This window comes from Mytilus galloprovincialis, chromosome 7 (assembly GCF_965363235.1).
Source record: "Mytilus galloprovincialis chromosome 7, xbMytGall1.hap1.1, whole genome shotgun sequence".
NCBI lineage: Eukaryota > Metazoa > Mollusca > Bivalvia > Mytilida > Mytilidae > Mytilus > Mytilus galloprovincialis.
Genome location: NC_134844.1, coordinates 9,300,771 through 9,444,949, shown reverse-complemented (window position 1 = coordinate 9,444,949; position 144,179 = coordinate 9,300,771). Strand labels below are relative to the sequence as shown.

Below are 144,179 nucleotides of genomic sequence, written 5' to 3'. Positions count from 1 at the left end.
ATTTAATCTTGCTGATATAGAATCATAAATACATTCTTTGTCAAAAATAATGTCTATTCAATGTACAGAAACCCCTATTTCTATCTCTATTTCATACCAATATGAGAGCTAAATGAATAAGTAAGGACTCCTTAACCACTTACTGGTTCCCCAAAAGCTCCTACTGGTGTCATGTAACATCAGAACTACTAATTAAACCTTAAGAAAGCTAGTATAGCTGTACTTATGTTGAAAAAAATAAGAAATTATGCAATTTATTTATTTCGGTGAAAATAATAGGATGAACATGCAACCGTAGAATGTCGCGTCTCAAATTTCAGTGGTTGCACATGTGTCAGACACTGCGAAAAGTTAAAGCGAGCATTTATAATTAAAAATGTATTGCAAGTTACATAAAATTAATGAAGTTCTACTTTCTATGAAAATTTTTACATTATTACCTACAGATCAGGCAAAATTTGCTGAATCAGCAATTTTTACTCTCAGGGGTGGAATTTAAGGCTTGTTTTATCATAGTTGCCCTTAATCAACTTTTTATTGATAAACTTACAAATTGCATAGGTAAAAAAAGTTCCTTCATTGATTTAGTGTAAAAATATATATCCCCCTTAACCAAGACATAACAAACTTGAAACCAGTCATGACACCTATGATGCATAGACTTCTTACTTTGGAACATATTACAATAAAGAATACTAGTCTGCACTCATTTCTTATAAAAAAAAAATGAAACATTACATCCCTACCCCATCTGGCAGATTTTCACTTTTTTTCATCTTACCATTTTTACTTAAGAAGTGAACAAAACCCAAACATATGATGTTTCAAATCAACACAGAAGTCAAACATGGTGATTTAGGAGGAATTATTGGATTGCCAACTCTGTTTATGGTTAATCTGAGTAAAAGAAACAGTTTAATCACCAAATCATGAAAACTGATATTAAAGTCCATTCCACATTTTACAGCATGCCTTACATTACTTTAAACATTTTCAGATTATGAGGGCAATACAACAAGAGTCTTTAGATTGCAGTTAACTATTATTCTGTAACCTGTTTGACAATACATGTACTAGAATACATCTCTAAGTTGACTGTTTGTCTATTTCTCATGTATGCATTAAGTTAAATTATGTCCCCTTACATAATCAATTTGCATTTATTGTGCTTTTCACTGTCAGAAAATCTTAACAACTAATGGTATTTGCATGGAAAATAGATAAACCATTTAATCTTGCTGATATAGAATCATAAATACATTCTTTGTCAAAAATAATGTCTATTCAATGTACAGAAACCCCTATTTCTATCTCTATTTCATACCAATATGAGAGCTAAATGAATAAGTAAGGACTCCTTAACCACTTACTGGTTCCCCAAAAGCTCCTACTGGTGTCATGTAACATCAGAACTACTAATTAAACCTTAAGAAAGCTAGTATAGCTGTACTTATGTTGAAAAAAATAAGAAATTATGCAATTTATTTATTTCGGTGAAAATAATAGGATGAACATGCAACCGTAGAATGTCGCGTCTCAAATTTCAGTGGTTGCACATGTGTCAGACACTGCGAAAAGTTAAAGCGAGCATTTATAATTAAAAATGTATTGCAAGTTACATAAAATTAATGAAGTTCTACTTTCTATGAAAATTTTTACATTATTACCTACAGATCAGGCAAAATTTGCTGAATCAGCAATTTTTACTCTCAGGGGTGGAATTTAAGGCTTGTTTTATCATAGTTGCCCTTAATCAACTTTTTATTGATAAACTTACAAATTGCATAGGTAAAAAAAGTTCCTTCATTGATTTAGTGTAAAAATATATATCCCCCTTAAGGTGGCACGGTAGTATTTCCTGGCCCATAGGGATAATGATAGCCTTTTTAGAATTTTCACCACTTTCTAACACTGCAAAAAAATCTACATTCACACTTAACTGAAGTACTTTCATTTTACTATTCAGAAATGAATTTGAATATGTATCATGACCGTTTACTTTTTTTGCTATTTTTAGAAACCTAAGGCCACTAGTAATTTTAGGTCTTTTATGGTGCAGTGAATACAAAATTCTCAAAAATTCTCAAAAATTCATTTTCATCTGTATGTAAAATTATTTCATATTTTTCTACACCTGATTCATCCCTCAGTTTGGGAAAGTATGTTCAGTTGATACTGTATTTTTTGTCCAATCACACTGTTTAGATACATTTACCTAAGTAGGGTACACAAAAGAGCAACCTAAATTCTGGAATGCAAATACTACCGTGCCACCTTAACCAAGACATAACAAACTTGAAACCAGTCATGACACCTATGATGCATAGACTTCTTACTTTGGAACATATTACAATAAAGAATACTAGTCTGCACTCATTTCTTATAAAAAAAAAATGAAACATTACATCCCTACCCCATCTGGCAGATTTTCACTTTTTTTCATCTTACCATTTTTACTTAAGAAGTGAACAAAACCCAAACATATGATGTTTCAAATCAACACAGAAGTCAAACATGGTGATTTAGGAGGAATTATTGGATTGCCAACTCTGTTTATGGTTAATCTGAGTAAAAGAAACAGTTTAATCACCAAATCATGAAAACTGATATTAAAGTCCATTCCACATTTTACAGCATGCCTTACATTACTTTAAACATTTTCAGATTATGAGGGCAATACAACAAGAGTCTTTAGATTGCAGTTAACTATTATTCTGTAACCTGTTTGACAATACATGTACTAGAATACATCTCTAAGTTGACTGTTTGTCTATTTCTCATGTATGCATTAAGTTAAATTATGTCCCCTTACATAATCAATTTGCATTTATTGTGCTTTTCACTGTCAGAAAATCTTAACAACTAATGGTATTTGCATGGAAAATAGATAAACCATTTAATCTTGCTGATATAGAATCATAAATACATTCTTTGTCAAAAATAATGTCTATTCAATGTACAGAAACCCCTATTTCTATCTCTATTTCATACCAATATGAGAGCTAAATGAATAAGTAAGGACTCCTTAACCACTTACTGGTTCCCCAAAAGCTCCTACTGGTGTCATGTAACATCAGAACTACTAATTAAACCTTAAGAAAGCTAGTATAGCTGTACTTATGTTGAAAAAAATAAGAAATTATGCAATTTATTTATTTCGGTGAAAATAATAGGATGAACATGCAACCGTAGAATGTCGCGTCTCAAATTTCAGTGGTTGCACATGTGTCAGACACTGCGAAAAGTTAAAGCGAGCATTTATAATTAAAAATGTATTGCAAGTTACATAAAATTAATGAAGTTCTACTTTCTATGAAAATTTTTACATTATTACCTACAGATCAGGCAAAATTTGCTGAATCAGCAATTTTTACTCTCAGGGGTGGAATTTAAGGCTTGTTTTATCATAGTTGCCCTTAATCAACTTTTTATTGATAAACTTACAAATTGCATAGGTAAAAAAAGTTCCTTCATTGATTTAGTGTAAAAATATATATCCCCCTTAAGGTGGCACGGTAGTATTTCCTGGCCCATAGGGATAATGATAGCCTTTTTAGAATTTTCACCACTTTCTAACACTGCAAAAAAATCTACATTCACACTTAACTGAAGTACTTTCATTTTACTATTCAGAAATGAATTTGAATATGTATCATGACCGTTTACTTTTTTTGCTATTTTTAGAAACCTAAGGCCACTAGTAATTTTAGGTCTTTTATGGTGCAGTGAATACAAAATTCTCAAAAATTCTCAAAAATTCATTTTCATCTGTATGTAAAATTATTTCATATTTTTCTACACCTGATTCATCCCTCAGTTTGGGAAAGTATGTTCAGTTGATACTGTATTTTTTGTCCAATCACACTGTTTAGATACATTTACCTAAGTAGGGTACACAAAAGAGCAACCTAAATTCTGGAATGCAAATACTACCGTGCCACCTTAACCAAGACATAACAAACTTGAAACCAGTCATGACACCTATGATGCATAGACTTCTTACTTTGGAACATATTACAATAAAGAATACTAGTCTGCACTCATTTCTTATAAAAAAAAAATGAAACATTACATCCCTACCCCATCTGGCAGATTTTCACTTTTTTTCATCTTACCATTTTTACTTAAGAAGTGAACAAAACCCAAACATATGATGTTTCAAATCAACACAGAAGTCAAACATGGTGATTTAGGAGGAATTATTGGATTGCCAACTCTGTTTATGGTTAATCTGAGTAAAAGAAACAGTTTAATCACCAAATCATGAAAACTGATATTAAAGTCCATTCCACATTTTACAGCATGCCTTACATTACTTTAAACATTTTCAGATTATGAGGGCAATACAACAAGAGTCTTTAGATTGCAGTTAACTATTATTCTGTAACCTGTTTGACAATACATGTACTAGAATACATCTCTAAGTTGACTGTTTGTCTATTTCTCATGTATGCATTAAGTTAAATTATGTCCCCTTACATAATCAATTTGCATTTATTGTGCTTTTCACTGTCAGAAAATCTTAACAACTAATGGTATTTGCATGGAAAATAGATAAACCATTTAATCTTGCTGATATAGAATCATAAATACATTCTTTGTCAAAAATAATGTCTATTCAATGTACAGAAACCCCTATTTCTATCTCTATTTCATACCAATATGAGAGCTAAATGAATAAGTAAGGACTCCTTAACCACTTACTGGTTCCCCAAAAGCTCCTACTGGTGTCATGTAACATCAGAACTACTAATTAAACCTTAAGAAAGCTAGTATAGCTGTACTTATGTTGAAAAAAATAAGAAATTATGCAATTTATTTATTTCGGTGAAAATAATAGGATGAACATGCAACCGTAGAATGTCGCGTCTCAAATTTCAGTGGTTGCACATGTGTCAGACACTGCGAAAAGTTAAAGCGAGCATTTATAATTAAAAATGTATTGCAAGTTACATAAAATTAATGAAGTTCTACTTTCTATGAAAATTTTTACATTATTACCTACAGATCAGGCAAAATTTGCTGAATCAGCAATTTTTACTCTCAGGGGTGGAATTTAAGGCTTGTTTTATCATAGTTGCCCTTAATCAACTTTTTATTGATAAACTTACAAATTGCATAGGTAAAAAAAGTTCCTTCATTGATTTAGTGTAAAAATATATATCCCCCTTAAGGTGGCACGGTAGTATTTCCTGGCCCATAGGGATAATGATAGCCTTTTTAGAATTTTCACCACTTTCTAACACTGCAAAAAAATCTACATTCACACTTAACTGAAGTACTTTCATTTTACTATTCAGAAATGAATTTGAATATGTATCATGACCGTTTACTTTTTTTGCTATTTTTAGAAACCTAAGGCCACTAGTAATTTTAGGTCTTTTATGGTGCAGTGAATACAAAATTCTCAAAAATTCTCAAAAATTCATTTTCATCTGTATGTAAAATTATTTCATATTTTTCTACACCTGATTCATCCCTCAGTTTGGGAAAGTATGTTCAGTTGATACTGTATTTTTTGTCCAATCACACTGTTTAGATACATTTACCTAAGTAGGGTACACAAAAGAGCAACCTAAATTCTGGAATGCAAATACTACCGTGCCACCTTAACCAAGACATAACAAACTTGAAACCAGTCATGACACCTATGATGCATAGACTTCTTACTTTGGAACATATTACAATAAAGAATACTAGTCTGCACTCATTTCTTATAAAAAAAAAATGAAACATTACATCCCTACCCCATCTGGCAGATTTTCACTTTTTTTCATCTTACCATTTTTACTTAAGAAGTGAACAAAACCCAAACATATGATGTTTCAAATCAACACAGAAGTCAAACATGGTGATTTAGGAGGAATTATTGGATTGCCAACTCTGTTTATGGTTAATCTGAGTAAAAGAAACAGTTTAATCACCAAATCATGAAAACTGATATTAAAGTCCATTCCACATTTTACAGCATGCCTTACATTACTTTAAACATTTTCAGATTATGAGGGCAATACAACAAGAGTCTTTAGATTGCAGTTAACTATTATTCTGTAACCTGTTTGACAATACATGTACTAGAATACATCTCTAAGTTGACTGTTTGTCTATTTCTCATGTATGCATTAAGTTAAATTATGTCCCCTTACATAATCAATTTGCATTTATTGTGCTTTTCACTGTCAGAAAATCTTAACAACTAATGGTATTTGCATGGAAAATAGATAAACCATTTAATCTTGCTGATATAGAATCATAAATACATTCTTTGTCAAAAATAATGTCTATTCAATGTACAGAAACCCCTATTTCTATCTCTATTTCATACCAATATGAGAGCTAAATGAATAAGTAAGGACTCCTTAACCACTTACTGGTTCCCCAAAAGCTCCTACTGGTGTCATGTAACATCAGAACTACTAATTAAACCTTAAGAAAGCTAGTATAGCTGTACTTATGTTGAAAAAAATAAGAAATTATGCAATTTATTTATTTCGGTGAAAATAATAGGATGAACATGCAACCGTAGAATGTCGCGTCTCAAATTTCAGTGGTTGCACATGTGTCAGACACTGCGAAAAGTTAAAGCGAGCATTTATAATTAAAAATGTATTGCAAGTTACATAAAATTAATGAAGTTCTACTTTCTATGAAAATTTTTACATTATTACCTACAGATCAGGCAAAATTTGCTGAATCAGCAATTTTTACTCTCAGGGGTGGAATTTAAGGCTTGTTTTATCATAGTTGCCCTTAATCAACTTTTTATTGATAAACTTACAAATTGCATAGGTAAAAAAAGTTCCTTCATTGATTTAGTGTAAAAATATATATCCCCCTTAAGGTGGCACGGTAGTATTTCCTGGCCCATAGGGATAATGATAGCCTTTTTAGAATTTTCACCACTTTCTAACACTGCAAAAAAATCTACATTCACACTTAACTGAAGTACTTTCATTTTACTATTCAGAAATGAATTTGAATATGTATCATGACCGTTTACTTTTTTTGCTATTTTTAGAAACCTAAGGCCACTAGTAATTTTAGGTCTTTTATGGTGCAGTGAATACAAAATTCTCAAAAATTCTCAAAAATTCATTTTCATCTGTATGTAAAATTATTTCATATTTTTCTACACCTGATTCATCCCTCAGTTTGGGAAAGTATGTTCAGTTGATACTGTATTTTTTGTCCAATCACACTGTTTAGATACATTTACCTAAGTAGGGTACACAAAAGAGCAACCTAAATTCTGGAATGCAAATACTACCGTGCCACCTTAACCAAGACATAACAAACTTGAAACCAGTCATGACACCTATGATGCATAGACTTCTTACTTTGGAACATATTACAATAAAGAATACTAGTCTGCACTCATTTCTTATAAAAAAAAAATGAAACATTACATCCCTACCCCATCTGGCAGATTTTCACTTTTTTTCATCTTACCATTTTTACTTAAGAAGTGAACAAAACCCAAACATATGATGTTTCAAATCAACACAGAAGTCAAACATGGTGATTTAGGAGGAATTATTGGATTGCCAACTCTGTTTATGGTTAATCTGAGTAAAAGAAACAGTTTAATCACCAAATCATGAAAACTGATATTAAAGTCCATTCCACATTTTACAGCATGCCTTACATTACTTTAAACATTTTCAGATTATGAGGGCAATACAACAAGAGTCTTTAGATTGCAGTTAACTATTATTCTGTAACCTGTTTGACAATACATGTACTAGAATACATCTCTAAGTTGACTGTTTGTCTATTTCTCATGTATGCATTAAGTTAAATTATGTCCCCTTACATAATCAATTTGCATTTATTGTGCTTTTCACTGTCAGAAAATCTTAACAACTAATGGTATTTGCATGGAAAATAGATAAACCATTTAATCTTGCTGATATAGAATCATAAATACATTCTTTGTCAAAAATAATGTCTATTCAATGTACAGAAACCCCTATTTCTATCTCTATTTCATACCAATATGAGAGCTAAATGAATAAGTAAGGACTCCTTAACCACTTACTGGTTCCCCAAAAGCTCCTACTGGTGTCATGTAACATCAGAACTACTAATTAAACCTTAAGAAAGCTAGTATAGCTGTACTTATGTTGAAAAAAATAAGAAATTATGCAATTTATTTATTTCGGTGAAAATAATAGGATGAACATGCAACCGTAGAATGTCGCGTCTCAAATTTCAGTGGTTGCACATGTGTCAGACACTGCGAAAAGTTAAAGCGAGCATTTATAATTAAAAATGTATTGCAAGTTACATAAAATTAATGAAGTTCTACTTTCTATGAAAATTTTTACATTATTACCTACAGATCAGGCAAAATTTGCTGAATCAGCAATTTTTACTCTCAGGGGTGGAATTTAAGGCTTGTTTTATCATAGTTGCCCTTAATCAACTTTTTATTGATAAACTTACAAATTGCATAGGTAAAAAAAGTTCCTTCATTGATTTAGTGTAAAAATATATATCCCCCTTAAGGTGGCACGGTAGTATTTCCTGGCCCATAGGGATAATGATAGCCTTTTTAGAATTTTCACCACTTTCTAACACTGCAAAAAAATCTACATTCACACTTAACTGAAGTACTTTCATTTTACTATTCAGAAATGAATTTGAATATGTATCATGACCGTTTACTTTTTTTGCTATTTTTAGAAACCTAAGGCCACTAGTAATTTTAGGTCTTTTATGGTGCAGTGAATACAAAATTCTCAAAAATTCTCAAAAATTCATTTTCATCTGTATGTAAAATTATTTCATATTTTTCTACACCTGATTCATCCCTCAGTTTGGGAAAGTATGTTCAGTTGATACTGTATTTTTTGTCCAATCACACTGTTTAGATACATTTACCTAAGTAGGGTACACAAAAGAGCAACCTAAATTCTGGAATGCAAATACTACCGTGCCACCTTAACCAAGACATAACAAACTTGAAACCAGTCATGACACCTATGATGCATAGACTTCTTACTTTGGAACATATTACAATAAAGAATACTAGTCTGCACTCATTTCTTATAAAAAAAAAATGAAACATTACATCCCTACCCCATCTGGCAGATTTTCACTTTTTTTCATCTTACCATTTTTACTTAAGAAGTGAACAAAACCCAAACATATGATGTTTCAAATCAACACAGAAGTCAAACATGGTGATTTAGGAGGAATTATTGGATTGCCAACTCTGTTTATGGTTAATCTGAGTAAAAGAAACAGTTTAATCACCAAATCATGAAAACTGATATTAAAGTCCATTCCACATTTTACAGCATGCCTTACATTACTTTAAACATTTTCAGATTATGAGGGCAATACAACAAGAGTCTTTAGATTGCAGTTAACTATTATTCTGTAACCTGTTTGACAATACATGTACTAGAATACATCTCTAAGTTGACTGTTTGTCTATTTCTCATGTATGCATTAAGTTAAATTATGTCCCCTTACATAATCAATTTGCATTTATTGTGCTTTTCACTGTCAGAAAATCTTAACAACTAATGGTATTTGCATGGAAAATAGATAAACCATTTAATCTTGCTGATATAGAATCATAAATACATTCTTTGTCAAAAATAATGTCTATTCAATGTACAGAAACCCCTATTTCTATCTCTATTTCATACCAATATGAGAGCTAAATGAATAAGTAAGGACTCCTTAACCACTTACTGGTTCCCCAAAAGCTCCTACTGGTGTCATGTAACATCAGAACTACTAATTAAACCTTAAGAAAGCTAGTATAGCTGTACTTATGTTGAAAAAAATAAGAAATTATGCAATTTATTTATTTCGGTGAAAATAATAGGATGAACATGCAACCGTAGAATGTCGCGTCTCAAATTTCAGTGGTTGCACATGTGTCAGACACTGCGAAAAGTTAAAGCGAGCATTTATAATTAAAAATGTATTGCAAGTTACATAAAATTAATGAAGTTCTACTTTCTATGAAAATTTTTACATTATTACCTACAGATCAGGCAAAATTTGCTGAATCAGCAATTTTTACTCTCAGGGGTGGAATTTAAGGCTTGTTTTATCATAGTTGCCCTTAATCAACTTTTTATTGATAAACTTACAAATTGCATAGGTAAAAAAAGTTCCTTCATTGATTTAGTGTAAAAATATATATCCCCCTTAACCAAGACATAACAAACTTGAAACCAGTCATGACACCTATGATGCATAGACTTCTTACTTTGGAACATATTACAATAAAGAATACTAGTCTGCACTCATTTCTTATAAAAAAAAAATGAAACATTACATCCCTACCCCATCTGGCAGATTTTCACTTTTTTTCATCTTACCATTTTTACTTAAGAAGTGAACAAAACCCAAACATATGATGTTTCAAATCAACACAGAAGTCAAACATGGTGATTTAGGAGGAATTATTGGATTGCCAACTCTGTTTATGGTTAATCTGAGTAAAAGAAACAGTTTAATCACCAAATCATGAAAACTGATATTAAAGTCCATTCCACATTTTACAGCATGCCTTACATTACTTTAAACATTTTCAGATTATGAGGGCAATACAACAAGAGTCTTTAGATTGCAGTTAACTATTATTCTGTAACCTGTTTGACAATACATGTACTAGAATACATCTCTAAGTTGACTGTTTGTCTATTTCTCATGTATGCATTAAGTTAAATTATGTCCCCTTACATAATCAATTTGCATTTATTGTGCTTTTCACTGTCAGAAAATCTTAACAACTAATGGTATTTGCATGGAAAATAGATAAACCATTTAATCTTGCTGATATAGAATCATAAATACATTCTTTGTCAAAAATAATGTCTATTCAATGTACAGAAACCCCTATTTCTATCTCTATTTCATACCAATATGAGAGCTAAATGAATAAGTAAGGACTCCTTAACCACTTACTGGTTCCCCAAAAGCTCCTACTGGTGTCATGTAACATCAGAACTACTAATTAAACCTTAAGAAAGCTAGTATAGCTGTACTTATGTTGAAAAAAATAAGAAATTATGCAATTTATTTATTTCGGTGAAAATAATAGGATGAACATGCAACCGTAGAATGTCGCGTCTCAAATTTCAGTGGTTGCACATGTGTCAGACACTGCGAAAAGTTAAAGCGAGCATTTATAATTAAAAATGTATTGCAAGTTACATAAAATTAATGAAGTTCTACTTTCTATGAAAATTTTTACATTATTACCTACAGATCAGGCAAAATTTGCTGAATCAGCAATTTTTACTCTCAGGGGTGGAATTTAAGGCTTGTTTTATCATAGTTGCCCTTAATCAACTTTTTATTGATAAACTTACAAATTGCATAGGTAAAAAAAGTTCCTTCATTGATTTAGTGTAAAAATATATATCCCCCTTAAGGTGGCACGGTAGTATTTCCTGGCCCATAGGGATAATGATAGCCTTTTTAGAATTTTCACCACTTTCTAACACTGCAAAAAAATCTACATTCACACTTAACTGAAGTACTTTCATTTTACTATTCAGAAATGAATTTGAATATGTATCATGACCGTTTACTTTTTTTGCTATTTTTAGAAACCTAAGGCCACTAGTAATTTTAGGTCTTTTATGGTGCAGTGAATACAAAATTCTCAAAAATTCTCAAAAATTCATTTTCATCTGTATGTAAAATTATTTCATATTTTTCTACACCTGATTCATCCCTCAGTTTGGGAAAGTATGTTCAGTTGATACTGTATTTTTTGTCCAATCACACTGTTTAGATACATTTACCTAAGTAGGGTACACAAAAGAGCAACCTAAATTCTGGAATGCAAATACTACCGTGCCACCTTAACCAAGACATAACAAACTTGAAACCAGTCATGACACCTATGATGCATAGACTTCTTACTTTGGAACATATTACAATAAAGAATACTAGTCTGCACTCATTTCTTATAAAAAAAAAATGAAACATTACATCCCTACCCCATCTGGCAGATTTTCACTTTTTTTCATCTTACCATTTTTACTTAAGAAGTGAACAAAACCCAAACATATGATGTTTCAAATCAACACAGAAGTCAAACATGGTGATTTAGGAGGAATTATTGGATTGCCAACTCTGTTTATGGTTAATCTGAGTAAAAGAAACAGTTTAATCACCAAATCATGAAAACTGATATTAAAGTCCATTCCACATTTTACAGCATGCCTTACATTACTTTAAACATTTTCAGATTATGAGGGCAATACAACAAGAGTCTTTAGATTGCAGTTAACTATTATTCTGTAACCTGTTTGACAATACATGTACTAGAATACATCTCTAAGTTGACTGTTTGTCTATTTCTCATGTATGCATTAAGTTAAATTATGTCCCCTTACATAATCAATTTGCATTTATTGTGCTTTTCACTGTCAGAAAATCTTAACAACTAATGGTATTTGCATGGAAAATAGATAAACCATTTAATCTTGCTGATATAGAATCATAAATACATTCTTTGTCAAAAATAATGTCTATTCAATGTACAGAAACCCCTATTTCTATCTCTATTTCATACCAATATGAGAGCTAAATGAATAAGTAAGGACTCCTTAACCACTTACTGGTTCCCCAAAAGCTCCTACTGGTGTCATGTAACATCAGAACTACTAATTAAACCTTAAGAAAGCTAGTATAGCTGTACTTATGTTGAAAAAAATAAGAAATTATGCAATTTATTTATTTCGGTGAAAATAATAGGATGAACATGCAACCGTAGAATGTCGCGTCTCAAATTTCAGTGGTTGCACATGTGTCAGACACTGCGAAAAGTTAAAGCGAGCATTTATAATTAAAAATGTATTGCAAGTTACATAAAATTAATGAAGTTCTACTTTCTATGAAAATTTTTACATTATTACCTACAGATCAGGCAAAATTTGCTGAATCAGCAATTTTTACTCTCAGGGGTGGAATTTAAGGCTTGTTTTATCATAGTTGCCCTTAATCAACTTTTTATTGATAAACTTACAAATTGCATAGGTAAAAAAAGTTCCTTCATTGATTTAGTGTAAAAATATATATCCCCCTTAAGGTGGCACGGTAGTATTTCCTGGCCCATAGGGATAATGATAGCCTTTTTAGAATTTTCACCACTTTCTAACACTGCAAAAAAATCTACATTCACACTTAACTGAAGTACTTTCATTTTACTATTCAGAAATGAATTTGAATATGTATCATGACCGTTTACTTTTTTTGCTATTTTTAGAAACCTAAGGCCACTAGTAATTTTAGGTCTTTTATGGTGCAGTGAATACAAAATTCTCAAAAATTCTCAAAAATTCATTTTCATCTGTATGTAAAATTATTTCATATTTTTCTACACCTGATTCATCCCTCAGTTTGGGAAAGTATGTTCAGTTGATACTGTATTTTTTGTCCAATCACACTGTTTAGATACATTTACCTAAGTAGGGTACACAAAAGAGCAACCTAAATTCTGGAATGCAAATACTACCGTGCCACCTTAACCAAGACATAACAAACTTGAAACCAGTCATGACACCTATGATGCATAGACTTCTTACTTTGGAACATATTACAATAAAGAATACTAGTCTGCACTCATTTCTTATAAAAAAAAAATGAAACATTACATCCCTACCCCATCTGGCAGATTTTCACTTTTTTTCATCTTACCATTTTTACTTAAGAAGTGAACAAAACCCAAACATATGATGTTTCAAATCAACACAGAAGTCAAACATGGTGATTTAGGAGGAATTATTGGATTGCCAACTCTGTTTATGGTTAATCTGAGTAAAAGAAACAGTTTAATCACCAAATCATGAAAACTGATATTAAAGTCCATTCCACATTTTACAGCATGCCTTACATTACTTTAAACATTTTCAGATTATGAGGGCAATACAACAAGAGTCTTTAGATTGCAGTTAACTATTATTCTGTAACCTGTTTGACAATACATGTACTAGAATACATCTCTAAGTTGACTGTTTGTCTATTTCTCATGTATGCATTAAGTTAAATTATGTCCCCTTACATAATCAATTTGCATTTATTGTGCTTTTCACTGTCAGAAAATCTTAACAACTAATGGTATTTGCATGGAAAATAGATAAACCATTTAATCTTGCTGATATAGAATCATAAATACATTCTTTGTCAAAAATAATGTCTATTCAATGTACAGAAACCCCTATTTCTATCTCTATTTCATACCAATATGAGAGCTAAATGAATAAGTAAGGACTCCTTAACCACTTACTGGTTCCCCAAAAGCTCCTACTGGTGTCATGTAACATCAGAACTACTAATTAAACCTTAAGAAAGCTAGTATAGCTGTACTTATGTTGAAAAAAATAAGAAATTATGCAATTTATTTATTTCGGTGAAAATAATAGGATGAACATGCAACCGTAGAATGTCGCGTCTCAAATTTCAGTGGTTGCACATGTGTCAGACACTGCGAAAAGTTAAAGCGAGCATTTATAATTAAAAATGTATTGCAAGTTACATAAAATTAATGAAGTTCTACTTTCTATGAAAATTTTTACATTATTACCTACAGATCAGGCAAAATTTGCTGAATCAGCAATTTTTACTCTCAGGGGTGGAATTTAAGGCTTGTTTTATCATAGTTGCCCTTAATCAACTTTTTATTGATAAACTTACAAATTGCATAGGTAAAAAAAGTTCCTTCATTGATTTAGTGTAAAAATATATATCCCCCTTAAGGTGGCACGGTAGTATTTCCTGGCCCATAGGGATAATGATAGCCTTTTTAGAATTTTCACCACTTTCTAACACTGCAAAAAAATCTACATTCACACTTAACTGAAGTACTTTCATTTTACTATTCAGAAATGAATTTGAATATGTATCATGACCGTTTACTTTTTTTGCTATTTTTAGAAACCTAAGGCCACTAGTAATTTTAGGTCTTTTATGGTGCAGTGAATACAAAATTCTCAAAAATTCTCAAAAATTCATTTTCATCTGTATGTAAAATTATTTCATATTTTTCTACACCTGATTCATCCCTCAGTTTGGGAAAGTATGTTCAGTTGATACTGTATTTTTTGTCCAATCACACTGTTTAGATACATTTACCTAAGTAGGGTACACAAAAGAGCAACCTAAATTCTGGAATGCAAATACTACCGTGCCACCTTAACCAAGACATAACAAACTTGAAACCAGTCATGACACCTATGATGCATAGACTTCTTACTTTGGAACATATTACAATAAAGAATACTAGTCTGCACTCATTTCTTATAAAAAAAAAATGAAACATTACATCCCTACCCCATCTGGCAGATTTTCACTTTTTTTCATCTTACCATTTTTACTTAAGAAGTGAACAAAACCCAAACATATGATGTTTCAAATCAACACAGAAGTCAAACATGGTGATTTAGGAGGAATTATTGGATTGCCAACTCTGTTTATGGTTAATCTGAGTAAAAGAAACAGTTTAATCACCAAATCATGAAAACTGATATTAAAGTCCATTCCACATTTTACAGCATGCCTTACATTACTTTAAACATTTTCAGATTATGAGGGCAATACAACAAGAGTCTTTAGATTGCAGTTAACTATTATTCTGTAACCTGTTTGACAATACATGTACTAGAATACATCTCTAAGTTGACTGTTTGTCTATTTCTCATGTATGCATTAAGTTAAATTATGTCCCCTTACATAATCAATTTGCATTTATTGTGCTTTTCACTGTCAGAAAATCTTAACAACTAATGGTATTTGCATGGAAAATAGATAAACCATTTAATCTTGCTGATATAGAATCATAAATACATTCTTTGTCAAAAATAATGTCTATTCAATGTACAGAAACCCCTATTTCTATCTCTATTTCATACCAATATGAGAGCTAAATGAATAAGTAAGGACTCCTTAACCACTTACTGGTTCCCCAAAAGCTCCTACTGGTGTCATGTAACATCAGAACTACTAATTAAACCTTAAGAAAGCTAGTATAGCTGTACTTATGTTGAAAAAAATAAGAAATTATGCAATTTATTTATTTCGGTGAAAATAATAGGATGAACATGCAACCGTAGAATGTCGCGTCTCAAATTTCAGTGGTTGCACATGTGTCAGACACTGCGAAAAGTTAAAGCGAGCATTTATAATTAAAAATGTATTGCAAGTTACATAAAATTAATGAAGTTCTACTTTCTATGAAAATTTTTACATTATTACCTACAGATCAGGCAAAATTTGCTGAATCAGCAATTTTTACTCTCAGGGGTGGAATTTAAGGCTTGTTTTATCATAGTTGCCCTTAATCAACTTTTTATTGATAAACTTACAAATTGCATAGGTAAAAAAAGTTCCTTCATTGATTTAGTGTAAAAATATATATCCCCCTTAAGGTGGCACGGTAGTATTTCCTGGCCCATAGGGATAATGATAGCCTTTTTAGAATTTTCACCACTTTCTAACACTGCAAAAAAATCTACATTCACACTTAACTGAAGTACTTTCATTTTACTATTCAGAAATGAATTTGAATATGTATCATGACCGTTTACTTTTTTTGCTATTTTTAGAAACCTAAGGCCACTAGTAATTTTAGGTCTTTTATGGTGCAGTGAATACAAAATTCTCAAAAATTCTCAAAAATTCATTTTCATCTGTATGTAAAATTATTTCATATTTTTCTACACCTGATTCATCCCTCAGTTTGGGAAAGTATGTTCAGTTGATACTGTATTTTTTGTCCAATCACACTGTTTAGATACATTTACCTAAGTAGGGTACACAAAAGAGCAACCTAAATTCTGGAATGCAAATACTACCGTGCCACCTTCAAACATCAGCAGACGAGCGTCCTTTCGCGTCATATTATACAAAAACGACCACGGTGAAAAGATTTCCGGTTTTCCGTATTCGAGGATCCAAGCTTTCGTACATTTACGTATAATATCATATCATTTATGTAAGAGTTAACTTAGTCTGGAATCGAGAATGGGGAATTAAATAAGGACAAAAAAAAAAAAAGAAGAAAAAAGTTAGTTAAAAAGCAAAAATATAGAATAAAGGATCATTATTCTCAGAGCATATGTCTCTGGAAGAATCATGAGAATAAAGAAAAACTAAATAAAGGATATTCAATCAATTATCTATTATTTATAACTCATTCACATTTTGTTCCATTCATAATTAAATAATTGTGCTGAGGGGGGCATGATGGTGAAGTTTGGAAAATTGACAAACGAGAATTACTCTAAATCAGAGAATAATTAAATGTAACTGTTAGACAGTTAGAGTGTCATAAATAAAATATCATGTACATATATTTTACAAAATGAGGTCACAGAAAACACAGATTTTTGTTATTACAAATAAGAGTCTGCAATTTGAGTATAACTGTCAGTGGCGGTTCCAGAGGGTGGGGGCAAAGGGGGGGGGCGTAGAGGGGCATACGCCCCCTTTGCTTGGACATTTTTTTTTGTAAACTGATTAATCAGACAAGACTTCAAGACAAGACTTCGAGAACTTTGCCATTTCCCGTGTATTTTTTTTCATGCGACAATTCTTTACATTAAATGATGTTTTTTGTTGGTATTTACTGATTATGTCAAAGTCGTGTGATTCGCTATAGTGGAGTTGACCAGTTCGCCGTAAAAACGTCACTCAGTCATTTTGAAATCCAAATTACAGTAACACATGGATAGACTGAGGATGACAATCATGACATCTTCAAAGCGACACAGGATTGATAAGTCTAAAATGACAAGGAGTTTATGAATGACGATCGACAAATGGAGACATAAAGGCCACAACCCGGCCACTGAGCAGGATTGAGTAAGAATGTATTGACTTCTATTTCACAATTCCACGAGACAGAAACGGTTATACTCTATTACACTTTCATAAAAAAAAAAGCAATATTATTTACCTACGAAAACATGTGTTACCCAAAACGCCTCGGCCTATTTTAACTAGAAATAACATAGCTGAATGATGATCCTCAGTCAACATAAGCTCTAGATACGAACCATTTGTTTGAGAAGGCAGTCTGAGATATTTGAAAGAAAAAATCTGACTCTGGTTTTTGCCTTTTAAAAACAAAAATTATGGCCGTATCTGGATTGAAAACAATAATCTTGTCCACTTTTTTGCTTTAAGAAACGAAAATTTCGAACAGAATCATTTAGCATTAATTCTAATATGACGTGCTTCTTTCGCTTTGTAAACAACACCGTGCTAAAATATTCGATATATCTATACTTAGCGCAGACTCCAAGATGTACACAAATCGCTGTTAAATATGCCTCCCACGTAAATCCACATGTATCGTAACCTATGTGTAAACGGTTGTGGATTTCGCTGTGTTAACAATTACAATTGAATAAAACCCTAGAGAACATTTATTCTGATTCTGATGCATAACAAAAAGAATTTACACATTAGAGAACGGAAAAATGGACAAAAACAAAATAAATTAAAATTCCGCGAAATTCCAGTAATGATTTTTGCGCATTAACGTCGTTTCAAAACATGACGTCATACGAATGAAAACGTCAAAGCTGAAGGTTTTTCTATTGCGTTTACCTTCTAAACTCGGATACAATTGCATTAAAATAAAGTATTGAGGTAGGTGTTGCTTGTTTTCTGTTCTATTGCAATATTCGCACATTTACTGATTTCAGCAAGTCAACATGGCGGCTCCTTGGTTACAACATGTCAACAGTGAATTTGACGGTAGCTTACGATAAAAAAAAATCTAAAATTGCAAATGTTGGGTTTACTGAGAAGTAAAAAAAATAATCACATTTTTTTCTAGTTGTTAGTTAAGAAATCATTCATGCAGGTTTATTAGATTTGTTTTACAATTATCGAACAGTGGGTAAAATAGAACAGCCACACATACGGTATACCCATCATCGCTTCAGTTTTTTAATGATCGTATTTGTCCTATTAGAATCGAAATAATTCATGGAAGCCATAGATTTGTTGTAAATTTACACATGGCCTGGGCCGTGATATTCGTTAATTTTATCCCTCGCTAACGCTCAGGATAAAATTCGAATATCACGGCCCAGGCCATGTGTAAATTTCCAACAAATCTATGGCTTCCATGAATTATTTCTTAAATAAACATGATGAATAAAAAAACCGGGCATATTTTTTTGGGGCGGGGTTTTGCATGTGTGACTGGAATGTCAACTTGTTTCGCCGAACTGATATATTTAATACCTTTTTTCAAGACCATACTGCAAGCAGCTGCTCAGTGGCCGGGTTGTGGCCTTTATGTCTCCATTTGTCGATCGTCATTCATAAACTCGTTGTCATTTTAGACTTATTCGTAGCCTTTGGTTAATTTGGAACCCCTCACTTCCCTTAATTTTGTTGGTTAAAACATTTGGATAAAAATTGCTTGTTTGTCTTTCTTAAATCGTGTCGGTCTTGTTGTAAATTTCATCGAAAAGCCCGGCGTATATCTGGTTTACAACAAGAAATCTGTGAGGTTATTCTAACTTAACATACAACAAACGAGAGTTTTCCATGTCTATTTTTTACTGACAATTCCCACATGTAATTATATATCAGTACATAGCTTTGGTTCCATACTATCATTTTATGAAAGACAATTAATAGGGAGAATACAGCATAAAAATTTAAAATGTCCAACCCTTACACTTTACACCAACTTTAAAATATACATGCCCAAATAGGGAACCATTAAAAATATGCATTTTACACTTATTTTATGTTTTTTAGCCCCAAAAAGTCCCATTTTTCTTCAAAAAATCTTTAAAAAACTTCGCTCCACCCCCTTTCTAAAATTCTGGATCCGCCCCTGCCTGTGACCGTGTCCAACAGTTGTCAGTGAATTAGAAATTTTACTATAAATCTGACACAAGTTCAGTTAAGAATCTGTGACAATTTGGATTTTCCTTGTAATATTCTTAGGAAATGTCCTATAAATATAAAAAAAGAAGATGTGGTATGATTGCTAATGAGACAACTATCCACAAGAGACCAAAATGACACAGAAATTAACAACTATAGGTCACCGTACGGCTTTCAACAATGAGCAAAGCCCATATCGCATAGACAGCTAGAAGTTTCAAATTCCTACTGCCGCATTCGCCTCCTTCATTTAAAATTACATCATAGGCGGATCCAAAAGGGGGGAGGGGGCTAAATGTTGGACTTGATCTGTTTGTCCAAGGTTAAACAATATATTTTGTTTTATAATTCTCAACTCATGAACTATGCAAACATTTTTAACAATATCTTCTCATTATATTCAACAAAAAGCTCACCAGTTCTTATCTTCACATGTTTGTCAAAATGACCAATCAAATCAAAATTTTACTTACTAAATTTGCCGTGAAATATTCTAAAACATAAGATGCCAAATATTGAAGTTCCTAACTGTTTATAATTCACAGTACCTGAATTCACTCATGTATTCCCCCCCCCCCTTTTTTTTAGAAAAAAATTGATTGATCATATAAGGAATCACTGAAGTATTACTAGAGCGTCCCCCTCTTAGGCAGCCAATGGGCCCCCACTTATGAAAATTTCTAGATCAGCCACTGCTTATGAAAATTGCTGGATCCGTCACTGGCACAATTTTTAGTTTTATGTCATCGTAAGTCCAACGGGTTACTGTTGTTTTTATCCTTCATTCTTTTGACTTTTCTCAATTTGTTGGATTTATGGCTGTAATTAACTACTACTTTAATTGGTATCCAGTATCGTACGGAACGAAGTATGTAGACTAAGTGTTTGTCGTGATTTAAACACGATAGTAGTGTTTCTTTCCCCTAAACATTATGAGCCGCATTGAACAGGATAGATAACCTCAGACCTCAAACAGTTCCTTCTGAAACATTTTCAAGTACTTTCTATATGCTCATGTGTATTTTCTTGTTAGCATAGTTTTGTACTTGGACAGGTAATCAGAATGATCAACAATCATGTATTGGCAATGTTAATTGGTCACGTTTGTTTGACTGAACAACCAAACCAGGTAATTTTTAATTTTGATAGCCTCACATGTCATGCATGTACAATGTTAATGTATACATTCAGTCATTTTTATAACACAAGGGTTACAAATAAGAAAATCCTAAATAAGATATGCAAATCTATAATCAAGTGCCATAACTTACTGTATGAAGCACCTGTTTGTTCTGAGACTACTATAACACATATATATATGTGTGTGTAACTGTTATAGTATTCTCAGATTTGATTTAAGAATTATAAGGATTAAAGACATTTTTCAAACTCACAAACATTACCAACGGACTTTATTCAGTTAGAGAGTTAATCGCCCTGGTTTATACATCACTAACCTCTAGAAAAAAATGTTAAATCCTAAAATCATTGAGATATTTAATACTGATAAAGCTATATTACTATATAAGTCCTTCAAATTAATCTACACTGCTAATTTTGCATAGGTACTTTTTCTGTACAAAAAATCTGTAGTACTGGAAAATTACTTTTAAAATATAGTACTTTTTTAGTACTTTAAATTTATTGTAATATTTAAGTACTTGTTTTTTACAGTACTTGATTTGTACTTCAAATTTTAAGTACTCAATTTGTACTTTAATTGTGTAGTACTAAATGTGTACCTCAAATATTAGGTACTCATTTTGTACCTTTATTTTGAAGTGCTTGAAATGTACTTAAATTTTAAGTACAAATCAAGTACTGTAAAAAACAGGTACCTAAATATTACAATAAATTTAAAGTACTAAAAAAGTACTATATTTTAAAAGTAATTTTCCAGTACCACAGACTTTTTGTACAGAAAAAGTACCTATGCAAAAGTAGCAGTGTAGGTATCTGAAATTTGAAATCAAAGATGTATACACACATATATATTTACAAATTCCACCCTTATGACTCTACAAGAGATAAATATAAAACTTTTTGTAGTTGCATCTAATCCACTATCAAGGGAGATAATTTATGCCAAATAAAAAGATTAGTAATAAAATCTTTTGATGATTATATGTGCCCCTTTATGGAAAATCTTCAGACAAAGGTGAACAGCTTTAATGATTTATTTCTTCAAATAGAAAATGGAATAAATATTGGAATACATAAAATTTAGGTGAATTTGTATCTCATACTTGTATGTTACTAAAATTGAACTCGCGAAGAATGTTAAATTTCTCTAATGAATTCCATGTTTTAATTCAGTTAACATTAAATATAACTTTTTCACATGAACTTTGTCATGTTTGTTATTGTGAATTGTTCACATGAATTTCACTGAAATTAGATTGTTTTTAACATGTTTAAAGTAAATTAAGATTTTCAATGGAATACATGTCTTGCAAGGTATAAGATGTTAATAAACAATTTTAATTTTTTAATTTTTAATTTAATTTTTTTTTTATGTGAATTTCATGTGAATAATTTATCGTAAAAATCATGTGAAAAATTTAATTTAACTTCATGTCACCAAAATTTGCCTGTGTAATTTACACATGTGTTACACATGCGTTTTACTATACATGTGTTACACATGCAAATATCGCATGTGTCACATGCGTTATCCAACACATGCGTGACACAGGTGTATTTCTGACACATGTGATTCACATGCGTGTGTTACGCATGTGAACGCATGTGTACAACACATGATTCCCATGCGTGGCAAGAAACATGTGTATTACGCATGTAACACATCTGTGACACATGCGTTTTTAGGCACATGCGTGACACATGTGTGGCATTTTTGCCCTAGTATATATAACAAAAAGTTTTAACGTTAATGCTAATTTGAACATACTTATTTATACAAAATATTTATAAAAAAAAAACGTTTCTTAACGTACAGGTTCAAAAATTTGATGTTCACTTAAGTAAGGCAGTGCAAAAATTACCATATATACACCTATCAGTTAACACAATTTTTTTTCCCGCCCAAAATATTACACTACGTGCCACGGAAATTAGGAATACTCTTTCAGATTTAAAAATCTACAATTAATAGCCCATAGATATAAAAGGAGTATGACAAATTTTCTCGTCAAAATATACATGCCAGAATTATGATAAAAACCCAAAGTTTAACAAGTTAGTTGAAGTTTCAGCACTTTAACGAGAAGGGGATCGTTAACAAAAACTTAATGCATGTGTATGTAAATCTATATACTGCGTCTCGGATTCTAATTGATTCTTCGGTGCAAAATTTGACAAACACCTTTAATATTCGCACTTTTAAATGACTTTACAAATGTTGAATGTTGGCTATCTTTATTATTCCATAAAATATGTAAATTTGTAAAATAGTCATTATTAAGATAGATTGGTTTTCTAAATATAATTCATAAAATGTTTTGATAATTTGCAAATGTAGTTTATGACATGAATTTTGATAAATGATAATGAAAATGATGGGTCACGGGGCTTCTTATCACGCTACAGGTTTTGACAGATTTTGTGTAGATTATGCATGGAAAACCTAATTGTATGCAATTAAACTAAAACTGCACCATAGAATTTTGAGATAACATATGAGAAGATATCTCTAACATTATGCGTTCAGATTAGAAATAGAAAAAATGGGGTCACGGGACCCGTTTTCTTCCTACATTAAAATAGGTAAATTTCTAACACATTCTATGTAAAAGTTACTTTTGAGTTGCCCTTATTTGGCAAGGTAAATAAAAGAAAAGTATTTGATTTTATGTAAAAACACAACCATAAATGTAAAATATGTCATCTTCTATATCGAAATGAAAATTCTTACACATGAATTTCATACTACTCTCAAAATTTGCACAGTTTAGTAAAGATCTAGACCGATTGTTTTCTGTTTTTCAAACTCCAAGATGGAGCAAGACACCCTATCTACCTTAAGGTATATGATATAGACTTTCTGATATCTTATTTTCTGTAGGATTCGGCAACAAGATTTACTGAATCAGGTAAAAGGAAGACAGATCATTTGTACACTTCAGATAAAAAATAATTTTATGTTTTACGTATTTTTTTACATTGTTTTACCACTTTACACTTAACTTTAACTCTGTCAAGAAAGGCCTTATTTTTAGCTTTAGGTATGTCATAGTATTATTTATCATGGCTAAAACAATTAGTCTCTCAACTATAGAACATGTTAATCGGCATTTCTACTGTTGTCCATCTGTTATGATAAATAGTTTAGCATGACTGTTGCCGTCACACTCTCTAATGGCCATGAATAAGGCCCTAATTTTTCCTCACTTGTATCAAACTAGAGAGAATTACACCATTTTCTCATGTCTAATATAAAGAAAATTCTACAGTACTTTAGAATTAAAAACTGCACGAGTATACACCATTATGAAGTGATGTGGTATGATTGCTAAAGTAATGAAAGTGTCGTAGATGGTGAACGTCGGGCATTTAACTATGAAAAATCACATACCGCATAATAATCTGTAAAAGGCCCCGCCATAGCTAAATGAAAAACAATTGAAAGAGAAAAACAACGTCCTGATGAATGTATCAACGAATATTTTCTGCAAGTGCACAGAGTTGGGGGGGGGGGGGGTTTAAAGAAAAGTCGATGTTTATGAAGAAAAGAAATTCACGTCACTAGACAGTTCAAACTGACTTTTCATAAAAAAAAAACTGAACTACTATTATGATGAAAATTCAAAACGGAAAGTCCCTAATCAAAAGGCAAAATCAAAAACTGAAACACATCAAACGAATGAATAAAATCAAAACACATGTATATGCAAAAAACGATTTTATTAACTGTTTAAAAGGGAAATCAATCTTTTACATTATGATTTTATTAATTGAAAAATATAACTCAAAACGTTATTTTAGCACAAAAACATTGTTTTCGTATTAAGATTTTCACTTGCAGTCCAAAAACCAATTTACGAAAAGATTATGGAAGTCTGTGAATCGTCGAGTGATACCTTAAATGCATATTCATGAGGAGAACGAGTTTAAATGGCATTAGTTTTAAGCCCTACTTGTACTAGAACGACACACTGAACTAGATATTTAGATGCTAATCCACATGTTAACACTCCGCAGAATGACATGTCTCCCCATACAAATACCACTATACTAGTATATGTGTTACTTCAGGGCCGACTTTGTTCTTACTCCTAAAAAACACTTGCTTAATGGAGAAACAGCAAATGTTATTGTTACAGTTTTTCGTCTAAATCGATCGGATAATTAACATATATGCATTGAAGTAGAGTATTTGGTATTTTAGCTTTAAATTGTATAAACAAAATTGCTAAAATTACTTATAGTAAGTATATCATTGACTATGCCTATATCTATGTACGTCAATGCTTGGAGTTCTTTCAGATAAAATAGGAAATTACAACAACAAAAAATGTGTGAAGAAAGAGCTTTAGATTTTGAATGTACAATGTTTCTTTGCATGTAGTATCAAATGTAGCCAATATCAACATACTAAAACATTAGTGTAACAAGTTTTCAGTTCATATTTTTTTTCTGATTGGCAATGTTTTCTATCCTACGCCTAACATATTTTAGTTATGAGTCAACAAGTGTGCACTTACTGACATTTTCAGTCATTGATCGAGTCACATTTGTTGCTCATCATGAGTTTGATTTAATATAGTTTCATCATTCTTCAAACTTTTCATTTGAAGTGATTTTAATAGATCGCATTTTAGAATCAGAAAGATTAATTTTCTTAGAGTTCTTAAATATATGGGACTTTAAATCATTTGTTTTTCATCTTTATTCATCTTTATTTTAAGATATGGTCTGCATTAAGATAAGTAATTTGTGCTTTAAAAAGATATATAAAAAAATATAAATATAGCCTTTTGAACAAGTAACTTTTATTAAAAGTAGCTGTTATCAGTTACATAAACGAATTTGAAAGGACTGTTTCAATCGTTTGACTTGTTAAATTATTGGATTTTTGTGAATTTAAAGTTGTTTGTTCAGTTTAGACAGTATCAACATATCAAACAAAATCAAAAAGTTATAATTCTAATAGAGATTTAATTTGAGTATTGAAGTGTTATTCCAATGACAGTATCAAACGTGTTCAACAGTCGCCAAAATCATGTGAAAACAGGTTGGGTAGTCCATTTGTAATTAACATTGCAGTCATTTATAACTTTATAAAAATATTATTTGGACTTTTAAACATTTTTTATACGAGCGACACTGATGAGTCTTTTGTAGACGAAACGCGCGTCTGGCGTAGATATAAAATTGTAATCCTTGTATCTATGATGGGTTTATTTGCAACCACTCGGTCGATGGCACTGCTGGTGGAGATTTATTTCCCCTAGTGTATCACCAGCCCAGTAGTCAGCACTTCTGTGTTGACTTTAGTTGTCATTGATACGTTCATAATTATAAATTACATGTAATTGTTAACAAAACTTTGAATTTTTGAAAAACGAAGGCTTTTCTACATCAGGAATAGATCACCTAAGCGTTATTTGGCAAAACCTTTAATAATTGTTTGGTCCTCAATGCTCTTCAACTTCGAACTTTACTTGGCCTTTCAAATTTTTTTTGATTCGAGCGTCACTGATGAGTCTTTTGTAGACGAAACGCGCGTCTGGCGTAAACATAAAATTTGAATCCTGGTATGTATGATGAGTTTATTTGCAACTACTGGGTCGATGCCACTGCTGGTGAAGATTTATTTCACCGAGTGTATCACTAGCCCAGTAGTCAGCACTTCTGTGTTGACTTAAGTTATCATGGATATGTTCATTATTATAAACTAACTGTTAACAAAACTTTGAGAAAAATCATGATTCTGACAGAGACTATAAACAACTAAACCACATCCAAAGGAATTAGTAGTTTAACTCCATGGACATTCATAGAAAACATGCTTTGTGCAATGCGAAAAATTAAAGTATCGACAGGCAGTAGGATGGTTCGGAGTTAACTTCAATAAAAAAAAATAACGTGACTGTTCATTTATAAATACAGAATACAAATTAAGATATGTTTTAATTAGCTGATGATAAAATCGACATGTGTGCCTATGTAATTTTTAAAACTATATTCAATGAATTACACATTGGTAAAATAACTTTACTAATAATATAAAAAAGAAGAAGTGGTATGATTACCAATGAGACAACTATCCACAAAAGACCAAACTGACACAGACATTAACAACTGTAGGTCACCGTACGGCCTTCAACAATGAGCAAAGCTTATACCGCACAGTCAGCTATAAAAGGCCCCGATAAGATAATGTAACACAATTCAAACAAGAAAACTAACGGACTTATTTATATAAAAAAATGAACGAAAAACAAATATGTAACACATAAACAAACGACAACCACTGAACTACAGGCTCCTGACTTGGGACAGGCACATACATAGATAATGTGGCAGGGTTAAACATGTTAGTTTGTCTACAGGTTTGACGAATTACCACGAATCACATAGTAATTTCTGCGCTGTAGGTACTATATAACCGTAGAATTAAGGATTTGAAATACCGTTTTCATAATATTTACATGTACAGCCAAATTTACTAATCAAATGTTCTAATTTATCTAACAAGTTGTCAAATTTATTGTTTTATTTTTTTGCCGATTATAATTAAATATTTGCTTGCATTTTGTACTGACAGTTACTCTGAACCATTTCGAAGATTTCTTTACTAATTTGAAGAAGAGAAAAAAAGTTTTAGAAAGCTTGTTCAAAACATTATTATAGCAATTCCCGTGCTACGTCTACGCATAAGGTCTTTAATCTGTTTCTTTTGTTATTATCGGATCAACATATTTGAAAATCAACATACTGGAAATTGGTTCTGCTCATTAGAAGGATACATATTAGAGATTCTACCACTGCATCGAGTGTGATACGGTATTTATTCACTCAAGAAAGTTAAATTTTGAATGTATTCTAAAGAAAAGAACAATGAAACCCCAAAGGGACATATTGACGAAGCATATTAGCAAAAATGCAAAAATTATCATAAAACAATAACACAATGGTGGGATGTATATGTACAGAGACCTTATATATGCATCAAAGAAGCACAAAAAGGCATATAGATAAAGCACACGTTGATTAAATAAACAGGTCAGAAAAGGTATAAATCGAGTAAGTTTTAGAAAAATGAAGTTTGCTGATTTTTATCTCAAAACTATATGTGTTTTTCGTTGCTGGTTTTCTAAAATGTGTTACTGTATTGTTTACAATAATAGCTGGACGCCTACTAAGAAATTAAATCCGCCGATTCAGTAATTCAGTGTTTTTTATTGGTTGATGTATATCACTTTTTGTTTTCACTTTAATGTTTTTTTCACATAAATCAGTCCGTTAGTTTTCTCATTCGAATTGTTTAACATTAAAAGGCCACGAATTTAAAAAAAAAAAAAAAAGTATAGCTGACTATGTGGTATACTGGTATAGGCTTTTCTCTTTGTTGGGTTCCGAACGGTGATCTCTTAGTTGCTGAATTTGGACGTCTCACGAACAATCTAACCACATCTTATTTTATAATGTGTGTTTATATAAATAAATCCTAACTCAAGTTGATATATGCATGTTTACGTTTATTGAAAAGGAGCTCTATGTAAAATCTTTGAAAATATTTTATCATATGATGTTTGGTCAATTACATCAAACAGTTGATGGTCAATACTTAATCAGTTTTATTTTAATGATTTTTCATCTTAATTAATGTGACAGTTTATATGGTACATTAGTTGCACAGGAGAGTTGCAATAACATTCATAAGTTTCACAAAATACTCTAAGACCATAAAGCAATGTTTAATCTAAATTAAGGACAGATATTCATAACTCGACCTTGTGAGAAAGATATATTGGATAGTTGTTTCATTGAGTTTAATGTAACAAGTTGTATTGGAAATTAAAATTGTGAACCTTTACATATATTGCATATACATGCACTGGTATATGATTAAACATGTGAACATTAAACAGACTTCATTATATAAAGACAGAAGTGAGCTTACGAGAACATGTTTTAATAGCTGGATTCTTATGTTAACGGTTTAACACGGAGTTACCGATCCTAGATACTTAGATCCAAAATAAGACTAGGTAGAAAAAAATAAGAAGAAATACCCGTTACAATAACAGCAAGACGTCTGCAATTAAATCTAAACGATTGATTTTCTTTAAATAACTGACACTATTCTTATGTTTATTTGATAAACAACTGGATAAACAACTTCTTATTTCTATAAAACATATATTTGTATAACTGTGTTGTCTAGCGTTAATTTGTTGAAATATTGTATTTTTTCATTGGGCTTTCTCTTCTTTATTTTAACCAATAGGTGTGCATAGATTTCATGTCAATAAATATATATTGTATCAAAGATTTAAATACTATATCAAGACAATTTACCTTGTTTGACTTAAGAATGAAGAGTATTTGATAGATTAAAGGACATACGTGTGCGTAACGAAAATGAAGCGCACATGTTTTCGGAGTCTTTTGTTAGTTATTATCAGTGCTAACATCGTAGATGGATCCTGGTGGTATCTTTCATCGGGCGGGTAAGAAACGTAATATATCTTAAGAAAAAAAAACATACACATGTAGTATTTCCATTCTTCACGTCTGAATATTAATTAATTTTCATTTGCTGAAAACATATAAATAGTTCTTTCGAAGTAGTCTACAAAAAGCAAACTTCAAAGTTTCAAACTCTTATTCAACTATAAAAAAAATAATCATCATAAGGATTTTCTGCTAGATATTTCAATTATCTCTTTGATAACACAATCATTTCCCATCTACCGTTATATTTAGTTAATTAATCTAACAGACAAAATGAGCATATCAATATATTTTTTCTCTTCAGAGATGTATGAAACAGAAATTTTGGCTTTCATTCTCCTCCAAAACCTGAAACTTTTTAAGCCAATTCAAGGAGTTGTTTCATTTTTGGATAAAACAAAATGTAACATCTTTCTATTTAAAATCGTATTCATTGCATTCACTCGAAAGACACCTTAAAATCATGACTTAAAACTGATATTTTACAAAATTCTAAAACTGCAAAATCGGTTCTTTTTTGTTGAATTTGGCTTTCAGTAAGTGTGTATATCTTTAGATAAGTACTTTGTGTCTTTTGCCTTTTTGATAATTATGTCAAACACATTTTTACAGGTACTTCTGATGTTGTGTTGAACGTTCGATACCCAAATATTAACGGAGGGTTGAGCGCTCACATACATATTTAACTAAGTTGATATTTCTATAAAAAAAAAAGAAGAAAGTATACCTTTTGTGATTTTTTTTTTTAATAATTTGTAAGATTTTACAGGTAGAAAAATCAACTGTTTTTTCTAATGGTTAGAATATTTGAAATTCGAGAATTTTATTTACGCTGAGCGGTAAACAGTAACAATTAGAACTGTCAAAGACAAACTATCCCAACTTTATATAATTGACAGCAGTTACTTATATTTAAACAACTAAATATAAATAAAACTAATCTTAGTTTTAATTTTTTTTTTTTTTTTATTTCAATAAGATAAGATATATCCTTTTTTTTTTTAAGGATAAACATAACCGACATACCTTATTTTTCATTTTTATGGATTTTTCTTTTGTTGTTGTTGTCTGCATTTTGAGGTCAAATAGTATTTACCTATCTAAGTCTGCATTTTGAGGTCAAATAGTATTTACCTATCTTAAAGAAAGAATGCACTTTTTAAATTATCTACTCGACATTCGTGTTATCCCATTCATTCTTTTTAAATGTTTAACAATATGTAAGCATTGTTACTGGGTAACATATAACCAGGTTTATTGATAGATCATCGTATATCTTTTAATGTTGACAAGTGAAATGTGAAAATAACAGAATTTTCAATTCGACAGCCATCGCCAGTAACAAAAGAACATGGATAAAATAAACCTTGGGAACTTTTGAGGTGAAATAAGGGTATGATTTGATATTTGATAGAGTCAGAGTTAAAGAATGAAATCCGCCTTCATTTCTAACTTCTTCTTTTAAACTTTGCTAATAGTGTAAAGGCCGTAATCTTTATTCTTGACTTCAAATTATTCGTTGTCGTTCAACTTGTTTCATGTCTCTCATAATTTTCTGTTTCGTAAATTGTTTTGTTATATATAAGGCTGTGGACCGGTGACCAAAGTCGGAATAATGAAATTTTAATTATCAAAAACGGTATACGGCTGTATCATATATCATTGGATTCGGAAATATGTGTACTTTGAGATTCTTCTGGTCGTCAACAGAAAATATGGTGCAGGTTTTCAGAAATCTTTATCAAAGGTCAAGGAAACACAAAATTGAATATCTTACTCTAATTTAAATATCCTTTTTACAGTAGAATGATTGAAAACTTTAATCTATTTTCTTCTTTATTTAATTTTTCATGTAAAGTGGAAACCCATCATTAAATGAGATTTCCGAACACACGTACAAATGTATGCGACTTTACAAAAAGGGGGGTAGTTTTCAGTTTTAAATGATGTTTTTTTTTTTCAAGTAATAAGAACAACGTTCGTCAAAACTTTAGAAAATATAGAAAATATGAACAGATAAATGTATGTAGTTATTAATATAACCATCTAGTAAACCTCACTGAAAGGGGAAACTTAAGTTTTGGCCATATTCGTTGAATTCGGTACATGCAAAACAGACAACAAACATTATTTCAGAACATACTTATAATTGAGTTTTTACAAATTCTTGACGATTTCTATGAAATAAATTTGTATTACATTAATAGTAATATAAATCATTTTAAGATAAACTAACAACTTTAAAAAGATATGTTTATGATAGAACAGCCTTTTAATCGTTTGAAAACGAAGACAGCTTCGGTTATTCAATCGTGAACTAAGTGACGCAAGATAATATTTATTTTTCTAAGCAGGATAGATTAACATAGCACTAAATATTCGTAACTTTAATCAGTAATTCAGACCTCAAATGACTTTTGTAATGTGGGAACGTTATTACGACGTGCTGGAATATATATGTTCGTGAGTGGAAGGTTAAGCAAATCTCGAATGTCAGTATTGGTCCATAGTGTTAAAGAACACGACAACATTCTTTAGCCACGAATCCTATAATAACATTGCGAATATGAATGTTAAACTTCGGACATTTAACATGTTGTGCATTGCAATAGAGAGTTTTTTTTCAGCATGCATAATTGGACATCAATTTCAATCATTTTGTCATTGCAAAATACACTTTGGCTATATCGATCTATAAATGGGGAACATAAAACAACTGAAACATCAGTGCACCTCTAGGGCAAATATCAAAAGAACCCTATATTGAAAGAAACGTCTTATCCTGCTGCTTGCAACTCAAAAATTTCTAAAAAAAAAAAAAAGTCCTTAAAAAAACTAATCTCTGATCCGCATCGGCAGTATACACTAGCCATGATCACATGACTGTAGTCTGTGGAATGGTTCCGATTGTCGTGGTCGTTATGCCCTATAGTTTGGTCTGTATATAAACTGACAACGCCATGGCCATGATCTTTGGTGGTCTATGTAGAGTTTTGCAGAATTTTGTTTGTCATTAACGTCGGTCTTCTAGTTTTGATATTATCGTCGACTTATATGTTTGAAAATCCCTTTTAAATCCGCGGCCTGCTTCAAGTAGTCGGGGGTACACCCTTGTTCATGAAGTCTGTATTTACTCAACATGTACGAGCGTAAGGTATCATTTGAGATATGTGCACATTAAACGATGGCGCAGAGGAATGTAGTACATTGAGACATGGGGAAAGTGATAATTGCATGGAATGTTAAAATCGCCCTCCAAAGTTTGTCATAGATTTTTGTTTGTAGTCGTCAATCTGTCTCTATATCAAATGTCAAGATATGAAGCGAACATTGTAGTTTCTGTAGTATCATTTATCACAAGCTAACTGGGAAATTAAAGTACTGACTGACTGAGGTGTGGGTAAAAGAGAGACAGGAAATCATCAATTAATCTGATTTTGAAATCAAAGAACTAAGTAAAATGGTTTTCTTTAGGTCTTTGAAAAGGTTCTGCTTTTGAAGTTGAAGCGAACTGTAAATACCATATGTTATGAAGACTTATGCATTATTCGTAACCACTTTTGTTATAAACAATTTTCAAGCAAATAGAATGAACTATTGATGTACATCTATAAATAAACTAATGTCACAATCATCTGCGCAATTTCGGGTAAATTTCACCATTCCAACAATCAACTGTATCAAAATACCTCAAATTACTGTTAGTGGTAAAAAAATTAGATTATTCCACTTCCGCATTTAAGAAAATAACACGTCTATCTAAGGGATTAAAATGAATGTTTGATTCTTTGAAATGTTAAAGCCAAGTTTCAACGGACTTTCTAGTTTTGTTAGCTTTTTTGTTAGCTTTTTGTGATTTTGTCGGATCTCTTTTACTTAAATAAACAAATGAAAAACTTATTTTGATTCTTATATGAATAAAATCATATTATCACAGTCTTAAAAAAGAATTACGGACACCCAACTAATTCAACGAAACAATAAAACATCAACAAAAACATCAACAAAAACAAACTATTAGTAAAACAATGTATTCAGCCCATAAAATCATTTTTCTAGGAGTGTGTTAATTTCTAACTGTGTACCATGAAGTGAAATTAAAGTCTTTTAATAATCGACTTTGTCCTATTCTGTCACCGCACTATTGCTTCAACAGCTGACTTTACGGTATGGGATTTTCTCACTGATGAAGGCTTTACGGTTGCATATAATTGCTTTTACAGACCATGTAGACTTTGTGTTCACTTTGATGGAAAATGGTCTCATTGGCAATCTAAACACATCTCCTTATTTATATATTGTTCTTAGTAAGTACAAATGTAAGTAAATGATTTTGTTACAATCTTTAACTGAAGGATTTATTTAAAGGTTTATTGACAAATGTCTATCTATCAGTAAAAATACGGTAAAATGAAAGCTTCTTTTAAAGTTTCATAATATGCTTTGAGGGTTAGATGAAATTATTATGACTAAAAGCGTTAATATAAGACTGTATCTTACATGTAATCTGCAAAAAAATTTTCAAAAATGCTATGGGTAGTTTTTTGGATAGCTGTAACAAGCTTATGGTTTACTTTTACAAATTATGACTTGGATGAAGAGTTTTGTCATAGGCACTTATACCACATATTCTTATATCTAATTATTGATAAGCTTTTAAAATACATATAGAAAGTTTTATAAGGTAATAATTTGACAAAGTCAAATATTGACGGCGCCAACGAAGTGTGCAGTAAAAAGGTGTGTTATGATTGCCATCTATACAACTGTCCACCTGAGAACAAAATATGTACATTAACATGTAAGCAACTGTAGATTACCGTAAGGTATAATTACATAATTGCCTACTACATGTAAGGATGCTATCCATAGTAGAAATTATGCTAACTTCAAGCTTTAATATAATGATTTTTCCTCGATATTGCCATAGATGGAGGACTTCAAATTTCCAACCGACAACTCCCCAAACTCTGCACTATCAACTGGTGTTAAAATATCTCGAATGAAACGTTACGCTCGTGCAGGTTGTACACAATAGTAGTGAATTTTTTTTCCTCTGTATTTTCTGCAATAACTCGTTTTCAATTATTTTCGTTGACGTGTCGGATTTGACTTCCGTATCTAATGTCGACTTTAAAAATTGTATATTTGACATATAGTAAAGAACAAATCTTAAGAAAATCACTTGCATTTTATTGTACCTCAAATCTAACATGTTCACTCGCATATTGGTTTCACCTAACAATGCTTCAAGTCACGTAAATTAAAAAAATAATTATTCCAGGAGACACATTTGTACAGAATATTACTATGGCCAACAAAAATATCATGTTGATTGTGGAGTTTGGAGTTGGCAAGCTTGCACAAGATATAGGTAAGCTTAATTTTATTATAAATAGAGAATAATACATGGCAAAATCCGTATCATATGTCGTATCATCCCGAGACACCAATATCAGCCCAAGGGCCTTAAATTTAGGCCTGAGGGATGATATTGGTCGAGGGTGATACGGCATGTGATACGGATTTTGTCATGTTTTATACGCTTTATCATATATTTCAACAGGAGAGTATTATATTATATGAACTGTTTTCTGATCCATAGCACTGGTTTACCTTCAGTTCTACTCAGTTTTGTCTTGCTTCAAAAGCCTTGTTAAAAGAAATGCTCAATTACTTATCCGAAGCCCCTGGGTTACCTTACAATTTGCGTGCTGTTGTTTTAAAAATATTTTGTTTATTATTTTATTTTTTGTGTGTTTTGCATTTTTTATAGTTGCAAGCCCTTAGAAACGACCGTTGTTGCCAAAAAATAAAACTTGACGTTCGTGACGTCACATACCAAACGTCATTCAATAGATTACGTCACTCCCGAATGACCGTTCTATTGGACCTATTTTGAGGAAAATTTTTCTTAAGATTACATAAATAAAAACTGACTTTATGTAAAAAAAAAAAAAGGAGGAGTGTGATAAAGGGTAGGGGGTGATAAAGGGTATGCGATAAAGGGTGCGCATCAAAGTTGCGCGATATGGATTAAACAGCAGGCTATTTATCAAATATGCAAAACTACTGTATTTACTACTAAACATACGATAAAATATCGTTTGAATTTGTTTCTAAAATGGCTCATACCATGAATTTGATCTTAGACAATACAATTTGAATAGATTGGCTTATTTCATTTTAATTTGTGAAACAGTATTATATCACAATTTTGATATTATTTTATTTTAAAATAATTTTATTAATTGTGATTGATTGATTTGTTGATCTTTTTATATTATATAGGGACGTATTGAAAAGTCATTTGAAATGTTGTACCGGTTATTCAAATGATAGATATTTGTCAGATTGTCCGTACGGTAAGTTTTTTTTAATTAAAAGATGTTTAAATGTCATTATTGTTTATTATTGTATAAATTTTAAAATAAGATGTGATATGATTTCCAATGAGACAGCTTTGACCCAAAGAAGAATGACATTGCAGTTGACAAGTATTTATCACCGTATGTCTTCAATAATGAGCAAAACCCGTTCTGCATAGTGATCTATTAAAGACCCCGAAATGAAACATGTAAAACAAGTCAAACGAGAAAACTAACTGCAGATTTATGTACAAAACAATAAACAAAAACAATTGTGAATTACAACAACAAACCCCAAACCCTGATTTGCAGGCGCCTGACTTGGGACTGAAATTTACAATCTTTGCGGCGTTAACATTAATGTATGTTTCGCGCCAATCCCTCTCATTATACAGGTCATTGGTGTAACAGTACAACATTATAACAAATGGGTTTCTCAAAAAGCAAAAACCTAAATATCTTCTTTTCGTGTGTTCCAAACAGATTCAAAGTCACTTCCGGAGCACCTGAGATCACCCCTAGTTTTTGGTGGGGTTCGTGTTGTTTATTCTTTAGTTTTCTATGTTGTGTCGTGTGTACTATTGTTTTTCTGTTTGTCTTTTTCATTTTTAGCCATGGCGTTGTCAGTTTGTTTTAGATTTATGAGTTTGACTGTCCCTTTGGTATCTTTCGTCCCTCTTTTTTTAACATTATAATGTTTACTGACATTAGTTTGCCCACCAGAAAACTTTTAACATACAGATTGTAAGATGATTGGTTGCTTAACGTCCAGAGGCAAATATTTCATGCATATTCAGGACGAGAACAAGTTCATAATAAATACAATAGGTAGGTCTTGTCATAATAGAGGCCATAAGGGATGATGGTCGGGGAAATTTCGACTGCCACTGGAAAATGAGGGTATATTGGATAGGGACAGAAATTTTGCCTTACAACAGGCCACCCACGGGCCCTCAAAGAGTTGTTGTAAGGGTTCGTAACGTGCAAAGAGCTTGGCACTCTCTTTACACGAGACATCGGATTTAACGTCCCCATTCTGACCGGACGGGACTGCGAACTTAATACATTCCGCACAGCCAAACGGACGCCCCACTTTAGCAAGCGTTTTACTGCTGGTCGGAAGAAGACCAAGTGACCATATATCTATCCCCCAGTCACCCTTGGGGTTGATTGTAAGATGAAACAAACTTAATATAGAAAGGACGGCAGATGCATACAATTAGCAAGATACACTTATGATATCGGTATACCTTTATTTGTCTCTTCTTGTGGCACAATCAATAAGTTAATAAGTGATACTTGTCAATTAGTATTTATTGCTTAATTTACAAGTATATTCAAAGAGCGATTTAAAGTTCAAATAAATGTTTTGCACTGACACTGGCCGAGATGTGACGAATTCTGGTGTGATCGAATTGTGTCCTTGTAGTCCATTGAGGTATCTTATATAGTCCAATGGTCCATACACCTGCCTATAGCTGTAGGCCGGTTGTATAATCGTCCGGTTATCGAGTACTATTTACATGAGGTTAATTGTCAAATAATGTAATTAACCCTTGACGGATAAATGTTATTTTAAAGTAAACATGGTCATTTATGGGCTTCGGGGTATATATGTCCATAGTATATGAACAGATTGTTATTAGTGTCCAAAGGCTTTCTGCTATTTAATGTATTCACAGATGGTTATTAGTGTCCAAAGGCTTTCTGCTATTTAATGTATTCACAGATGGTTATTAGTGTCCAAAGCATACATGATTGTCATTGAATTGTTTATTTCCTTTTTAATAAATTTCCTAATTAATACTCCTTGATAATTAATTAATGTTACCAATTGTGTAACATTATTCCTTCCCTCGCAATAAGAACGAAAGTTCGGAAAATACGATAATCCTTTTTCATTTATGCTATTGTAAATAGTTCCATTGTTAAGTTTTTTGGTAACCATCACCACATATATAGTTCATAAAATTCGGCAAGTCCAACATCTGAATATATTTACACATAGGTCATTTGAAAATATTTCGATATACATAGTTCGTGTTTTATTTCCAACACCCTCATAATAAGTTGTTCCTCAATACTGATTAGGAACGCAAATGTTTATACAATTCTATTTACACAGTTCATAAAGTCATTTTGAAAATTATTTACACGGTTCGTCTTCCGCTAGTTGATTCGGTCGTCTACGTTGTATGGTTTACAATCCAGTCCTTTTACGAAGTAGTCGACGTATCTAGCTCTGGGTACATCTTTCTCAAAAGACTGGTCGTATCGGTCTTTGGTCTAACATCGTCCTTGAGTAATGGTGCAGAGGGAAGCTTCTCTCTGGAATCAGGTACTTCTGTCCCAACCATTTTCGTTGTCACCATTTGGTACCCATCGTTCGTGGCATTAGAACCCGAACTCTCACCTTTCTTTTTGGCTAACCAAGATTTGTTTCTAAAAAACTTACAGTACAAAAATATAGCTATTCCAATGAATATCGCACCCAAACCCATGGATAAACCTACTCCCCAATTTGGAAATACAACATCATTTTCAATTTCCCGTAAATTCTTAAGTTTTTCAATCAAAGCGTTCATAGGAATTTGTTTAATAGCCGTTAGTTCTCTTGGTAGTTCAAGCTTTGTAAAATTTGGTAAAGCAGCATGAAAGGGTTCCCATAAACTTGTATTCAATACTTGAAAGGTATTTAAGAATCTATCGAACGTTTTTTCTGTTAAAAATGTACTTTCCATTTGATAAGTAGGTAATAAGGTCAAATGATCACTCGTAGCGGTACAAGTTCGCTTTAAATTAATTATAGTGGTAGGAGGATTACTTATCTGATCCGTCAACATGTTTGTATTGTCATCACATCTAATTGTGATTCTAAATTCATTAATGGTAGTAACTGCCCACATACTATCGGTCAAATAAGTTGCCATAGGCAAAATTGTATTTGGTCGTACTTTTGCTGTACATCTTGTTTTCCAATTTTCTTTATTGGCAAATAAGGCTATGATACATAATTTACTTAAATTAACTGGATAAACTGGACTTTTAATTTCACAAAAATTAACTAAAGGATTGGAACACTTGTCAATTTCATTGGTATTTAGCAGCAAATATTTAGTTGTTTTTTTTTCTTGGTTTGCAGCAATGGTCAAAAATTTATATAAAAAATTTCCAAATATCTTTAACTTCGTCACCAGGTATTTTTAATGTCGCTGGTAGTCGTCGTTTTATGTCAGTCAATAGTAATCTTAAATTACCGGGTGAGATAAGACTAAGTGACATGTGTCCTAAGGACAACATGTTTAATTGTAATTACAAATGGTTTAAATAACATATTTTATAAGTTTTAGAAATTCTTAAATGATTTGCATTCTTCATACTACGTATAAAGCCCATTGATACCTACATAATACCTATTAAAGCCCTCACTAAATTTTGTACATGTTCCTTAGATACCAATTTTGTTTCATTAGCCCCAATATCAGTAGGTTTCTGATTATTTTTTATTTTAACACTGTTCACAGACATGTTATCTTCAATGTCATAATTTTCAGATGTTACCGACGAAGAATGAGTGCTAGACATGTTATCATCAATGTCAGAGACTTCATAATCCGAAGGCGAATTTTCTACTTTTTCTTTAATGACTTGATCATCATTATCATCATTTTCTATTTGACTATCTTGTTCTGAAAAAATTTTCTTTCCCCTTAATTTTTTAGATAACTCCATTAATGGTATATCATCTTCATAATCAGAATTTTCCCTTTCTTTCTTATATCTTTTTGCAATTTGATTTAACGGAGTGTCTGAATCTATGCTTTCATCATCAGAGGAATCTTCTGATTGTGACTCAATGGGAACTACATACGCAGCTTTACGTAATGCCCTACCTTGATTGTTGTTAGGAATTTCCCAATCTAACTTAGCCAAACGAATTTGTTCTGCATGAGCTTTTGTGGTTGTCCCATCTAACTGATTTTTTAAAATAAAACTAACAGGTGAAGTTTGTTCTATAATCCTATAGTACGGAGTCCATTTTTTTGAAAGTTTGCTTGCCCTTCTATGATTTTTATAAAAAACTGGGTTTCCTACCTCAAACTTTATATCTTTGCGATTTTTGTTTGCGTACTTAGCTTGTTTCTGCTTAGATTTTTTCATAGTTTTATGAACCAGCATAAATGATTTATGTTGTTGTTGTAAGGCAATTTTATGATATTCCTCCCCATTGTATTTTCTCCTAGGCTGTAAAATGTTATCTAAAGGTAAAACTGGATCCCTGTTATATAATGCATAAAAAGGTGAAAGTTGGGTGGACTCATTGATATTGAATCTAATTGCTGCTAAAGCTTGGTTCAAGTATAAGTCCCAAGTTGTGGAATGATCTTCTATTAATTTTGACAAAACATCATGTAATGTTCTATGAAATCTTTCTATTTTTGCATTACCCTGAGGGTGATAGAATGAAGTTTTAATATGCTTTATATTAAGTTCTTTACAAACTTCTTCCATAGCCTTAGAACAGTTTTCCCCTCCGTTATCACTTGTTAGAATTTGTATCCCAGAATGCCTTGAAGTAATTTCTTCAATCAAAAGATGTGCAACATTGTCAGTGCTTTTTGTTGCGACACTAAAAGCTTCTGGCCACCCCGAGTACAAATCGATAAATCCTATAATGTACCTGTTACCTGACATGGTAGTTGGATATGGTCCACTCAAATCTACCCCTACATGACAAAAAGGATAAGGCGGAATTTTTGTTTCCTGAATTGGCGCTCTAACTTTTTGTAAGTTGCGTGATTGACAAGGTACACAAGTGGTGACATAATTATACAGCTCCTTAAACATGTTTGGCCAAAAATATTTTTGACGAATCGAATCAAATGTTTTGTCAATGCCCATGTGCCCATTCTTATCATGATACTGTTCTACAACAGCTTGTTTTATATGAGAAGGTATGTACAACCTTATAATAGGATCATTATCTACATTTGAGATGTAATAAAGTATGTCATCTATTATGATGTACTTGTTTTGCACTGCCTCGGGTACCTTATCGCCTACAAGTTGTTCCTTTAACTCGCGTAATGTTTTGTCTTTCATTTGTTCAATTGACATATCAAATTCTTTAAACTGAAAATTTTCTTTTTCTGGAATATCTTCAACTAATTTGTCATTATTTGTATAATCAGTAAAATGAAATCTATTTGAATTAATCACATTAATTTCGTAAGTATTGTCACTAATATCTGGATAAGGATCTGGATTTTCGTTTGGTTTTTCGTCGGAAGGTAATCTAGACATAAAATCTGCACACACGTTTTGGGGCCCTGGAATATACTGAATAGTACAGTTATAACCCGTTATGTTCAAAGCCCACAGTTGAATTTTCTTATTTTGCATGGGGGATTCTAAAATGTATTTCAAAGGTTTGTGATCTGTCTTTATCACAAATTCAGCATTATACAAATAATGATTCAATTTTTGTAACGCATAATGAATAGCAAATGCTTCTTTTTCAATGGTTGACCAACGTGTTTGCGTATCACTCAATTTATGAGATAGGAAATAAATCGGTCTTTCCACGTCCTTTTCACCCTTGATTGGATTTTCTTGTAATTGCGTTAAACAAGCCCCTACACAACTATCGCTAGCGTCCGTGTACAGCACATAGGGTTTATTCAAATCTGGGTATGCCAATAATGGTACTTTCACTAGTTCATCCCTTAACTTTTCAAAAGCTACCTGACAAGTTGTGGTCCAATTAAAAACCTTGTTTTTCCTAGTTAAAGCCACTATAGGCTCTGCAATTTTTGAAAATGAAGGTACAAATCTGCGATAATAGCTCAAGCAACCTATTAATCCTCTTACTTCCCTTACATTCGAGGGAGCTTTCATGCCTTGAATGGCCTTAACCTTTTCAGGGTCTGGTTTTAATCCATCTTTACTTATTATAAAGCCTAAATAGTTGGTTTCATTTTGCAAAAAATTACATTTTTTCAATTTTAATTTAAGTTTGTGCTGTCGTAATCTATCAAAAACTTGTTGAATGTGGCCTAAATGTTCTTCCTCTGTTTCGGAAAATATCAAAATATCATCTATATAAGCAGTTGAAAAATGCTCTAACCCTTGTAATACTTCTGTAACTAGTTCACTAAATAAACTGGGCCCTGAGGCGAGACCAAATGGTAATACATTGAACTCAAATAATCCTTTGTGACATACAAAAGCAGTCTTTTCCTTATCTGACTCCTTGACCTTGACCTGATAATAACCTGACTTTAAATCTAGCGAAGTCATTACTTTGGCTTTACCTACCGAAGCAAGCAAGTCATCAATCAATGGTAACGGAAAGGAATAAATTTTACTAATTGCGTTTAGCCTGCGATAGTCAACGCACATCCTTGAAGTTTTATCCTTTTTTGAAACAATAATGATAGGCGCAGCCCAAGCCGACCTAGACTTCCTAATAATCTTAGCCTCTAGTAGTTCCTCAATTGTCCTATCTATTATTTCTCTCTGATTGAGTGGGGCCCTATAAGGTTTTAATCTAATAGGTGGGTTATTCCCTGTATCGATAGTCATTTGTACTGTATCAGTGCACCCCAAATCTTTATCTGAAGTTGCGAAAACATCTTCATTGTCCCTTATCATTCTAAGTATATCCTTTTTAAATTCTTGCGGTACACTTATTTCAGACTCGTCTAACTTTTTGAGTCCCGAAGTTCCTTGAGATTGATTCACATTGACTAAATTTATTTCTTCTAAATGAGAAGCCTTACCTACTACACAACCCCTTTTTAACCTAATTGATTTGTTTGTGTTATTTACAATCATCAAAGGAAACTTCCTATTTTTATTAAAATTAACCACCGTATTACTTATCATTAAGCCTGGTTCTGTACTAACATACCCTGAAGCTACAGGTGAGATTTCCAACAATTTAGTACTTCCAAAACTTGGATTGTTCTTAAGGCCTACGGGACAAACATTAATTGATTGTGGTTTTAATACGGCATTTACGGTTAATCTTACAACTGAAGCCACATTAATATCTTCTTCTAATGGAACATAATTTTTTTGAATTCTCAAACATCCTAAATCAAAATATAACCTAACTCCATTTTGTACTAACCAATCTTTTCCTAAAATAACATTTCTGTTCATGTCTCTAACAACATAAAATAATTGAGTAACTTTTGTACTACCTATTTTAAAAGTAAGGTTTGCACAACCTTCTACATGTAAAGACCCCCCATTTACGGACTGTAAATTAGCCGTTTTCTTTAATAATTTTGGTTTATCCCTCAAAGTTTAAAAAATTCTTTTGTGTATCAAAGAAACACTAGCGCCTGAATCTACAAGAGCTCTATATCTTTGATTTTGAATTTTAATTAAAGTTGAATTTGGAGCTCCTGCAACATTTATAGAATAAGTAGGTAATTTAATTGGACTCTTATCACTGGCTTCAACGTGACAAGAGCGCTTTAGTTTTCCGGATATACACACCAGTTTTCTACCATGTTAACAGTCCTAGGTTTTCTATTTGGGCAATTTGGCCTAATATGTCCCCGTTGATTACACTGATAACAAACTATCTCATTATTTCTTCCCGAATTCCCTTGATATTGTTGCGTTTCAACTGCATTTACTTGTCTATAGGTTCCCTTAGAACGACAATCTCGTGCTATATGTCCTACCCTACCACAAGAATAACAATTAATTTCCCTATTTCTACCCGAATTTCCGTGATATGTTTGCATTTCTACGGCATTAATTTGTCTCAAATTTCCCCCAGAACGACAATCACGTGATACATGACCTACTTTACCACAAGAATAACAACGTTTTGCATCACGATAATGATCAATTTCCATTGGTTCATGAGAGTTCAAAGGTTCAGTCCGTCTTGGTCTAGTTAATGTCATTGGTCTTATCGTTTTATACCTTGGTTCGTCTACCCTTTCCGTTCTTAAAGTAAATCTTTTTCTCAAATTTTGTTCAGTCATTGCACTTTTAACTGCCAAAGAAAAAGTAGCTGGGTTTTCTCTCATTAATTTCATTTTTAAATAAGAATGAGCTAAACCATCTATAAAAATGCCTACGAGTTCCCTTTCTATAGCTTCGTTATGTCCATCTAAATCTGAATATGCCTCATTTGCCAAATTCAATAAATTTTCTGCATAGATTTGAACAGATTCGTCCCCTTTTTGTTTTAATTGTCTCAAAAGTGTCGACGCATGTTGAGGGTCAGTAATTTCCCCAAACCTTGAAGTTAATTCTTTTTTTAATTGTTCCCAAGTGGTGTCCTGATGGTCTCTTAAATACCTTTGTATGTAATCTGAACAAGCCCCTTTACATGTTTGAAAAGCTATTTCCTTGATTCGATCCCTATCATTAAAAAGTAAAGCATATTTTTCAATTGACTTAATCCAGGCTTTAAAATCTTTCGTATTACCTTCAAAAGGCGTTATTCCTTGAACTACGTTTTGAGAACAAATGGCTGATTTTAACCCTTTAATTTCCGTGGCTACATCGCCTTGAATCGTAACTACCTCTCGTAACCCATGTAATTCGTTAGCGACAGAATTGAAAGCTAATTCTACTTTTTGTGCTGACATAGAAGTATCTTGGTTATCCATCAAAAAAGAATGAAAGCTATGGTAATTGCAACTTACGTGGTTCCTTTGGATCCTTGGTCGTATAGTGGTTAGAAGTCCTTAATCCTGGTCACGGCACCAATTTGACTGATGTGGCACAATCAATAAGTTAATAAGTGATACTTGTCAATTAGTATTTATTGCTTAATTTACAAGTATATTCAAAGAGCGATTTAAAGTTCAAATAAATGTTTTGCACTGACACTGGCCGAGATGTGACGAATTCTGGTGTGATCGAATTGTGTCCTTGTAGTCCATTGAGGTATCTTATATAGTCCAATGGTCCATACACCTGCCTATAGCTGTAGGCCGGTTGTATAATCGTCCGGTTATCGAGTACTATTTACATGAGGTTAATTGTCAAATAATGTAATTAACCCTTGACGGATAAATGTTATTTTAAAGTAAACATGGTCATTTATGGGCTTCGGGGTATATATGTCCATAGTATATGAACAGATTGTTATTAGTGTCCAAAGGCTTTCTGCTATTTAATGTATTCACAGATGGTTATTAGTGTCCAAAGGCTTTCTGCTATTTAATGTATTCACAGATGGTTATTAGTGTCCAAAGCATACATGATTGTCATTGAATTGTTTATTTCCTTTTTAATAAATTTCCTAATTAATACTCCTTGATAATTAATTAATGTTACCAATTGTGTAACATTCTAGGTCTACTTTCGAGATTCCAACAACGGTTAAGTTCTGTCACATAAGTTCATCAAACTGTTATGACCAAGCATTCGTCCTACGATTAAGACCAATTGTTCGGCCGTTTTCTGCTCTTTGAGCCGGTTGTTGTCTCTTTGACATATTCCCCATTTCCATTTTCAATTTTATTTTAAGGCAGTGAAGATGAAGATACTCATATCTTTGTATCACAACCAAACACGGCACTGTATCACTAAACCCATGCTATTTACAGAGTGGAATCCGTATGGCTTTGTAGGATGTACAAAATCGAATCTAATTTCTGTCTCTTTTTAACATAATTATCTTCATTTCAAGCGGCACGCACAATGCTTGTCCTTTATCCAGGTTAATCCCTGATAGAACAAACCTCAAATTATAGTCACTTTAATTCATTTTTGTGCTAACTTAGAAACTTAATTCTAACAAAGACCAATCAGTCAAATGAAACATTATTTTGGTGTCTGCTTATATTAAATTGACATTGACTGTCAAGTTCTTGTTCACTGATAACTTAAATTTTCACATTTATAAAAATACACTTCTGTTTTTAATCTTGATTTTCTAAAATTTCGGTTCTAAACTGTGTTTTTTTGTAAGAACATAGTTTCATAAGAAAATAGGTTCATTCAACCTATGCTAACATTTTGAAATTTAGGTATAAAATTGTATGAAAGTATGTTGGCATAGGTTGAATAAAATATAACAGATTAAGTGTTATAAAAACAAAAAATAATTCAAACTTTACTTTATTAATCAAACTCAGACGCAGTAACTGCGCTACAGGAGCATCACATTATTATATATATAGTATATTATAATTACAGATGACAGAATGAGTATAGAAATTATCTTACATGTAAATATTAAACTATATGATTTCAAGTCATTTGAACTTATACAAATGTATTACATATACAAAGTAAATATAGGTAGTAGCATTATCGTATATATATTATAATTATTAACACATATTTCAAAGGTAATACACAAGTTCATGCTTCAACTATGTTTTGGGTGTACTCGATTCGGTTACAGTACGTCACGCCACCACGTGTAAATAGAGTGTTGTGTTATGGAATGTAAATAAATATGTCATCCGAGTACTAGATCATGAGAGTACTCGATCGTAAAATAATGTGACTTTTCAGTTTGACTCTATAAGAGTTTTACAATCTTTTGGAGGAACCATGATAGGTGAGTAAGAACTTGTGTATTACCAATATTCAACATTTTATTCATTTTTGACTCACTGGGTACATTAACAAAGTAACCCGTTATATATTTAGTTCGGATATCTTTCAATTCATTACAGCAGAAAATATAATGGAATTCGTTTCCAACAACTTGTTTACAGAGATTGCACAATCTTTCATTCCTTGGTATACCAGCCCAACGTCCCGTCTCTATCGGAAATTTGAGATTGCATGTTCTCAGTTTACATATATAGTTTCTATTTACAGGATTTAACCGTAAAAGATAATCTTCTAATTCAAACTCTGTCTTAAACTTAGAATAATATTCCCCTCGTGAAGAATTAGACACATCTGAAAACCACTTTTGTATAAATTGATCGTGCAATCTCTGTCTTACAACATTTTTTATAAATTCAGGATTTACATATTCTTGGTTATTCCATATTTCACTATAACCCGTTTCATCAAATATGGATTTAATATAATTAATCCAGAGCATATTTCTATTGCCATTTTCATTTAGTTTGAAAAGTAATTTGTACATTTTACCAGATAATTTATCTGTATTTCCAACTAGTTTGTTCCAGAAACACAGCATTTTTTTATTTTATCTGTATTTCTAAAGGGTATCGCCCAAGTTCTCCATACACCATAAAAGTAGGCGTACTTGATCTAATTCCTAAAATTTGCTTACAGAACTGTAAGTGTATTTTTTCTATAACGTTTTTATTTTCAAAACCCCAAATCTCAGATGAATATGTCAATATAGGAGACACCAATACATCAAAAAGTTTTAGTTGCAAATCTATAGGTATACTAATATTACGAATTTTCGTGTACAATGAGTATAGTGATTTCTGTGCTTGTTCCACAAGTTTTTTTCTTGCTTTACAAAAACTACCATTATAATTAAACAAAATACCTAAATAGTTATAATCATCCTGCTGATATATTTTTTCACCAAATATTTCAAAATCATAGTCGACAGTACACTTTCTCTTAGAGAAAATTACAACTTTTGTTTTTGATACATTAACTTTGAGTTTCCATAAGTTACAATAATTTTCAAAAACATTAAGTGCTTGTTTTAATTCCTGTGGTGATTCTGCAAATATAACAGTATCGTCTGCATATAGTAATACAAATAGTTTCATATATAGAAGCCAATCAATTTACAACCAGTTTAAAATTGGCGTTAAGTGTGCACAAGACTATTTGTGTTACTTGACGTAATAGTCAAAATAAAGGCAACGCTATGTGTTGCTGATCTCTTATGTATTAGAAATTAAGATAACAAAACAATTGATGATTGCCGGTTGCTTAATGACCAGTGGCAACTATTTCATGCATGTTCAGAATATACCATTATCATGTGAATGTAATACAATATATGATGAAAATATTTGATGATATTTTCTAAGAGTAGAATCACATCAAATGCATGGAATTAATGAATATAGATCTATTTAAAACCTGCTTCACATTGAAAAGTGTACTTTTTCACAGTTCAGTATTTATGAAATAATTGTATTTTGTATATTTTTATTTTACTTATTAGAAAAGTGCTTTATTCTACCTTTCCATTTATTCTATTCTACAAGTACACATATTTCGTAAATACTGATATCAGAATGAAATAAAAATTTAAATTTAGATAAATATATATTTAAATTTAAGAATGTACTTTAGAGGTGAAATTCAAAGAAAAATCAAGAATTTAAAATTTAAGTCAGAAGAGCATTGGCTAAGGGACGAAATAAGCTAAAAAATAGTGATAGGGTATGAAACTCCTTTTTGAAATATATCATTTTTTTAAAGGGCAGAAAATGCTAATGCAGACATTTTTCTAATATTTGCATTGGTATTATATTGGTTTCAAATCAGAAAGAAAAAAATCTAGAATCTGCTTAAATCTTAGTAAATAACTTTTCATGAGCTATATACTGAAGTCTTATATAAAAAGAAAATGGATGTTATCGAGTAAAATATTTTATCCTGTAACGTAGGGGAAAAGGCAAGGGAACGAATATCTGACAAAAATTCAAAAAGCTCACCTAAGTACATCCTAAATACACTGTTTAGCTTGGTTACTCAGCAACAAGTAATAAACGGGCAAATCTTGTATATAAAAAAAATTCCTAAATAATAATTTCTCTAATCCAATTCTTTTTAATTTTTAGCTCACCTGGCCCGAAGGGCCAAGTGAGCTTTTCCCATCACTTGGCGTCCGGCGTCCGTCGTCGTCGTCGTCGTCCGTCGTCTGTCGTCCGTCGTCGTCCGTCGTCGTTAACTTTTACAAAAATCTTCTCCTCTGAAACTACTGGGCCAAATTAAACCAAACTTGGTTACAATCATCATTGGGGTATCTAGTTTAAAAGATGTGTGGCGTGACCCGGCCAACCAACCAAGATGACCGTCATGGCTAAAAATAGAACATAGGGGTAAAATGCAGTTTTTGGCTTATAACTCAAAAACCAAAGCATTTAGAGCAAATCTGACAGGGGTAAAATTGTTTATCAGGTCAAGATCTATCTGCCCTCAAATTTTCAAATGAATGCGACAACCCGTTATTGGGTTGCTGCCCCTGAACTGGTAATTTTTGGGAATTTTTGCTGTTTTTGGCTATTATCTTGAATATTATTATAGATAGAGATAAACTGTAAACAGCAATAATGTTCAGCAAAATAAGATTTACAAATAAGTCAACATGACCAAAATGGTTAGTTGACCCCTTTAGGAGTTATTGACCTTTATAGTCAATTTTAAACCATTTTTCGTAAATCTTAGTAATCTTTTACAAAAATCTTCTCCTCTGAAACTACTGGGACAAATTAATCCAAACTTGGCCATAATCATCTTTGGGATATCTAGTTTAAAAAATGTGTGGCGTGACCCGGCAAACCAACCAAGATGGCCGCCATGGCTAAAAATAGAACATAGGGGTAAAATGCAGTTTTTGGCTTATAACTCAAAAACCAAAGCATTTAGAGCAAATCTGACAAGGGGTAAAATTGTTAATCAGATCAAGATCTATCTGCCTTCAAATTTTCAGATGAATCCAACAACCCGTTGTTGGGTTGCTGCCCCTAAATTGGTAATTTTAAGAAAATTTTACTGTTTTTGGTTATTATCTTGAATATTATTATAGATAGAGATTAACTGTAAACAGCAATAATGTTCAGCAAAGTAAGATTTACAAATAAGTGAACTTGACCGAAATGGTCAGTTGACCCCTTTAGGAGTTATTGCCTTTTATAGTAAATTTTTAACCATTTTTCCGTAAATCTTAGTAATCTTTTACAAAAATCTTCTTCTCTGAAACTACTTTGCCAAATTAATCCAAACTTGGCCACAATCATCTTTGGGGTATCTAGTTAAAAAATGTGTCCGGTGACCTGGCCATCCAACCAAGATGGCTGCCATAGCTAAAAATAAAACATAGGGGTAAAATGCAGTTTTTGGCTTATAACTCAAAAACCAAAGCATTTAGAGCAAATCTGACATTGGGTTGAATTGTTTATCAGGTCAAAATCTATCTGCCCTGAAATTTCGGATGAATCAGACAACCCGTTGTTGGGTTGCTGTCCCTAAATTGGTAATTTTAAGGAAATTTTACTGTTTTGGGTTATCATCTTGAATATTATTATAGATAGAGATAAACTTTAAACAGCAATAATGTACAGCAAAGTAAGATTTACAAATAAGTCAACATGACTGAAATGGTCAATTGACCCCCTAAGGAGTTATTGTCCTTTATAGTCAATTTAGTTCATTATAGATAGAGATAATTGTAAGCAGCAAGAATGTTCAGTAAAGTAAGATGTACAAACACATTATCATCACCAAAACACAATTTTGTCATGAATCCATCTTCTTCCTTTGTTTAATATTCACATAGACCAAGGTGAGCAACACAGGCTCTTTAGAGCCTCTAGTTTAAATTTTTTATTCATTTACTCAAATATTTTTTTGAATTGCACGTCTAGAATAACAGAATGTTGGAAGTATTTTACCAAAATTGTGTTTTATTGTAATATTTAAAAAAAAATTTTTTTTTCATATATCATCATAATTTATAATCAGTACTGTACTAGTACTTGACTGGTGTTGTTTTATTCAGAAGTAGTAAGATTCAATGCTTTAAAATACTGACTGTATTTAACAGGTAATCAATAATTCATTGTTCACTGGTGGTAAGCGGATGGTCGTAACTAAAAGTTACGACCATCCGGAGATAGGAGACAACTCTAGGGATAAGTTTTTCTTTTTCGATTTTCGTGCACTAAAAGGTTCATTTGAACTAAACCGCTTGTCTCGTACATACTATTCGGCAGTCCGGTGATATTAAAACCAAATTTCATGCATTTAAACATTCCAATTTTCGTAAAAAAGTCATTCAAAAATTCAAGCATGATGGTCGTAACTAAAAAAACAAAAATATTGAGGATGGTCGTAACGTAAATTTGTGATGGTCGTAACTCTGTTTTAAATAAGACCGAATGAGGCAAGTCAAGAGTTTTAAACGTGTCTTTTATTATATGCATACTAGTATTTTATATGATGTATTTCTGAAGAATTTTTTTCATTTTTTACATACAATGTAAAATAAAGCAAATTCAATGCGTGTAACACTTATCATTTCAAAAATTTTAAAAGTTTTCAAATACTAGTTTTGGGGAATTTTGATTAAAGTTCGATTTAAAATTCAAAATTTTTCAAATGTCTTGAACCGAACCAGTCAAGAGTTCTAAACATGTCTTTTGTTATATGAATATATCATATATCATATTATATATTTGTGAAGTTGTTTTCACCAAATAATAAAAACTAAATGGAGAGAGGGATACCTGTAAAGAAGAAAATTAGAACGAATCGAACGAAACAATACAAAATGAAATGAACAGTCATATATTCTGAAAATATAATGTATAAAATTAACAAAGAGGCAAATAGTTGAATTAATGTAAGCGGTTTAATTCATTAACAATGTAAATTTCTCAAAATTTGAGAATTCATTTTAAATAAGAAATATTTCTTAGTTAGAAATATAAAGCACAAAATGTATCAAATTATTGTTTTGATTACAAAATAAATGAGTTTAAGAAAAGGCATTTTTAGCAAATTGGACATCACATGAAATAACAGTATCCTGATTTTTTTCCGTTTGGAATTCGCATCTATTGAAAACTTTTTGAGGATGTACCTACTAGTTGATTTTTTTAATCTTCAATTCAAGAATGATACATAAAGTCGAAAGAGCATTAATAAGAAGTCAAAATAAGCTTAAAATATTGATAGGTTATAAAGGTCGTTATCGAGACTAGAGCATACCCGCGAATTTACAGGTCCGTACCTGAGTTTTTTTTAGCCTGGATGCTTAGACGTCATATTGCTGCTTGGTGAAATCAATCTGATAATCAGGTGCACAGTAATGTCCAATGACGAAGTCCATGAGTAGCTTATAGCCATTCATACAATGTAAACATATAACTTGCACATGGTTCAACCTGCATACCGGGATTTGTATGTAATAGTTGCCGCAGTACATTTAGTTTGACCTAAGTCCTTGTAAGATTATCCTGGCTACAAGCTTAAGCCTGGCTACAAACTTATATTTTATTTTACTCTTAAATTCAGTGCATGTAGCAGTGTGAAATATATATCAACAATTTTCTTACTTTCGAGGTTAACACAATGTTCATTGCGACACCATGGATTCAGTTTTCATTCCGTACCAATACTTTGAACTAATATCAATGCTATGCAGCAATATATAATCGTTATGTAATCGATAAAAAATAACGACAACACGTAATAAAATCCTGGGTTGAGTTCAATATCGTATTGGCTACGTAGCTGCTATCAATATCTATGTAACAACTGGTCTATAGCTACATGTTCAATCGTTAAAATCTACGTAGCACTACGTAGCAGCTACGATATTGAACTCAACCCTGACTCAGAAGTGCATTTGTGCATTCTATTTCCTCATAAACGACCAAAAAGACGAATATTTGAAGGCCAATAGTTTATAAGACAATAACAATTTAAAGTCAAGGAGTAATCAAAGACTCAAAGACTCAAAGACTTAAAAGAACTGCAATAAATGATTTAAAGATGATTGTTCAGAATTGTACGTTTAATAATTTCATCTGCCCACATGATTGCAGATAAAAAAAAAAGTCGTAAATAAAAAACACTAAAAACAAATATAAGGGAAAACACGTGCATTTAATAATTTCATGCCTTAACGTACAGTAAAATATATATTAATTCTCAACCCTTACATACTTTTTAACTTAATGCAAGTTGATTAGTTTTCACTGTTGCTCCTAAATGATGAGCGTTTGAAATCCATCAGAAATGTGTATGTTTAATAATTCTCTAGCTTAATTTCTGCATATCATTACCAGAGTAACAAATAATATTGTTTGTAGCAAATCATATATTACATCTGAGTCTATTACCTTTACAATTAAAATACAGTAATAAAAGTTTGTCTAAATACTCGAGTTACGGTCATCATTCAAAGTTACGACCATCTTGTGTCGGTTACGACCATCATCCAAAATACTTTAGTTGAAGTTACGACCATCACACATTTAAAGTTACGACCATCATGCTTGAATTTTTGAATGACTATTTTTCGAAAATTGGAATGTTTTAATGCACCAAATTTGGTTTTAATATCACCGGACTGCCGTATAATATGTACGAGACAAGCGGTTTGGTTCAAATGAACCTTTTAGTGCATGAAAATCGGAAAAGAAAAACTTATCCCTAGAGTTGTCTCCCATATCCGGATGGTCGTAACTTTTAGTTACGACCATCCGCTTACCACCAGTGATTGTTATAACAACACCTATTGTATTTTGTTTGTAGGCATAGGTTGAATATATATTTTTCAAATGTTGGCATAGGTTGAAGACACCCGTACATGTACGTCATCATGACAATAAGATCATTAATAGTTATCTCACAAGGACGCGGTGTGTCAGTGTATTAAGTTCCCCCCGATGACCGGAGGCCAGAGGGTGATCTAACACTGACACACCAAGTCCGAGTGGGATAACTATTTTACATCCCAGCTGTTTTAGATAAGACGAAAAACTATTTACAATTCATAAAATCTAGTTTAGAATGCCACACAACCATTATAATATACTTTATATATTAAATGTACTATATATGATGTATACCCTTTAAGACCCCCGAACACGATGAGTACATATCAAACAATGTCAATCGCCCCACTTGCCAATCGGACCACACTATATTGCCACTTTATAAAAAAAAATGCCCAACTCTTGTTTACCGACTCGCCCCACTTTTGAAAGAGTGTAAATTTGAATTGAACAATCAGTCTGTCACAACTCACTTATTTAACGAAAAAGGTTTAAACCCACTAAATAAATGTCTGCCAAATCTTCCCACTTATAAAAAAGATCTTGCTTCCTTTAAGTATGTTTACTTAAATTACTGAATTTCGTATCCAGTCGTCCTGGTATAGTGGTATGTGTCCTGGCTCGATATGCTAGTTCGGTCTTGAGTTCGAATCCCATCATATACAATGGATTTTTTCTACGTGAAATTTGATAGATAGTCTTTTCCGAATAACTAATTATAAGTTTTATAGTATATTTGACATTCCCGACAAAATGTTATAGAACAAAGGAAAGCAGAACAAAGGAAAGCATGCAGAACAAAGAAACTCAAGCTGGGGTGATTCAGCACATAACTCATTCAAAGAAAATTTCGATAGTTGGAAACTTTCATTTTTCAAAGATTACATAATTATGTAGTTTTACTTTAGGAAACTGACACTTTTTATTATCTTCGTCGATGTAGGAAGGAGCTTGTTGTTTGCTTCACGTCCAGTAGCAAATATTTAATAAATATCCAATGAATTAGTACAAATATATCTAATAAAAACGCAGACAAAGCAGTACTTTGTCAAGGATGAAGGGCTAGCAATTTATTGTATTTGTATTTACATTACATATGTTTCTCTGTAAATTTGAACTTAGTTTTCAGAGAATAAAATATTTAACTATCTAACATGTATAGAGCAAAACACTTTCCATACATGAAGCATCAGGTTTACTGCCCAAATTATGACAGGATATTTTGTGTGAGCATAAATATACATCAAACTAAGCCAAACGGATGACATACTTACATTTTTTTGTATGTAGGGGGTCATACCTAGCACAGAGACACTGGGATTATTTGAATACATCTGGATACTCCGAGTGGATAAGTGTAAAGTCCATCTAATGCCCTTCAACATCCTTATACATATATACAAAAGATGCATGGCTAATGCCAAGATAGGTTAAGCTTGAATTAATGACACGTACAATATTTAGAGTTGTCAATGCAGGAGTTTTTATTATTCACCCCTAGAGTTCAAAATGATTTTGGGGTTTTCTTCTGACAAGTTACATTTTAATTAGTAAGCATGCGAAGTTAAACCTTTAATCACATTTCATATAATTATTGACCAATGATGTCGGAATCATGTGAACCCTACAGACAAGATTATCATGGGGTCAAAACAGAATCAAAGTACTGAAGTACTGAACATAGGATGACCGCAAGCTCTTTTGGATGGTCACAAAAAAAAATAACATCTCTATACTTGAAAGTGAGGTGAAGGTACATATATATATATATTTTTTCTGAGACAAGTTCGCGCCTTCATGAAGAATAAATGAGAGGGAATTCAACCTCACCGTGATAACTATTACATTGTAGTGATACAAATTAGTATACTCTGGTTGTTGTTATATATTATATAAATATTTGTATATAACAGTTACATGTTTATATAATTTCATCTATTTGTATATCTTTCTATTCTACTATTCCTATAATAGTGCAGTGTAAGCGCATTGTGGACATCCTTCTGTAATAATTCGATTTTCTAATAGATTGGATTTGAGTAGGCATTCACATTTTCTCGCAAAACTTTCCTGTGATATTCTTCATCATGCGTAAACACAAATTTTTCGGTAATTTTGATTTGTTATAATATTGATATATATATTTCCCACGACAAAACATTTTCAAATTATTCGTCTATGTTCTCAAAAATAATTTTCATGCATGTTTTTGGTGAAATTGATGTATAACAAGTGATAAGGAATGTTATTTTGCGTTTAGTTATCAGTCAAAAACGAAAACCACGTAGGTAGAATTGTCTCTGGCAACAATACACTGAAACGCCCTCACGGTCATTTGATGTAAAAATCGATTTCACTTAAAGTACTATTTGCACCATTTACTTGAGTGTACTTTTTTGGTTTTCGTATTGCTCAGTGAAATACCGGTATGTTATTCATATTCGTTAAAACATTTTAAGAAAAACATAATACCGTTGAAAGGTTTTGCATCCGAGTTGACCGAATGGTATAAAGGGCGAAACAGTGAACTTCCTTAAACATATAGCGTATGTGGATAAGAGGAGACATTTTTTTTTTATATAATTGGCAACTTTCAGACCACTCGGGCAGGGTGTGTACGCTACTTATATCACAAGCCTATTAAATGAAATAAAACATATGAAAATAGTTAAATGAACAAATTAAACCTAAACAAGATGTAGTCTTGATTGATTGTTTTTTTGACTGAGGTTTTTGACGTATTGTATCATATTGTCTAGAATGCACAACCGCTGGAAAAAGTTAACACTATTATTATAAAAATGTAAACAAACTCTTTGACCATTGTAGTGTCGAGTCGATTTATAAACCAATGAAAACACCCGACATATCAATTACGTCTTATGTGCATACTAACGCACCCGTTAATAGCGCACCCGTTATCACAATGTTAACGGAAACGTTTGTGAATACCACGTTAAATTTAACGGGTTCGTTAGTTAACGGAGGCTTTGTGCAAATACGCTCCCTGGTAGGGTTGATCCGGCTCAGATAATCCCTGTTAAAACAAAAGAGCAGGGAGCTTATTCACGAAGCATCCGTTAACTAACGTACCCGTCCACCATGCGCTAAGACTGCACTATTATAAAACTAAAGTAGAATAGAAAGATATAAAATAGATAAAATTATATAAACGTAATTGTTATATACAAATATTTATATCTTAACTACTTACTATATAACAACAAACCAACTCATTTGTATCACTACAATGTAATAGTTATTACGGTGAAGTTGAATTCCCTCTTATTTATTCATCATCAACGCACGAATTTGTCTCAGAAAACAAAATATATCTATGTACCTTTACCTCACTTTCAGGTATAGATATGTTATTTGTTTGACCATCCAAAAGAACTTGCGGTCATCCTATGTTCAGTACTTCAGTAATTTGATTCTGTTTTGATCCCATGATAATCTTGTCTGTAGGGTTCGCATGATTCCGACATCATTGGTCAATGATTATATGAAATGCGATTAAAGGTTTAACTTCGCATGCTGAATAATTTAAATGTAAGTAGTCAGAAGAAATACATATTATTCAATCATTTTGAACTCTAGGGGTAAATAAAAAAAACTCCTGCATTGACAACTATAAATATTGATTAATTCAAGCTTAACATGCTTAAGGAAGCTCGCGGGTACAAAAATTTCGGCAAAAAATTAATTTGTGTTTTCATTACAAATTTTATTTATTACACTATTAGTTATTACTTTATGATATGGTACAAAAATCAACCCAAAAAATCGATTCGGTTTGGCCCCAGATGACTTTTAAAATGTTTTTATCATTGAAAAAGCTCCAAATTATCTCCCTTTGGTACAGTAATGCCATTTCCTGGCATTAAAATTGAAATATCTTCTTTAACTTATCGGTGACCTATAATTTTGGTCCTAAAAAAAAACGTTTCCCTGAGCGAAGGATAAATTTCACTCGATACGGATTTCGTCACATAGACAATGTCGTTGTCATACGGGGAGGGGGAACACACACACACACAATGTGTCTCGGGTGCACCTAAACAAAAATTGATGAAATGATGAAAAACATTTTTTATTTCCACAAAAATACATTAATATCTATTTGTTTTTATTAATAAAATTGAGAATGGAAATGGGGAATGTGTCAAAGAGACAACAACCCGACCAAATAAAAAACAACAGCAGAAGGTCACCAACAGGTCTTCAATGTAGCGAGAAATTCCCGCACCCGGAGGCGTCCTTCAGCTGGCCCCAAAACAAATATATACTAGTCCTGTGATAATGAACGCCATACTAATTTCCAAATTGTTTTTGAAAATGCTTTTAAGCGACAATTCGTGTATAAAATATTTAAAAAATATTACCAATCATAAAATTATATTCTATTACTGTAAACAGAAATATAACTGTAATTCATTTGATCAATGATTAGAGCAAGGGGTTTGAGAAAAAAAAGTAAACAGTTTTGTCTAACGGGTGAAAAAAAAATTGTTAGGGTCTTGACGAATTGCCATTCAGCTTACAGTTTTGCTTTATACATAACAAAAGAAATTGCTAACGTTTGGGTTTTTCCCTAAACAGTATTGAATTTTCTGCAAGTAATATGTTTAATGGTGGCTCTTTACTGAGATTGAATTGAAATAATCCGTATTCATGTGCATAGTGCTCGTTTAACGGATACGCTGACGTACCCGTTAGTTATCGGGTTTAACGGAACATTTAACGGAGACGTTAACGGGTGCGTTAATTAACGGAAGCTTTGTGAATACGAAATAAAATTAGCGAAAATTTAACGGAAATGTTAACGGGTCCGTTAGCTAACGGATGCTGTGTGAATGTAATAACATTACTCATAAAATTACTCGCTTAGATAAAGAGTGGGTACATACTTTCACTTAAAACGAACTTTCCAATACGGCTTTTAAAGAATAGATTTTAAAGGTAGAAAAGATAATGACTTTGTGTTTTTGGACATATGCATCTCAACGATTATTAACTGAAACTGAAAAGGCAATATGTTGAATTTTGTATACAAATTTCAGTCATTCACAAAATGAGTACTAAATACTTTTAGAAAAATATTTAGTAAATTCATATAATGTTTGTCACAGCTAGGCATTTTATAATTTTGCTTGAAAATTCAGTTAAATTATGTTGGATATGTTGACGCTAAAGTGCAATGATTGCTTTGTGATGCTTTTTTGTTGATAGCGTCGCCGAAGTGCAATGGCTGTTACGTTGGAGTGAGATAGATATTTTCAATGTTTTTCATGTTCACGTGCAATGGTTATTTCCCATAAAAACTAGTACAAATTTAAATTACTCAAAAAGTGCTAGCTGTTTAAAATGCAATATATGAAGGACATAACTAAATGTATCATCGTTGGTGGTTGTAACTGCAACTGGACAAAACCTTATTGATTTCATATTCAGCATGGTGATACAAATAAATAAAAGTTTAATACTTAGTCTAACGGAAACAGGAAAAAAAACTAGTTTTTTTTTTGCGTACGATGGAGCGTGGAATTCCCGAGTTACATATCGGTCTGCATACAGACACTCCGTATTATGATACAACGGTAAACGTGGAACGCATGAAAGCTGAAAGCTATTATTACTTTCAAGTTGGTAGATCCCTTTAATCCGGGAATAAAGAGGGTGGGTATTCTGCAACTTATCTTTCGGTGCTTTTAACAAGTTCCTTAACTACCATAAAAGAACTTATCATTAACTATAATAATAATTCTATTTAAATATATGAAAATAGTAGAATTAACTTTTTTGGAGTATAAAAAAATCTTTGGATGTTTTAGATAAATTACGTGTTTTTGGTAGTCTATTTGATTCTGTTAACAGTTTAGACTTTTCTACTCTTTACACTAAACTTCAGCACAATCTTTCCTGTTTAATTAAATGTTTGGCAAATCTAAATGCAAATATATTTGCTCAATCCATTTAAAGCCTTCTTCTCTAATGACAAATGTAAATATGTTAGACATTATAAATGGAGGTGTGATGAGATGATTGAAGCTATTCATTTTCTCCTTGATAATACTTATGTACGTTTCGGCAATAACATTTATCGACAGGTTGTAGGTATTCCAATGGGCACTTTTTGTGCCCTTGTTTTTGTACTGTTACGAGTCCCATTTTATGACAAAACTCAGTAAAAACCCGTCTAAATTGCAATTAATTGATAAATTCAACAACATTTACCGTTATCTTGATGATATTTTTTCATCAAATATTCAAGAATTTTCCAAATATACTGCCGAAATTTAGCCAGGAGAATTTACTTTAAATAAATATCAAGTTTAAACTGTAATAACTGTTGTAAATTTAGATATTTCGTTTTTACACGGGAAACTCCCCACTACTATTAATGACAAAAGGGACTATTTTTCGTTCCCTATTGTTAATTTTCCCTTTTTGGATGGTGATGTGCCTTTGGCACATTTTCGATGCTTATTTTTCACAACTAGTTAGCTATTTCCGTGACGTTTTCGATTTTAACGAACGTAATTTATGCATTACTAGTAAATTTTTAAGCCAGGATTTTCGTTTCCACAAATAACTTAAAACCTTTACTAATCTATTCCATAGATATAAAGATTAGGTTTTGAAGTTTGGGTGTACCTGCAGACAGCTTATTTCAAACGGGATAGTACATTTTCATTTTTACGAAAATGTTGTTTAAAGTGCCCTGAAATTTAGAAACGAAACTGGTAAACTTATCGATCCTTTAAATAAACATCAATTAGATGGTGGATATGTACTGATTGGTAATTTAGTCTTAGATGCATGATTTTTTTATAAGTTTTAAATGGCTTTGGACTAACTGCAAATAACTGTAAGTACTCTCAGATCTGTAATTATTGTCTTTTTGTTGTTGGGATATACAAGTACCCGGCCACGTCCACTCTGTGTTTTATTTCTATTTGTATCCATCTGATGAGTTAATAGATATAGGAATATGTGGTGTGAGTGCCAATGAGACAACTCTCCATCCAAATTACAATTTATAAAAGTAAACCATTATAGGTCAATGTACGGTCTTCAACACGGAGCCTTGGCTCACATCGAACAACAAGCTATAAAGGGCCCCAAATTTACTAGTGTAAAACCATTAAAACGGGAAAGCCTTTTAAACTGATTTTTATAGTTCGTTCTCATGTTGTACTGTTACACCGCTGTCCCAGGTAAGGTGGAGGGTTTGGATCTAGCTAACATGTTTAAGACCGCCATATTCTGTATGTATGTGCCTGTCCCAAGTCAGGAGCCTGTAATTCAGTGGTTGTCGTTTGTTTATGTGTTACATATTTGTTTTTCGTTCATTGTTTTGTTCATAAATTAGGCCGTTTGTCTAGTTTGAATTGTTTTACATTTGCCATTTCGTGGCCTTTTATAGCTGACTCTGTGGTAAAGGCTTTGCTCATTGTCGAAGGCCGCACGATGACCTATAGTTGTTAATGTCTGTGTCATTTGGTCTCTTGTAGAGCGTTGTGTCATTGGCAATCATACCACATCTTCTTGTTTATATGAACATGAAATAGTATGATGTCGGGGATTGTCTTATTGTCTTTATATATTGATATCAATATTAGAAAACTGTCAAGTTTCTGTAAGCAACTTCACAAAAAGACAAAACGATACATATAATTTAAACAAAGTTCAATCGAAATCAATTGACATCGCGATGAGAGGAGACATATATATTCTATCAATGTATCGAGTGTGATACGATATTTATCCAAACGAGACAGTTTATAATATTTAAAATTTAACTGTATTAATACACAAGATTCAGTGGTGGAATCTGTTTATCTAATGACTTTTGAACCATATGCTGGCAAACGTATACTTTCTTTGTGACGTCATCAGGCATAGTCTCCTTTTTTCAAGAAAAATCGACGTCATAATCGAATTTTAACCAATGAAGAACTGAAATCGAATGAACCACACGCTGATTGAATGAAAATAATCAACATGTCAGGAAAAGGATATATTGTGTAAGAAGTAGAGAAATATGTGATTCAGACGTCGATTAGAGGGTTAAAATATTGGACACTGATTTTGGGAACGTGGCGTCAGATTTGGATTTGGACGTCCTTTTGAGGAACGGACGTGGATTATAAATCGAACGTCGATCTGAGTCTAACATATCAATTAGATCTTTACCAAAGCTAAGAATTCAATTATATATCCCATTCCGCTAATGCAAATAAAGCTTTCAATATAATACATCATCATAGAATAAAAATACATTTTGAATATTTTTCAAAGTTTTGCCATACACTAAATTGATTATAGTATGACTATCAGTGTATGGTATTCCGCATGGGATACATGTTCAGCACGCATTATAAAATCTACTCCGAATTTCATCAGTTTTCATACAATTCTTATGTTATGTATGCTTCAGCGTTTACTAATAATATGCATCGTCTATTTTCAGCCATATGTGATGGAAAAATTAAGGATAAAGCATGCACGATACATTATCCGAATGATAAGATTATTTATCGTCCCGGTGTTTCGACTGATAGTGGAGAAACAAATAGTGGTGGAAAATGTATTGCTCCAAATAAGTGTAATTGTCCTAAAGATGGATTTTATGCAGATGGACCATATTGTAGAAGTAAGATTTAAAATATGTATACGTTGTGTGTAAATGTATAAATAGACAATGGCTGGCTAGTGTGAGAAAATTGCAACATGTCAAGCTTGGAAATACCTCTTCAACATATTTATTTTTGAATAGGTTCGTTTTGGACCGTTGTTTAAGCTTCATGTTGCTCCCTTTTCTCATACAATGTATATCTTAACCGTATATTCTGCATTTCCTTCTATTCCCATCACACTCTTTCCGTCTTTTTCATGGTAATTTTTCATCGTATTTGTCGTCCAATATACAATGTGTCAATCAAGCAACAAATAAAATAGATTGATCATTTTACTAATCATTTTACGTTTAATCATGTTAATAGTTCTAATTCTTTAAAATTGAAATAAGAAATTTATTTTTCCACATTTAATCTAGTAACCTCCATCACACGCAAGTTGTATATTAGTATTATTGAATTAACCTGGAGCACGTATATATATATATTAGTTGGTAAACGAAAACATTTGTATTGCTATGAGTTACAATTTATGACAAAAATAAGCAAAGACCCATCGAAACAACATCTGATAAACAAATTTAATAATACTTTTAGATATTTGGATGATATTTTGGCTCTCAATAACGACGACTTTAGTATGTATATTAAGGAAATTTATCCTGTTGAACTAACTTTAAATAAAGCTAATACTAACAATGACCACTGCCCTTTCCTCGATTTTGATATCTATATCACTAACGGAAAGCTGAATGCTAAAATTTATGACAAAAGAGATGATTTTTCATTTCCTATCGTTAATTATCCATTTTAAGATGGTGACGTTCCCTTGTCACCATCTTACGGTGTTTATATATCTCAACTGTACGATTCGCTCGTGTATGTAACAATGTTTTAGATTTTAACGAGAGATTTATGTATGACTGAAAAAATATTACACCAGGGTTTTCGATATCACAAACTAGTCAAAACATTTACTAAGTTTTATCATCGGTATAATGACATCATTCGTAAATATAGCTTAACATGCAGACTTCTTATACGTTCAGGTATTTCACATCCATTGTTTTTATGGAAATATTCTTTATAAAGCACAAAGGTGTCAGTATTCACCTCAGAAACTAACAAAACCTTTGAATAGACTCATTAAGCAGGGATATAGTTACGATACTGTTGTCAGATCATTAAAGATTGCATATTTTGGCGTTAATATCGATACACTTATAGGGTCCTTTGCATCGGAACTTAACACATTTTATCAAAAACCAGGTGTTGGCATGGCACGGGTTATGTTCTTCTTCTATATGTTATGATGGTATGATACTAAACCCCTATCGGGAAGGATTGTGCCTGTTGTTCGTATGAAGAAATCATAATCTTCCAGTCAGTTTAATTGAAGTCTGGAGCTGGCATGTCAGTTAACTGCTAGTAGTCTGTTGTTATTTATGTATTATTGTCATTTTGTTTATTTTCTCTGGTTACATCTTCTGACATCAGACTCGGACTTCTCTTGAACTGAATTTTAATGTGCGTATTGTTATGCGTTTACTTTTCTACATTGACTAGAGGTATAGGGGGAGGGTTGAGATCTCACAAACATGTTTAACCCCGCCGCATTTTTGCGCCTGTCCCAAGTCAGGAGCCTCTGGCCTTTGTTGTATCATTTTAATTTTAGTTTCTTGTGTACAATTTGGAAATTAGTATGGCATTCATTATCACTGAACTAGTATATATTTGTTTAGGGGCCAGCTGAAGGACGCCTCCGGGTGCTGGAATTGCTCGCTACATTGAAGACCTGTTGGTGACCTTCTGCTGTTGTTTTTTCTATGTTTGGGTTGTTGTCTCTTTGACACATTCCCCATTTCCATTCTCAATTTTATAGGTTAAATATCTGATAAAAAATAAACTACACCTTTTTGTTTATCATTCAAGTAAATGTTTTGTGTTTTTTTATTGAATTTAGTTATTAACGCAAAGCTTTCATTCATAAATGGAATTAATTCAAAATTCCAAAAGACAGTCGTATTTATATTGATACAGTTCCTATCGTTGTCTTTTTTCTTTCAGTTTGTCCAAAAATACCAAACTGTCTACTCAGAAGATGCAACAGTGTTTCTAGTAACCGTTGTGAATATTGTGATGGTGAAATTATCGATGAAAAGAAACAATACTGGCGAGCGTATATTAGAGGAATTAATAATAACTACAAACAATGTGTCAGTAAGTACTATTCTGGTTTCAATACAAAGTCTACATGCTCGACAAATTTGACAGTAATATTGATAACTGGTGATGAGGTTTTGCGTTTCACATGTAAATTAAAGAAACAATACTAGTACCTGATACATTTGACACGACTGCAGTAAGTGTTTGTTGATAAACCATAGCTAAGTGCTGTCCTGGTGTGCAGTTATAGACATCCAAATCAATATATAAGGTCTCATATGAATGTTTAAATAGTTCAAATTTGATTCATACATTAGTTTCTAATATATAGGTTCCATTCAGTTAGCTTTCAGCCCAGTTGAGATTGAGATCTCAGCCTATAGTTTTAAACATTTAGGTTTTAAAATGTTTCAAACTGAAAGTGTTTTAAACAGTTTTAATTAACCGGGTTTGGGTTAGGTTGAAAGGTGTTGACATTCATTTCATGTAGTATTTGTTTCATATTTGGTAGTATAGCGGATACTGTTTGACTTTAGACATTTTGCATTGCCCTTCAAATCAAAGGAAACTGGTACGACGACATGACACTAGTATTGACAATATCATATTGAAACAATGCTTTCTTTATTGTATTGTGGAATATGTCTTTGTCTTCCCGACCATCGAATGTATTAGTGTAAGTATTCTGTAAAAAAAAATAAACTTATTAATTTGTGTTGATCCGATGAGTCCAGCCATTTCTGACTGATTTTTTACAGTTTTTTTGTTATGTTGTAATGTTTGTTCAAGAAAAAGTTGAGCGATTCACAAGTGTTTTCCCCATCAATATGTTTTTGGTGAATGTCCCCAGTCAGGATCCTGCATTTTAGAGGTTGTAATCTTTTGCTGTCTTAAGTTTCTTAATCGTTGAAAATTGTGTTATGAATCACACCGTTGGTGTTTTCGTTTAAAATGGAGGACACATTTTGTCAAGTCGAGGTCTTTTATATTAAGTCGAAATTGCGTTTACTCATAGTTGTAGGTTGTACGGCGACATATATTTGATTACATCAATGTAATGTGGGCACCGCAGAACAATTCATTTATTTGGAACTTCCAACATCTACACTATTAGCTCATCTGCATCAAAAAGACCAAATTAGTTTTTCTCATCACTTGGCGTTCTTCGTCGTCGTCGTCCGTTGACTTTTACAAAAACCTTCTCCTCTGAAACTTCTTGGCCAAATTAAACTAAACTTAGACTTAATCATCCTTAGGGCATATAGTTTTAAAAAGGTATCAGATGATCCCTCCCATCAAATGATGGCCACGATGTCTAAAAATCGAGCAAAGGGGTACATGTAAGTAACAACCATTTTTTTTTGTTTTTTTTTGGCTTACAATTCATATATATAAAACTAAAGCATTTATAGCAAATCTGGTGTGGTAAATAACTGGTCATCACTTAAGATCTATCTACTCTGTCAGATAGTTATTGTCTTGAATATTATAATAGATAGAGATAAAACTGTCCACAGCAAAAATGTAGGAAAGTGAGATCTACAAATAAGTCAACATGACCAAAAAGAGCTATAATTGCCCTTTCAAGTTGTTTTTACTTTTTTTCGTAATTTTTTTTTATATCTTCTTGGCCTAAATCATACTTTATGTATCTAATTTAAAAAAGTGTGTCCAATGAACCCGCTCATCAACCAAAATGGTTAAAAATAGAAGATGGAAGTAAAATGCAAGTTTTGTTTATTATTGTTTTAAACATGATAAATATAAAAAAACTTGTAAAAAGTAGAAATGTTCTGAATAATGAACTCTACCAATTTTTCATATACGTCAAAGCTGAAAGACAATTTCTGGTTGCAGTTATTGCCAATAAATGAAAACAATTTCCATATATTTTTTTTCATTTTCGTCTAATGCAATATTTTACAGAAACATTTTTCCGCTGTGCCTCCCTTATAAGATTTAAATTATGATAGATAAATAAAGACTTTAAATCACAAAAATGAACAGCAAGGCAAGATATATTTTAAAGTCAAATTTGGCTGATATAGTTGGTAGGAGTCATAGTCCTTAAATGAGGATTTTATTTACTTCTGTTTATGTTTTGACCAAGAAGATAGAAAGATATTAAACAGACTAAACTATCAGTATTACGAGAGCAACAAAATAGAAATATATGTCATGGTCTATTCTTATCTTTAACATTGGCGAATGTTCTTTGTTTGATATGGATGGATATGGATGGATAGTTGTCTCATTGGCACTCATACCACATCTTCCTATATCTACATAGACCTAGGTAAGCGACAAAGAGCCTTTAGTAATACACGGTACATTTGTTATGCAATGTATAAATCCAGCATCATCTACATACAATGTAGTTTAGAAGATTGTTAAAAAAAGTTATAATCAAAATCGTTCGAAAAAACACAAACTCGGCTAGAATTTTACTTTCTATGATTTTATTTTAAAGTTAACTCTTTTTCGTTTATCGTGCGGCTGTTTTTGACTTTTGACTTACTTTTTGTTTAGTTTTTAATTCTGGGTTTTACGTTTCGATCGACAAGTTAACATGAGTTAGTTTGAAGTACACTATTTGAATGTTAAAAGAATAGATTATCATTGTATAAATAAAAAAAAAAAATCAGCAGCAACAGGACAACATACAGGAGTTGAATTTGCACTCTTTCCAATTAACAATTAATAATCTTTCATACAGGACCTGAACTGAAATTTATAGTTCAGTACACTGTTTCGTATGATATCATATGTGTAAATGACTCACATAAGGAATAATGTTCTTGTCATTCAAACATGTGATATCCGCATGTTTTATTTCTTCAATAAATGTATAGTATATGCTTTAAGTTTAATTTCTTTTCAGAGGCATGTTCTTGGCGGGCAGACAGTACACGATGTTATCCTGGCAGATGTCCAGATCATGACATTGAAACATCATGTAAATGCATTGATGGTTTTGGTGGACATCAGTGTGATAAAAGTATGTATGACTATTGAACTTACAACTACACAATGAAGTGTTTTTTTCAAATGTTATCAAACGGAGGGACTTAAAAACTTCAGAAGTATATGCTTATACATGTATGTCTCTTATTATTGTATTGAATATCAAGTTTTACATATACTTGAACGGTGCATGGTAATATATTTATTAGATTGACAATTTGTTGAGTGAAACAACTCTACTTATGCCGAATGGTCTTCAAGATCTAAATAAACTGTAAAAAGAACACGTGAAAGATGAAAGCGTGATGATTTTAATTTCAAACAAATTTAAGTCATACTAGTTTCGTAATATCAAGCAAAATTCATAATGCAAAGACTCGAAAGGCTTTATCACGCGTAGAGGAGCCTCATTATTGTTTGTCTTTATTTTGCTGATTTTTTTTGTATTATGTGGGAGTCGGACAAGATACTGTTTTATCTAATTTGAAATAAAATTGAGAATGGAAATGGGGAATGTGTCAAAAAGACAACAACCCGAACATAGAACAATCAACAGCAGAATATCACCAATAAGTCTTCTTTGCAGCAAGAAACTCCCGCTTACGGAGGCGTTCTTTGGCTGGCCGCTAAACAAATATCAATACTAGTTCAGTGATAATGGACGTCATACTAAACTCCGAATTACACACATGAAACTAAAATAAAACACCAGAATTATATAAAATTATATATTCGATAGATCGGCAAATTTAATACACTATCTTATACATTTTGTACAATGGCAAATGTGTATAAAAATGGCTTTATTCTGTATTTTTGAATAAAAGCATTTTAGGCTACTTTTAACATTTTTTTTGAAGAAAAATGATGTCGGATTAATAAGACATTTTTTATATCAGATACTAACATACCTTGTATATTAAACTCGAGTACCTATATCACGTCTTGTTAGAAAGAAAGTTTTTTTTTCAATTTTGTTTATCTTCCCTCGAGAGAAAAAATGTGGCCACCTTCCGTGATATTGTTGAATAAAATGAAAAAAAGAGATCAATTGAAAGAATGATTTATTAATATGAATACCGATATTTTTTTATCTATTAAAACAAGCCCTTTTATAGCTGACATTGTACGGTATATTGTATACGGTATGGGTTGTGCTCGGATCATTAATGAAAGCCAAACCGTTACAAAAAGCAGAATATAGTGGAGCGGCGAATGTTAAAAAAGTCGCTTAGTTAACGAGTTTAATTTTTTCTAAATACCTCATGGGATTTTAATGGCTTAAAATGTCTATCGATTATTCAACTTCTGAAAAATGTTTGTCGTCAAAATCAAATGTGGTACAAATGACGTTAAAAATAACCCAACGTGCATCGTATACCCCACTGCTGATTCGGTACTCATATTTCATATCAAACACGTTCTAAAATATAATTTGTGAACGAAATTGGTAAATATAGTTATTCTTTAACGTCATACAATTTAAGAGCATTTTCAAATAGTCCTATATGGAAAGCACAATGCATCTGAAAATAGTTCAAAATAACACTGAAAAATCATCGTTTTTCACCTAGCATTATTTGCACGTGCAGTATAGGTGTATTTTAAAGGCACAACAATAAAGCCGCCGTATAACACTACAATCGACTCGATTTACTTTTTGCAGTTGATTTCTTATAATATCAATATTTGGCTAAATATCTGCTTTTTATCGAGATTTCAAGTCCGAATATTTGTCACAAATTTACCGACATTGTTGTGGTTGCTATTTATAGTCCAACATTTAGCAATTTTTCGAAGGTTGATTTTAGTCGTTTTCAAGCATATTTCTTTTTCATTTTGTAATTTCCGAAGCTTTATGATTAATTTATATTGTTTGGTATTGTTGTGTATTAGTTTTTGTTGAATTCAACGGGAAAAGTGAATATCATTGTAGGGTTGGTTTGGTTTTCAGGTATGTTTGATTTGTTTTTAATTTCATCAAATGGACAATTTATCAGTCTCATTAAAATTAGTCCCGCCGGATGCCAAAAAAGGAGAGTGGAAGTTGGTGTTGACAATTGCATTATCTGCGTTTCTGTTGTTGATGAAAATTAATAACATCAACGGAATCTGGAAGAAAAAGCCTGATAAATTCTGCAGCAAAGAGACGTGATGATTTGTTCAGGTTTTTTTTTAATGAATTCTGCAATGAAATATCTAGTGAATTACCCGTATTTAGGTACCATAGGTCATGTTTTATAAGCTACACAAGTAAACATAATTTAGAATCAGTTGCATGTTCTTCAGCTGAAAAGGAAACACCAGATATAGATTACGGTTCATCTAATTCTTTGGTGCCTGGAAATAATTATCACCCTCTCAATACATCAAAGTGTATTATTTGCAGCAAAATGTCACATAAAAGGGTGAAAACATTACATACCATTTCATCTGCTGAACGGTTAGCCAATCTTAAAGATTCTGCTGTTAGAGCATGGGACGTTGAAATGATTAATAGAAAAGAGAAAGAGAATTTGCTGAATAAAGCAGTGTATCATGTAGCATGTCTGACTACATACTTGGCATATAGACCAAAATCAACTGATAAATCAGCGTATGATTTGGCATTTGAAAGAGTGGTTGAAATTATAGACAGAGACCTCTTTTGTTACAAAAGGTCTCTTCTATTGTCATCACTCTTGACAATGTACCAGTCTTTTTTACCTGATAAAATAAGTAAGACCTACTTTAATTCCTCAAAGCTTAAGGCTACACTTGAGAAGCACTATAAGGATGCCATTGCATTTTTTGCTCAACAAGGACAAGGTGAATCCAGTATTGTATTTGCTAGCGACATTTCCATTGGTGACGCTGTTAAGGCAGCTAATATCATCAAAGCAGAATTAGAATTGCTTGAGATAAAAGCCGACTTGAGTACATGTAGCTCCAACAAAACAAACGAATAAACCGATATGCATGTACTCTATGCAGCCGCCTCAATATTAAGACAGAAAATGGAAAATGTATATATTTCTGGAGATAATCATCCTGCAAATGACGAAGTATCATTGAAAATGTCAGAAGCAATGTTGCATTTTTCTTTGAGGGCCAAATGGCATCAGACTTTCTACAAAATCTTACTTGTTCGTTTAAGGGGGAAAAGGCATGCCAGAAAGTATGTGTTTGCAAGGAGCAGGGTCTTCCTTGCACTGATGTATGTTTTTGTCAAAATGTAGGAAGTTGTAATAATGTCCAGGCAGTATCTGTTGACATAGCTGATGATACAGATGAAATATCATAAAAATAGTTCTTGTTACAATATTTGATAACTTTATTTTGGTTTGCTATGTTTTTTTCCACGTTTCATTTTTTATGAAATTAAACTCATCATAGATACTTGTACCAAAACGTTCAAAACTTGATTTTGGTCTATATGCCAAGTATGTAGTCAGACATGCTACATGATACACTGCTTTATTGAGCAAATTCTCCTTCTCTTTTCTATTAATCATTTCAACGTCGCATGCTCTAACAGTAGCATCTTTAAGATTTGCTAACCGTTCAACAGATGAAATGGTATGCAATGTTTTCACCCTTTTATATGACATTTTGCTGCAAATAATACACTTTGATGTATTGAGAGGGTGATCATTATTTCCAGGCACCAAAGAATTAGAATTTTCAAAAATGTGCGTATTGTTATGCGTTTACTTTTCTACATTGGTTAGAGGTATAGGGGGAGGGTTGAGATCTCACAAACATGTTTAACCCCGCCGCATTTTTGCGCCTGTCCCAAGTCAGAAGCCTCTGGCCTTTGTTAGTCTTGTATTATTTTAGTTTTAGTTTCTTGTGTACAATTTGGAAATTAGTATGGCGTTCATTATCACTGAACTAGTATATATTTGTTTAGGGGCCAGCAAAAGGACGCCACCGGGTGCGGGAATTTCTCGCTACATTGAAGACCTGTTGGTGACCTTCTGCTGTTGTTTTTTTATTTGGTCGGGTTGTTGTCTCTTTGACACATTTCCCATTTCCATTCTAAATTTTATGTCTTAACGTTTGGATAATTTCTTCAAAATGCTTGCTCTCATTGTGTAGTTTACCATTCTCATAACTAAATATATTATATCAAAAGGTATCTTGTATTGAGAAAGTTAATTTAAGGAAAACTCAGTGACATGTCTAATCCTTGAAAACTGAAAGGAAATTTAGCACGGCTGCAAATTTTTATTGTTTGATTTATAAACTATGCAATTCGGATACTCTTTTAAAAACTTTCATCATAAAGTGTTCAAGAAATGCTATTTGTCGAGGCGAAATATCAAGGTTATTATGCTACTGGTTTTTATTAGGCTTTAAAATTTGTATACCACGGACTACCTTCAAAAAAGTTAAATATAAAGTTGTTTTGACGTCAAGTCCATATAAAAAAAATTGTATGAACTAACACATTGATACATATTAATACTCATTTAATTTATTGAATAGATTATTAATTTTGAAAAGTATCAATGGTATTGTTTCTAGAGATGAAAATGTGAATATTTTAAGTGATGACCTTTGACCTTGATTTTCGGCATAATGGTACCAGCTTTCATATTGACGACACATATTTTCAAAAAGTACACGATTTCAGCTTTCCAATGAGCTATTAAAAATCCATGAGGTGTTGAGGTAATTTAAATTTCTGAAATTGTCCTTTACGCCGCTCCACTAATATATGGTATGGTTACCTTTAAAAATTACATTACGAATTGATTCATGGAAACAACATTTAGTTTCCTAAGTTTTTATTATACGTTTATTTTATTATTTTTTAGTTATAAAAGACTCAACAATATCCTACGCTATAGCGTCTCTGAAAGGACCAAAAGAAACTAGTGATCCTGTTGAGACACCCAAAGACCCAAATGATCCGATCCCACGGGAAACTACATGGACCAATCAGAATTTAATTAAGAAGGCTCACCTAAAAGTAACTGCGGTATTTAAATCAACTGAAACACCACCAGCTCCGGATGCAACTGGACGGAACCATTTTGTCACAGAATTCAGCTATGGTATAACGAGAGGCGAACTTAAATTAAATCTCATAAGGGGTATGTAGCATTTATGCGTGATGTTTTAGTTTTTGATTACTTTGACTGGATGCTGGATCTTTTGTTTGAGTATTATTTGCACGATATATTTTTAACATTCTAGATTTTAATAGCAGGATATATAAAAATTCAAATCAAGTTGTTATGATTAACCAGTCTTTGGTAGAAATGAGATCTGGCAAACTTTTTCTACCTGGTATAAAATTCAGCGGTTATCGTAAGTTACTATCTTTCATATTTAAAGTGGTTTTTTTTCGTACAAACAACAGGGCGTTGTTTTAAATTTTGTCATAATAGGCCTTTCATACCTGACTTTACGGTATGAGCTATACTTTGTGGTCCTTTTTCGTGTATAGCTTTTCATAATTTAAAAAAACTGTTATTAGCTTTTGACTACATATTTTGACCTCGAGCATCACTGAAGAGACATTAATTGTCGAAATGCTATTCTTGGGCATAAAAATAAAATTGGAAACAGTTAATGTTAGTAATGTCTAAATGTACAACCAACTGGTTAGATGCTACTTTGGTACTTGGATGAACATTAAGATTTTAGGTTATTAAAATTTGCTGTTACATATTTTAAGAATGATCTAAAATTTAGAAAAGTATCTCCTTTTTATTAAGTTCTGATTGCTATAACGGATTTTGCTATACTTTTTGGTTCTTTTTTGTTTATAGCTCTTCATACTACAAAAACGCTTTTGATTTTCAAAAAAATGGCGTCCAGCATCACCGAGGAGACAATGATTTATTGTTGAAACTACTGCATATAAATTGGAACATTTAACGTAAATAAAGGTATTATACATTCGGCAACCTATTCATTTATGTCATTTAATATCTAGTGTATACTAGTAGTTGCCTTCTTCAGATTTTTTGCTTTTCCTTTTTGTTGCAAAAATGCATGTGCAACATAACTGCGTCAATCAAATGATTTATTCATTTATTTATTTTTAATATAGAAAACATGACAGTTCCATCGATCGTCAAGACATGCATTCCTAACAATAGATTACCTACAACAAAACAATTTGACTGCGAAGAACAACAAGCGCAATTTTTCCAAAACAGTTGGGAAAACTATGTGACCAGCTTTGAACATAATGATCGGTATGTTCATTAAATGTGTAAAAACAATTTACATATTAACAATCCATGACCCGGAAATTCCCCTTTAAAATCGTCTTGAGACATTTTCATGGTTTGTATTGATAAACAAAAATTGTACATATCGACAACAGATGTTGTGGTAAGTATATTACTTATAAAGCACTTAATTATTTTCAGTCAAAACCTTATTATCCTAGATACCTTATGGCACTGTTAAACCTAACAACAGTGTTTTAATCAATGTGTGTTAGAGCGTCACTGATGAGTCTTATGTAGACGAAACGCGCGTCCGCGTACTAAATTATCATCCTGGTACCTTTGATAACTATTTAACCCACTGGGTCGATGCCACTGCTGGTGGACGTTTCGTCCCCGAGGGTATCCCCAGCCCAGTAGTCAACACTTCGGTGTTGAAATGAATATCAATAATATGGTCATTTTTATACATTTCATGTTTACAAAACTTTGAATTTTTCGAAAACCAAGGATTTTCTTATCCCAGGCATAGATTACTTTAGCCGTATTTAGCACAAGTTTTTGGAATTGTGGATCCTCAATGCTCTTCAACTTTGTACTTATTTGGCTTTATAAATATTTTGATATGAGTGTCACTGGTGAGTCTTATGTAGACGAAACACGCGTCTGGTGTACTAAATTATAAACCTGGTACCTTTGCTAACTATTCCAAAGCAAAACACGAACTCCGTATGAAGACGCGGAAAGACTGCTGTTTTGTGTGTTCTGCTCACAAACATTGTTATGAAAAAGAATATGAAAACTTTTGCCAAATTAAAAAATGATTAGCAAACTGTTAGAATATGCTTTTATACTCCTTTCTAAGACCAGGTCACACTCACAAGTTTAACATTTCCCTCCATGCAAGGACCATTCCCGATTAAAGTTTGTCAAAAATCTAATCGACATCATGCGAATCGTGGTTTGAAATTCAAACATTAATAAAAACTGCAAGAACATTCATTTTATCACGTCAGTGGACGGATATTGATAGGGAATCGTCCGAATTCAGCAGCATTTGTCTCGATTGACTCGTTCAAAATCAGATTTGTATCTTTTGCATGGTAACAAAATAGACTGAATACATCCCGGCAGTGTCCCGATTCTACTGAATGTGATTCGACAGAGATCAAACAGTCACCAGACACAAAAAGTCAAAACGTCGGATTACTATCATCATTTATCTGGAATGTCCTATTATTGCCTGAACGTTGTATACGTTCGTAACAGATTCCCAGGGATCAGACGGGTTGGCCAAGGACACTGACAGTTAGGTGCGTCCAGTAACATTCAAGATTATGACATGACAGATTCTGCTGTATCAGATTATAAATGTTCTGTGTTTTGTGCACGTTGTCCTGTGGAACGGGCATGATCTGTCATTGCTGTTTTGTCCAGATAAATGTAACACCAAAATGCAAACCGTCTTTAACGAAACTTTTCCGGAACAGTCCCGCTAATAATCGAAAATTCGGCAATACTACCCTCGTCTAAGTCTCTACAGTTACAGAACACAATACGACTGACAAAATTGGTTGTAATGGGGTACAGCAGACTGTAATAGGATTGCGTTTCGATAGGACCTGATCATCCAAAATACAGCGAGAGTTTTCTTTTTGTCAGCATCAGTTCACTGACAAATATCTGTCGGATCGCATTCGGGTCGGGTCGTTTTTAACCATTGGGAAAGATACAAATCGGATTGAGATCGGGTAAATTAAGACAAGTTCGGATGGAAACGGCTGAATTGGGACGCTTCCTTAACAACAATATATGATTGTTGTATTGATAAAATATATTTTAAAAATTTTGATAAAACTTTGAATTTTCAGCCACAATTAGCAAGATTTTGATTTAACAAATGTTTATCGAGACTGCTCCTAACAAGGACGGCAGTAAAAGTTGGGCATGTTTCACCCCAGCTTTAGAAACTGACGCCATATTTGAGATGCACAGGTACTGTCGGACGCAATTCGAACACAGTATGCAGTACCGCACTTAAAAATGCTTTGTTTGGACTCCATCGTGTTGAATTCTGTAAATTACGAGACTCTATCGCGGGTAGCATCGCCGACATTTCCTATTAATGACGTGCCTGTTCAATAACAAATCCAACATTGAGCAAAATGATTTGGATGTAAGCTGGACTCAATCGGCATAAAAATAGTAATGACATATATCTCCTGATCATGAAACTGTCTAGAAAACACAGACCATTGATACGATTTTGATCCGATACATCAGAATCTGTCACTTCAAAACCCGTATCTTCTGTTATGAACGTATACGACTGCGTTCAGACAATGGTAGGAAATTCCTACAAGTTTAGAATTGTACACAGCTTTTTTAAATTGTCGTGTCTTACCGCTTTCTAATTTCAAACGGGAGCTGTTGTCGGCAGTGTTTTCACACCACATAACATAAAGCGTGATAATAATAAATGCCACCTATAAACAAAATATAACAATTAAAAGTTTTTCTTCGAACAAACGAAATGGAATTGAATAAAATTGTAAAAAGATGGAAAGGAATAAGAGAGCTAAATGATATTTTAAAGAAACCCTTCTTCATACATTAAATTGAATACTTGTAAAACAATTCTCCATAATGTGTTGACAATGTTTTGTTTCAGTGTGATATTTTCTTTGTCAATAACAAATGGTGGAAGTCTAAAATACATCGATAGAGATAAATACCGGAACCCAGAACCACATACACCACGGATTCCTGTCACCATTCAGGGTAGAACTGTATTTAGGCAGTTTACCTTTCATTGGGATCTCCATAAGCCATTCCAACAATGTGTTAAACAATATGTTCTGAATTGCACAAAACCACCTGTCTACGCAAAGGATGTTACAAATAATGTAAGTGCGGCATACAAGTATAATTTTGCAGGGATATGTCTATCCAATAGCTAAATAAAAATCTTTAATACAACGACAAAAAATGATAACAACTGTCTTGTTCCTGACATGGTACAGGCCTAGGCATTTTATTATGCAGAAATTGGTGGATTAAACCTGTTTATTAGCTAGCCAAAAATCACATTTGTTTGACAGTCCCATCAAATTCAATAATATTGACAACAATGTGTGACCCAAAAAAAACAAAACATAACAGGTAAATATGCTTATAATAGGGATACAGCAGTCACATAAATGTACATTATACGGATCACATTATTAAAAACGAACGACACTAATTCAATAAAAGTAAAACTTATAAAACATTTATATTTTGAATGCATTCATGTAAACTCACAACAGAGGTCATTACTATAGAAAAAAGAAAAAAAGTTCACACAAAAGGAAGTCAATAAAATCGATTGAAAAGAATAAACACAAGTTCATCGAAAATATAAGAAAGAACGATGAAGTTCTTGATTTGTGTTATAAATATAATCCTTCAAAAAAGATAATCATCATATAAACTGAGTAAGTTGTTATAACTAGTTTAACAAATTTATACTCGCAGGCAGGTAAGGAATATTTTGAAACCTTTTCGTATAAAAATCCGATAAAAAAAACCGCATGGGGCCAAACATAGGAATAAACCACGGTATAATAAATTATGTAAGCTGAAAATAAAGCAATTTCACTCGGCAAAATATAAATATAATAAACAGAAAAGTATAAATAATAAGATGGCAATGAAAGGAGCAGGCTAGGAACACAGAAAAGAAATAAACAAATGTTTTCAAAATTAACAGTTGAAGACAGGAAACGAGCTTTGTAATATATCCCCAAATAACCCGAAAGAATTTTAGAAAGATTTAAATATATTCTCTCCGAAACACAAACAGGAAAGTTCAGTTTCACTAGCAGTAATGTGTGCACATTTTAAGAAGCTTAACGAACGTGTGGCAAATGAGCAGGAATAGTTTTAATTACCTAACCTAGAGTTAAATGCGTTCGACGAAATTTTAAATGGGCCTATTACCGAGGAAGAAATTATCAAAGTCATAAAAATATTAAAAAAATAACAAATGCGCTGGATATGATGGAATATGAAACGAATTATATTAAAAATACCATGTCTGTATGTTTACCGCTTTCCATGAAATTGTTCAATTTTGTATTCGACACGGGGATTATATCCGAAATCTGGTCAATGGGAATTATTATTTCCATTTATAAAAAAAAGGAGTTCTTCAAGATCCAGACTCGTATCGAAGTATTACACTGGTATCAGGTTTAGTGAAAGTATTTACAGCTATACTAAATAACAGTCTAGACAAGTTTGCACAAGAAGTAGAATTACTCTAAAAATGCCAAGCGGGATTTAGGAAAGGGTACTCCACACTTGATAATATAGTTAGTTTATATTGTTTAATTCAACTTTTTCACTCTCTGGAAAGCGTTTATACTGTACATTTGTAGATTTCAAGAAAACCTTTGATACTGTTTGGAGGATAGGACTGTGGCAAAAGTTTATTTCTATTAACATAACAGGCTAAAAATTTAAGTCCATTTATAACTTTTATTCAAATGTCCAATCTTGTGTAATATATAACTCGAGTTGTTCAAATTTCTTTCCGTGCGAAGTTTGAGTTAGGCAAGGTGAAAACTAATCATCCCTTATTTTTTTCTCTTTTCCTTAATGATCTTGAAAGCTATTCTATTCAGCTTGATATAGCAGGTTTAGAAAGAGTAAATGAATACTGTCTAATTGAACTAGGCATTTATATTCGAATTTTCTTGTTATTATATGCTGATGATACACTGTTATTGGCAGAATCAGCTAACGATTTACAAATAATTTGAAAACATGTTTGATGAATACTGTACTGGAAACTAAATGTAAACATTGAAAGTAATGGTGTTTGAGAAGGCGAAGCGTAAACGAAATATGAGATTCATGCTAAGGGGCTAGGAGTTACAGTTCACCGACAGTTTTAATAACTTGGGATTATTAATAAGATACAATTGTAATTTTAATTTATCAAAGACAAATCTTATTTAACAATCACAAAAAGCACTGTATGCATTATACTATTAGAAATTTAAACATCAATTTAAACACCGACTATTTGATTGTATGGTCGCTCTAATTTTACTTTATGGATTGGAAATCTTGGGTCATGAAAATGTTAACCTGAATGAAAAGGTGCACTTAAGTTTCCTAAAAAGAGTCTTGAATGTTAGAACAACAACACCAACTTATATGGTTTATTGGGAAACGGACAGATTTCTATTAAAAATAAATATCAAAACTAAATTACTATGCTTTTGGTCAAGGCTAGTGCAAAGCGGTAGTAACAAATTATTTGAGATTTTGTATCAGTTAATGTATAACTTACATAAATCAGGCCAATACTCATTTTAGTTGATACAGGATTTGTTTTTGTCTGGATTGCGCAGGATGATATCAAAAGTTCGAATATGAAAAAGAAATAAAACCGAGATTGATTGACCAATTCGGACAGAGTCTTTCTACTGATATGACAACTTATCTAGAGGTGATTTTATGCTTCATACAGAACAATGTTTTGTTTAGAGCCATATTTACTCAATCTCAAAGTGGCAGATCTACAGTAAATTTAGTTGCTCAAGTATCAAAATCCCTATCGAAGTTGGTCGGTGGAAAAATACACAAAGAGGAAATCGTATATCTTGTCACTGGGTCGATGCCACTGCTGGTGGACGTTTCTTCTCCGAGGGTATCACCAGCTCAGTAGTCAGCACTTCGGTGTTGACATGGATATCAATTATATGGTCTTTTATATGAATTTCCTGTTACAAAACTTTGAATTTTTGGAAAAACTAAGGATTGTCTTATCCCAGGAATATATTACCTTAGCCGTATTTTGCACAACATTTTGGAATTATGGGTCCTCAATGCTCTTCAACGTTGTACTTGTTTTGCTTTATAAAATTTTTGATTAAAGCCTCACTGATGAGTCTTATGAAGACGAACCGCGCGTCTGGAGTATTAAATTATAATCCTGGTACATTTGATAACTAATGTCACTGCTATTCAAATACTATTGGTGACGAATATTATTATTTTTTTGTATTTTCCAATAATCAAATTTTGTCTTTAAGAAAAAGTATATACCTACAGATTACACAAAAAATCCTTCCAAATTGAAATTGATTGGTCTATTATCACACTATAACGTGCAAGTGCTAACCAAAGTGTGAATGTTTCTAACAAGACATATTGAAAAAATATTTTCATAATTCATAGCATATGTAACAATAAATTCTAACCACGTTGCAATTAAGAATTTTGCAAGCAAATCAACCAAATATATTTCAGTTTTATTTTATGATATCACTTGTTCATTTATTGTGAGTCTTGCTTGTAAATGTATAAAGACACAGGAATATGTTGTACAAGTGTGAGTGCAAATGAGACAACTCATCATCCAAATAACAATTTAAAAAAAGTTAACCATTTTAGGTCAAGCATATATGTAAATGTTAATGTATAATTGTTATCCTCTTGTAGCACCATGCGTGTGGCAAAATTTTATTAAATTGTCTTGTCTTGTCTTGTCTTGTCTTGACAATAACACAATGACTGGGTGTACAATAGAAACACTTAAGTATTATTTTCTAACGTCAAGTAACGAATATTTTTATTCTGAAAGAAGATAACAGGTCTTTTTTGCTTGATTTTCCAACCTCTCTAAAAATTAGATCTAATCATGTGTAACTATACTATTATTTAAAGACACTGTAATTTATTATCTCAATTTACTTCTCAAAAAACTTTAGTTTGACAATTACTATTTTTCAAAATGAAAGTTCTCGCAATATTTCAGCTTGTTTTTATATTAAATGTGTTTGTTTATCTTTTTTTTTTAATTTCCCGTACAACTTTTTATGATTCGATATGAATAAAAGGTGTATTAAGTTATACGTTAATAAAACAGCAAAAATTTCAAATTTGAAAATGTATTTCCGAAATGCAATGCTCTAATTCACTGTCGTCTTATAAAAATGGATTGTCTTAGTTAGATTCCAGGTTCTTTTTTTGTCCAAACTGGTTTATCATCTTTCTTACGGCTGTATTAAATTTTTGAATTTTGCATTGATTATTGAAGAGATGTAATTTAATGAAATCCGTATCTGATGCAATAAAATTTGCATTGTTTATGTTGTCACGTGCATGCTTTATATCAGTCAGAAATTACCTTACATTGGAATGAATGGGCTGATGACCTGGCAGGAATTGGAGGTTATGAATATGAAGTCTATAAGCTTGGACATGACGGGACATTCCAGTCTGAAGATCAAGGCAAATTGATAACAACAGGAAAAAATATTTCAACTTTAGATACATCAGTAAGTTACCATTGACATGATAGTTTTGGGTTCAAATCGCCTTCTACAATTTAGTTGTTACACACATTTCGAATTTATCAATTGTAACTCTAATTAAACAAAAAGATTAGTGATTGCTAAAATATAACATGATTTACACTCATACTCACAATCAGGAAACATTGCATTGTACTATAATTGTGTCATCTGTCTGTGTGTTTTCTTTTACTTTTTTTAGCCATGTCAGTTTATTTTCTAGCTTAGAGTTTGACTGTCACTCTGGTAAATTTCGTCCCTTAGTCTATTAGTTGAAACACAATTGACCATATTTTCCAAAATTATAAAAGAAAGTCCTGATATCACTAAAACTAGTCCATATAAAGAATGCCTCAAAATGTAGTCATGCGTTAATTACAAACATTGCACTGACGATAAAACTAATTCTTGTATTCAACCAATCTCGAAATCATTTGAGCCCTAAACACTTTACACTATTCTCAGTTTGTTAGATAATTTCTAAAAGTAAATAACAGAGGAAAATACAATCGGAAAGTCCAAAATCACACGGCAAAATCAAATGAAAAAAACACATAAAAAACGAATGGACATATTCCTGACTTGTTACAGGCATTGTCAATGTATATTACACCAAGTTCTTCATCAACGCTAGAAATTGATCACAAACAAAGGGATTATCTTTATCTTACATATACATGAACGGTCGGCGAGGATCATTATATCTTTTTAAATTAATTTAAGATAGTTGATATCTCATGAGTTTGTTGAAAATATTTCTCTACGGTCAATACCAGTATGACGTCATATGTCCTTTTCTGTTGTCAAGTTAAGAGGGAAAGGACCTTTATCGTGACCCCGGGATCGGGTATTTCATGCTCGAGATTTCTGGATTGATCATTTCGGGATTCAGGAATTGTTTTTTCGAAATTCTGGATGTCGGGCTTTAAATTGCTTTACATTTGGGACCTCGGGATTTTATGTTTATATAAGAAAAGTCTTTTGTACATACCAGTATGACGTCATATTTACTTTTCTGTTGTTAAATTAAGAGGGAGAAGGACCTTCATAGGGACTCGGGGATCGTGTATTTTTAAGCTCGGGATTTCTGGATTTATCATTTCGGGATCCGGGGCTTCTTTTTTCGAATTTCTGGATGTCGGGCTTTAAATTGCTTTAAATTTGGGACCTCGCGGTTTCATGTTTTAAAGCCCGAGATTTCGGGATCAGGATCCCTCCGACCCCCCCCCCCCTCCCTCAATGAATACTTAGACGTTTTAAAAATTAGTGAACAATTTAGAATGAAATGAAACTTTACAAAAGAAGATTTCCAGCTGAAATGTGTAAGTGTGTTGTATTTTATTGAAGTAAATACACGTGTCTATTACCATACACAAAATAAACATAGTCTTAACCTTTGAAAGTTATCAATGACCTAACAAGTATCTAATGAATACGTCGTTATATCGTCTAATATCGCTGAATAAACCAATCAAGTGAACGCAGTATCTGTATCACACTACGTTTCGTGATTCTATAAATATGTTTTCCTGCAAGACATAGATTACAGGTCACAACCATACGATAAGGAAAATTGATAAAGATGCTAATTAGTATTTTGTACCTGTTGATATTATTTAAACATGACATTTTCGACGGCTCGATTGTAGTTGATTAATCTGTTAGTGCACGTGGTAACACGTTCGAACTGTCAAACTCATCAAAAGATTCGTAGATGGGTAGACTCCAAAGTTTAGCTTTACAATAGGGCACATACGAACATCTAAGAGAGATCTTGGATGCATTTTCTCGTTCTGTAGATAAAATAGAAAAATTAAATCTGAGTAAAACTGTTGACCGAAACATATGGGTTATGTGTTATGGATTTGGGAATCTGTGTTCTTAGGTTCATAATTCTAAAACTGATTCAATGTTTCAGGCAACTTTCAAAGTCATCGATACAGGTATGTATTCTGTGGTATTCTTTGCCATTGATAAAGCTGGAAATATGAAACCAGCTAGGACATTATTTCTATACGACGATTCATCTCATGTAGAGATGAATAATGACACAACAATGAAAGTGGAACAAGCAAGAAAAGATACAAACTATGTTTGGGTAGATGTTGATAGTCCTTTACTTAAAGTAAAATGGCAAGGAAGGTTTAAGAATGAGGAACATTATAAACATTTTTGGTTAACATCAGTAAAACCAAGGAAGTATGTCGATCCCGAGTATGACGATCATTATGGTAAACGAAAAACAACAACTGTACCTCATCGTCAAGGTATGTTCATATGGTAATTGCATCTTTACAACTGTGTGTTAATCACATGTAATTGATTAATTTGTAGTGTTTTAGCTCCCCTTTCACCGTTTCAGCACTGATTTCTTGTCATAGTTGCCAGTTGTTTTGGCGAGGGAAGCCACATTGCCTATATAGAACCACTAGCCTACAGTTAGAAAGTTTGTAGTCCAAAATTAGTTTAGAGTCAAACGCACCAATAGTTGAACTTCTTATATCAATCGAAAACCGACTTTCATCAGGATTACTGTATGTTACTATCGAATCTTCAACTAAACCTCATCGTAAAAGTAGGTTCGGATATCATGTAAACAATGATGTATGCTCCCCTTTTCTGTTATACTATTGGATTATTTAAAAAGATTCATTGTGATGAAATTGAAAATCTTTATTTTGATCCTCACCGTTATAAATTCATATAAGTATAGGTTCTAAAAAACTTATGACAATAAGTAGAAGATAAACCTAATCAAAATCTTTCGGCATTGTTCATTAAGAGACGAAATAAATTTTATAAACAAAAAGCCTAGATTTAAAATATATAGTTTTGCAATGGTTTAGTATCAGACTGAGTGCAATTTTAATTTGCTTTGTAAAACTGCAACTTAGTCGTAAATACCGAGGGAATGTCCATCAATATTAATGCGGTCGTTCTAGGTATATATTCGACTCGTCGTATTTGAATTAATCAATGAACTAGCAAGGCAGCTGTCTTAGTGGTCATTCCTTTTTGTTATTATTGTTGAGGAGATTCGGCATGACCAGCAATTTGACAACTAATATTTTGAGACCAAATGACATGGATTTAAGCAATTATAAAGCAACCGATGAACTTCAACAATGCGAAAATTATAAACCATTTAAAATCATTTATAATAAGTTTCGACATGACATAATGTGGAACAAGGAAACCAATGGCAAAATTTATAACAAAACAATAGACGAAAACAAAATAGCCCAAACCACAACCAATGGCAAACACTGAATTTTTATAGATTTCAGCTTTAGACAAATACAAAAGGTGAAGTTGAACATGTTTGTGTGGTTATGTGTTCAACCGTTTACAAATTTTAGAAGGTGGTGTAACAGCAAATCATAAAACCAGACAGTAAATATCTGTTGACAACGGCTTGCTTCCTCAAAAAGATACACAGAATACTAATTTAATTTGCTAATTCATCAAATAAATTAATCATGTACTTAGACTAAAATATCAATCATTACTTTCCAAACAATCTTAGTGTATCGACGCCATGACGAAAGAACGACATGAACATTCGGAGGAAAACTTGATCAACTACAATGCACAATTATAAGTACATGGATGTAGGACCTTAAGTTATCATAACTTTATAAGGAGACGAAATCTTCTATAACAGTAGAAAAATAAAAAAAAAAAGGAAAGAAATCGGGGAAAATAAGGATTGTATCTCCCTCATGCAAAGCTCTAGTTCCCTTCACGAAGTTGGCTATACTTTTTTGACCTTTTAGATTATAGCTCTTCATTTTTTATATAAGCTTTGGATTTCAACGATTTTGGTCATAAACATTACTGAAGAGACATGTATTGTCGAAATGCTCATCTGGTGCAGGAAAATTGGTACCGTTAATGTTATTACTACCACTGGGTCGATGCCTTTGCTGGTGGACTGTTAGTCCCCGAGGGTATCACTAGCCCAGTAGACAGTACTTTGGTACTGAAATGAAAAACGGATTTGTTTTGTGTTATTAAAATTGGCTGTTTCAAAATGTTAAAACATATTATAAATTAAAGAATGTATCTCCCTCATGCAAAGCTCTGATTCCTTTCACGAATTTAACTATACTTTTTGGACCTTTTGGATTATAGCTCTTCAACTTTTATGTAAGCTTTTGGATTTCCAATATTTTGGCTATGATCATCACTGAAGAGACATTTTTTGTCGAAATGCGAATCTGGTGCAGGAACCGTTAATGGTATTTCATTGTACTAATGAACTCTAAATCGTTCGAATTTTTTTGTCGCGTTTTTTAATTCCTGCGTTTGCGGAGAAATCTACTTCCTTCTTGCGGTCTCGTTTATCATACGACTTTGAGTGGAATATATATTTTAGCAGTCCAGTAACATATAAGATCTATCTTCGATATCTGTTCAAAGTTGCGGTGTTGTTTAACAAACTATCATCAAAATTAATGTAGAAGTGGGGTACAGACAAAGCTGTTTTACTTATACAACTTACATCAATACTGATAACACGTTGTCAACCTTACACCGGAAGTGATCAAGGGGAAAAGCATAAATTAAATCCCTATCTCCACTCCGAATTGATAACCTTGTATGTATACGCTACCTTCTTTTTTATGAAAATCTATCAACGTCCGTAAGGTCTTGGGTTAAATACTATTTACGCTCAGTTCGAACATAATATTTTAAAAACAGGCTTATAAAATGTAGCTCTGCATGCTCCTTTTTGATATAAAGATGAAAAGGTCAGTGTCATGAATAATCTGTCATACGAAGATACATTCAGATGAAAAGTTAACCCAGAGTAAAGACATTTAGTCTCTGTTGAATTTTTTTTATATATTATACATTTGTATATGATAATGGTTTGCTAAATACTTAATAATTTTTTTTCATTTCCTCTAAACAAAATCCTTTAAATAAAATCCTTTAAATAAAACATTACTTGCAAAGAAGAAAATACCAAATACTAAATTAGAAAAATAAATATTTTTGTGAATTATATTCTTGTAGGAATTGTACGCTTTGAAACACAGTTCACTGTGCTTTCTCCTGCAATCACACAACACGTTAACTTTGTCAGCACCAGCGATGTCAGGGATGAAGCCACATCATTATCAGTGACGTGGAATGATGGGGACAGACTAGATGTGACTGTACGAGCTTATGATATTTTTGATATTTTTATCGATGATGTCGTTACAGTCTTCAAGGACACCAGTCCACCTAAAATTGCGAATTTATGGTTATCCAACGGAGATCGTGTAAATGTCTCTGTCCATAGCTTTGAAGACTTTTCTAAAATGACGTATGTGAAACTTTTAACAAACATTTATTAGAAGTACAGTGCACTAAATGCTATTCACTTTGTTTGAAAACAAAATATATTTATTCTCAATAATTTATAATTAACAATGTAATATAATATAACATATTACACCAGCTTTTGTCTTGGGCTACTTTGTTTCTTCGTTAGATTTAATATCGTTAGTTGGTACATGTTTGATGAAATATTATTTTATCGAGCAGTTAAAGCAGCATACTGTATTTTTTTATTTGATATTACATTTTCCATATGAAGGTAAATCGTACATAAATATTAAAAGTGTTTATTTCATTCTTTTACATTGACATTTTTTTTTGTTTTTCAAACATTCTAGTATTACACACACACAAACAAATCACCACAATATTTTGGTGATTGTATTTTTATTTTTAAGGATAGAATGGAATGCCTTTGACTATCACAGTGGAATAGATAATCTTGAGTGGAGGTTATATGACAATTATACTAAAACTGATATTGTACATGGTCACGCTAATCTACATTCACAGGGAAATTCGGAAGTATGGATATTGTCTTATTTGATATTTGTACAAATATGTACAAGTCCCACTAATAATCTCTTGACACAATTTAATATTATATTCGTGGAGTATTATGCGTATCAAATTATCTAGCCTAAGGGTTCTAGGTTACAAGAAAATATGTGAACAGCTGCAAAAGATGAAATATTCAATTAACTAACCTGGACCTTCGAGGAGCACTATGTAATAATGTGTGTCGTCTGTCGTCGTCATCTATAGTCCGTTAACTTTTAAAAAGACCATTACATTGCATTGTTTCTTGAAAACTATTATAGATAAACAGAAAATTTAAGAAAGTGATCAAAAGTAAAATATCTATGAATACATCAACGTGATTAAAATTGTAAGCTCATAAAATTTGACTAAACAGTGGCAATTATTTAAGGTGCAGTTGAGGGACGTAGTTTGTTTTTAAAATCATCCTGTTTAATTTGAAATTAACCTGAAGTGAGATAATATTCTCGAAGCAGCCTTTCTGCAGCTTGAAACAGAAACTTCAAGAACAGAAAAAGATAAGATGCAACGGGATTAGAACTATATACGCACATCTGTTAAATGGCATAACATTAAATTATTTTTCAGAATATAACAGACTGTCAAAACAAATATGGTGATGCACCAAGAGGACCATCATGTTACTGCACATCATTTCATGGATGTTTTCATAAACATTTCTATATCAAACCTAAGATAAATAAACTATCTGGTCTTATTACTGGGAAAGACAAAGGTGTCCATGATTCAGATTATTACATTGAAGTTACTGTTGTAAACAAGGCCTTGCTTAAAACTACAGTTGTGAAGAAGGTACTAGTGGTGTAAAATAAAGCAAATGACTAGTCAATAAATTTAAGATATGTATGCATGTTTACGTTTTTACATTTTATAAAATAACAAAGAACCCGACAAAATGCTGTTTGAATGATTCTAGAAAAAGAGGGTAATAAAAAGTTGTTCTATGAAGAAACAGCCGTATACGGAGTGCCAGGTTGGAAGAGACACTTCACATTGTTCAATTCGTAAATGGCCTTTTTAAAGGGGTGGAGCTATTTTCAATGCACTTCTTATTATGCAGTTGTAATGCAGTATATTATGCCATTCACGTAGTACAACATATATTGACAGCATAAGCGTATTCTTTAAATGCATTTCTGGATATTTGGTTATTTGTTATTGTATTTCATATATCCGTCTGGACAATACCAAATCCATTCTCCTCTTAATTTATACTTACAATATGCTCTAACATTCGAGTTTTCTTCATTGAGAAATAATAAAAATCGGTTTGATTTTGTTGAAAACAATTATAGGTTTCATCTACAAACTCTGTTGTGATATTATATTTCCTACATTCTTAGATAAAAATATATCCTTTAACAAGCAAACAGTTAATACATAACGATTGCATTTGTCCTAATTTGATGATTAATCTTTCATTTTTATTAGCACTTTAATATGATAATTCAATATTTTGTAGTAAAGAAAATTTTCAATATTTTTCAGATAACAATAGATGTTTCCCCACCACACGAAGGGTATGTTCATGATGGTATTAGAGGAGATCCTGAAATTGATTTCCAACAAGACTTACATATAGATGCTCATTGGGAAGGATTTTTTGACAGGGAGAGTGGTGTAGAATTTTATCTATATATCTTTAGTGATCACTGCTTTAACAACGACGAATTCAAAGCAAATAACGAGGTATTGATATACATGATTTGTTTATATTTGGTATAGACCATGAAAGAATCGACAAATTACGAATGTAATTAAATTATAGTATTTCTATATATTTGCCATGTACGTATCAATGACAATTTAAATTTGAATATAACAGCATGGTAATGGAACACAACGAAATCGAAAAAACAAACTTTTGAATAACAGCATACTTGAGGAAACCAAAAAATACTTATATTGAACTAAACTGTAACTCACAAGGCATACATTGTTTTGTATTTCAGACAAAAGAAACCTACAATACATTTGCATCATTTGAGGCTTCTACAGAGGGAACATATTTCGTTTCGGTGGTTGCTGTGAACAGAGCGAAAGAAAATTCAAATGTTGTCTGCTCTGATGGTGTTACAATAATGACAACTATGCCATATATACAAGATTTTGTCATGTCAGGTGCTAAAACAAGACCAAGATTAATAAGAGATCATGATGGAAATGTTTGGTTCTTGGATAATATTCTACAGAGACATTTTGTACCGAACATAACCTCTAGCTGCATGTAAGAGACATCTTAAAAGTATTAGTTTCAAATGTTTAATGTGTTCCAAAGTTGATTTTTGTTTTGTCTGAGTATTTTTGCTTCTGGTGAATACTATATACAGACGCCATTGACTACTATAGTTAAGCTAATGATAGTAAATTTGAAATTTCTGTATGATTACTGGCTGTCAGTTTGCACCAGTTTTTTTTAAGTATAAGTCAGTGTACTTTGTCATTTTCCATATAATAATTTATGTTGTTCATAAGCGTCTGTTGTATTTTAAAAAGAATTATACATGAGTATATCATTTATATTCATTATGAAAACAATTACAAAAGTTCTAATGATTTCATATTAAATTCGAAAACTTGAGAATAAAGGTTCATACATGAATCTTTATCGAAGGAGACTTAATCTAATGATCTATACAAAGAACATAGTAGACCATTAATGTGGATATACTTAATAAAAAAGGCTAGACAAATTACTATTTTGTTTGATGACGTCAAACATAAACAAGATAATCCTCTGAGAAAAGACGTACGAAAAAAATAAAATCTAAACAAATCAAATAATTAGGTGGATTAAACCTGGTTATAGTTAGCTAGACCTTTCACTCGAATAACAATAAAAAACAAAATGGTACAACATTCATCATTGTGTTATAATCTAAAATTCTATGAAAACAAACAAATGTGTTATAAAAAAGCACAAAAAAGCATATAGACAAAGTACATTACCGAAAAAGAAAGACGAGAACGAAAATTTACTAGTATAGCACAATAACACAATGACTGGATGTGTAAGTTCAGGGTCACGTCATATGTATCAAAGAAAAACAAAAGGGCATACGACAAAGCACATCAGGCAAAAATGAAAGACAAGAACACCAAATGTATATAACAAGAGAACAATAACACAATAACGAAATGTACAAGTATACAAAGCTACTTTAAATGGACATTACCAAAATCAGACTAAACAGTCAGCGTAATATTTATAAAGATGAATAAAAGGATACTATAACACGTTATAAAAATGGTAAAAAACGTCAGTTCCCAGAAGCATATAGCTGGTTTCGGCACATGCTTGGATTTAGTGAGAGTGTTTATAGTTGTCACAAACTGCCAAATTGACTAGATCGTAGCGTAATACACAATGATAATCATAATTAGAAAAATTGCACAATTTAAATTTACTTTGTTGATAAGAAACTTTGTTTCAGAGTGAAGAACCTCGAAAATGTAACCATTTTACCACTAGGAAAACCAGTATCGCAGAATGCAGTTCGGCTTTGTGGCATGAAAAATAACCTTCATATACTTGCTGTCGTATCCAAGAAAATTCAGGTACTGAAGTCGTTATATTTCTAAATGTTTAATTTAAAACAACATTATAGACTAAACAAAGTATAGCTACATGTATACTTCAGATATAATTAGTACAAGTAAGTAGATATGCATGTAAAGCAATTTCATAAACATAGCAGATGAAGTGCATTGTCTTATATGCTATTATCATATTACATCTGAACGTTATATTTTCGAAAATTTGAACAGAAAATAAAAGCTACAAAGAAAGACATTATAAGTCTACTAGTATAAGAAGATGATACCAATCATTGATGAATTTGAGGCGCAAGCTCATGTTTTGAGGCTTTAGTTTCTTTTACCGTAATACATTACGTGGGTTTTGGCATTACCTAATTTGGAATGTGTTTTATTTTCTTGTAGTCATTTATTTGAGGAAATTTATAAATATTGTCTTTTTGTTGCATAAGTTCAAAATGTCTTGGAATCCAGCTATTGATGCCAACTTGATTCACGATTATGAAGTTGGATTGTCATCTACAGAAAACAGCATTGCTCCAGATATAGTTTCATTTCGAACAACAAAACATCATACTCACTTCCGGCTTAATCACCCAGATGTCCCGGATGGAAAGGAGTTTTATATCATTATTAAATCTATCAGTAAAGCAGGAGTTGAAGGACTACAGGTAAGTCGTTTGTTGCAATGTGGCAGATTTGAAAACAAAATATCGTTTGACAAATTCACTTTGCTTTGTGCCTTGTCAGTCGCTGTCAGATTTTTTTTTACTATTTTGTCAGAATAGTCTCCCCTTATTTATCAACGTTGTCAGTCTGATTGTCATAAAATACTTAGAATGTAACCCAAAATAAAAGGTAATTCTATTATAAAAACGTGTACATTGACTTTAAAAAAAAAAATCATTTAATATACCAACATATTTAGAAATGAAGTGCTATTAAATAATTGTGTTCCTTTCTCTAATTCGCAGACATCGTATGTCGTCACCTTAACTCTGAATCATTTCATTAACATTTTGACAATCGCTTAGTAGTAGCTCAATTTTTATGCCCCACCAACGATAGTAGAGGGGCATTATGTTTTCTGGTCTGTGCCTCCGTTCGTTCGTCCGTCTGTGCGTCCGTTCGCTTCAGGTTAAAGTTTTTGGTCAAGTTAGTATTTGAAGAAGTTGAAGTCCAATCAACTTGAAATTAGTACACATGTTTCCCATGATATGATCTTTCTAATTTTACTGCCAAATTATAGTTTTGACTCCAATTTCATGGTCCACTGAACATAGAAATGATAGTGTGAAGTTCAGGTTAAAGTTTTTGGTCAAGGTAGTTTTTGATGAAGTTAAAGTTACATAAACTTGAAACTTAGTACACATGTTCCCTATGATATGATCTTTCTAATTTAAATTACAAATAAAAGTTTTGACCCCAATTTCACGGTCCAATGAACATAGACAATGATAGTGCGAGTAGGGCATTCGTGTACTATGGACACATTCTTGTTTTTTATAAAAATAAAATGAAAACTACGACCACGATTGTTGGCCCATGTGGAGCAGTATATGTTTACCCTTCCGGAGCACATGAAGTCACCCCCAGTTTTTTTTAGGGTTCCTGTTGCCTAGTATAAAGTTTTCTATGCTTTGTCTTCTGTAATATTGTTTGTCTGTTTTTATTTTTATTTTTAAACATGGCGTTGTCAGTTAATTTTCAATCTATGAGGTTGACTCTCCCTCTGCTATCTTTCTGTCCTCTTGTAAATAAATGGTATTTAGCTGCTTAAACTGTAATTTAAGACTAAAAGATTCCAAATTATTAACCAAAGAAGATGTGGAATGACTCAAAATTAAACAAATGTCCACAAGAGACATATAATTATTTTAATACTCAAAGTAACAAAATTATTTGCCAAAGACACCAACAAAAGTTTTTGTAGTTTATAGTACATACACGACATAATAAACAAAACACATTGTTCAAATCTAACAAAACGTGTTTGTCATTGCTAGTACATACAGTATACTAAAACTGTATGTCCTGTGACTTTCTATCCATTTACCGACCGTGCAAGGGCTGTATAGCCAAGATCATTAAAAACTTCCATTTGTTGTATTTCAGTCCGTTAACCTATTATAATATAATGCCGTACTAGAATACACTTAATACGTAATTCACTCGTATGGAATTGTTATGCATAGTTCGTTTATATTGACAAGATTGGGGAGGCACCAAAAACAGACATACTTTGTTGATTTAAAAATAATGTGGCTCTACTGCAAACAATATTTAACCGTGCATCACGGAACGACATACAACAAATGCCTTCAAATATATAATGGCGGCAAAAAAATTTTTTGTCAATGATAGTGCATGCATGACGTAAAAGTTAAAAAAAAAAACACACAAATATATTTGACGAAGACGCCAACAAAAAGTTTTTGGTATCAATATTACATTCAGTTTAAAAAAAAAAAGTTTTTTCATGGTTTACTCCAGTTTCAAATTGAGTTTAGAATTTAATTACGGACAGAAAGTCATAGGACATAAAATTGTAGTTTACTGTATGTACTAGCAATGACTAAAACGTTTTGTTAGATTTATTTGAAATAATGTGTTTTGTTTATTATGTCGTGTTTTTACTATCTTATACTAAAACTACAAAAACGTTTTTTGGTGTCTTTGGCAAATAATTTTGTTACTTTGAGTATTAAATTAATTCTATGTCTCTTGTGGACATTTGTTTCATTGTTAGTCATACCACGTCTTCTTTTTAATATATATACAGAAAAAAATGACAAAGACGCAAACAATGTTTGTTACTGTAAGTACATGCGACGTTTAAAAATTAAAACAAACATAATAATGAATCTGACAAAAAACTAACTTTAACCTTTATTGTAGTTGATAGTACATACATTACATTGTAACACAATGTCGAACTACTAATATACACTTTTATACTATTACAATTTGTTTATTATTTTAAATGATATATCGAAGCAGCTGCAGGTAATACCCTGAATCGGATACAGTTATTTTTTTTTCTTATTATGTACCACTAGTATTATCCACATTTGTTAAAATGTTGATTGTTGAGTATATGTTTACGTTCATATTTTTGGGGTACGCTGTATGGTTGTACAAATGGAACCCCTATACTATTATTATATTTTAATCTATAATAATGATATTGACTTCTATATGAATATATAGTAAGGAAGGCACTAACCACAGCAGGTTTTTCTAACCAAACGAGATTATAACGTATACATTTAACTATGTCAAATCAAAGTCAGAACCGAGTAAATGGTTTGTATATTATATTTCAGAGTATTGGGCCATTTATTGTCGATACAACAAAGCCACGGTTTTCTGGCTCTAACATAGATGTTAACTTAATAAACGATTTTTTAATTGCAAACTGGACAGCAGACGCTTTCGAGGACCCAGACGACCCGTATCCAATGTATTTCAAGTATGCCGTTGGTAAGTTTAATAAGAAATTATGCCATTTAATCAAAGTTAGGTTAAAGTTAAATGTAAATTGAAACGTTTGGTATTTCAAATTATGATAATTTTAGCATCATATAATTAAATAAAGAAAGAAAAAAAAAGAAGGACATTCCTAGATGACAATAACACGTATAAGGTAACACTCATAAGGCGATGAAATGCATATAGGACCATGATCATATTAGACAAGGCTAACAGCCAAACATCAGTAATAAAGCACCACATAGAAAAGTCAACATTTATTTAATTACATGCAAATTGCTCCTTTGCGTCATTCAAGTTTCCTGCATACCGAAATATAGAATATGGGTATTATTTGTATTGATATGTCAGCAATTTTACCTAAAAAGTACATTAATGATATAATAGCTACTTATATTTCAAAGGACATAGACCAAACATGTACGACATCCAATCTTTTCAAAATTTACAAATTGGTGGACCATGTAAACGAACCGTACCAGCCACGTGCACAGCCTTATCTGTTTCACATCTGAAATGGTCACTTCATGGTCATCATGACTACTACTTTACCATCAAAGCTACAAATCTGGCAGGTCTATCCGTTATTCAGACATCCCTCAGGTATACCCATGATATTCAGTTACCTGCAGAAGGAATAGTTATGGATGTTATACCCACATCAAATCTTCAAAACGAGGCCAAGGTATGATATAAGTCGAGAGAATTTATAGATATTTGTAATGATTTATTTTTGTGGTACTGTAGATTAGTCTTAAAGACACCTGCGAATATTCCAAACATAAATTTAATATAAGAATTCTGTTCAAATGGACCTTTTTGAATAAATGAGCAATAATGATATCAGTTTATGCTAAAATTACAGTTTGATTAATAAAAGAACGTACATTTCATGGTTTTTGTCTTCAAATGTGTATTAAACACCGAATTTAATACATTGTTTCTAAATAATTTGAAAGTGTGCAGTCTCATTATTTTGTGTATACATCTATTCAATTTAAGGATATCGAAGACAGAGATTTCACACCTGAGACAACATCATTGGCAGTGAGATGGACTGGTTTTATACACCCTCACCAACATGTTAATTACAGTGCTTGTATTGGAACAGTTCCCAGTACCTGTGATACCTCGGCAATGAAAACATTGGAGACTTACAAAAGTTACACCTTTACAGGTCTTAATCTTCAGCCATTTCAGGTACCAAATAGTCTGCTTATTTCTTGCAAGTATATGTTTTATCAACTTTGCTGTTCAAATTTTATCGATAAGAAGAGAAATAGTAACTATTTATCAACGGTTTGTTTTATGTATTTTAACTCTAAAAAGTATGAAAATATGTCTTTGATAAAAGGTAAATAAGTCTATGAAAGGATTTTTCTTTCAATAAAGGATATGATATGAAATTTCATGGCTATGGATACCTACAACTATGTTTCATGCTTTATTATTTTCATATTTATGCATTGTTAACGTCTTGTAGAAATACTATGTGACCCTAGAAGCAGGTACAACAGGCGGTAGTGTAAAAGTCAGTTCAGATGGTATCAGAGTCCTGGATATCCACACAAATTTAACAGGCATTGTTATAAGAGATGGCAACAATTGTTCAGGTAATCTTTATTTTAATGAGTACAATATTAGTAAGGGAAGTAAAAAATGTTAAAAACAATGTAAAAAAGACAATAATTGAATGATTGAATCAACTGTTCAATTTCCTTACATATTTTTCCAAAATGAAAAAGGTTAAACTAATTTAATGTCTGAGTAACATGGTATAAATGTTCATAATATGAAAATATATTAAAAACCTATATGTCATATTCTTTAATCTATTCTTCACATTTATTATAGTGGCACCAGACTTGAAGCTGAGTCATCATAGCAAGGTATGTTCTCAAACTGATCCAGTGAGAAATGAATTATTCATAAAACAGTTACAATTTAATACTTACCAATCAGATTTTCAGGTGCCGATCTAAATCAGAAACATCGCCAACATTTGTTCATGGTATTTGTACAGTTTGAAAATAATCTTGGATTGATATTTTGTTCAGAAAACTTTCATCTGTTGAAAATCACATTTTGACCCTATAACCTGTTTTTGATAATAATATTGCTTCAATGAGTAAATGAGGTATATATAACCTACAATTCATATTTATGTATGCCCTTAAACCAAAAAATTGCGAGCTAGATCGAGAGATGGCTATCGACCTCAAAGTTTGCACAGAGGAGAAATTTACAAATGGTGCGTTTATAGAATAATCTTTTCATTGTTATAAGATAATAAGATGTTAATGAGATTTACTACAGATTATACATGTTTTAGTGTTCTATTTGTTGTTTTTCAAGGATACGCGGCCTACTTGTGTAGAGGATGTAGAATTTCAATCTTCAACAACGAGTTTACACGTATATTGGTCGATACCATCCATGCATACTGATTACATAAGAGATGCGTTTGTTCAACTTGAAGAACGAGTATTTGGAGGTTCGTTATTTACCTTATGCATTGTGTACAAATACCTATTTTTTATCTGTTATATTTCTGTGAATACCATTTTTGATTTTGATTCTTATTGATTAAAAATTAGAAAATAATTCAAATTAATCGAAACTATGTGTTTATTCAAGGAAACAAATCCATATCGCTCAAAAAGATTAAAGGAAATTGTTATAGGTGTATTTACAATAAATTGCAGAACCAATTTTCAAAGCACATGGAACACATAATATCTATTTTAGTGAGTAATAAAAAAAACTTTTTTTCAGAAGAACTACTAAGAGCTATATTATGTTTTGTTTAAACCACATTACAATTATTTGTCAATTTTATATTGAATAGCAACAAACTTTGTTTTTCTCTAGTCCAGACAGACGTAAATACAGTTTTTGACGGAAATATTTTGCAACTTGTGTTCCATTTCTAAAGAGTTGTCTTTCCTTTAACAGATATCTGGAAGGAAAATAGGGAGTTTCAGTATGTAGGGAAACACCAATATATCACGTTAAGTCATTTAGATTTGGAACCAGGAAAGACATATAGAGCTGTTGTTAAGTTTTGTGCAGAGGACTTATGTTTCCCGCCAGTATATGGCAATGGTCTTACTGTCATAGTCAATCCTTCATCTAGTGGCAACATCACTGTTCAACAAGTTGATGAACCAAACCGTCACCAGGTAGTTTATAGCAAGTTTCAAAAGCATGAGAATTTTTGGTGGATGTTAAGTATTTTTTTATGCAAAACATTAGATTAAAAGAGTTCAGTGGTTTTATATTCATGAAGAACACATGTACCTTTAAGATTGAAAGTCATACAAACTTGTAACTTGTAACATCAAAAGCAATATTGTGTATATTGTGTTCTACACTACTATGTATACTATAAATCAACTATATAGCACACTTATTTCTTCAGAAAGTAATCATTATATTTAAAAAAAAATAATGCTTTACTGAACTGTTTTTTTTTATTTTTACACTTGACGAACGGGTTGATTAGATGATGTTAGTTCAAAAAAGTATTCAGAGATATCTTAATGTTTTGCACCATGGCGAATATATTTTCTAAATATCTATTTTCATTTAGCTTTCGGTAATATTTGAGAGAATGTATGACCCTGATATAAAAGATCACACCGAGGCCCAAAGTGTTGTTGATTATTATGAATGGGCATTAGGAGACAACGTTGGCATTCACACTGTATGGAATGAAATTGACAATGCTACTGTCGTAGACATAGAGCATGTAAGATATTTGTTTTGTATTCTGTCGTAAATGAATGTGTTAGTTTTATACTAACGATAGAATTAAGATTTATTTATATATGTGCATTAAAGTACTTCTGAAAGAGTAGACAATTAAACATAACAATACTGAAAACAGCCAAATTGGAAAAAATCTATCGAAACGCGATTAATGACACACAATAGTTTTGTTCAAATGAAAACATATATATTTTTTGTTAAAACAATGAGATGGCGCTTACAATTTTTATTATTTGACTGTAACAGAGAGGCAAATGTATCAAATTAGGAACAGACTGATACCAAAATGTTCAGAGTAACAACACTGATGGTACCAACTACAATGCAACAGATTAGCACTTCGACAATCAATTTAGACAGCATGTATTGAGGATTAGAAAAATTAAATTTCCAAAAAGCATAACATTTGTAGGTCGATTCATTGAAATAAAGTATCCGCGAACTGAAATAGAGTGCTATTTAATTATTTTCATGTTTTATTTTTACAAACAAGAAAAAAATTCATGAAACTGAGCTTTATATAACGTTCACGTTTTCAGCAGTAAACTTAAGTAATATATAATGTTATACGCATACTGAATACCACGCTTAGAATTCTTACTAAACCAAGTTGATTGCAAAATACCATTTTTCATTTGTTTAGCCCTTGCATACATATATAAAACTCATCGAACACAAATAAAAGTGAGAAAAAAGGAATACATTAAAAATGTTGATTAATGAATATTTCTTTCACTTTGTAATTTCATTTTCAGATACAATTCATTGTACCATTGAACAATAGTTTGGATTTCTCAAAATGCCGCAAGATATTCATCAGGGGTTACAATAAGGCTGGCATTTGGTCTACAATTTCCACGGAGATTAAAACATGCAAAATCGACGAGGGTGATTCTCTCATTGTATCAAATGTTGTAATTGATGCAATCGGACAGCAAGAGATTTCAATGGGTATGTAATGTTAACTTTTAACTAAGAAATGTTTTTTGCTAGAATGGACCCATTTAGTGCTTAGTTTAGACAACAATCACTTAATAAGAAACATTGAAATATTCAGAAATAAGAACTGGTTTAACTGTTTAATTTCGTGTACATCTTTGGCTTTAAAATATTCTGCTTTGAGCGTTCCTAATGAAGGTGAATCAAGAAAAAAACCTTTTGACACATGATATATCGATAGAAATAAGGTTTTGTTTTCATATTTTCTGAAGGAATGCAATCATAAGAATTTTTGTATTTTAAGGATACACTTAAAATACTAGTAATCTATTAGTACTAATACATCGTTGATTATATTTGAATTTTGATAAATAAGGTAAATCCGATAGGCATACGCTCACTACGATATAACTTGCATTTACCTAGATGGAGCAAAACGTGATGGATACGGGCGTGACGTTTATCTACAAGAGAATGGCAGATGGGACGAGTCTGATGTTGACTATACACCGTATAAAAATATTATATCAGGAGTGTGGCCATTATTACGTCACAAGAACTACACATGGGCTGTCATCGACTCTGAAAATTTAGATATCACAAGTTACTATAAAGATGATGACAAGCTACAACTGAAGGATCCCTGTTCACATCCTGATTCTATTAAATGTGGATTTACAGGTAAACTTTTACATTCATTGTGTGTCTCGTAGAAAGTTGTCTCGTTGTCAATCAAATCACATTCTCTTCCTTTTATATCGTATATATTGCTATTGTCATTACATAAAATGTAAGAGTTTTTTTTTGGGATGCAATTTTATGGTTATTCAATTGAGTTTTATTTGAAATTTATCAGGAAATATAAAGAATGGCTAAACGATGTCCCCTCTCTCGTCGTTTAAAAACTAAGTTTTGAGTCAGAATATTGTCAACTTTTTTACATTTCGAATTATATATTTATTTTAGACAAAGAATACGTTAACGTTATATTCAATTTAAATGAGGAATTAGAACATGGAAAACGATACCTAGTATGTATTCATGCACCAAGGACAGAGATACAATACGAGAAATGGACAGAGGTTTTAGAAGAAACAAACACCTGTAGTGATGGTGTTACGGTTGATTTAACACCACCTACACCAGGGCACGTGTGGATTGGTATTGATCCCGATAGGAAATGTCAAGTAAGAATTCATGGACATTTTACCATTGCTTTTTAACTAAATAAGACGAATGAGAGGCAATAATACGACCCAAGGTAAAGACAAATAAAGTCAGCAAATCATACTAGAGTAAACTAAATATTGGGTATTATTATCACGGTAAATGAGTTGTCAATTAATGGGCCTGTCATAAGAGTATCCATTATAACATGTAAATATATCGGCAAACTAAATTTTTATTTTCTATTTTAAGTCATCGTCGTCAGATATTTTCGTCAGCTGGGATTCCTTTACCGATGTAGAAGAATATAAGAAAACTGTGCATAGTTCGGGAATTAAGGAATATCAAATTGGAATAGGTAAGAACAAATAATTTCATAAATTCTTATATACAAATCATGTTTGTTATTGAATTGGTATAAATTAAACTCTTTATATTAATAGAAAGACATTAGGAAATAAACGGTTAATTTCCCAACTGGTTTCAACAATTTAGTTGGTCTACTCTTTCATTTCATGCATAGGCTGGAATAATTAGTTTTATTTTTCTTATAACAAATACAATTGGCTGTATATTTTTAATTTCAGGATCAACGAAAGGAGGAACAGATGTATTCCCATATACAATCGTCGGGCTTGTTAACCATTACACAATACATGATGTACGGCTACAGAACGGGCATGAATATTATGCCACTGTTAAAGGTGTCAATGAATTTCAAACTGTATTCAACAAAAGATATAATTATAATAAAATGTAGTAAATCGCAAACATTCGCCGCTCTTTTGGTAACCTGTATATTTCAATCTGCCCAAATTCATGTTTGTTTTAAAAACTAATGAAATAGTAATCATGGTAATGGGCTTATCGTTTTAAAAACTTCTTACCTTTAAACTTTGCAACCCAGGGCTATTACAATTACTCTGTTTTCATCAACTCATTTGATAAATGTTTCACTAACATGCTTTAAAGAAATCTACCGGTCAATACGTAGTATCCAAAACCATCAATAAACAAGCGTCTACACAACATGTCTATCTTTTAATTTGCTCAACGTCTTTAATAAATGTAAAGAGACTACAAGATATATGTAATTAACACCAAGCCTTCACGGCAAAAATATAGATAAAACAACGAACAACTATGACATATATAAAGATCAAAACTGACATGCAAAAATCATTGTCAGATATCACAAGATTTAGCGCTTTTTTTGCCACTGAACTGTCTATACGGGATATTCCTCCTTTTTTATATTTTAACACATAAATGTTCGATAAATAAAATCCTACGATTTTAATGTAAATTCATTTTTTTTGTATTTCAGCACTCGACTTTGCAACTCGAAGCGCGATAGCAGATTCACATCCAGTAAAAATTGACGCCACACCGCCAGAAAAGTCTGACAAACCAATTACTATTGAGGGGCGGCATATGTCTGATATGAGTGAAATCAATGCCTGGTATATAAATTGCAAAAACTCATATCACGGTGGATGTTACTTTTAAATCTTTCATGCACTAAACTCGTTCAATTGTGACTACATATAATATTACAAAATATACTATTTCGTCAATATCTATAAAGTCATGATTTCAATCACTTTTCTGTGAAATCAAATAATGAAATGATTTATGGAGCAATACCAAAACGATTAAACTTTATAAATGATATTTTCGTACCAGAAGGGGATTTATTTTTATCAGAATTTTTTTATGTCCATTGACATTCAAAACGTCAATACAAAAACTACTAACCAAACATACAATTTCAATATATTAATTTTATATAAGAAGAGAGATGTATATAAATATTTTTTTCTAAATATTTGTAGAAAATTTAATATGAAAAAGAAGGTGTGTGATTCATAGCAATCTATATCTTTTGCTTTGCATTGCATTATGAAACTGTTATGGTCTAATCTTGAATACATTTTACATTGCAGTTGGAGAGATGTCTTTTTAGATAAAGATAGTGGAATTGACCATTACCTATGGTCAGTAGGATCTCATCCTGGACATGACGATATTATACCATTTACAAAGACAACACTAGATTGTGGGGTATCAGCTGAAGATACAAACATTAATATACATGAAGGTCATGCTTACTTTATTACCGTTAAGGTAAACTATATTATATCTGTTGTACAATAAAGGGATAATTTATAATGATTAGTGCTACCTTGATATATAGACAGAATATTTTTTGTGCTTAAACGTATCATGCAACGGGTTCAAAATATCTTGGAAATCATAAATTGGGTTTTATTCAACATATAAAAACAAAAACGAAAAATATCCACGAAAAATATGATAACGAAAACGTAATCGCGATGGCCTGTTACTTATGTTAGTATATGATATTTACTTATGAGATACTGAACTACATGCTTTTAAACTGGCTCGGTATGTTGGTGTCTATGATTAATGTTCAAACGTGATACTGAATTTTTAATTTGTATTAATGTTAGGCTGTTAACAGAGCAAACCTTATCAGCACAGCGTCGTCTTGGGCTTACATATATGACATGTCACCACCAGTGGCTGGTCATGTATACGATGGTAGTGTTGAAGCAGCTCTGTCATATATGAAGGACAGAGATTACCAGACAGATGTGAAGACACTGTCTGCCTACTGGGAAGGTTTTCACGATCCACATTCTACCATCAAGTCATATTATGTCAGCATCGGAACCTGTCCAGAATGTGAAGACTTATTAGTCAACCAGGATATCGGAATAACATATAGTAAGTTTAAATTTTTACGACAAACACTATAAAAGTAAATATTTATCAATGTGTCCTATAATTGATATAAGAAAACAAATGTTTCATTATAGTTATAAAGTTCATTGCAGATGTATTCTTTTTATCTATATAAGTAAATATAATACTATAGAATGCTCATATGTGTAGCATGCTGATATGTATAGCATGCTGACATGTATAGCATGCTGACATGCTTAAATGGATTTTACAAAATGAAACTGGTTTCACTCAAAGGAATTATCGATATACTGGGAAATTAGTTCATATTTAGGATAAGAGTATCGTTTTTGCATGTGTAGCAGGACAGAGTTAATAAGAACAGTTAACTCTAATGAAGATCCAATGAAATTTATTTGGTTTCGAATACATGGTTGTTATAAAAGACATGTGTCTTGTGCACACACATGTTAATCGATATACGAATGTACCCTGCACTTGCATGAACAAATCCATGCTTGGTATTTCTAAATATATAAATAATATGTGTGGTTACAAATGTACGATAACAAAAAAACCACTGATCGTTGACGTAAAAAATATCGTAAGACTTGACCCCGAAAATATCTGCTCTACACTTGTACCATACCTCGAAAATGCTTTTGTTTGCACATGCCATCAGTAAGAATTCCATCTTAGTCACATCAATGTGTGAGCAAAACAAACAGACATCATGTTGTGACGTTACACTATTGCTTCAGTTAAAGACGAATGTTGGTACTAAACCCTCTGCGTGGCTTTGCATCTGTCATAAGTCAGGAATCTGATGTTAAGTAGTTGGGCTTCTATAGATACTAAGTTAAACGCGATTCTTTTCTTATTTGGTAGATTACACCTTATGTCATATGCATTTGGGATCGGGCATTCGATACTATACTACTATCACAGCATGTAATACAGCTGACATGTGTACATCTGTGACGTCAGATGGTGTTGTTATTGACAACAGCCCACCAACACAAGGAATAGTGCTAGATGGTGTAGATGTGTATGACTTAGAATATCAGTCATTGAGGTAAAAACAGCGGGAATCAAATATATAAACCTCGAAAAACACTTTGTAGTCAAACGTGTTGAGAGAAACCGTTTATATGTTTTCGTTTGCATGCATATTCAGGTTAAGGAGAAGGCGCACATTTGATGTGCCAAAAAGTATTGTCATAAGAAATTTTGTTAATGTTGTAATTGTTCACATCACATCTACACGAATTGTTACACAAATCAACTAGGTTTAGTGAGCCCTGGGTTTTAATGACGTTCATTTAATCAAGTTGAACTTTTCTACATAGCATTAAATTGATAAATTTGTTTGTCTATTTGAATGTTTTTCCAAGCGATGGTAATCTATAAACTTATTTTAGACTCTTGAGTTCTTTTATGTTGTTATATTTTACAGTGATATGCAGTGAAATTTAGCGTTTGATAGTTAATTGATAACATTCTGGCGTATCATAAACAAACAACTTGTAACGTCTCATTTCATTGGCCGAAAGATTCAAATACAACAGCAATGTAGTCAGTGTGCACGTGGGTTGACACAGGTGACCGACAATGGAATTTACTATGCTACTACGAACGTAAAAACAATGATTTGTATAGTTTACAAACCTTTGGTCAAAAGAATTAAATAAATGCTTTGTTAACCTCAAATAGTGAGGTCGAAATATTATACTGATATTTTGTATTCAGTAATATTCTAAGTTCTTTATGCATGCAGCAACTCAATTATCTTGTAACCGGCATGATGAGAAATATAAGGATAAAATAAAATACATGTTCCGCTTTTATACGGATGAATATATGAACCACTTTTAATTTCTTTCATACTGACGATAGGTTATAATCCTAACAATGTCGTAGTCACTTATAATAAGTATCTCATAAAACTGATCCATTACAATAATTAATGAGGGGTTGCACTGACATTCCTCTTTTATTATTTTCATGGTATAAAACATACACACCACACAGTAGCTATAAGCGTACCATAAAAACGGAGGGATTTGTCCCCCAAAGGTAGAAACAAAATAACTTTAATCGTATCATTTGTTCACCTGAATGAATTCAGTGAAGGCATGTTTTTGTAATAAATTGAAATGTTACATCGGCGAAGATCATTTCTTTTGCATGTGTGGAACTAAATAATGAATTAATACTTGTGAGAGATGTCGTAGTTTATAAGGAACAATTATCGTTTGAATTGTTTTACATTGTCATTTCGGGGCCTTTTATAGCTGACTATGCAGTGGGCTTTGCTCATAATTGAAAGCGGTACGGTGACCTATAGTTGTTAATTTCTGTGTCAATTTGGTCTCTTGTGTAGAGTTGTATCATTGGCAATCATACCACATCTTCTTTTTTTTTTTAAATATAAATGTACTGTTGTCGATTTTAAATGGATGAACATTTATCTTTTAATTTTATACTGTAAGAATAGAGCTTCATAACATTGTTGAACTATCCGCTAAAGTATATGTAGTATGTATTCGTATTTAAAATGAAATACAAAACGAAACGTGTATGATAACCTGATAAACAAAATATCAAGAAATTAAGGATGACTAAATGCATGTACAAGAAGAAACTCACCTTTTTATCAATACATTTAAATGATTTAATGAATAAACACTGTTTTTAAAAACTGTTTGTTTCTATTTACATAGATATAGGAAGATGTGGTTTGAGTGCCAATGAGACAACTCTCCATCCAAATAACAATTTATAAAAGTAAACCGTTATAGGTCAATGTACGGCCTTCAACACAGAGCCTCTGCTCAAACTGAACAAATAAAGGGCCCCAAAATTACTAGTGTAAAACCATTCAAACGGGAAAACCAACGGTCTAATATTTACAATATATAAATTATGTTTGTTTTTCAACCGAGATTAGCAAAACCTCATGAAATATATAGTTGGTGTTTATAAACTACATTTAATCATCCCCTGTGCCATGATTGGCCATCTCCGTTTTTTCTTAACAAAGCATGGTTGGTTACATGTTATGAATTTACTTACAATTTCGGGGTTTTTTTTCTTCAAGTAAACGGAATCAGAAAAAAAAATCACTATCCTATGTCGAATACCTAAAACTTGGCAAAGAATATGAAAAGTGTTTGTAGTAAAGTACGGTTTCATTTTTCAAGTACAACGTTAATTTATTGACTCCATTGAGTAAAAGAAAAGGCAGAACAAACAACTTTGGGGGAGTCAATGAAAAAATTATGAATTGCTTTTTTTTTTTATCCTACATTGAACTTTTGATGTCGTCCCTTGATCTAGATGAGACTGAGACATTTAAATTCAATATTTAGATGTGAAAACTGTAAAGATTTTAAAGTTACCAATTGCAGAAAATTATAAAACCAATGAATTTCACATGCACATTTATAAAAGTTAGAATTGTGATTGGAATCATGTATGCGAATACGACGATGGCAACTTTAAACGACCTTGCCCAGCTACGTGAATACTAATCAGTCAATTCAACGTCATAGTACGTGTGTTCTATTTTCGCAGGTGTGAGGTCAAAGGTTTGAATTGACCAATGAAAACGATCGTTCCTTAGAAAGTTAATCTAATAAAGTTTGTTTGACTGATTATGTTGCACGACCTTTCGCTAAGCTTGGCCGCAGTTAGGTGTAAAATATCCAAAATTTTGGTAATTTCAAACTGTGAGCAGATGCTTATAGAAATTAACAACCTCTTATATTAATTGAATACAGAAATATTTTAATGCTGTTATAGGCGTTACCTTTCTGCTAGATGGTACGGATTTACAGACCCACAGTCGGGTATAGAAAAATTCTCATGGAGAGCTGGAACGAAGCCAGGTCAGGATGATATAGTAAAATCAACACACTTACCACAGACTGATCTTCTAGTTGAACCAGATCTACCACAGAAACTGCCATTAGGACAGCGTATTTACATTACAATAAAAGCGTACAATAAAGCAGGTATTATTAAAATGATATGATTTCATTTGTTTTAAAAATCAATGTGAGCTGTCATATTTACATTACTTTTTTAAACGTTTACTATCAGAGTTTACGTGAATACATTAACATTGAAGAATTTTGATGTGAGAAACAATATTTTGTTAATGAAGATTAAAACCATAGTGTATTATTAAGATTAAAATTATTACATCATAAAATCAATTTGTTTGTTTTTGTTGGTATTTTTGATATGTTAAGGTTCTTTGACATCCTTTGATTTCTATTATTTGGATATTAACCCTAATCAAGGTCAGTTTAGAAAGGAGATTTGGACGAAAAACAATTTATAAAGTGACATTTTCTTTTTGGTTATGTTTGAGTCTGTTGTCTCATATTTATAGGATTAACTACGGAGGCTACATCAAACGGGTTCTACATTGATAATTCACCACCATCAATAAAGGTTAAACCGTACTTATCTGCCGATGTTGGTTCAATAAAAGATACTTCAGTTGTATTTAGGAGTACTATTAAAATCCAGTGGGAGGTAGAAGACAAAGAATCATTCATACAACGCCAGTATCTATCTATTGCATCACATAAAGGAGGAGAGTTTAATACATCATCAACGGAGGTAACAAGCATACTAAGTATACACCCATTGATGTCCTTACAGTGGGTTTTGTTCCATGGTAGGGTAGTTTGTCTCTTTGGCACATTCCCATTTTCCATTCTCAACTTTATAGAAATATAATTTCATAATATAGTCAATGTTCAGGAACGTACGTACTTTTAATCTACAAAGACGGTAACAAAGAAAATAGATAAAAGAATAAAAACCTTTTTAATTAGAGAAAATGTGTAAAGATATAAAAGAAAACAGTTAATAAATCATACTGTAACGTTGTATCTGACATATCTCACTTTAATTTAATCCTTCATTGTACAAAATATATACTAGTATATTCTTACATTGTTTCATATGGGAAAAACACATATTTACATTTGCAACTCATTCGACTGATTTTTCGATCTTTTATATAGTTAAATGGTATAGTGAGAGAGTATACATTTTCACAACTTGATTTGCATGATGGTGGGAATTATTCAATAAAACTTATAGTTTGTAATGGTGCCAAAGTATGTGTTGAAGACGAATCTAGAGGAATCATAGTAGACAGTTCACCACCCACACCAGGTAATCATTATAAGATGAGAACCAACCCAAGGACTTAAGCTTTGCACTGTTTTCTTGATAATGGTGAAAAAGATATTTGTTGAATTGCAAAAACGACACAAGACTAAGAAGTAATTGTAACTAACAAAATCATTTCTAGTGTATGAACATATCCAATAAGTGGATATGCCATAGAAATTTTGAACTTATGAATAATTGAGAAGAGTATGTCTTATGACTGATGCATGCAGTAAGTATGTAGAAAAGCATGGGTTCGATAAATGTTCAAATGTGTAAAATAAAAGTATATATGTCTACCGATATATTTTTATTAACTCTTGAAGACGATGTTTCTTCACATTTCATCGAGAAATGGACTACCGTTTTAACACACAAATCTGTTACAAGGACGATCAGAAGTTGTAATTCAACATTTAGTATGGGATTACTCTCTAAAAATTAAATCCCAAAACTACTGTACTCCGAGGAAAATTCAAAACGGAAAATCCCTAATCAAATGGCAAAATCAAATGATAAAACACATCAAACGTAAGAACAACAACTGCCATATTCCGGTACAGGAATTTTCAAATGTAGAAACTGGTACCTAAATCTCAATCTCAGTTCAGAAAATTGTTTTCATCCATCTAATATGAAGCAATTATAAGTATACATGCAACATATACATCATGTTCCTTACATATATAAATATTTTACATGAAATCAAATGTATAACTGAAAAATAGAATCATAGTTGAAATTGAAAAGCAGTTCAATTTATACAGCATGTAGTTTTGTTAAATGAAAGTCTTTGAATGGTCTTTTACTACATAGATCAAACGTATTGATGGAAATATTTGAAAGAATAGTATAGGGCAACATGTGTTTTCTGCTATATGGTCGGGTTGTTGTCTCTTTCAAACATTCCCAATGTCAAGTTTCATTTTTTAAAGGCATGTTTGCTATTAGAACTGACCATGCAGCAAATCTCCATCGTCATGTTAATGGTTGGATGACTTGGTCAAGATATAAACTTTGGATATCATGGTTAGGGTTTACAGATCTTCATACTGGAATCGAAAAGTACTCTGTATCTATCGGTAGCAAGTACATGATGGATGATTTTAATAAGGTAAGAATTGTCCTGATGATTGAGTATGTATTCAAGCCTTCATAAATACATGTGTCATACCGAAGCCGTTCAATTATTGGTTTCTTTTAAACATTTATCTCTGAATCTGTATCATCATCATGTCTGTTAAAGAACAAAAGACGTAAAATATATATATAAAAAAAAAATAAACATTCATAAACATGTAAATATATAAAATTACAAAATAGCAACTCCTTACAACTATAGAAGACCCATAATTTGAAACTATCTTAACTGAAAAAAAAAATGAAAATAAAATATGTGCTATCTCTTTTTAAACTAAATATAACAAATAATTGAAAAGCATTATTTCGGTCATCTGTAATTGACCGGGACAGTATATTTGATTGTGTTAATTTGTGTTCATATTGTAGATATCTGGTTCACCACAAGAGTTCTTGCACAATCAGTCAGGAATTGATAAGCATGATGAAGGCTTTGTTCAAACATTTGAAGTTGATACGAAAAATCTGGCCAAGTTTGAAAACGTGTTTGTTAGCGTTTGGGCTGTAAACCAGGTAACAGTTATATCACTTTATGTGTATGGAATAATACTGTGAATTGACGATAATGCAACGCACATACAGCAATTAAGAACCGATAATCAGTAAAACGTATAGAAAACAGTTTGCATAATATTGAACCATTTCAGATTAATTCTTTTTCCTTACATACCAACAGTTAAAAGTTTTTATTTGGTAGGAAATACATCCTTGGAATAAAGAGAGATGTGTATCTCCGAAATAGATTCCCTTCAACAAAATACAAAATTCTTACAAGACATCCATGGTTAAAGCATTATTTTATTCATTGTATGAAAATATACTGCACATAATCAATGTCACAATGGAATATAGATAGATGATAGGTAATGTGTGATAAACGTCAGTGACACAGCATCTCGACAACAACAATATCAATTCACCGAAAAATTCATGTTAAGTAATTGATGCTATGTTTGCGTCAATATAATTGCTTAAAATCTGATGATTTTTTTTTTTGCATTATTGACAGATTGGATTACAAAGTAAAATGATTCATTCTCAATTTAAACTTGTACCTGGAGGTTCACTAGAATTGATAAGGAGATGTTCAGCGGTCACGTGTCAAGGACATTGTGTGTGTGCTGCTCAAGGTCAACGATGCACAAAAAGATCATGCCATGATGTTACTAAAGGTATATACCAAATAGGATTATGTCTACTTTATTTATTTCTCTGCCCAATACGTCCGCCCTTTTTTAACCGTAATAGTTGTTCGTTCCGTCGCGAATTTCAGCTGCAAGCTACACATGCTTAATTTTTCCAATACTACATAACATACAGATGTATATGTATACCGATTATTCTAACGTTTTGTTTTCCCAATTCGTATTCAAAAAACGATAACTAGTGGGAAACAGTCTTTGAACATCAGATTCCTGAAACTCATAAGTCGAAAACAAACTGACAACGTCATTGTCAAAACAAGAAAAACGACCAAAAGAGAAACAGACAAACAAAAGTACACAAATCACAACATAGAACTCTAAAAATGGAGCATCACGAACCGCACCAAAATCTTGGGGCGATCTCTTTTGCCCTTCAGGATAAGCAGATGCTACTTCACGAGTGGAACCCGTTGTGTTATAAACTTGTGTTATAAGCTTTAAGGTTAAATATGCGCATTAACAGGAAACTTCGGAGCGGTATTGTTTAATTTATATGTTTTAATATTAAGTTGTCTTTATATACAATTGAGTTTTGCAAATGGCTTTCCCGTGTAATGAGTAGTTACATATTGCCTTTGCTCTGTGAAAAATGTGAAGAACTATTCAGTGAAATTTGCAAGAGTGAATAAACATTTTTACAAGTGTTGGTCGGTCAGTTATTCATCATTACAAATAGACTAAAATATAAAAAAAAATGGAGATGTGGTCTGATTGCAATAATTAACAAGAGATCATAGAACGTGGATATACAATATTATAGGCTACCATACCATCTTAAACAATGGGAAAACCAAAATGTTTAATCGGCTGCAAAAGGCCCTGACATGAACAATATGTTATTATTTATAAGATAAATATGACGAATATGAATATGGAACACAGTAACCAACTGAATTATTTTCTTCATTTTATTTAACTTTGAAATACATATATCATTTCTCCGGTTAGATAATTTAATAATGTCAATCAGTCCATGAAATACAAAACAAATTCATGTATAAGGTCTTTTTAAATAATATAGTAACCAACCTGTTTTTCTTTAGCAAACAACAACAACCTACTTGGCATATACGACATAACAAATATCCAGGAGTCTTCTCCTTTTACTGACATTAAGTACACGCCATCAAATGTCGCTCTGGCTGCCAAATGGCATGTTATACAAGCCCAGGGATTGAGGCCTCTGTGGTAAGTGTTTTGGGGTCAACATTTTAATTCAATTACTTCATATTTCAATAGCGGAAATGACTTTTATAGATCTGTCAGAAAATCTTGGTGTCTTGGGAATAGATAAACGATTGGTTAGATAATCGATAACTTAAACTACATATAATACGTATGTCTTGAATTGCGGGTCGGGTTTTGATATCTAACCACTGAACTCACTCGTATTTATCTTGATCACCCTTAGATAAAAAACGTTTTGAATACTGTTATCACTGTAGAAATTACTGTATATACAATGGTATCTTCAAGATTCCTTCCATTCGTCGTAATTAACGAATTTACTTCACGAGATAAACAAAGCATATAGTAAATGACATACTTCAATTTAAAATTGTTTGTATTTCATATTTTAGTTGTACTACGGTTGTGTGATGTCTATTAAACAAAGTTTTAGTTGGCAATCGAATTATATTACGCCATTGGTCATTCAAATGATATAATGCTGAAAATTCACGTCGCCATTTTTTACTCTATACTTTTGTGTACAAATGTTCGGATCTACCTTTAACGTTTAAACGTTTATAAAAAAGGCAAATGAAATATGTGTATATAAATGAATAAATAAGTGTAATGTTTTTCATTAACGTTTTAAATTCCTGTCGACCATAAATATTTTCCCACAATTCTCTGTAATAGATACCATGCCCAGATTGAAATTATTCAAAAATATGTGTATGATTAAGGTATGAATGGACAGCCGGATATTCAGATAAAGATGAACCTGAAGGAATCTTTGATAATTTAAACGACGATGTTTGGCATCATGCAGGACAAACAAATCAAGCAATATTGAACATTAAACGAGGTAAGTTTATTTTTTTGTTTTTATTAAATTTGTGTTGATTGATATTTGTTTAACAATTGGTTCTATAAAACAGAATTGCGAAACGACATACAAGCTAAGACGTTTGCTTATGTGGATGTTTTACCTTTACTTTGTTTTACATATCAATTGATGTATAAGTTATGCTCGTTCAGGTTCTCGTATTTATAAACATAAATGAACAAATCAATTCCATCATAGATTTGATCAACAGTCCAATTATCTATACACATAGATATAGAAAGATGTGGTGTGAGTGCAAATGAGACAACTCTTCATCCAAATAACAATTTTAAACAAGAATGTGTCCAAGGTACACGGATGCCCCACTCGCACTATCATTGTCCATGTTCCATGGACCGTGAAATTGGGTAATAATCTAATTTGACATTAAAATTTGAAAGATTATACTATAGAGAACATATGTATTAAGTTTCAAGTTGATTATACTTCAATTTCATCAAAAACAACCTTGAACAAAAACTTTAACCTGAAACTCCCACTTTCATTTTCTATGTTCAGTAGACCGTGAAATTGAGATCAAAAGTATAATTTGGCTTCATAATTCGAAAGATCATATCATAAGCAACAAGTGTACTAAGTTTCAAGTTGATTGGACTTCAGCTTCATCAAAAACTACCATGACCAAAAACTTTAACCTGAACGGACGCACAGACAAACGGACGCACGAACGGAGCACAGCCCAGAAAACATAATGCCCCTCTACTATCGTAGGTTGGGCATAAAAAGTAGACCATTATAGGTCAATGTACGACCTTCAACACGGAGCCTTGGCTCACACCGAACAACAAGCTATAAAGAGCCCCAAAATTACTTGTAAAACCATTCAAACGGGAAAACCAACGGTCTACATATATTTATTTGCAACATTAATCTTGCTCTTTATGTTTCTGTATTAAAACAATATTCAGGTATGTAAGTTGTTCTGAGTAATTATCATTTTGCAAATATCAGTATAAATACGTAGGACTAGGAATCGCAATGGTACTCCGAACCGCGATGGTCACGCTGAAGTTCGTTGGTTAACACGCTGAAGTGCGATGGTGACATTTTGACGTTAACTTGTTGATACTACCACTACAAACTGCTCAGAGTCTGAATTGACCAGTTTTTGTGCTCGACCAGTAAAATCGAGCACACATTTTACTTGACTAGTCTCGACATTGTCTCGATTGTACTTAACTGTACTTAAGTGTACTCGACCAAGTCTCGACTTTACTTAGTGTGATTCCGTACTTGATGATCTTGGTGTAGTTTGAAATGGTCTTGACCAAGGCTCAACCTGTCGCGACCTGTCTCGACTAGTCTCGATTCAGTCTCAACCTGTCTCGACCTGTCTCGACTAGTCTTGACCTTCAAATTAAGTTTTGACTGGTGTAAATAAGCACATCTAACTAAATTAAATATTGATCTTACAAAATTTAAGCTTATTTGGTAGTTTGATTTATTGCTGTGAAATGAAAGAATCTAATTTTATAGTAGGTAAAAATAAAAATTATTATATAACTTCAGATAGGCATCTTTAGTTTTTTTTTCCAACTTTTTCGAATCAACTTGGATTTTCTTCAAACTATGCAGCTATCTTAGATATATATTAAGCTTACTGAATCCTAGGTCATTTTGTTTTTTGTTTTATTGCTGTAAAATTTAAGAAGTAAATTAATCTTGTTAAAAAAAGCTAGGATTTGCAATTCGGACAAAATAGAGATAATACACTTTATTTTTTTTTAATAACTTTTTCAAATCAACTAGGATTTTCATCAAACTATGCAGCTATCTTCAATATATTTTGCTTTCTGAATCTCATGTCATTTTGTTTTCTGTAGTATTGCTATCAAATTTTAAAATGAAATTAATCTAGGTAAAAAAAGCTAGAATTTGCAGTTCAGACAAAATAGAGATAGTACACTTTAATTATTTTAATAACTTTTTCAAATCAACTTGGATTTTCATCAACTATGCCGCTATCTGATTTGTGGTGATTTATAGAGCAATACCTCTTGCTTGGGGCAAACTTATTCAAAAGATCACATCTACCAGAGAGTTTTTAATTCTAAATAACATTCATTTAAATTTGTAAAATTCAGATAGATACCTATAATTTAAATATTTATATTTGACAGCAATAAAATAAATTTTCAAATAACCTGTTTTTTGTAAGAATAACATATAATAAAGATAGCTGTAGATGTGAATAAAAATCCAAGTTGCTTTGAATAATCTAAAGTGTGCTATCTGAATTTTGTCTGAAATGCAAATTCTAGCTTTTTTTTACCTACATCAATTTAATTATGAAATTTGTCAGCAATATTACAAATTACATAACGACTTGTGATTCAGTAATATCAATATATTACTAAGATAGCTATATAGTTTAAAGAAAATCTAAGTTTATTTGAAAAAGTTATGAAAAAAATTATAAGTGTACTATCTAAATTTTTCCCAAACTGCAAATCCTAGCTAGATTATTTTAATTCTTAAATTTGACAGCAATACACCAAACGTCATTACAACCTGAAATTCAGTAAGATTAATACATCATCAAGGTAGCTGTATAGTTTGAGGAAAATCCAAGTTGATTTGAAAAAATTATTAAAAAAATTTAAATGTACTATCTGAATAAAGTCCGAACTGCAAATTCTAGTTCTTTTTGCCTAGATTAATTTGATTCTTAAATTTGACAGTAATACACCAAACTTCATAACAACCTGGGATTCAGTAAGATTATTATATCACCAAGGTAGCTGTATAGTATGATGAAAATCCAAGTTAATTTAGTTTAAACATTTTTATTAATTTCAAGTTATTTTGAAAAAGTTATTAAAAAAAATTAAAGTTTATTATTTCTATTTTGTCCGAATTGCAAATCCTAGCTTTTTTACCAAGATTAATTTGATTCTTTAATTTTACAGCAATACAACAAAAAAAAACAAAAAAATGACATGACATTTAGTAAGCTTAATATATATCTAAGATAGCTGCATAGTTTGATGAAAATCCAAGTTAATTAGAACAAGTTATTAAAAAAAATCAAAGACGCCTATCTGAATTTATTTAATAATTTTTATTTTTACCTATTGTAAATTAAATTCTTTCATTTCACAGCAATAAATCAAACTACCAAATAAGGTTGAATTTTGTAAGATCAATATTTAATTCAGTTAGATGGGCTGATTTACACCAGTCAAAACTAAATTTGAAGGTCAAGACTAGTCAAGACAGGTCGAGACTGATTTGAGACATGTCGAGACAGGTCGAAACAGGTCGAGCCTTGGTCAAGACCATTTCAGACTACACCAAGATCATCTAGTACTGAACTAGACTAATTGAGTAAAGTCGAGATCTAGTCGAGTACAGTTAAGTACAGTTAAGTACAGTCGAGACAATGTCGAGACTAGTCAAGTAAAATGTGTGCTCGATTTTACTTGGCATGCCACAAAACCAGGTTCAACCCACCACTTTTATTCCCCTTTAAAAGTGTCCTGTACCATGTCAGGAAGATGGCCATTGTTATATTATTGTTCGTTTCTGTGTGTGTTGCATTTTAACGTTGAGTCGTTTGTGTTTTCTCTTATTTTTTAGAAATTGAGATAAGACGTGGCACGGTATTCATGTATTTGGTTTTCATGTTATATTTGTTATTCTCGTGGTGTTTTGTCTGATGCTTGGTCCGTTTCTGTGTGTGTTACGTTTCGGTGTTATGTCGTTGTTCTCCTCTTATATTTAATGCGTTTCCCTCGGTTTTAGTTTGTTACCCCGATTTTGTTTTTTGTCCATGGATTTATGAGTTTTGAACAGCGGTATACTACTGTTGCCTTTATTTACTGCTCGAGCACAAAAACTGTTCAATTCAGACTCTGAGCAGTTGGTAGTGTACGTTGATTTGCGATGGTATCACGCTGTAGTGCGATGGGCAACCTAAGACTTTGAGCAAAAGCAAAATGTACATGAGTTGTTTCATTAAAATAACACCATTAAGATTTGACAAAAGTATTTGCTATATAAAGGCAACAGTAGTATACTGCTGTTCAAAATTCATAAATCGATAGAGAAAAAACAAATCCGTGTTACAAACTAATACTGAAGGAAATGTATCAAATATAAGAGAACTAAGACACAACAGAGACACACCACTGAAAAGTAAGACACACAGAAACGAACTATAATTTAACAATGGCCATTTTCCCGAAAAAAAGGTGGGTTGAAACTGGTTTTGTGGCCATGCCAACCCCCTCTCACCCCCGCTTTAATGGTAGTGTTAATTATAACATTGAAATGACAACATTACACGACAGGGTAACAATAAATAAACAGATAAATGGGAGAAAATATAGGACAGAAAAACAAACGAATAATAGCCATCAAAAGGTAACAGGTTAAGAAATATTTTTTTATACGCCAGACGCGCGCCACGTCCACACAAATGTAAAAAGTTTGAAAGCAATAAGAACTACAAACTTGAAGATCGCCGAGGACCAAATGTTCCAAAAAAGTTGTGAGGCCAGGGTTATCCGCCTTTGACAAACAACAATAATACATAGTTTTGCAAACAGTAAATTTTATAAAATGACTATCTAATAGATATACATGATTAAACTTAAGTTGTGACTAGCTATAGAATAAAACAGAATACATTACAAAATCACAGCCCTGTTAGCCATAGTCAATGAAACGCCCAAAGTGACGTCACATTTAAATTTCTAAAACGTGTTCCGAAAATAAAGAAATAATTTGGATGAAATTCAAGATTAGCTATATAGATTGGTATGAATTATCTGACTTATATTAATAACAGAGTGAAAATTTATTTCTAATTTGAAAGATGGTTTAATTTCTATTTAGATCATACCAAACACTTTAATTTTTAATCTAATTTTTCAATTCTCCAATTCTCCTTTTAGCACGCAAGAGTATGGAATAAGGTTTTCAAGGGAAAACAATATTCAGCGTGTAGGTCTTTTATAAAAGTTCTAAGAAGTGTCCATCTCATTTACAGAGGAGGATTTCGGGGGCAGAGGTCCCGGTCCCCTTTTCTGGGGCTTATATAGGGAATCACTGAAGCATGACTTGAGCGCCCCCTTCTTAGGCAGTCAGCGGGACCCCACTTATGGAAATTTCTGGATCCGCCACTGATTTACTTAAATATTAATATAAAACTTAGTAATTGTTCACAACAATTCTTCATCAATTTATATATAACTGATGACGAAACAGTACCCACGAAGTAAAATACCGACAAGTTAATCTATGCTTCACTAATAGCGAGGCTTGTGAATTATTTCACGAAAAATAAATTACAGGATGACCAATTGGGAAGTACACATAAGGTTTAGGCAGGTTAATTTCTGTCTGATATGTTGTAGACAATCAACACTGATACCACAAAAAATAAGAATAGAACGACTGAATTTATCTCGGGAATAAAACAACATTATATAAACGTGATGTAGCAAAAACATTGAAACATTGCTAATGCTAGCAAATTTTTTTTTATTAAATTGCCCACATAAAATCTTGTAACGATTACGTAAAGATAAATTAAGATTAATATTTAGTTAAGTATACTGTATTTATCGTACAAAAAGTTTAATTTAGAATACTGGTTAGTCCAAGTTGATCTTTCAGCCGCTTTGCTGCCTAAAATGTGTAAACATATTTCTGTAACCTCAACATGTAATGCTTAAAACTGTTCGGGACTTGAATAGTTCGTTTCTTTTTTCCCCTTACTTTCCTTTATAAGCATGAAACTTTCATCTACAATAACCCTATTTTATTGCCTGTGAATCCATGTTGTATTTTGAAAACGTCACATTATTCAAACGTCATACACAAAACCATCGCACTTCAGCGAAATGGCCATCGTAGTTCGGCGTGGACCATCGCACTTCAGCGTGACCATTGTACTTCAGCTTCCCCATCGCACCTCCGAGTCCTACATATATGTAGCCTTATGCAATGGCATTGTCAGTTTATGTTTGACTTTTGAACGTGTCTTTAATTTCATTGGCTCTTCTTTGGATATTAGTCGGTTAAACCATTCAAGTCTGCTTATATTTAATGTGATTATTATTTGATGAGATAGTGTGTATCACAATTCACCAGTTGTGGTGTCAACGTTAATACATTTATATAACAAGCTTAAGTGAGTTTGAAAATATTTTTACTAAAAGCCCTTCTAGGTGCATTATATCTTATTATAACATAAAAGTTTGTATTATTTGACTGTCTCTATCATATCATATTTAATTAATCCTTTATGTTGCAGTTGTGCGTTTTTTACGGGGTTCCTGTACCTCACCTATCAGTTTTCTGTCAGTTTTTTTATTGACTGTTGTTAATATATTTGTCGTGTTTAAGCTGTGGTTTTATCTTTTAACTGTCAACTGATGAATTTATAATCATTTTACAAATGTAGGTCAGCGGTTAAAGGAATCACCAGTATCGTATTCGATGTTCGTCAGAGCCTGGTACAATGACGACACGTATGCAGACTTTAAAACAGATGGAATATTAGTTATGTCAACTCCTCTTCCTAGGCGGAAAATCAAAGGATCAGCAGTTAGTACAATAAAATCATATTTACTCGTCCCGAATATTAAAAAAATACATATTTTTAACTCAAACGAGTACTTTGATTGAAAGTTATTTAAATTGCGCAGACAAATAATCAATGTAGAAAATGTTCGAAGCGCTAAGATATAAACCTTTATTACATTTTATTTAAGGAATGACTGTAATATTTTTTTCTGTCTATGAAGAATGACGTCATGGTCACCTGGCAAAATTTTGTCTATAATATGATAAATTAAGGCAACAGTAGTATACCGCTGTTCAAAACTCGTAAATCCATGGACAAAAAACAAAATCGGGGTAACAAACTAAAACCGAGGGAAACGCATTAAATATAAAAGGAGAACAACGATATAACACTAAAATGTAACACACATGGACAAAATCCCACGAGAATAACAAAACGACGTCATCTCATCAGAAGTAGTGTTGCATTCAACATCAAATTATTTGTTTTTAAACTTTAAATTTCATTTATAATTATTAAAATGTCTGTTCTTAATGGACATGAATTAGCTACACGGACACAATTGTGATGTTTGTACTGTTGGAATTCTGATTTGTGTATAAGTTATATCAAAACTTATTCGATGTCCAACCATTACAGGTTGTGGAACAAATACCTGGTCACTGGAAGAAGGATGTTGATTATCTAAAACCTGGTGCTCCATTCACAGTCAAATGGACAAACGTGTTTAAAGATGATGCTAATATAATTGCCAAGTTTAAAGTGTATCTTAGTACATATCCAGGAGGTATGATTTAAAACTATATTTTGTTTACACTACATTGACATTTTGCATAAATTATCTGGTTAGATGGTAATTCTTTTTTCAGAAGATGTGTAAGGCTTTAAAACTATCAAATTAGCCACTTGTGTATTGTATTAGAAATAATGAACCAAATTTTGTTAAAGGTCATGATATACATGAAGTGGAATTAGATCTACCAGGATCAGTAACGTCACATAACATCAGCCGAGTACCATTGTCTCCAGGCAAGGTATTTTACAGTAATGTAGTAGGATACAGCTACTCTGGTATCCATGCTACTGAAACATCAGACGGTATCATGGTTGACTCTCTACCACCAGTTACTGGTACTGTCTATGATGGTATAGGTGGGTATTATATAAAGAATATACCAATATATAAATGCAGATCTAGTGTCATTTTAATTATGTTATTATTGTAGGAATTCGTTTTACCTGTTATCTGTGATTTCACCTGTGTTATGTGGGCGTCGTGATGCTCAATATTTAGTTTGTACCATATGTTTTCTCTTTTTCGTCATTTTGTATCATTCGTTCTTTGCCATGGCAATATCAAACTATTTTCGGGAAATTTGTTTGAAAGCCCTTTGGAATCTTTCGCATCTCTGTTATTGTTGATTTTATCATGAATCATCATACTTTTTCTGAACTTTTTAATTGTGTAGTGAATTACATTAATTAAAGCCCGATACAAAAACCCACTTAGGAGATATCCTTATAAGGAGAAGTATTGGGCACTCATTGTGCTGAATATGGTACATATACTTTATATGATGGCACAATAAAGCTTCTCTGAAATTGTTGCCACTTATCTTTTTTTTCATTATCTTCTTAGTATCATCCTTATTTAATAAATAGTACGTATATTTCTGTTCCTTTTCAAATAATTACTTGTTGAGAAATATGGAAGGTTACAACGAAATACGGTCAGTGATCGTGAATAACAACTGAATACAATTATACTACATGTATTATGAAAAACTAAATACAAACCTTTTTTTAGTGTGTATTACTGAAATAAGAGATGAGTTTTGTAAATCGGCAGTATTGTAACAAAGGATAATATACGATTGGAAATTTTACGGGGAATAATTAATGTTACTATATGGATTCGGTTAGTAGTTTTCTGAACTTAAAAGCTTTCTGCATCAGTCTTTTATAACTGGGGATCTAAACATAATTCAACATGAAAATCTCCGAAAGGTGATTTCTCATGGTCCTAAGTTTAGAGAACCCCAACACATCAATTGGAACCATAACTTCAAAATAATTATAGATTCCATTGAGGACTACGCCAGAGCATGGGCTAAGCGAGAAGAAGTTGAACTGGACACTTTGTCGGAATGGGTTAAAACTATCAGGTCTCTGATAAAACGTCGCGTTCACAAGTTGAAAAACTGTGTGAACGATCGACCAAAGTCCGTTTTCAGAGACAAAGAGGCCATGAAATGTCTATCAACTCTTCATGATAAGTATGTTGTTGTTCCTGCGGACAAAGCTTCAAATAATATTGTCTTTGTATGTAAATCGTATTACTACGAATGTCTTGTAAAAGAATTAGGTATAAAGGAGCACTCAGGTAATCCCACATACAAAGACATATCATTTGACAAGGATGAGATTTTAACAAATCATAAGTCCTTCATGCATGGCTTCAATAAACATTGCATTGAACACCAAATCGGAGGACTTACCTTGTTTGTATTGGATACCAAAGCTTCATAAAATTCCGTACAAACAACGGTATATTGATGGCTCATCTTCATGTTCTACTAAAGAATTGTCCATTAGATTGACTAAAATTCTGTCCGCAGTGAAAGAGGGTCTTCAGAAATCATGTGAAACTGTTTACTCGCGTAGTGGTATTAACCATATATGGATTCTTAAAAATTCTAAAGAACTTCTAGACAATTTTAAATCTCCGTCTTTTTCTGAAATTAGTTCCATCAAAACTTTTGATTTTTCAATCCTGTATACCACCATTCCCCATGTGAAATTGAAAAATCGCCTAAAAGAAATAATCCACAATGCCTTTCAACATAAAAATGGTAGCATACGCTATAAATTTATTACTTTGGGATTTCATAAGGCATATTTCGTAAATAGTGACAAACAAAAAGGTAAAATATGCTACACAGAAGAACAAGTGGTCAGTATGCTGGAGTTTCTTATCGACAACATATTTGTTGAGTTTGGAGGTAGACTTTTCCAACAAATTGTCGGCATGCCTATGGGAACAAACTGTACGCCTCTTCTTGCCGACCTCTTCTTATTTTCATATGAATCGGAGTTCCTCCAGACACTTGTAAAAAACAAGAGAATCAAAGAAGCCAGATTATTTAATTTCACTTTCAGATATATTGATGATGTTCTTTCCATAAACAATCCGAACTTTTCTGATTGGGTTCCATTAATATATCCCCCAGAACTAGAGATTAAAGAAACAACAGACACGGCTTCCTCCGCCTCATTTTTAGACTTATATCTCGAATTTGACTTACACAGTCATCTCAGTACCAGAATCTATGACAAACGAGACGATTTTAATTTTGAAATTATAAATTTCCCCCACCTTAGTAGCAATATACCAACTTCACCTGCATATGGGATATATATTTCCCAACTTATTAGATATTCAAGAGCTTGCAGCTCCTACTCAGACTTTGTAAAACGTCATCAGTGTCTGAGTAGAAAGTAGATGAAACAGGGGTATGTCAAAGAACGTCTCGTTCTTTTTCTAAAAAAGTTCATCGGAAGGCACCAAGACCTTGTTGATAAATATTCCGTATCAACTTCTCAAATAATACACGATGGTCTTGATGTATAGATTCTTCGTACTGATGTTGTTTATCATCATAACAACGTGTTTTATAGTTCTTTCATTTGTCTTTGTTCTATTATTAATATTACTTTTACTGTTGAATGGTTTCATGTGATATCCGTTTCACGTGGGTCGGTACTTATACATCTCGTCAATGTGTTTGTATTGGCTTTCATTATTTTTTTGTGGTTTGTTTAGTATTTGCGACTTTTTGTATTTCTTTTGTTCTTATAACGTGACTCTGTACTTTAAAAGATCCCGTCAGTATGATATTGTTCTATTATATGTCATTATGATATATTTCTATTATGAATTACAATATACGTTGAACCACAAACGTCAAAATCATTCAATCGCGTAGTGAAATTAACTATTTTTGGATTCTTATAAATTCTATATATAACTTTTGGACTAGTTTAAATCTCGGTCTATTTCTTAAATTTATTCTTACATACTTTTGATTTTTTAACCTTGTATGCTAACATTCCCAGGAAAATTTTAAAATCGTTTGTACGCACATTGAACGACAAATTTATGTGACGTATAAAATTTTCTGACGTCAGACACTCAAATCAATAAATGTGTTCGTAAATAGTAGATGTTTTTGTGTTCTGTTAAATTGTTCCTTTTAAAATTGTTAAACGATGACTGATGTACCCATATTTTGACTATTATATTTATTGTGTTTGTTTATTTAACGCATCAATGTAAAAATATCGGAAATTGATGAGACTGTCATTAAAGTGAGAGGGTTAGCGCTATAGAACCAGGTTTAATCCACCATTTTCTACATTTGAAAATGCCTGTACCAAGTCAGGAATATGACAGTTCTTGTCCATTCGTTTTTTGATGCGTTTTGTTATTTGATTTTGCCATGTGATTATGGACTTTCCCAATTGATCTTCCTCTAAGTTCAGTACTTTTGTGATTTTACTTTTTAATTATTACAAACGAAAAAAAAGGAATAAAGAGTATCATTTCATGACACAAAATGAGTAAATGCTCAGCCAAAACATATTAATAAAAGACTCAGTGCTTTTACTACAGTACCTCGCCTCAAGTTCATAATGAGGTTGCAAGAAGTATCTTAACAGAAATAACTTGTATCTTATGTTAAAGTCTGACAGAAATGCCTTGTATTATAAAGTTTCAGCAGGCAGATATCATTGTACTATCATTGGTTTTAGGAATGCACGACACAGAATATCAGAATAATTCAAAATTGGTCGGAGCTTCGTGGCATGGGTTTTCTGATCGAGATTCAGGAATAACAAACTACATGTGGTGTGTACAAACTAAATCTGCTTCTGTACCTTGCGACATAAAAGACTGGGAAAATGTGGGGATTCACCATTCTGTGTCCAGGGTTTTAAATAGTTCACACATAAATACAGGTAATATTTAGTAAATTAGTGTACAAAGGTTATAACGTAAGAATACTGAATTAAAATACAGCTGTTGATTAGCCAAAAATTACTAAAGATCAAATTGTACAGAATTTAAAGCATTTTCTTACATCCTAGATATTTCTATAATTTGTATTTGTTGAAAGCAAACACGTGAAATAACCGTTTATTTAGATTGTGTTTAGTGGGCGGGTTTTATTTTCTAATAAGCAAGGAGCAGTGTTACCTCATTTTATGAAAAAAACACAAACATAACATGAAAAAGTACCTTCGCCCGAACAACCAAGGAGAAAATGATGATGAAAGACTGGAAATAAATGCAGAAAAACACATTTAAGCTAACAAGTTGTTATTGTTGGCATTTGTTTTGTATTAACCAATGGAGGTAGGCTCTTAAGATTGAAGAACAAATCACTTCCATATGTCAGTAAGTCTAAATGTCACATGTTAAGATACTCTGTAAGATAAAATCGCTTTATACATCACACGCACAATGTTTGAGCTTTGCTATCACCAAATTATTTGTTATTACCTCATTTATATCGTATTCAGACTCACAATTCAAGTCTATGATGTGGGGAACCATCAAATACCGTTTCCAAGAGGTTCAGCGCAAGATTTGACATACGATATATGTTATATCAAATGACATGACATGCATGAGAAAATGACGTTGTTCAATTTCTGTCGCTTCATTTTTACAGGAGAGGAAGTTGAAAGTCTAGTGTATGCAGTAGACGGTATAGGATATAGATCTAAAACATCGAAATCAAATGGCGTCATGATTGACACTACACATCCAGAACCAACACTTATGGAACATTTGGAACACAATATTGCAGCAAATCCCTCGTTTGAAGACGTGAATGGTCAAGCAATCGATTGGGATAATATTACCAATACAAATTTTTGCAACAACCTTGTTTACGCTATGCAATGGAATAACTCATTAGGAAGTTGTGTAGGAGTTTTAAAATCTGGTAAAAATGTAGCTATCGACGGAAGGTCATTTATATTTGTTGAAGGACAGATATCACAGTCATTAGACAATTTAAATGTTGGACATATATATCGTGTGACTTTTGTAACAGCGCATCCTCCCATTCTTGGTGCTGTTTTAGCAAATAAAGAGGGATATATAGAATTGGGTAATACAAGGCACGTTTTTATGGTCTATACAAAACAAGATAAACACGGAAGTGCATTAAAGGAGTTAAACTGGCACCATCATACATTCTACTTCCGTCCGTCCACAACAACAGAAACAATCAATCTTGGTAGCATGACTGGAAATACCGGTATTCTTTTTGATGACGTAAAAATTCAAGAAACTATTCTCCATAACCATGACGAAGCAAATCAAAATGGCAAACATATTCACGTCCATGTGGTGGCTCTGCATCAGTGGTCATCAATCCATGCCTCGTGGAGTTTTGTTGATTCAGAAAGTCCAATAGTAGATTATATGTGGGCTATAGGTAAATATTATTTAACCCTTTCTGGACCCATTGTATAAATAAATTAAAATCGGTTTGTTGTTGCCAGTGATCCCAGATGATGATTGGCTGAGTTTTATGTGTTATAATCCCTGTCAGTTCACTAGCTGAATCGAAATGTGCTTAAGCGTGTTACAGAAATTGACATTTTTATGGGGGAAAAAAATGAAAAACGTACTCGTGTACTATCGGATTTAATAAACAACAATCTTATTTTTCTGGTGCAAGAAAATTGGTATCGTTAATTTTGTTATGAACGATACAAGAGTATACCACCGTTCATATTGTCAGAAATAATAATTGTTATAGCCCTTCATAGCAGAAAAGGGAAAATTCAAGTCTTGTTTGAAACTTTACTTTGGCGAATCGACGTCAACTCCTCCCTCAAATAGAAAGCATCAGATGCAATGCGTCCATCACAAATTAAAGATAAAAGTCTTGAAAAAAAAGTAATTATATGTTATTCTTTACGAAGAAATATTGAAGTGTAAGCCACTGAAAACTTTAATAAATATTTTTTTTCTAGGCTATACAGAGGGAAGTACAGAGGTCCAAGGATTTACAAGTGTTGGTCTGAATAATTTTGCCTATAATTACAATGTCAGTCTAGCCCATACGTCTGTCATCCATATCACTGTAATAGCTACAAATGCTGCCGAATTAAGAAGAGAAGCGCATGCGGAGGATCTTCTTGTGGATTTAACAGCACCATATATTAGATTTGTTAATGATGGCATAGGTTTGTGTACTAATCAATGTAAAATAAAATAGAAAATATGCTAGATATGAGGTTGAAGTGAGAAATTTGGTGCATAAAATATAACTTGTTTTAGATGATTGTATTGAATGAAATGCAATTAGACAACAAAAACAGGTAATTGATCATGCCTCTACTACAGGTCAATTATTTAAAACGTGGTGATTGTTTACCTTAATATTAAAGTGCTTTCCCTAAGATAATGCAAATCAAACTGTATGTGTGTTCAGCATCATAAGAATACTAAATATATATTTAAAAAATAGCCTAATTAACTATTTTAGTGTAAAGCACTTTCTTAAATAAAGAACCATACAAGAGATGGAAACCTTGTTGGATATTTCGTGATAATATTGTATGTTGTGATTCTAAGATGTAAATTTCATTAAAATTGCATCATAATTTTTCGCATTGAATTGTAGAAAGGTTTTTTGCAAAGTTTTTATCATTAAATACATGGTATTTAATTTTTAAAGCTTTTTCTGATTTGATAAAAGTTATGCATATCTGCTGTTGTAGGTTCTGATATAGATGCACAAACAACAGAAGAAGTATCTGCAAACTGGGAGGTAAATGATGCTGAATCAGGAATAGATGTTTGTGAGTGGGCAGTTGGTGAGTACAAGCATTCTAAATATAAAACAAATACAAATAGGAAAATACCCTAGCGATAATACACTAAATCCCTAGGATGTGTTTTAATTAATGTAAGTCTCTTATGCATTATTTTTTAATTGTTTATTAATTTTGTTTTTTTTTAACTATTTTTGATGCCAAACTTAAATAATTTCATGACATGGAATGGCTGTAATTTGTTTTAAACTTAAAACACAATATATATGAATACCCGTAGTTTGTGAATTTAAAATACAAGTCATTGGAACCTCGAATGGGAGTGTGACACAAAATTTATGTTTATTAAATACATGTTAGGTGTGTCAAGTGAACTTTTTTCGCTTTTTTTATTTATATATAGATTAGACCGTTGGTTTGTATCTTTTGAATAGTTTAACACTGGTTATTTTGGGGCCCTTTATATCTTGTTGTTCGGTGTGAGCCAAGGCTCCGTGTTAAAGGCCGTACATTGACTATAATGGTTTACATAATAATGGTTTTAATAAATTGTTATTTTGATGGAGAGTTGTCTCAATGGCACTCATACCACATCTTCCTATATCTATGTTTTAATAAGATACGTTTGATTTGCAGGTTATCAACCATATGGGAATGAAATACAAACTTTCCAGCCATTAGCGAGTGGTGTGAAAAGAATATCAAAAGTATTCCCTAGCAGTCAAGTGTCTATGCAGATGATACACGTGACATTGCGATGTAAAAATGAGGCAGGATTGCAGTCTTCAAAGTCGTCAAATGGTGTTAAAATTTCAAGTCTTCCACCAAATACTAACTCTGCCGAGGTACAAATTCTACCACATACCTTAACAGAGTACAATCCAAGAGATCATTATCAAGGGGACACGTCATCTATCAGGGTAAAATGGACAGGATTTGAGGATTTGACGGGTCTCGATTCTTACCTAGTAAGTCAATCCATCTATTAAGATGATATTTGATATTTGGCGTATAATCAGTTATCTTTAACTGGATGTTACTATAGTAAAATGTTAATTTCTCTTTTTATATAAAAAAAAAATATAATTAAAAAATTCTTGACATGAGTATGATTTATATAATAGACCACTTGCACATTGTTTGGTGATTAGTCATACCGGAAGTATGTTACTTCGGAATTTCGAAATCTATATTGACTGTACCAAAAGGCGGGCAGACATTCTAAATCCGCCATTGTAACTAGATTATATTTTAATATTTAAAAACTACTTTATTTTTTCAGCTGACATTGCAAAGCCATGACAAATCAACATCGATTTCTAAGTCAATTATTGCTGAAAACCAAGACATGTCCTATTGTTTGTTTGAGGGGTTGGATATATCGAATGGAAACTATTCAGCCAGCGTTAATGCAGTAAATAAAATGTACTTACGGAGTACTCAAGTGACCTCACAAATTGTAGTTTCTCAAATGTCGCCATTGCTAATAGGTAAAGTATACCATAACACACTATGTTAAAATGTATATTGTGTATATAATATACGAACAGGAACTCTAATAACGACATAATTATATGTTTATATTCACATCGAATCAGACTTTTTAATGTTTTTATTCGTACTTTCTAGAAAATGCACTAAAATAAATGTGTTCATAACAAATAACTACGAAAACATATATTTCGATAGCATCTATCCAAATGACATTTACAAACAGATAAATGTAGGAGACATTTGTTACCAATGTTCCGGTGTCGGAATTCAATTAAGAGGAAACGAACCTATGTAACAATAAAAAAATGATTGTATTACAAGCATTCTAGAAAGAAGCGATACCGGGTGCGTTTTCGGTGTTACCCTCTTATGTTAGAAAGCATGAATTTATTTCCTAATGCAGATTTACACTCAGTTAAAATTGGGATCGAGAAACAATCGGTACAAAACTTTGAAAACGACTTTACTGATACCAGATATATCTGAGACTACAAAACATGTCGCTGTGGAGTTGAGACACTTATGCAACGCATTTGTAAAATCATTCCTTATGGTTAAGGTCAAACGTATGTTCAATCTATTATAGTCGTTCTTTCTCATAACTCAGTTATTGTAGTTTTTATACGTCCGTTGACTTGACGCATTATGGTTTTCCGTTGTCGGTCCTTTAACATGTCAAATCAGAAACGCTTTAACTAAGTTGCATGAAAATTTTGGTGAGCTGTTTGAAATATATTAAAATGATCTATCTTAGTTTATTGTATACAACTCTGATGATAAGATATACAACTTTATTCTTTGAAAAATCGACGAGCGTATCATGCGCTCATAACGCATCTCTTTATTCTGTTAGGATAACACCATTGTTAACTAAATTCATATACTGTGAATACCTTATAGAAGTCTACTTTGAGGATCAGTTTAGAATTCAACGAGAATAGAAATTCTTTAGATTTTCCTTGTATGTTCTACCAATATTTACGTTTCAACCTGTTTTAGTACATGCATTTGACTTTGATATCTCGAAAACGCTAGTGGTGACCCAATATTTGTAAAAATGAATTCTTCATTTGGAAACCTGTTTTCAATGAAATCTTTTAAATGCCTTTTCCGTCTCTTGTAAGGTTTTGTCGTAGCGCAAAGAACTATGATGATCATGGTTGTTCATTGCTGTCTCGAAGTCTTTTTGTCAATAGCAAATATGATGAAGTGTTAAAAACGTATACTGTGAGGACGAAATAAAATCATTTTAATATCTATTTTCAAACTAATAGGATAATTATGATATAGTTATGTCTGGGTTAGTTTGTGTTTAAGATGAAAAATTGTTAACGTTATCAGTAATGATAATACCTAAATAGCGAAACAGTACCGCTTATGTTATTAAATGAATTTTGAAATCATGTCTTTTTTTTCAATTTTTTTTCTTTTTTTATCGCAATGTTAATGTTTGACATGTTGACGCATTGAGAAGTAAACACACCTATCTATAAGAATCGGTGATAATTAACAACGGATCTGCACGATATAAAAGCTCATTCATAGAAAATGCTCCACACATTGATCGATGGTAAGTTAGTAAATGTCGCTTCTAAATATAAAACAAAATACCAATTTGATTTGTATAATATATTGTAATTGTGTTTAAATTTCAGAGAACCAATATTTACTGATGGATTTAAATAACCGAACAATTACAGCCTCATGGAAAGATCATTTTCAAGTACAGCAGCCAATATATTATGAAGTTTCGGCAGGAACGATTCTAGGAGGCGCTGACATCATACAGTGGCAGGAAACAAAAAACACATTCCTTGAATTCCAGCTCCCTCCAAAGATCAAATCAGTAAAGGATTTAACGGGATATATTACTGTTCGAGGTGTGTCCGCCAATGGAATGACAACTTTGGTAAATGCTGCGGTTAAACTCTGATAATTGACAATATGCAACACTGATTCCGTCCATTATATTAGCTTTGCTATGTTTATATGATTATCGTTGTTTTTTAATAATTGTTTATGAACCCCTTCAAATAACTTGATTGAATTATAAAATAATAAATAAAAAATAAACGTTTGAAATAAAATTACTCAATTTGTTCTCTGGAATTATTAAGATTTCAACTACCTCATTCAAAGTTGACCGTAGATCGATTTTACTATTTTTTGTAGGTCCTTTTTGGTTATATGGCTCTAGATCTTCAACTGTTTCGGTTCTTTTACCTTCTTGGCTTTCACATATTCAGTTAAGAACGTTCTAGATAAATTGTCGGATGCATGAAATTTATAACGTGTTTGATTTTACATATTTGTTTTTCAATCCCAGTAGATCACTAACACACATTATATTCCAATTGTATTTCTTGTACATTTGTTTCATTTTGATAATATATACGAGATATTTGACTGGATTTTGAACAACAACCAATCAAACATTTGAATAAATCTGAAATATAAAGGAGGGTTTTCGTATTTGTAAGATATCTATGAAAACAAACGTAATGATAAGTTTGTGTTAAAAAAAACTTCATCTTATCAACATTTTGAATAAATTAAAACATTTGAATTTGATAGTTTTAGAAAGAAACAAAATTCAATCTCCTTCTAAAGAACACAATATTGAAATTGCTAACCTTAAGCATTTTTCAATTTGCCTTAAAAAATTGAGCATTTTTCAATTTTACTTTAAAAATTGAAAAATGAAAAATGCTCCAACTTGGAGCATTTTTCAATTTGCCGTGAAATATTGAAAAATGAAAAATGACCAATATTGTTTGAATTATCATTTTTAAATATTTTCTCAAAAATGAAAATGTTTTTGTGTGTAGCATTTTTTAATTTTTGTAATCGTGTGACATAATGAAAAATGCTCTAAAAAGGATTAAAAAATTGATATAAAAGATATTGGAAAATAGATAATCAAATTCTTTTTTTCATTCATTGTTTACACTTTAGAAATTTTGTTTTTATGCTTTAAATATAATACACATGTGTGTATGTGTGAACCCGTAAATACGCATTTATAACCTAACCCCTAAAAGATAGGAGAACAACAACGCACCAGCAAAATTTTGTGATGTGGCGCAGGATTATTATGCAATTGTTATTTTCCTTGTTTAAAACCATGAATTTTATGTTTCCTTATTTTGTTATTTAAATTCAGGTTAATTAAATATTTTCTATATATTAGATCCGAGCAACATGCTTCTATAATGATCAAAGCATAATCATGCCCGTTCTTCACAACATGTATTAGTTGTGGCCTTGCAAAGGATTATCCATAGCTGAAAGCAATTACAATATGCCCTATAAAGCACTCAACGACAGAATAGTGTAATTGAAGCCGAGAGAGTTATTCCTGAATGAAAAGTAAATAAAAAATATTGTAACAGGAAATTTTATGAACAGTTCATAAAATTTCGTACGTTCATGCACTGGCTACGGGTTTGGTAATACCACCTTTGACAACCTAGAAAAGGTGTAAATATAAAAACAACACCAAGGAAAGCTGTTCTTTTCCCAGTCTCCCTGTATAAGGTTGATGAATATGCCATATTCCTTCTAAATACGGCTTATTTTGGAAGTCATTGAATGCTCCATTTCTTAACTACATGTAGATAAAATTAATTATATATTTTTTTATTTTATTTTCTTTGTTTTGATTGGTATTTACTAATTAGCTATTTAGATACCAATTGCTTTAACATGTGGCATCCATCGTCTCTGTTTACAACTAGAACAAGCTGTGGTCCACATCTCCGAATCTCAATCAGAAATACCCATGCTAAATTTTGGTCCCGCGAGGTTGATGTTGAATTTTACAGCAATTTTTCTGTTTTTAATACATTATTTTGGAAAAACTAATCAGGAATGAAGCAGACATGTGAATCAGTGCTTGGTGGAATTAAATACGACTGTCGCTAGAAGACAAGTTTTGAAAATTTAAGTGTTTAATTGTTCCTGTGGTCTTTTATTTTCATTGTATGGTTTATTTGGTAAATGTATAGTCAAAATATGTTTGAGACTGATATTGCTGATCACTTTGTTCATTTTGAGACATATTTTCTATTATTTGGAATGAACGTAAGGTGGCATTTCAGTTAAAAATGAACTTCAAATGTGAAGCTTGTTTACGTTTCTCTAGATATACGACGATGTGGTATGAGTGCCAAGCTCGCCTTCTAAGTCACTATTTTTAAAATATAAACCATTATAGGTCAAAGTACGGTTTTCAACACAGAGTCTTGGTTCACACCAAACAATAAGCTATAAAGTGTCCCCAAAATGACTAGTGTAAAACTATTCAAACGGGAAAAACAACGGTCTAATCTATATACAGAACGAGAAACACTAATGAATTATATCAACAAACGACAACAAGGAACATTAAAAGATAACAAGACCTTTAAACAGACTTATTAAGAAGGGATATAGTTACGATACTGTTGTCAGGTCATTCAAGTTTTCGTATTTTGGCTTTAATATTGATTCACTTATAGGGTCTTTACATCGAAATTAAACACATTTATTACAAAACCATTTGTTGGCATGACACGGGTTATGTTCTTGTCTTAAATATTGTATGTCTAGTATTCCTATGATGAAGACATACTCTTTCAATCAGTTTAATTGAGGTCTGGAGCTGGCATGTCAGTAAGTGCTACTAGTCTATGTATTATTGTCATTTTGTTTATTTTGTTTTTGTTACATGTACCTCTTCTGACATCGGAATCGGACTTCTCTTGAACTGAATTTTACTGTGCATATGGTTATGCGTTTACTTTTCTACATTGGTCAGAGGTATAGGGGGAGGGTTGAGATCTCAAAAACATGTTTAATCCCACCGTATTTTTTCGCCTGTCCCAAGTCAGGAGCCTCTGGCCTTTGTTAGTCTTGATTTTTTTTTAATTTTAGTTTTTTTTGTGTTTAATTTGTTTAGCATGACGTCCATTATCACTGAACTAGTATATATATATTTGTTTAGGGGCAAGCTGAAGGACGGCTCCGGGTGTGGAAGTTTCTCGCTGCATTGAACACCTATCGGTGACCTTCTGATGTTGTCTGTTCTATTGTTGGGTTGCTGTCTCTTTGACACATTCCCCATTTCCATTCTCAATTTTAGAAAAGGGTACTGTCTATTTAAAAAGATAGGAGATACAAAATTAGTTTGTCTGAAGCTGTCATGGAGAATTATAAAACCCTACATATTTTGAGTCAGAGACGGGAGATCTTCCCATAATGCCCGCCCCTCCTCCCCCTCCAAAAAAAATTAAACAACACTCAAATATTAGTGACTCGGTGTGCGCCTTTTCCTAAATCCTTTTTTTTTAGTTCTCCAGATCCCACCTTTGTTGTCCCCTTGATTTCACTAGCCCAATTTTTATAATCCTATATCCAACATCCCCTTTTTGCAACCTCAACATCACCACTCTATATATTCCACTTCGAGGGGTACTTGCAAGATTCATTTTGATCAAGATGGATTTTATACCCAGAATTATCAGCAGTATATGGAACCGGATTAAAGTTTCGTGATCCCTGTAAAAAAAAACAACAGTTGTGACTTTCTGTTTACATAACGAATATAAATTAGGATCGGACGAGCTACACAAAAAATCATAGTATCAACAAAGAGGCAATGTCGATAAATGTTTAAATCAAATTATTTAAAAAATTTCAAATTACGACAAGAGTGTACACGCTGAAGTCTCTCGTCTTCTTTACCAATCATTGATATTATGTTGAGGGGGTCGGAGGGATACTCATTCCGAAATCCCGGGCTTAAAAAACATGAAATCCCGAGGCCCCGGATTAAAAAAAAATCAATAATCAATACCGAAGAAACGTTGCAATCTTATTTTTTCTGAGTTTCCCCAATAGCAAGTACAAAAAGCATCACCAATTGATACATGTACATTTATAAAAATTCATATATATATATATATATATAGCATGTATGGCAACTAAAAATATATAAAGCTGCCGCGCGCTCTCCATTTATTCATTTACTCAATTCGTGAATAGCGTGCTTAGTAACTGAACTGACAAATACTAGTGTTTGTTTTATTCATAATTTCATCAAAAAAAGATGTGGTATGATTGCTAAAGAAACATTTTTTTTCTCCACAAGACATTAAATGATGATGAAGTAAGCAAGTATAATTCATAGTACAGTCTTCAACATTGATGAAAACCAATACAGCACAGAAAGGTACAAAAGATTCCAAAATAAAAAATTTAAAACAATTCAATTCAATCGAGAAAAAATAACTTTACGGTGCATATATAGAACTCTTAAAATAAGGTGGTATGGGAGTCTAAAATAAAAATGATAGAATTTGTTTATACTTTGTCAAAACGTAGTATCTATTGATATATGTTGAAAAATATAATAAAAATGATACGTCACCGCGCATTTTCTCAAGCTACAGGACGTGACAAAATGACACATTTTGTATGGATTAAACAGGAAAAAACACCATTTTGTGAATAGAAACTAAACAAAATGATAGAATTGTAAAATACTTAAGGAAAAGATAGCTTTCAGACAATGCTTTGAGAATATCAAAAGAAAAGATAGGGTCACCGTACGTTTTTTCCAGCTAAAATACAAAATAGGAAAATTCCATGTAGAATCCTTCAGAAAATGCACAGTTTTAGAGTTACCTCCCCTTAAAATGCCAATTCAAGTTATTTTTTTAAACAACCAAAAATAATCATCATTTGCAAAAATATTAATATTTTTAAGTTATATTCTTATAAATTGATTCTTTTAAATGAAAATTCACATTAAATATCTGCATTCCTGCATCAAATTTTGCAAACTTAATAGAAAATCTTGACCTTTGGTTCTCTGTTTTTTACCATCCAAGATGGAGGAAGACACCCATACCACCTTAAATTCAAAGCGAATAACAACCTATAAACCATCATGTGTCTTAGCCTATAAAATCCGACAGTACAATTGCAATCGATTTTGATAAAAAAAAAAAAAATACTGTTATTTTATTATCGATACCTAGGATTACGTTAGGATTATAAATCAATTATGTATCAAATATATCGACAGTTAATGTTTTATCAATTTTTTTCTGTAAGTTAGTATTCTCAGCAGAATCTCTAATAAAACTATGGCTTTATAATTCTCTTAATACCTTTTTTCTATTACATCGCAACACGACGATTTGATATATACTGATATAAACAGAAAAAGAAGTCGCTTACACAGCATCGAAATAACAACCCAACTAAACACACAACTAAAAGTCCCTTGGAAACACTTTTATTGTATTCAACAGAAGACAGGTGTCTCTAAACATATATTATGTCAACTTCCGAACCGTTTGAAAAGTATGATATACCTTAAGCAACTATCAAGTTATTTTTGAAAGTCACACTGGAAAACTATCAAGTTATTTTTGAAAGTCACACTGGAAAACTATCAAGTTATTTTTGAAAGTCACACTGGAAGTGCATTCGCTTGCACAAACTACTTATAAACAAGGTTAAGTATTATAATAGAATAAAAAAGAAGAAACTGATAGCCTTATAAGTTCGTTTTGTTTGTAATTTTTTTTTATTTACTTTTATTAATATGTTTCGGAATTTAATGTGACGTTCATTTTTGATGAACTAGAACACATTTGTGTAAAGGGTCCACCGTGTTCCCGATTTTCTCGCTGTATTGAAGACCCACTAATGGCCTTGGACTGCTATTTCTTTTTGGTCCGGTTGCTGTTTCTTTGTCAAATTCTCGTTCCTATTCTGACAACGGAAAGGAAAGGGTTTTTTATTTATAATTCAGGGGAAAGTTAAAAGTATGAAACAGTTGATTTTACCCTACAGTGGTTAAAGTTCCATAACGTTTATATATTTTTACATAAAAAAGGAGAGAAATGAAAGCTATGCTACCAAGTTTATCAACTTTCTGCCATTTACATTAAGTTAAACCTTGCACAATCATGTTTCCGTAAGCTTATCACAAAATGATATGAAACAATATTCCAAAACATAGTTCCCTGCAGAGAAATGATAATTATAAAAACATGAAAGGACCATTATATACATTTGTAACGAATAATTAAGTGCTGGATTGATAGACTGTTGGTTGCTAAACAAAAAATAGGTAGACGAAGCGAAATAAACTAATTATAACTTTTAGTTTGTTATCACCAATATTATAGGAAATAAGCACGAACAAACCCAAAAATCGAAACAATAAAAAAACGATTTTTTTTTAATAAAACGATGAAAAAAAACAAATTGAATAAGGACCACAACTGTAATACATTCATACAAATATACAAATTAATAGCTTGGCATACTATTAGGCAGGTACAGAAAAAGAAAGTTACTGTTTTAGAATGAAAGTAGGGTTTAAGTCTCTGTCATGCCATTTGGGAGTAGTAAAGAACGCTACCAAGATAATGATATATAAGACAAAAGCGACATGACTCGATAGAAGACGATTTTACACACACACACACACACACAAAACTTGTACATTGACAAAAGATTTATCTATTAAATATTAACTTTTTATTTATCTTTCTTTTGACTAGCAAACAAAAATTAAGGCTATTCAAAAGAGATGTTTTATGTCCCGAATAAAACGCAAAATCCATCACCGATCATGGTAACAGTCACGAAAGCAGAAGGAATGTAGGATGAAAAACTTCAATCAATTAGTTTGGGTTGGAGAGGGGGAGGGGTTGTAAAATTGCTGCGAGTTTTGCTTATCAAAAATCGATTTTACATATGTCCATATTTTACAATCAATTTTTCTCAAATTAAGTTTAGAAAAAAGGGGGGTGTCATTTAAAAACTATGAGAATCAAGTTTTTTTGTTATCCTATATTGAACTTTTGATATCGTCCCTTACTTCTTTTCTTTGTGGAAGCGTCGACCATGTGCATTATTCGCTGTCATCATTGCAGAAGTTGAAACACTATGTATTTCCGTTGGTGCCCCCTTTTTCGGGGAAAATTTGGTTGATTATATAGGGAATTACTAAAGCATGACTGGAGTCCTCCCCCTGTAGGTCAGTCAGTGTCCCCCCCCCCCCTTTATGAAAAGTTCTTGACCCGCCACTGCTATTAGCTGTCGCTAATGCTTTACCAACTCTAGCCTCAGACATGTCGATTCCTTTGCTTAATAAATGGCCTGTCATCATTTTCCGACCGTTTGTGGGTACAGCCTGAAAAAACACACACTGTGCGCACATCATGTTTTAAATGTAACTACAATGTACTAGTATAAGTTCCATGTACATGATGCATATGGCTTTGAATACGTTTGTGTCGAGCAGTGTCGATCTGGTTGGGTTCTTTTTACTTTCTTTTATTTCAAAAGAATATTGTTACTGACTGAGACCCATTTTTTGTGTCGACATATTTGTCCTATAATACCCGTTTTGCTTTCACATATTAAAGTTGTAAAATCATATTGAATAAAAGGTAATAGAATGTACATAAAACAGAACCTCATAGGAACTGTTTTATGTTTGTTGAAATACTATTCACATAATTATGATATAGTCTTTGCTACATTTTGTTTCGGTAAAAGCAAATATAAAAAGTCATTCATCCTTCGAAATATACATTTACACACATACATGCATGCAAGCTAAGTTCATATTTTCTTTTATAAGATACTTCTTATTTGATATTCTGCGACAGAGAATTGTGAAGGTTATAAGCATGGGAAAACAAGTTTGTATTAAACAGATTCAAAATTAGGAACTGATGTACAATGCAGAAAATTACAAATTTGAAAACAAATACTAGCGCAGTCATCAGAATAATATAACATTTACCCCCATCCATCCCCACCCCTCTACACCCGCGAACCCTGCTTCTTGAGCATGTACAGAAACTGACATGGACACTATTTAATATTCTAATATTTTCCCTTCTTTCCTAACATGTTTGACACATTCAGCCACGATATGGTTTAATGCTCCTTCGTCTACTTCACATCGCCTAGTTATTTCATTTTCAGAACAAAAAACGACTTATTGTTCCTAAAGAAGTCAAGTGTTGAGAAATGTCTTTATGTGTTCTTCCGTCAAGTATCATTTGTTGAATCAAACATCACTGGTCTAAAAGTTCTACCATTCTAACAACATGTACATGTATGTGAGCAAGAGATTTTTTCACTTCGAGAGAACTGAATTAAAGATTTCGACCCCGACAATTCAAAGAAAGAAAAGACAGAGAAAAACAAATTTCAGATAGATAGACAGATAGATATATACAATAAATGACAGATTGATAGATCGAAAGATATATATGAAAATGTAGCTACAAAGACGACTAGGTATGATTTTTTTTGTGGTCATTATCGTACTTGTCAGTGTACCATTCTTGTTCGGAATTTGTTGATACCACACATAGTTCACACACACACTGTGACACACACCTTAAAAAGATCTTCAAGAGATATTGCACTTAAAACAAGAAAAAGAGAACGGAAATAGTAAAACATTTAATAAAAAGTGTCAACAATTGAAACATTCGAAACGCCTATATTAAAACAAATTACATTTTGTTCTCATTATTAAACATTTAAATAATGATCATTTTTCAAATTTGAATATTGCATAGTAAAATGAAAAATGAAAAATTGAACAATTTTTCATTTTTCAATATTTGAAGTCAAATTGAAAAATGCTCCACGCTAAAGCATTTTTCTTTTTTCAATATTGTAAGTCAAACTGAAAAATGCTCCACGCTAGAGCATTTTTCATTTTTCAATATTGTAAGTCAAATTGAAAAATGCTCCACGTTAGAGCATTTTTCATTTTTTAATATTCTAAGTCAAAATTGAAAAATGCTCCACGTTAGAGCATGTTTCATTTTTCAATATTGTAAACTAAATTGAAAAATACTAAAGGTCAGTATTTTCAATATTCGCTTTTAAGAATGAGATTGAAATAAGTTTTGTTTGCTAAAGCAAGCAAATGCAAATGTTTAAATATATTAAAACTTTTGACAAAATAAAATCATTTTTAACACAAACTTATTGTTATTTGTTTTAATATCTTCGTAAAATTAAAAATGTAATTTCATGAGATAACAAATTTTAAATCTTATAGCATGTATAGAGAAAATGGTTTTTCGAAAGTGATTTATATAGATTTTTGTTACATTTTTCTAACTAACTACATTTAAAATTTTCAGAGCACTTTGAACATTTATTTTTCATTTTAAAATAAAAAATGTTTGGCGTAAATGTACATGGACGGTAATACAACGGAATTGAATAAATAGACGGAACGTTACTACTAATATTTAAAATCGGAATTCACCGAGCTTTAAACAAACCAGTAGATTTAACTATAGTTGTATGGAAATGTGTTCAAGTTAATATGCAAATTGATGATTTAATTATTACATTTTGTACCCTTTGTATATATAAATGGGGCGATTTGGAACTTATTTAAAGAAAATAATTTTGTCCAGTTAAATATAATATCTAGCACATGTTTAAAATATAATGAAATCTAGCAAAGTATTAAATGTGTGGAGAAACGTATCTATCTACTGAAGATATATTGGATGGTAGCGGAATAATGTCTATGTAAGGGATCCATAAGTAATTACAACTTGGCATAGGTGTAATTACGAAAAAAAGCTAGAAAAAAGGCTTGAAACAAACACAAAATAGGAAATAATACACATAATTTACCATTTTAATTAGAAAGAGAATTCTTCTTTGATACATATGATATATCATTTAAGTATAAACACAAAATTTCAGATTGTCGAGATGTCATTGAGCTTGCTATGCGTTATTCTTATTGAGGTTAAACAACCTCTGGTACGATGCAAATACCCTTGGATATTTTCCCTCGATAGAATGTCTTCTGTGATAACATGGAAATCAACTTATTTGTCATATTTGTAATTATTATACCTAACATGAATTACAAACAATTATATTGGGTAACATCACGTGACATGGAATAATTCGGTTAATTTTTATTCAATGTCAGGAAGGACGAACAACACTTTAAACTTACACCAGCTATGAATAACCCTATTATTCACAGAGGAATAACCTTTTTAGTTTTTTTTATTTTAAAACGAGTTATCTTCCATGAAAATGTACCACAAACGTAAATAAACAAAACGGCAACATTCACGTTACAGAAAGTCCATCCAGAGAGGAGGAAATATGGCTTCATACATGCATCTAGTGACGATGATATCTCTTGTAAACGGTCCTTTTCAGGGCTATCAATATTTTACAAAAAGATCTTTGTTGAACGAGAAATTGTTAGACATAAATGTATTTGCTATCGTCAATTTCTGACCTGTGTTTGTTACTAAAGTCTAAAGTAAGGTACGTAGAAGCGATGAATATACAAAATTGTCAACCCTAAAAAGCTATTTTTACTTTGAGCTCCGCCCTCAATGCAATAACGCTTGTGTTGACAATTTTGGATATTTACATATTCTACGGGCCATAATTGTATAGTATACTGGTTATCAACATCTTTATATATAATACGTTACCACTTTTTGAAAATTTGTCCGATTCAGCTTCAGAAATAATACATGATGGTTTATCGTAAACATGTCGCATCATATCTTAAGAATGTCTTGCTTGATTTTCTTCAGACTTTAAATGTGTTTGTTATACTATTATTACGGTGTGTATTTATTTCAGGTGACATTTTTACTTCCAGAGATATGGTCATTTTAAAAGGAAAGCAATACACCTATCGAACCGTATCTTGCGAATGCCTTGCTCGATTAGCTTAAATCTGTTCTTTATTTATTGTAATGATGTTATAGTCTGTACACTTTTTAATGAACAGTTAACTGTTAGTGTTAGTATGATGGAATTTATTCATCAAAAGCAAGGGGATTCACGTCGCTCTATATGCTGAGAATGACTTGCTTAATATACTTTAAACTATATACTGTTGTTTTTGATGAAGAGTTTATATGGTTGTATAATTTTTGGTGAAATTTTGATTTTTCGTCCAAAGTTGTGGACTTTGTTTATATAAATAGGGCGAGGCAATATTTAACATTTTTTTTATAAATTCTGCTTAAACAAAACGAAAAACAAAACAAAAATAACTAAAGGATGGTTTATAGTATCTTATATATAGTATACCAATGTTCAATAGTCATCAATCGATTAAATTGAAATAAATCATGGTCACAAACCAAACTTAAGGGCAACTTATCAACTATGAGGGAAAATCAACGGAGCAACAGAAACATTGAACAGCTACAAAAACAAACGCCATCATATATACTAATTGACTATTTGATCAAAACAGCCATACTCCTGACTTGGTATAAGACATTTCAAGGAAAATGTGGGTTGAACTTAGTTATTGGCAATATAATAGTAAAATTCAACATGTACAAATTGAAATGATAACCATAGAATAACACCACACAGAAATTACGCCAGCACAAAAGAATTATGAACTGTCCGTCACACCAATGTATCACAGGTAAATTTCTAAAAATATGATGTAAACAACTGTGACTTTTTATATTCCTTGGTCACCATTACTGTAATGTTAATACATCTTTATAGTATAACAATGTGTCATTTTGATATAGTAATCTGTCAGAAAAGCATAGTGATGGGATAAGATGATATGAAAAGGTGGCTCCATATTATACCGAGATGTCTTTGTAGTATACGACTTCATCGTCAAAACAATAAACAGAATAGCATGAAAATGTTGCTCCATGTTATATCGAAATGAGTGTATATGATGTATTGTCCTATTGATTTCTATTTCAATTCGATTCTTTAATTTCAAGCAGTATTGGCCAGCACAATAGAACTATGAATTGTCCTTCCCATGAATTGGCTACTTTGTTTTAAATTCTTTTCGACAGGTCCCGAATTATATACCTTTACTATACACAATTATCGTTAATAGATAGTAACATGACATAATTGTATAGTGACGTGGTATAATAGTATGACATATGTTAAGATGTCTGTAAAGAGTAAAATTTATCTTTATAATATGGCAACATCATGTATATAAGATAGAAAAGTAAAATGCCACACTAGTATGCATAGGTAACTCCATATCATACATTATGTATCAAAACTTTCTGAAATTATATAAATTTATCTAGGAAGTATAGTAAATTACAGAGTAGTATATATAAATGTCGTAATAATATAGGAACTTAGTTATATACCAATCTTTTATGATATGATTATCGTTGTCATTATTCGGATTGGCGTTCCTTATAATACGTACAGCATGACGCCTATCCAATGGATTATATAGTTTAAAGTATATAACGAAATTACCTTATGGTTGTGGTGTGTTATGTTTTGCTTTTGCATTAAAACAAAATATAGACATTTCTTTTATAACAACGTACAGAGCGTGATACGAAAAGGTGGTACGAAAATCTGCTTTAAATTTATTGGATTACCGTGGATTACAAGACTAAAGGAGTAGGTTCAGTAAGTTTTTGGCCCCAAAATATAGCAGTTTTACAAAATTGTTAAAATGTAATCTTTTAGTTATTTGCTGGACAGTAAAATGCTTCTGCTACATAAATAGGGGCTGTTTTATATATATATATATATACATATATCGGGTACTAACACCTTTAAGTCATGCTAAATTACTAAAATCTTCAAAATTATAGCATTTTAGTTAATTTTTAGACGGTTTTCGTGTAAAACGAAAGTGGCCACATTCGTGTTCATCCTTAGCATTGAAATGTAAGTTGTATTTGATGATAATACATAACATATATAAAAGTTGAGGATAAACATGAATGCGGCAACTTTCATTTTTGACAAAAAACATCATTTTTCGTCATATTTGTTAGATTTTTCATATTTGAGCCTTAATCAGAATGTTTTTAATAACTAAATCAGTTAAATTCTCTCACATAAACTAATCAAATCAATAAAATAGTCACTTGAGTGTTTAAAAAGTGGTCAAAACTTTTGTCAAATGAACCTGAAATTTGAGGCCAAAATCGGTCCTTACCGGACATACTCCTTTATGACTTTCAAAGCTAAAGACGATATAATTCTTATATGATTTGCATATCAATGAATAATTGAATTGGATTGGTCAATTCAAATTTTTCTCTTGGTTTACACTTCGATACACCATGTTTACGAAACTACTTTTATAACCTAATCTAGTCCAAATAATGATGACGTCTTGAAAGGCTTATATATTTGTTTTCTTTGACGCCTAACATCGACGTCCTAATGTTGAAGCCACCATTTTCGGTTGGACAATGAGAGCATATTTTGTTCTCAAATTTGAGACCCAATTTAGCCATAAAATTTTCACTGAAGGTTAACAAAATTTGCATATATAAAAATTCTTACCTTTTATGTGTTTGTTTGTGCAAAATATTTCCAATTAATCCCTACAGTAATAATAAAAATCTGATTTCTTTTTAGGAGATTATAAAATAATTCTTGCACCAAACCCGAATTTCTGAAACCTTTGTTTTACATTATCTGGATATTTAGGTCCGTCAAATTTTGATTCAAAAATATATTTTATACTCCTAAAGTAAAGCATCTTAAGACGAAATCAGCTAAACGTTTTAATAAAGCAGTAAATTCCCTCTAAAAGTCCAACTGAAAATATGAGTTTGACGTTATGACGTCGATGTAAGGCGTCAAAGAAAAAAATTAATAGCCTTTCAAGACGTCATAATTATGTGGAGCAAACCTAACCATACATGCAGGAATCCTGGAATTTGCAGCAAATTGAGATTGAAAACAGAAAAAAGCATAACAGTAGTTTCTATTGTACTACTATAGTACTAATGCATATATAACAGAAAAGAAATAGTGCATTAAAGCTTTGAAAGTTACACATCAATAACCTCTAGAGAAATTGTGTTTAATTCTATAGTACATTTCGTTCATGACAACATACATCTATGTTGATTTCTTCAATATTTTCATGAATACTCACGTATTTCACCTGACTATCTGCTTTTTTGTCAAATTCAATTACATTCTGAGGCGTACAAAAAATCTTAAAATGTCTGATGTTAACGTTTGACACTGGCAAGGACATATGACGTCAAAATGGAATATGCAAAAGTCTAGATCAGCATTTGGCCAAATTTTTAATTGAACACATCAAGAGTGTTGAACATAAGAAAAATAAGATTTAAAACAACTTGTGAAAATTAGATATCGCTTTATATCAACTGTCGTTATTTAATTTAAATAGTAATAATAAACTCGCCGAAGGCTCGTTTACTATTATATTAAAATGAAATGACTCCAGTTAATAACAAGCGATATCAAATTCTCATTCGTTATGTCCATGATTGGTAAATACAACAAACTCTGAAATCATGACAATATCATGGCTGTATTAATAATGTCTAACATGAAGTTTCAAGATTCAAGATTCAATAGTTTATGAAAGTCTCACCACTTGTATAACATTATACATTCAAATATACACATAAAACATTGCGTAAAACATGAAATATTGGATCACATATATAAAACATAGTGTGTATCAAAACTAACAGT

At 32.0% G+C, this 144,179-nt stretch overlaps 1 protein-coding gene and 1 long non-coding RNA gene across 2 annotated transcripts; both read left to right on the top strand.

Moving 5' to 3' along the window:
* The first annotated feature begins 29,399 nt into the window (after positions 1-29,399).
* On the top strand, positions 29,400-62,006 carry LOC143084383 (uncharacterized). The gene is made up of 4 exons (XR_012981044.1): positions 29,400-29,528; positions 34,817-34,906; positions 35,824-35,897; positions 61,830-62,006. It is a non-coding gene; the product is annotated as an uncharacterized LOC143084383 (long non-coding RNA).
* Positions 62,007-87,109: 25,103 nt separating this feature from the next.
* Positions 87,110-129,739, top strand: LOC143082265 (uncharacterized). Its single transcript, XM_076257866.1, has 40 exons — positions 87,110-87,328; positions 88,025-88,225; positions 88,489-88,763; positions 89,971-90,094; positions 90,526-90,744; positions 93,400-93,556; positions 93,970-94,250; positions 94,568-94,765; positions 95,049-95,178; positions 95,420-95,454; positions 95,921-96,059; positions 96,521-96,747; positions 97,158-97,316; positions 98,092-98,287; positions 98,702-98,956; positions 99,242-99,462; positions 99,695-99,800; positions 100,030-100,146; positions 100,770-100,905; positions 101,389-101,569; positions 101,917-102,193; positions 103,040-103,226; positions 105,956-106,167; positions 106,551-106,783; positions 107,194-107,347; positions 108,280-108,458; positions 108,854-108,997; positions 109,494-109,656; positions 110,733-110,877; positions 111,600-111,721; positions 118,176-118,318; positions 118,938-119,085; positions 119,247-119,450; positions 123,111-123,317; positions 124,034-124,807; positions 125,352-125,564; positions 126,102-126,197; positions 126,792-127,123; positions 127,438-127,645; positions 129,305-129,739. The coding sequence occupies exons 3-40, from the start codon at positions 88,618-88,620 to the stop codon at positions 129,580-129,582; spliced, it is 7,446 nt and encodes a 2,481-aa protein (XP_076113981.1). The 5' UTR covers positions 87,110-87,328; positions 88,025-88,225; positions 88,489-88,617; the 3' UTR covers positions 129,583-129,739.
* The last annotated feature ends 14,440 nt before the right edge of the window (positions 129,740-144,179 follow it).

Coding starts and splice junctions, on each gene's coding strand:
- LOC143082265 (XM_076257866.1), top strand. CDS start 88,618: ATGACAACTATGCCATATATACAAGATTTTGTCATGTCAGGTGCTAAA. Junction 94,766..95,048: donor TTAATCTTCAGCCATTTCAG/GTACCAAATAGT, acceptor AACGTCTTGTAG/AAATACTATGTGACCCTAGA. Junction 96,060..96,520: donor TGAAGAACGAGTATTTGGAG/GTTCGTTATTTA, acceptor TTCCTTTAACAG/ATATCTGGAAGGAAAATAGG.